General features: G+C 44.6%; 2 protein-coding genes across 2 annotated transcripts in view; one reads left to right on the top strand and one right to left on the bottom strand.

Annotated features, from left to right (window-relative positions):
* Positions 1-25,278, top strand: part of LOC125446586 (IgGFc-binding protein-like) — a 26,232-nt gene extending 954 nt beyond the window's left edge. Inside the window, exons 3-7 of the mRNA XM_048520278.1 lie at positions 6,187-7,416; positions 8,758-8,957; positions 15,780-16,147; positions 19,038-19,303; positions 24,531-25,278. Of these exons, the coding sequence (XP_048376235.1) occupies positions 6,187-7,416; positions 8,758-8,957; positions 15,780-16,147; positions 19,038-19,303; positions 24,531-24,664 (2,198 nt within the window). The 3' untranslated portion in view covers positions 24,665-25,278. The remainder of the gene's footprint in view (positions 1-6,186; positions 7,417-8,757; positions 8,958-15,779; positions 16,148-19,037; positions 19,304-24,530) is intronic.
* A 22,927-nt stretch (positions 25,279-48,205) lies between these two features.
* LOC125467729 (IgGFc-binding protein-like) lies at positions 48,206-109,791 on the bottom strand. The gene is made up of 7 exons (XM_048563889.2): positions 109,458-109,791; positions 103,234-103,401; positions 67,888-69,117; positions 57,978-58,171; positions 56,591-56,958; positions 51,678-51,943; positions 48,206-48,637 (listed from the first exon to the last, which is right to left on the bottom strand). The coding sequence occupies exons 2-7, from the start codon at positions 103,304-103,306 to the stop codon at positions 48,471-48,473; spliced, it is 2,298 nt and encodes a 765-aa protein (XP_048419846.1). The 5' UTR covers positions 103,307-103,401; positions 109,458-109,791; the 3' UTR covers positions 48,206-48,470.
* Between the last annotated feature and the right edge of the window lie 34,388 nt (positions 109,792-144,179).

Below are 144,179 nucleotides of genomic sequence, written 5' to 3'. Positions count from 1 at the left end.
TCCCTTGTGTTCTTCACTTCACTTGATGCAGGAGCAGCGCTCCGAAAGCTTGTGACAGCGAATAAACCTGTTGGACTATAACCTGGTGTGGTGTGATTTCTGACCTTGTCCACCCCCAGTCCAGCACTGGCACCTCCACATCTTGCGCTATTGATAACAAGAGTTAGCCTTTTGAGTCTGCTGTGACTTCTCCAAAGCCCCTCGTGTGCCCCGTGTTGCAGAGTCTGTGGAGTGTTTCGATGCGAGGGGAAATTAGCGAACTGTAAATGTAAGACTTTTAATTCGTTTCTGATGAGTACATTGGGCAACTGTTCTCCCGTTTTGATTGTCGATCTGTGTTTTGGCTGATGGTTGCTCCCTAACGCCTGAGTGCAAAGCTCATTGCACCCAAGACAAAATTGGATTCACCGCCTGCGCTGTATTTGGCTCGGAGTGTGTTTCCAGTCTGTGAATGTTTGATGTAACCTCAAGCATTTAAAGGCCTTGAGTGATAGCTTCGACCAAACATAATGACTGAATCAACACGTCTGTCAGGTCGTGGCAACCTCTGTAATGCTTTCCATTGTGTGCTTCTCATCCCTGAAGAAACAGACTGTGAAACTCCAGTAGACATTAGTGCCACACAATCGACTTTTACAAAAACAGGCACAATTATCTGAAGCAGTTCACTGATGTCCCTGGCTCAGTTGAGGTGGAAGAGTAGGAAGCAGTGTCCCTTTGGACTGGCTACTAAAGTTTTTACGCACCATTACCCCTCTTCACATTACTGGAACCGACCCACTGGCTCACAGCTCCTTCTCAGCGGGTAGGAGACGTTGGAGTGGTGGTAATGCAGTGTAGAGGCCATCCAGTCAGCAGCAGAGAGTGCTGCAGAAGAAGTGTGTAGGTGTGCAACAGAAACAGAAATTGCTGGAGGAACTTGGCAAATCGGGCAGCATGTGTGGAGACAGAAAGCAGTTTCAGGTCCAGTGACCCTTGTTCAGAACTAGGTTGAGATGTGCGATTGCAATGCTAAGCTATGGGCCAAATGCTGAAAATGGGATTAGAATAGTTAGGTGGTTATTTTTGGCTGTGATACAAATTCTTTGCTACAGATCTCTCTGATGCTCTATAAAACTCAGTAGGTAGGCAGCGCCTGAGGAAAGTGAAACAGAGTTAAGCTTTCGAATCCAGTGACCCTTCCTCAGACCTGGCAATAGTTGGAGAAGGGTGGATTTATGCTGATGACTGTTTAGTGGTAGGGAAGGGGGGAATGGAGCACATGGAAATGAAAGCCAAAAACAGAGAGCGCAAAGGGGATTGGCAAACAGAGATAGTTGATGATCAACCAAGAGAGAGAGATGGATACCAGGCATGGAGCTAACAAGAAGCATGAATAGTTGAAAATGAAATTAGCTGTGCAGGAAGTAGTGCTGGGCACTAACTGATATCAGCAGATATGCCACCCTTTTCAGGCAATTGTCAGTACTGAAGAAGGGTCACCAGGCTCAAAAAAACCTTAACTGTTTCTCTCTCCACAAATGCTGCCAGACCTACTGAGTTTCTCCAGCAATTTATTCGTTTCCACTTATTTCAGATCTCCAGTGACCACAGCCCTTCGTCTTATTTTAATATCCTGGTGACCTAGGTTTAATCCCCACCATATTAGTCGGTGCAATTTGAATGCAATTTTTTAAAAACAAAACTTGGAATGAAAATCTTATCATTACCCTGAAACCACTGCTGTAAAACTTCCCCACTCCCACTCCTTTTCAAACAGCCCAGCCACACTGACAGAGAGGGGCTCAGTTTAACACCTCAGCAGAGGAGACAGCATCGTGCTTCCCCAGTACCTCACTACAGCTTTTACTTTTGTACTCAAGCCTTGGGTGGGACTTGAATTCAACACTTTGAATTAGAGACGAGAGCTCTGCCTGTTTTGCCTGAGCCCGCTGGAAGTGGGACAGGCAGTCGTAGACCAGAATTTTAGTTGGAACTAAGGCAGATTTTCAAGGGATGAGCAATGGACTAACCACTGTGAAGAAAGCTATTAATGGGGAAACTGTGGGAAATACTCAAAGACGTAACTGTTACATCTGATGCACAACTCTAAAATGAAACGCTTCCCTTACCCCCAGCCAATTCCAACCATCCCACCTTTGCATAGATAATTAATCATAACCACCAGCAAACAAGGTTGTGGAGAGAGAGAGAGGTTTAAACCAGAAAAAATGCATTACAGAAAAGCAAGGTGCTATGACGGGCAGTAAAAAAAAAATGCAGCAGCAGCATGCTGAGAATGTTAAATGCATAATATGCAAAATAGGATTACAAAACCCACTTCCATGGGCTATTGCAGACACTTTAAGAAAATCTGAATGGAGGCTGATCAAAGATCAGGAACTCCATGATGGACAACAAGGGATGGGCAGAATCATAAAATTTCACACTTTTTACATTTTTCACAAAGGAGGATACTTCAATGGTGCAGTAGAACCTCAAAATTTGTCAAGGTGAGGAACATGAGAATGATAAACAGGAAATTGTGAGGATATAAGTTTGAGAAAAGTTTGGGTAGAAGTATTAAATGGGTAGACATATTTCTCAAGGGAAATGAAGGCTGGGCAACAGATGTTGGCGAGGCCAATGAAGTCCATTTCCCGTGAAGGAATAAATAAACTTCATTGAGATTTTTGGTGTCCTAACATGGACACACAATATTTTTCAAAGCACTCCAAATTTGAAAGTGACGTAACCTGATAGCACAGATGGACAGCATCATTCAGAGCTGAGCTGACTCTTAGACAGAAGGACCCAATTGATCTTATGCTCTCTCCCCGTTGCCTATTATTTTATTTTCCTTTTTGAAGGTTGTTTGTCCAATGTGCCTTCTGAAAGTGGCTGACTAAACTGCTTTGGGGGGGGGGGGGAGTGGGGTGCTGTGGGAAAGTTACTGAGATAGATCATCAGGTTTAGGGTAACTGAACAGCTATGGACTGGTCTAAGTGAGTCAGCAGAGACTCAGAAGCTGCCAGTAGAACTGAACACGTTGAGGTGGTCACTAGAATGGATTGATTAAGGTTCAATGGATCTTCCTATCGAGACTTTCAAAGGCTTTGATAAAGTTCTACCCAATAAGTTGCTAATGAAGATAAAAGTACAGTGATTTGGAGGTAACCTTATTGTCTAACTGGTTGAGAGATAGGGAATGAAACGAAAAGATGAGAGGAACGTAGCAGCATGGAATATAGTATACAATAGGAGCCAATTTAGCCCATTGAACCTACTCTGCCATTCAGATAGATCATTGACGTTCTCTCTCAATGCCATTTTTCCCACAATGCCAATAGGTTTGCTGTAATAACTAGAAATCTATTCATCTCTGTGTGAACATACTCAATGGCAACTTCAACAGCCCTCTATGACAAAGAATCCCAAAGATTCACCACTTACACAAGTGACAAAATTCCTCCTCCTCTCCATGCTGAACAGCCTGCCCTCATCCACAGACTTCATTCTCATTCATGTAGAATGGAGGGCCCATCTGGAGACTGGAGAAGGGGCCTTAGTTCTTCACCCCAGATTAATAAGTTTCAGTGTTGTATTTCAGATAATAAGAGCTCAGAGACACAACAGTTGACTGGTCGGGTGCAGTTAGCTACAGAGGAGCTAAGACCAAGTAGATCGGCAAAACAGTGATGCATTCAACTCCGTATGAACTGTGCGGAATCAAGAAAAGCAAATCAATATATTTTCTCAGTGGAGAAAGCTAGAAACTGTTCAGGATCAAAGGGATGAGTGTCAGGATGCAGGAAGCACCAAAACCTAGAGTGCCAATATCAAAGGTAATCAAGAATGGTAGTGAATGTTATGTTTTATCTTGAGAGGTTGCAAGTGGCAAAAGTGACATCACAAACAGGTGGCACGGTGGCTCAGTGGTTAGCACTGCAGCCTCACAGCGCCAGGGACCCAGGTTCAATTCCAGCCTCGGGATGCTGACTGTGTGGAGTTTGCATGTTCTCCCCGTGTCTGCGTGGGTTTCCTCTGGGTGCTCCGGTTTCCTCCCACAGTCCAAAGGAGATATGCAGGCTAGGTGGATCAGCTATGATAAGTTGCCCATAGTGTTCAAGGGTGTGTGGGTTATAGGGGGATGGGTCTGGGTGGGATGCTTCAAGGGGCAAACATGTTGGGCCAAAGGGCCTAATTCCACACTGTGGGTAATTTTACTATGTATATATATATACACACACACCTTAGGTCAGACCAAATTTCGAATATTGTGTGTCCCTGTTAGGACACCAAAAATCCCAATGGAGTTCTTTTAATTCCTTCATGGGAAATGAGCTTTGTTGGCCTCACCAGTATCTGTTGCCCTTAAGAAAGAACGCTGAGTTTTTTCATGAGCAGAGGTAGGCCATTCAGTCCATTTAATTATCTACCTCATTGCCACTTCCCCAGCCCCCCAACTATCTCTGCATATTATTTATCTCCAAACATCTAGCGGTTTCTGTCTTGAACCTGCTCACTTACTGACCTTCCACAGCTCCCTGGAATAGAGACTCCCAAAGATCCATCCCCTTCTGAGTAAAGAAATTTCTCCTCATCTCAGTATTAGATTGTTTCCATTTTATCTTGAGCATGTAATCCTTGGTTTTAAATTCATCAGCCAAGGGAAACCCCTTATTTATGGCCAACCGAAAAGAGTTTTGTTAATTTTAATGAGATCATTTCTCATTCTTGAAAACACAAGGCAATGCAGGTTCAATTTCTCATTATGAGACAACGATGCCATCCCGGGCATTAACCTGGTGAATCTTCATTGCATCCCTCCAAGGAGACCAATTCACCAAGTGTGGTTGCAGCAAGATAGTTTTACTCCTGTACTCAAATCTCCTTGTGACGAATACCTTGCCTTCCTATTTGCTTCCAGTGATGTTCGGACAAAGGTCCTCAGGTTCCTTTAAATGCCCACACTTCCCAATTTCTCAACATTTAAAAATTATCCTGCCTATTTTTGCAAATTCCTCTATAAGCCACGCACCATCCTGACTTTTGAGCTACATCACTGATCCTTCACTGTTGTTTGACTCTGTGACATAATATTTCTAGGTCAGGATGGGAGTGTGACCTGGAGAGGAATTTTCAGGCGGTGGTGTGTTCCCATGCATCTTGTATCCCCGTCCTCCTCAGAGGAACTTGCATGTTTGGAAGTTGCCAACAAAGAAGATTTTATTAGTTGCTGCAATGCATCTTGTAAATAGGTCAAGCATTTGTCGCCATACATTGCTGAATGAGTCAAGGTCATAGGGAATAGATGTGGTGCCATTTATATGAGTTGCTTTGTCCTGGACAGTGTCAAGCTTCTTGCATGTTGCTGGCAAGCGGACAGCACGCCATCACACTCCTGACTTGTGGCAAGTTTAGGGAGAACTGGAAGAGGGTTACCCGCTACTGAATCCCTAACCTCTGAGCTCCTATCGTAGCCACAGTGTACATATGACTGCTGTAGGATCCCCCAGGACATCGATTGTGCGACTTTCAGCAACAGCAGTGTTTTCTCATCCAACAAGTTACTAAGACAATATAACCCAGATGTCTTTTGCCGTTTTTGTCCATGGAGCACTTTGAGCTGTTCAGAATTGATGGTCAATGCATCTCAATTAGGGTGGCACGGTGGCTCAGCGGTTAGCACCGCTGTCTCACAGCTACCAGGGACCTGGGTTTGATTTCAGACTCGGGTGAGTGTCTGTGTGGAGTTTGCATGTTCTTCCCCCGTCTGTGGGTGTTTCCGCCGGGTGTTTTGGTTTCCCAACACACATGCGCAGGTGTCCAGGCTAGGTGGATAAGGCCATCAGAGGACCATGGGATTGCTCTCTCTCACTCAGAGGGAGGCAGCCAGCAGTGAGGTTAACCTGACAGTTTCTACCACCGCCCCCCCCCCCACCCCGACCACTGCCTCAAATGAGGGGGCGATAGTAACCCCGACTGGGGCGAGAGTCGAATCTGCATCACTCTGCATTGCAAACCAGCCATCCAACTAACCGAACTAGCCAGTACCCGAATCTCCATTTGGAACTCATGCCAGGGATGGGATGGGGGTGGGTGTTACCACGCTAGGGTCGGCCTCTGACTGAATGCCTTGCGCGCGCACGTTCCCCCTGGAGACCGCGCCTGTCGCCTCAGTGACCCGTGGGGCCTCCTTCACAGGTTCCACCGGGTTGGTTATATCCGGGAGGAGATTCGTCACGGTGTTCCTGGAGAACCACTCCAGCTCGGCGGTGCTCACCTTGAATATCATCACCTACGACAAGACGGCCAACGTCAGCGTTTCAGTGCACAGCCCGCCGTTCCACCGCTCGCAGACGGTGCCCGCCGGCAGCAGCGCCATCATTAACCTGGAGCCCTCCTACATGCTGAAGGGCAATGACGTCACGCGGAAGGCCATCGTCATCACCTCTGACGTCGACATCTCCGTGGTGGTGCTCAACACGCGCTACAACACGCAGGATGCCTTCCTGAGCCTTCCCGTCACCAACCTGGGCACCACTTACTACGTTGTCACTTACAACGGCTTCAAGTCGAACCAGCGGCAGTTCGCCGTCGCCAACCCCGGTGTCGAGCGGGTGCCCGTCACCATCACCGTGGTGGGCCTGGTCGAGTACAACGCCACCGAATATGCCAATGACCAGACCTTCTCCTTCGTCCTGGAGCCCGGACAGGCCGTCCAGTTCCAGGGCGAGGTTGACATGACCGGCACCAAGGTGGTCTCCGCCAGGCCGGTGGCCGTGTTCAGCGGCAACCGGTGCATTATGCTCTCCTCGGCCGACTGCGACCACATCGCCGAGCAGCTGCAGCCGGTTACCAAGTGGTCGTACTCATTCGCCGTCTTCCCCCTGCTGGACAAGGACAGCTTGGACATCGTCACCATCGTGGCGGCCGAGAACGACACCACCGTCAACGTCTACAGCATCGAGGGCAACATCAACGTCTTCCTAAGGGAGGGTAACCACATCAACCTGACCGTGACCAGTGGTATGATCATCAACTCGGCCAAGCCGGTCATGGTGGCTTACCTGTCGACCGGGGGCAGCACGTTGCTGGTGCAGAGCTTCGACCCCTTCCTGGTGAACGTCATCCCTCCGGCCTACTTCAGCTCCCACTACGTCTTCATCACCATGGCCAACTTTTACAACTACGTCCTGATCGTCTCGTCGACGCCAACGTCCGACCAGATCGTCCTCGACGGCAAGCCCCTGGCCAGCTTCCAGACAGAGAATGCCACCTTCTGGGACTTCACAGCCATCCGCGTCTACCTGGGCAAAACGGCCAGCCGCTATGTGGTATTTCACGCCGACTCCCTGTTTGGGATCTACGTCTACGGCATCGCACGGGGCGAGTCCTATGCGTATTCCATGGGCGGCAAGAAGAACATCAGCAGTAAGTGGCTTTCCCTTGTCCCCATGGCTTTCCCTTTCCCTTGACTGCACGGTGTTCATGCAGAGCAGCGGAGGTTAATAAATGTCAAAAGGGTGATGCTCTGGGAAAGCAATGGACTCGTGGTTAAGGCATTGGCCGTCTCCCAGCTACTCGGTTCAAATCCCACCGCCAAGGTGATGAAATTTGAATGCTAGTGAAGGGGTGGGAACAGAATCTGGACTTAAAGAGCTAACCTAGTAGTTGACTGGGGTTTTTTTTAACGTCATTAATTTTTTTAAATCATATTTTTAAATCAAAATCACTCAGCATCCTGTAGGGGAAGGGCGGAAATCTGTCATCCTTGCCTAGCCTGGCCTACAGGTGACCCCAGATCTGCTGCAATGTGGGAGTGACTTTTAACTGCTCTCAGGACCCTGAAGAATGGGTGATAAATGACAGGGGTATCAACAGCCCGTGAGTGAATTCAGAAAAGAAAAATGAGTCTCTGGTGAAACTCTCTCCAATGTTCAGTTAGGTAGATTTTCACTACTTTGGAAGTCTACAACTAGTCATAATATTTGACTTTCTGGAAGTAAAATTTAGACCAGGCTTGAGGGGCTGAATGGACTCCTCATGTCCTGAGATTCCAAATAAATTACTTGAAAATGGACTTAAGAATTGGACGATGGGTGCAATGGTTGGCTGACACCATCGTGGTGCTCTGACCAACCACCCATTAGTTTCTACGCTAACAGAGGACAAGTGTTCCTGCAAATATGCCCCACTGTTGATAGTGTCCAGGCCACTAAGTAAATGCAGAGAGGTGGGATTAGACTAAACAGCTCATCATTGAGCAGCTTAGGCCTGTAGAATGCTCGGGTCTAGAAGTATGAGAGATCTAAACGTGTTGAGCAGGACGCTAAAGGGGATTGACAAGGTAGATGCAGAGAGGATGTTTGCCCTTGTGGGGAAAGCTAGAATGAGCGTACATCGCTTTAGGCCAAAGGGCAGTAGATTTAAAACAGAACTGAGGAGAAGCAACTACCCCTCTAGAATCCACTATCCCAGAGTGTGGTGGACGCCAGGACATCCAGTAAATTTAAGGAGGAGATAGATTTTTGAATAATAATGGGTTGTTGGGTTAGAGTGAGCAGCAGGAAAGTGGAGTTGAGACCGAGATGACATCAGCCATGATCATATGAATTGGCGGAGGAGGCGCATGGGGTTGAATGACCTGCTCCTGCTCCTTGTTCTGATGACCTGATGTATCATGCAGTTTCTGAGACATTAGCAGGGAGCCTCTGGTTTTCTTTCAGCCCCCGCGATTGCCTGAAACCATCTCTCTGCTTCTTTCCCAACCAGTCATGGATGTCAAGAAGTCCGCAAACTTTGTTTGCTTGTCCCACGCAGCTGAGTACACCTTCCCATCCAGCGTGCTCACCAGCGCAGGGGTCACCGTGTCCGACGTGCACCTCATTGACCCCACGTGCCGCGCCCGCCAGCAGGACGAGAACTGGATCATCATCACTGCGCCGTTTGACTCCTGTGGCACCACCGTCTCTGTAAGTGCTGCGCTTGCCCGTGCGGCTGGCAGTGAGGTCTAAGGCGACGCCAATCCGATCTCGACTTGCCTCCGCGCAGTGTGTGGACTTGGCCAGACTGGCGCTCAGAAAGGAACAGTTTGAATATAATTAGTCCACAACAGTACTTTGAGATCAAAGGGTTGTGAAACAATGCCAGAGGGGAGATTCACACAGTTGTGAGCACACTCAGACAGACAGGCACCATTCGGTGCGATCACGGCTAATCTGATCATGCTCAAGTTCCCTTTCCTGCATTTTGTCCTGTACGCTTGATTCCTCCACTGATTGAAAATTTCAGCTCTGTCATTAAGAATTCCACAGAACCACTTACCTTTAAGAGAATAAATTCCTCCTCAATGCTATCCTAAGTGGATGGCTGCTTACTTTTGAGATTGTGCGCTCTGCTCCTATGTTTTTCCACAAGAGGAAACAAACTCTCTGTATCTACCCTGTCAAGTCCCTTGAGAATCTTATAAGTTCCAGTAATGTCATCTCTCATTCTTTGAAATGCCAAAGAGTCCAACTTATTCAATATCTTCTTATAAGACAATCGAATTGCAAAGAATTTTCAGCATAGAGTCACATGACTTTTATTCTCCAGACTAGCCTCTCCCATTGTCTTTACTTAAAATAACAAATCCTTTACTCCTTTTCATTCTCACATCTTTAGCTAGTCTTGCTGTAAACATATCCAGTGTATGGTAGCTGTTACAGACATGAGGAGATTGACTGAACTACACAATTCTCTTCATTCTATCAGTGATCAGTTTGGCCTGATCTCTAAAAGCTCGTGTATGTGTATTGTCAGAATCCCTCTTCCTGTGCAGCCAACTGAAAAGTAACAGTCTTTCACAGGAGCCTTCTTGATTCAGGCCAGAAAGTTGTGTCAAAACACATGTTGCACACCCAAGAAAGGTAAAAGATAGTATCACACTTCTACAAGTCTTAACATCAAATAGAGTAGGTTGCAGTTAAATGTCTCTGAGAATGAGTGAAGGAGGGAGTTTTCTTTTTCCACCCTGAAGTTGATTTCAGCTGAGTTGAGCTGACAAATTGCCCTGACAGAATTGGAGTCAAGAGCCTGTGAGCTTGAGGTCCCTTTATTTTTAGAGCAAGCCTCAATGATAGCAGCTGTGAAATCCCCTAAGAATAAGTTATTTACGCAGGCCGAGGGAGATCTCTTCCCATCATCATAGAAATTTCCACAAAGCGTGTTTTTTTAAAAAAATTTGCTTTTTTGTTGTTGGCCCGTAAGAGGCCAATTACAACATTTAAAAGGCGTCTGGATGCGTATATGAATAGAGGATTATGACCAAATGCTGGCAGGTAGAACTGGACTAATTTAGGATGTTTGGTTGGCATGTACAAGTTGAACAGAAGGGTCTGTTTCCATGCAGTACATCTCTATGACTGCCAGTGAACCCAAGAAGTAATGCTAATATTTTCCCCAAATCACGCATGGCTGTGCAGCATGTAGTTTTTTTTTAAGGGTTCAGTGACACAGTAAAAATCCTTTGTTACTCACCTTCTCCATCACCAGGGAGACATCCATATGGCCAGTTGAACATTAACAAGCAAAGCCTGGTAAGGGCAATGCGGTCATTGAAATGTGAAGTCGGGGGGAAGTAGTGGGTAGGGGGGCGTGGGTAGGGAGAGAAGGAAAGGACTAAATCAAAATGGAGTTAGAGGGTGAAATAAATCACTCTGTCCCCTGCGGTGAGCACCTCTCCTTAAAGGTGTCAAGACAGCATTGATAGACACTGTATTCTCCCTCTCCAAGGACACCCTGGCTGGAGCGTAACCGTGGATGGGGGGCAGACAGTTGGCAGAGAAAACCCCTCCATGGCCCACTGCCTTGACCTGTTTATTGCCAGTCTGGCCAGGCCCAGGAGTAGACCCACCAGGGGTTCCTCCCATCTGCCCACACCAGGCACCCAAAGATCAGGAGCGAGGGGCTGTAGTGTGTCCAAAAACCACAACAGACGGTTCTTCAAATGACCGTGGAGTAAAACTTCCCACATCCAATATAAAAATGGTCCACAAACTCTGCAGCATCACAAAATAAGCAGCAGGGCCAGGAGTCTGTGAATCACTGCAAACCACAGTGATATAGGACTGCTGCATGCAACAGCCTCCACCCCAAAGATAAAGAGGAAGGGCTCCCTCCAATAACCAGGCTAAGGAGTGCCCGATAAGAGAGTAGAGGTTCATGGTGTGCAGCAGCAGTCTGGACAGGAGTTGTTGTCTCGCCTTCCTGAGAGATAACAGGAGGTGGCTCAGGCAGTGGGCTGCAGTATCCTGAGGGAGATACGGGATCCTGGGGCCATTGTGAAATTCCGTCCGGGCAGCGGGTACACGCAGATGGGATTTCACCGCATGCCTGAGCATCTTCCAACTGGCTTACAAGGTCTGAAGGTGGAAAGTCACCACCTAGGTGCGAATGCACACCAGTAAGTGACCGCCCTCCTCAATAGGGCGACTCAGAAACTGTGCTGCGACCCTGTGCATTGTTTTGTCCCAGGAGAGGTGAACCAACGTTCTCCGGATGTCAGCGACAAAATCAGGAGGCGTGGTAAAGGGGAACCATATGGTACCACAACATGGGGGCTACCAGCTAGTTTACGAACAGCACTCGGCTCCTGTAAAACAGCACTCTGAGCAGTCCCGTCCAGCGGCCTGGGCGAGGCGAGATTTTGGCCTCCAACTCCTGCCATTTCCCCAGCCGGCACCCCTCAGCCGGGCTAAGATAGAGGAGATGGGTGGTGCTGCAGCTGAAAACCCTGTAGCTTCTCCAGCAGTGAGAACACCATCCGTGGGACAACAGTAAGTCTGAACTATTTCGACCAGTTGATCCTGGCAGAAGGCACTGTCCAGGGCACCGCCTGGCACTTGCACATCCTCCCCAGGTCAGCAGGGTTGGTGCACACGAGGGGCATATCATTGGCATAAGCCCAGAGAACCACGTCCATGCCCGGCCTGTACAGAACCAATGACCTCCTCTGCAAGAGGCATAAGAAAGTCTCCGTGCACAGGACAAAATAGCAGCAGTGAAATCTCAGTTACGTACACATGTTGTGCGGGAATCCATTCCCATCATCATGGATCTTTCTGGAAAGCTTGCCCGGTTGTTGAAATGACAAAAATCAGGTGACCCCCCCCCCTCTTGTAGCTTCAGAAAAGATTCACCAGGATGTTGCCAGGAATGTAGAGTTTAACGGGAGGCTGGATAGGCAGGGATTTTATTCACTGGAGTGTAGGAGTTTGAGGGGTGACCTTATATATTATAATAAGGGGTACAGATAAGGCAAATGAATGTCTTTTCCCTAGGGTGGGAGATTCCAAGACGTGTGTGGGGGTATCTATTTTAAGGTGAGGTGGAAAGAACTAAAAAAGGTATGAGAGGCAATTATTTTACACAGAGAGTGGTTCAAGTGTGGAATGAACTTCCAGAGTAGGTGGTGAATATGGATAGAATTATAACATTTGGATAAGAATGTGAATAAGAAATGTTTGCAGGGATATGGACCAAGTGCAGGCAGGTGGGATGAGTTTAGTTTGGTATTATGTTCAGCAAGGACTGGTTTGGCCAAAGGGTCTGTTTCTGTGCTGTAGGACTCTATAACTATTTTGTCAGATTCCATTTAAAAAGGCAAACCTACTTATCAAAAGGAGAATGTAACAATTTGAATCTAGGATCCACACGGTATTAGGCTTTGCCCACTGATATTACAAACTGAGGGGTGACCTTATATTATAATAAGGGGTACAGATAAGGTGTATGAATGTCTTTTCCCTAGGGTGGGAGATTTCAAGATGGGTGTGGGGGTATATATTTTAAGGTGAGGTGGCAAGTGGTATGTGGCTGCATTTTGAGAGTGACCATCTAGATCCAGACACTGCGTTTCCATAATCTCTTCAAACAGCATGACCTTAGACAATAGACAATAGACAATAGGTGCTGGAGTAGGCCATTCGGCCCTTCGAGCCAGCACCACCATTATTATGATCATGGCTGATCATCCACAATCAGTATCTTGTTCCTGCCTTATCCCCATAACCCTTGATTCTACTGTCTTTAAGAGCTCTGTCTATCTCTTTCTTGAAAGCATCCAGAGAGTTGGCCTCCACTGCCTTCTGGGGCAGAGCATTCCATTCTACCTTCTAGATATTCTTTTAATTAACCTGCTCAGAGATGTTAGTGACATACCTCTGGTGCAGGTGGGACTTGAGCTTTAGCTTCCTGGTCCTGAGGCAGTGTCACTACCACTGCACACGAGCCCTGCCTTCAGTCCTTACTCAATGATTCGACACATCTCATGTTGTCTGTCGGGATTTACTGCACAGCCAGGAGCAGGTTTGCCCCTTGTCTGCAGGTGAACAGTTGGAGCCACCTGGAATGCCCTATTTCCTGGCTCAGTGGAGCTTAATTATTCATTCTAAGGCCTTTTGATGATTGCTGAGGTTTGAAGCCATGTTGGGTGGGCTGTTGTGGTGCAGGTAGTGTTCCTGTGTTACTACCCTTGGCAACAGTTATTGGCCCGGCACAAAGAGGGAAGAGATCCAAATCTGCATCAGCTACAGCATGCTTCCCTTCATTGCTCAGTTCTTTGAGGATAGGAGTTGGGAAGCCAAGTTGAGGTTGTATAGGACATTGGTGAGGCTCATTCTGGAACGCCATTTCCAGTTCTGGTCACCCAGTTATAGGAAGGATGTTAACAAGCTGGAGACGGTTCTGAAGAGATTCACCAAAATGTTGCCAGGTATGGAAAGTTTGAGTCATAAGGAAAAGCTGGATAGCCGGGGACTTTTTCATTGGAGCACAGGAGGTTGAGAAGCAATCTTATAGAGATTCATAAAATAATGAGGGGTATGGATAGAGTCAGTGGTAGTTATATTTTCCCTCATACGGAGGACTCCAAGACTAGGTGGCACATTTTTAAGGTGTGGGAAGAGAGATTTAAAAAATACACAAGAGGCAACTCTTTTACACAGCGGGTGGTTCGTGTGTAGAATGAACTTCCTGAGGAAGTGGTGCATGTGGGTGCAGTTACATTTGAAGGACATGAGTGGGAAAGGTTTGCAGCAATATGGGCCAAGAGAAGGCAGATGGGACCAGTCTAATTTGGGACTGTGTTTGGCACAGACTGATTGGACTAAGGGATCTGTTTCCATGCTGTGTGACTCAAAGACCACTAACTAGTTCACTCAAGAGACACAAAATTCACACCGTTTGGTTCAGAAAGGGTTAAACGGAGGCATGCAATTCATACATGACTAGAATCTCTGCACACACCCGCTAGGTTTCTCTGATGTTGCCTGAACAGTCAAAAAGTTTAAAGGCTCCTACCTGAGAATAGGAGTCCACATTGTCCAGCTGACTCGCACAGGTAATCAATATAATCTCCACACTTCCGAGCATGGACTCCTCCATTTTGGCATAGGTGGATCTTCGGTATTTTTGCAACTGGCACGCCTAAAATCCTTCATTTTTATCCTTTTTTTCCTAATCTTCCCTAACTGCAATGTCTTACTTCTCATCAGTTCCGATTCCTCAGGTGAGCTGGTGTCTTTCCACTATAGTTCATCTCATCACTCCTCGACCAAATAAGGATTTATACCTTACATCCTTCCTCTGAGCTGACCCGGTTTGAACTGGTTTCAGCCAGCAGAAGAGTGTAGCTGGACTTCGGGTAACTTGAGTTTCACAACCTGCTATTTCTATGTGTGAACAGCCCCTGGCCAACAGAAACTCTGAGTCAGGCAGAACCTGGGTTTAAATCCCAGTGCTCCAGAGGCATGCAATGACATCCCTGAGTGAGTTTGTTAGAAAAATGCCAAAGGTCACATTGGGCAAATCTGACTTCAATCAGAAGATGAACCAGGCCCACTTTATACCACGGAATAGCAAGGAATCTGTGTCATTATTTGTTTGGAATTTTTTTCACCCCATGTTGCTGCTAAAACCTATAGCATGTGAACTGTAGTGGTTCAGGAAGGTGACTGTTATGGACCGGACCAAATCCCCTCAAAATATATGAAGAAGATAGCCTAGACCTTAATGTTTTCTTATTTTAAAGGCAGGTGCCGGCATTATGTTCCAGATGCAGTTAGGTTAATTAAACTGCCAGGTTCGAGGCAAAGCACACTTTATTCCTTTGCTATAGTTAAAATGCAACAAAAGAAAAAAAGAAGGAATTGGAAAAACTTAACTCTGTTGGAAAACTTAACAGAATAATAGATTATTTAATGATTAAACAGTAACTATTCCAATATAGTTACGTCCCATAAACACACCCTTGACAAAAGGCAAACTCAGTAAAACAGATTGTCTCACATGCAATTCTAGTAGCAGGAAGGGAACCCCCAGCTTTTACTGTAACTGAGAGAGGGAAAACAGCTTCCACATCCAGCTTCAAGACCCCAGAAGCAACTGCAACTGAAACATTAAAACTAAAAATCCTGGTTTGGTTGGAGCTTGACCACTCCCAGCCAGGCTGCTTCTATTGTTCCTTTTTTTTTAAAAAAAAGAGACCTCACAAGCTGTTTACTTTATTGACTATGGACCAGACTGCTCAATACCTCTGCCTCAACCTTTCTTCACAAGAAAAAGGATAAAATACACACCTTAAAACCATAATATCATCACACAATTCACCACCACCTTCTCAAGGGGTAACTGGGGATGGGCAATAAGTGGCACCCAGCCTAAAGTCCCATGTGATGCTTATATAAAAAGGAAGTCTTGCTTCAATAATGACCTGTCGTTGGAATATTTGAAAACCCCCTCTTTTATTGTTGCAGAATGAAACAGGGAAGATTGTGTACGTGAACACGGTTTACGGAAGTATCCCGCGTACTCCCATCCACCGCCTGGAAATTGAGCTGAAATGTGAGATGTCGCTGAACGAGAGCATCACCATGGGATTCATGCTGCAGACTAATCACCTGGTCCGCTTTGGCCACTATAACGTATCCTTTCGGTTTTTCCGCTCTGTGAATTTCAACGACCCCATCGTGCAGTTCCCATATCAAGCCGAGCTGAACAGCACACTGTTCGTACAGATGGAGGCAGAGACGGCAGACGTGGGTGTGCAGATCTTCACCGACACCTGTATGTCTGCACCGCTGCTCAATTCCAACCATCTGCCGTACATCATTCTCCAGAACGGGTAACCCTCACCATAGTCTCCTTCACCAGTGATATGGCAGCTCTCTGGGGTGGGCGGGACCCAACCGCACCACGATGGCTCAGCTTGCCACGTCCAGTTGGTTGGGACAAAAATCCGGTGCAAAATGTGAGAAAAAAAATCATTACCGATGTTGAAAATCGGGAACAAACACAGAGACTGCCGGAGAAACCCAGCAGGCCTGTGACAGAGAGAGAAAAGCAGTCAATGTTTAGAGTCCGGGAACTGCTGAGATTCTTCAGTGTGCTCCATGTTTGTTTTGCAAAGCTGGCTGTTATGGACCAGACCAGACCCCCTCAAATTTAAAAAGGTAGACTAGGCCCTAACTTTTTTCTTATTTTAAAGGTAAATGTGAGATGTTGTGTTCCAGATGCAATTCGATTGGCCAATCTACTAGACGTTAAGCAGAGCACAATTTATTCAAATACAATAGTTAAAATACAACAAAGGAAAAAAAAATCTTAAAATAATGGAACACTATTGAAAAACTTAACAAAATAATGGGCACAATAACTATTACTAATCAACTGCTCCAATATAGTAACATACCATAAACGCACCTTTAGCAAAAAAGGGAATTCAGAAAACAGATTTTCTCACATGCAACACTCACAGCAGAAGAGAAACCCTGGCCTCTAGCTATAACTGAGACAGGGGGAAAAGAGCTACCACTTCCTCAAGTTTCCAGCAGGTTCTGCTGAATTAAGAAGCTAAAAAAGAACAAGAAACCCTGGTTCTGAGAGAGCTGGCCAGACCCATTCGATTATTCCAACTTTTTTAAAAAAGGCCTCACAAGCTGTTTACATTACCACAGACTGCTTGTCACCTCTCATTCAACCTCTTTCTTAAAATAAACCAGGACAAAACACACGCCTTAAAGTCACAGCATCATCACACTAGCCATGTCCGTTAGTTTATCTAAATCAGTTCTTCCCGAACTGCTCTCTGTCCGGATTCTTCAAAATTAACCGAAGCCCCAAAAGCGAATAAACGTAAAGCACCAATAGAGGAGTAGGGTCATATTCAAATATAGTTACTAACATCTATGTATTACAAAGTGATGTGAAAACAAACTTGACTGTGGGATATTAGATTGGGAAAGTGGGCAATTGAGTTGCGGGGACTCCTGGATGGGAAATGTGGATAATGGAACGAGAGTTATTGGTTTGGGAAGGGTGGTGATATGAGAAAATATTTCCTCTATCAGGGAATAATTAGGATCTGCAATGTACTGCCTGGAGAGATGGAGAAGGTAGATTTTATTGAGGCATTCAAGAGGGTACTGAATGGTCCTTTGTTAAAAATGCTTTGCAGGGATATGGGATAAAAGGCAAAAGGTTATAGAACCAGTGCAGGCATGATGGGCTGAATGGCATCATTCATAACAATTCTGTGAGGAAGCAAATCAGTTGGAAAATCTGTGTCTTTAAATATCTTTGTAAAAAGCTTCTTATTTAACCTAGTCACCACTGTAACTCATGGACCATGGTCAGGAAGTAGTGAAAGGTTGATGACCTTGAGGTGGCCAGTGTTAGTGTCCAACTTGTTCCAGGGCAGGAGAGTGGTGAGGGTGTTTCAGATCTCAGCATTGTCTCTGGGGTAGGGATTCATAAGGGAATCGGAGTGGTGCTAAATAGGGCTGGGATAGCTTGGATGATCTGCTGAGCTTCCAGCCAATTCCTTCACTGCCCGAGCTCCCTGGCACTGCCTGAACAAACAGGGCTCTTCCCCACATGGCAGGTCGCTCAAAGGAGGCTAGTGGGAATTTTGAGAAACAGCCACATTCTGTGACTGAGGAAACGATCGAGGTCACAATACAGGGTGCTATCACCGTGAGAGCGCGGCCTTCTTTCAACCAAGAGGTAGCTCCAGGAAAGAAACCTAAACAAAAATTTGGAGAACTGGCTGTGCCTTGAAGCGATAAAGCACAGAAAACAGGCGCAGGCCCTTTGAGCCTGCTTCACCTATCATTCCAATTCAGTTCCCATTCCTGCTTTCTCCCCCATTCTCTTCAACCCCCTTTAGCCCTAAATATGTAATTCCTTCTTGAAAAAATTCCATGTTTTGATCTCACTTCATTTTCTGTGGCAAACAATTTCACAGGCACGCTAACCTAGCTCTCCATGGGAGGTGTGGCAAAGCCTGTTCACTATCTAATACAAAGAAATGCAGATGCTGGAGATCTGAAATCATGATAGAAATTTCTGGAGAAACTCTGCAGGTCTGGCAGCATCTGTGGGGGAAGAAGCAGAATCAACATTTCAAGTCCATCAGACTTGTTAGCAGCTAGGGAAAGATGATATTTATGCTGAAGACAGAGAGTGGGTGAGAAGGAGTGAGTGTATATGTGGAGACAGCTTAGAGAGTGAGCAATGGAAGAAGACAGATAAAGGGATGGTTGATGGTAAACCATGGAAGAGGAGAAGCTGGTCATGTGGTCTGTGAATGGGTGACAATGGGTTGGCTTTGCCGATAGCAGCCCATGTTATGACAGAGCCTGGGTGTGGGAGTGGGTAAAGGACATCAAAGGAGGTGTTCAAGGGTGGATTGGCCATGGAAAATTGTCCCATAGTGTCCAGGGATGCGCAAGTTAGGTGGATTAGCCATGGGGAATTGTGCCGTAGTGCCCAGAGACATGTAGATTAGGTAGATTGGCCATGGGACAATGTAGGGATGGGGTGAGTCTGGGTGGGATGCAAGATGGGTTGAATGGCCTTCATTCGCACCGTAGGGATTCTGTGTGACCCCTGCTCACCTGCAGGCCTGGTCTGAAATAATTGGCTTGCTTTTCACTGATGACCAACCAGAGTTTAAAGAGTCCTTGGGAGATCAGCCCATGAATGTTAACTCTCTGTTTCTTGTTGTGTTGCAGTTGTGTCAATGATGAGACATTCAGGAGCTACAAGACCAACGATCCCAGGAAGCAGCGTTTCAGTTTCCACGTGTTTAAGTTCGAGGAGTTCCCGCAAGTCTACATATTCTGTGACATCATCCTGTGTCACTCGAACTCCTCCCCCAACCGGTGTGAACAGGGCTGTCTCCCGACCAGGAGGAAGCGTGACCTGCGATCCGTAGAGAGTAAAGTCAAGGCTGCTCATCTCTCCCAGGGACCCATAGTGTTTCCAGCCAGCCCACTGGGTGTGTTGCCTTTCCTGCCTCCGCCCTTTTAGAAATCTCCCGCGGGTCGCGATCCGGTCAAGGTCCGCGGGCGTAGCATCTCCGCCATACTTTTCCCTGACTGTGGGCCTAGAAATTGGGGACCCCCCACGAATGGGTGCGCAGGGGGCGAGTCCTGTCCCGGGGCGCTGCGGGCCTGAGCCGCGGGTTTCCCCTGCATGGAGCAGGCATACTGCGCCGAGCCGTCGGCACGGCCAAATGGAGGACCGGGCCCGTGGCACACTAGGTAAGTGAGCCAGGAGTGCCAGTTAACTTGGGATGAGGGTGAATGGGGAGGGCGGGTGGACGGACGGACGAATCATAGAATCCCGACAGTGTGGGAGAAGTCTATTCGGCCCATCGAGTTCAAACCAGCCCCTCCAAAGAGCATCCCGTCCAGACCCTATCACTGTAGCCCTGCATTTCTCATGGTTAACCCACCCACCCTGCACATCCCTGGACACTGTGGTCAATTTAGCATGGCTAATCCTCCTGACTTGCATGTCTTTGGACTATGGGATGTAAACCCACACAGACACAGGGAGAAGGTGCCACCCCCACACATTCACCCAAGAGTGGAATCAGACCCGGGTCCTGACACTGTGAGGCAGAAGCACGAACCACCGTGTTACTCTAGGGTTCACTAGTGATGGCGTATGGAATATTGGAAAAGAAAGCATGAGTTGTTAGGTTGAGTGGGTGAAAAAGCCAGTATGTTTTTGGAAGAAAAATTACTGGAATTAAAATAAAAAATCACCCATTCACATCGCTGGCTAGACCAGCCTCTATTGCCTGTACCTCATAGCCACCCTCAGGGAAGAGAGTTAACCATATTGCTGTGGGTCTGCGGTCTCATTTAGGCCAGACCAAGTAGGGATGGCACTTTCCTTCCATACAGGATTTCAGTGAGCCAGATGGTTTTTATGACAGTCAGCAATAGATTCATTATCATTATTAGACTCCAGATTTTAATTGAATTCAAACTCAATAATGCTCAATTTAGTGGGATTCAAACCTGAGTCCCCAGAACATTGTCTAAGTCTCTGGATTAGTAGTCCAATGATAATACCACTAGGCTATTCCCTGTACATGGGATTGGCGATGGTGATAAGTAACTTCAGCGCTGCTCAAAGGCCGGGCAATGACTCTATGCAAGAGAGAATTTAACTGCCTCACCTTGGCATTGAATGGAATTATGGCCACTGAATGCTCCACTATCAACGTCCTGGGGATCAGCGTTGATCAGATTCCGAAGGGGCCCAGTCACTTAAATGTTGTTGTGAAACCAAAGGTCAGAGGCTGGGAATTGTGCAGGGAGTAACTCATTCCTTGATTTCACAGAGCCTGTGTTACCATTTGCAAGGCAGGAGCCAGGAGTGTGAAGGAGTACATTGCATTTTCGTTGGTGTGTGCAACTTAGGAGACCCAAGGGCAACTAGCCTAAAGCACTCCATGTGGCTAGACCCCGATCATCACTTATACATTCACTCTGTCTACCGCTGGTGCGTGAGGCAGCAGGCTGTACCATCTTCAGGATGCAGTGCATCAATCTCTACAGGCTTCTTCCACAGCACCTTCCAAACCTGGGACCTCCACCACCCAGAGGACTAGGACGCATATCCATGAGAACAAGGTCTCCAAATTGCACATCATCTTGACCTGAAACTATATCGCTGTTCTTTCATTAAGACTCAGTCAAATATCCCATAGCACCCTCACCAACAGCGTTGCAAGCATCTCTAAACCCAAAACAGGAAAATTAAGACAGGTAGTCTGGCTTCACTAGGGGTGTTCATATACCATGAAATAGTAATTGTTTTTAAAAAAAGATATTGGATTGGGAAGTGCAGTCATTTAGTTTGGGAAGGTGGGATTTTGCACTGCGAACTGTGGTTAATTAGCCTGCGAACAGTTGGTTCTTGGATTGGAAAGAGTAGGAAAATAAATTGGTAAGGGTGGGAGCTTATATTGGCCAGGATGAGAAGTTGTTTTGGGAATGGGTGGAGTATTGGATCAGCAAGGTTCGCATTGTTTCAAAAGTGCCACACTTTTGTGCAAAGTTCTGGACCACAACAGTGGGGTGGGGTAGTTGTGAACGTTTTGCAGTGGATTCAGGAAAGTGTAGACGATTGTTTCAGAAGAATGGATGATTGGCTCAGGAAGAAGAGTGTACTGGCCTGAGATCAATTCAATGGTTTGTTTACAGTCATTGGGTATTCGAGTCAAGTTGGATGGATGATTGGATCTGGAATAAGTGGGATATTGGATTGGGAACAGTGAGTAATTGATGCAGGGATAAGTGGGATACCTGATTAGTAAGGGAGTGTAACAATGGTTTGTTAATGACGAGCATATAAATTGGGAAAGGGCTGGCTATTGGATTAGAATAGGAGGATAATCGGATCCAGAATGGATGAGATATTGGATATGCAAGTGTGATATATTGGATTGGGAAGGATGAACATTATTTTAGGAATGGTTTGGATATTGGATCACATATAGATAAATTATTGAATCAGGAATATGTAGTATTTTGATTCTGAAATGGTGGATGATTGGGTCTGGAAAGGATGGGTGAGGAAGACAAGGTTGGAAGCTGTCATGCCAAGAGGATACCAAGTGGAGTTAATTGTATCCTGTAAAAGGAGGGAAATCTCTTGATATCCACATCTGTGTATTAGGCAACCTCACCTCATAGATTAGATCCATTTGAGGGGTAACCGTTGGACTGTCCTGAGTCCAGCACCCACTTGCTTCAGAAGAATCCCATCTTCCAGTTGCACTCCAAATAGGGACATTATTTATTTAGCATAGATTCCAGAACCTTGTTAAGGGCCCAGGGATCGCAGACCAGAGTTCCAGCCTTCACCAACATGGCAATTGGGATACTTTTAGCTTGTGAGGAGCCTGTGTGCATCCTTTTATCATCCCCTAAGGTGTAAAAGACCAGCCAGTGCAGAAAAATCAGACTGGCGTGGATGAGTTCATCCTCCCTTTCATTTTTAATTTTGACACTTTATCCCCTCTCAAAATAAATAATGGACCAATTTAAGCCAATATTGTTTAAATTCTACAGCTCAACAGGGCTTAAAAACACTAACATCTTTACTTTATGAAATAACACAGCAGCCCTAATATCTCTGGGATTATTTCATAGAATACCTGCAGTGTGGAAACAGGCCATTTAGCCCAACTAGTCCACAATGCCCCTTTGAAGAGCATCATTCCCCTACCTTGCATTTCTCCCTGTCTAACCCAAACATCCCCGGTCAATTTGCCATGGCTAATTCACCCACCTTGTACGTCTTTGGACAGTGGGAGGAAACGCACACAGATGTGAGGATAATGTACAAACTCCACACAGACAGTCACCTGGGGGTAGAACTGAAGCTCGGTCACGTGTGCAGTGAGGCAGTAATGCTAACCACTGTGCCCCCCCCCCCTCCTTGTACTTGCTGAGGTGTTGATCCCCTATTTCTGCGCAATGGACGCAAGCACCTCATTCAGGCAGGGCCAATGACTGCATGTCCCCCTCCGAAACACACACCATCCAGAATCAGAACTGCATAGTCGTTGCTTCCCTGTTACGGGGTCAAAATCCTACAGGGGTATGGTCGTGTCAAATGCTCAACACCATCTTCTCTAAGGCACTTTGGGGATGGATGAAAATTGCTGGGCTGATCATCAACGTCAAATAGTGGTGAAAAGAAAACCTCGTGTCACTGCAGAGCTGGCAGATGGAGTTCAACCCGGATAAATGCGAAGTTGATGCATTTTGGAAGGTCGAGCTTAAATGCTGAATATAAGATTAAAGGCAGGATTCTTGGCAGTGTGGAGCAACAGCGGGATCTTGGTGTTCAAGTGCATAGCTCCCTCATAGTTGCCACCCAAGTGGGTAAGGTTGTTAAGAAAGCAGATGATGCTTTCATTAACAGGGGGATCGAGTTTAAGAGCTGCGAGGTTATGCTGCAGCTCTACAAAACCCTGGTGAGACCACACTTGGAATATTGTGTCCGGTTCTGGTCGCCCTATTATAGGAAAGATGTGGAGGCTTTGGAGAGGGTGCAAAGGAGGTTTACCAGGATGCTGCCTGGACTGGAGGGCTTGTCTTATGAGGGGAGGTTGACTGAGCTTGGACTTTTCTCTCTGGAGAGAAGGAGGAAGAGAGGTGACCTGATTGAGGCGTACAAGGTAACGAGAGGCATGGATAGAGTCGATAGCCTGAGACTTTTCCCCAGGGCAGGACTGACTGCCATGAGGGGTCATAGTTTTAAGGTGTTAGGAGGAAGGTATAGAGGAGACGTCAGAGGGAGGTTCTTCACTCAGAGAGTTGTGAGCGCATGGAATAGTTTACCAGTGGTAGTCATGGAAGCGGAGTCATTAGTGACATTTAAGCAACTGCTGGACATGTACATGGACAGCAGTGAATTGAGGGGAATGTAGGTTAGGTTATTTTAATTTTGGATTAGGATTATTCCATGGCACAACATCGTGGGCCGAAGGGCCTGTACTGTGCTGTACTTTTCTATGTTCTATGAAACACAAAGGTTCAAAGGCTCATCCATTTTATGTCTCACCTAAGACCCTTAGCACATTCCAAACTTATGGCAACTTCCATCTAGAAGGACAAGAGCAGAAGATATATGGGAATACCATCAGTGGCAAATTGCCCTTCCAGCCACATACCATCCTGGTTTGGAAATATATCATCGTTCCCTCAGTGTTACTGAGCCAAAATCCTGAATTCCCTTCTGAACAGTATTATGGGTCATCCTACAGCACTGGGACTGCGGTGTTTTAAGAAGGCAGCTAGCCTCCACCTTCTCAAGGGCAGCTAAGGACGGGCAACAAATGCTGGCCACAGGAGAATAAAAGATACCCAATGCTGATTACCTGGGAGACCAAAATTGAGTTTGCACCTGATCCTCAGTGTCAATACAAGTGGAATGGGCTAGGATTGTACCCTGACCCTTGAAGCTGAGTTGAAATACTGCCCGTGCAATGCCTATTAATATTTATGCCTAGTGGTTATCCTCAGGTTGAACCTGATCTTTACAGATAAGTTTCTAACTTTAGAGCAAAGTTATTGCATGAGGAAGAGTTAGTCTTCCATCCTTTTTAGAACAAGCGAGGATGCACCAATGCAAATGGAAATGAAAGGTTAATTTCCTGTTTTTTTTTTCCTTCTCACCCTCCCATGTTTGCGCAGGAGACCATGGCAATTTCGACAGGAAAGACACCGTCGATTATTACATGTATATGTTTGGCCTGCTTTCGGCTATTTGTCTGAGTTTGATCACCGCTTTGATTCTTCAAAGAAAATACTACTTACGACAAAACTGAATGGTTACTGCATGCAGCAATTGGGTTTTAAAACAAAAAAAAATGAATTGTGTGCGGATGAGAATGAAGCACAAACTGTCCTTTAGAACCATAGAAAATTGGTGCTGCTGTAGGCCATTTGGACCTCCGAGCCTGCACCGCCATTCAGCATGCCTTTTCTCTCTACATCCAGAAGTGCTCTGGCACAAAACTGAATGTATTTTCCTCCCCATCGCAAAGTCACCCGTGACATTTTTTTTCATCTATTGTGCATGCATTCCGTCTCCAATGCTGTCCACTTGAAATTCCCCAAGTTCTGGCTGCAGAGCAAAACCCCTAGATGTAAAAACCTATGAATGGCTGGTCAAGTGAGTGTGAAATCAGTCAGGGCATCAGATTGTAACCTTTTAGTTTTTTGATGAATTGTGATTCTTTTTTCCCCAGTAAAACGAATCTTCTAACAATAAGCACAAGAGCAAAAAAGAACGAACTCAAATCTGTTTATCTTATTTGAAGTGATGCTTTTATATGATGGCAAGGGAATAACAAATAGTGTTTTTTTAAGAGTTAATGATAAAATTTGTTGATTACTACTGTTGTGAAGGTGAACAAAATCACTGATGATTGCTCTGATCTGTAGCTAAATCTCTGTGCACCTTTTGATCTTAATTAAAGTGTTTATTGCACCAAACGCGATCATCTTCCTTCCCTCCTTCCTTCCCTACCCTTTCATTTCTTATCGAGTAAAGCAGGCTTTAGGCAATGTTCCCCAAGGGAAAGTAACAATCACGAACTGAGAACCTTGGACAATAGAAAAATGGATTCATTGTGAGATAGTATCCAACCAAAACATCTTCTGCAGGGATATCTGTATCAATGGTTTGGATGAGCGCATTGAAAGTATGGTCGCTGAGTTTGCTAGTGACACCGCAATAAGTGGGAAAGCAAATTGTCAAAAGAAGGGAGAGTCTACCAAGGGATATAGACATGTTAAGGGAATAGGCAGAGGTTTGTCAGATGCATTATAGACTTAGAAGTTCGGAGCTAGGATTGGGAAATTTGCAGGGGACACTGCAAAAGGAAGGCTGTGGACCGCAGGAAGACATCAGTAATTTTGTTAAGTGGGTAGACAGTTAGTAAATGGAATTCAATCTGGACAAGTGCAAGGTTAAGCATGGGGGAAAGGTGCAGGAATCAGGAGGGGTAAAGAAAGTCACACTTTGATGTGCATGTCTGCACAGGTCTCTGACAATGCACAGACAGGTAGATAATGTGATAATGAAGGCATTTGGGATGCTGTCATGCAAGGTGTTGAATACTACAGTGAATAAAGTTGAATAAATACTGTAAGACACTGGTTAGGTTAAAGCTAGAGTTTTGTATGCAATTCTGGTCAGCATATTACAGGAAAGATATAATTGCTGCAGAAAAAGTACAGGGAGGTTAGCAAGAATGTTGCCAGGATTTGAAAATTGAAACTATAAGGGAAAATTGGATAGGCAAGGACTGTTTTCATTAGCCAAGAGGAGGTTAAGGGGCTTGGAGAGGGAGGCCATATTTCCTCTTGTGGACAGGTCAGTTATCATGAGGCACATTTTTTAAAATGGCAGAAGAACTAGAGGAGACACAAAGAAATGCTCTTTTGCCCAGAGGGGCAATTTGCTACCCAGTTTGGTGGTTGAAGAAGAAACCAAGAAATCATTTGAAAGGATCTGCACCTGCAAGTGCGTGAACCTGCAAAGCTACAGGCAACATTCTGGATGTGAGATTAGAATAGGGGTCAAGTTAATTCGCTAGGCTCAGACACGACAGGACAAATGGCCACTTTTCCATGGCTCTGTAATGAGAGCATTTAACTGGGGAGAGATTACAGAACTCGAAATCTACAGGGGTTATCGGTGTCCTGGTGCATGAATCGCATTAAGTTAGTGCACAGATATGGCAAGAGAGTCGGAAGGGTATGTTATTATTTATTGCAAAGGGAATGGAATGAGGAGCCTGGGATGTTTGTGTTCAGCCATACAGGGTGTTGGCGAGACCACATCTGGAGCACTGCATGCAATTTTGGTCTCCATCTTTGAATGCAGTTACTTGAGAAGCACTTCAAAGGTTCACTTGACACACTTCTGTGAGAAGGGGCTTATGTAATGAAGAAAGGTTGAACAGGTTAAGCCTATATCCATTGGAATTTCAAAGAAGAGGGCGATCTTCTTGAAAAGTAAGGTGGTGATGGCACTGGATAGGTTAGGGAATGTTTCATCTTGAGGGCAGGTTAATCAAGCAGACATAGTTTAAGAATAAGAAAACAGAGTTTCTGCTTGAAGACAGAAAAGAAGAGAAATGTATTCTCTCAGAGGCTGGTCAGAGTGTCCAGACCTCATCACCTGAGATAGTAGAGACTGTGTCTTTCATTCAAGGCTGAGTGAGCTGGAGTTTTGACGGACAAGGGAGTTGCAAGTTAAAGGGTACAAACTGGCAAGTGTAGTCGAGACCACAACCAGATCAATCATGCTCTTGTTAATAATGGAGCTGGCTCAAAGGGACAATAGACCCACCTCCTGCTCTTGGTGCTAAATCCTGTTGAAATGTATTGAGGGTGGCCTGGTGGCTCAGTGGTTAGCACTGCTGCCTTACAGGGCCAGGAACTTGAGCTGGATTCTAGCATCAGGTGACTTCTGTGTGGAGTTTGCACATTCTCCCCATGTTTCCAGGGGTTTTCTCCAGATGCTCTGGTTTATTCCCACAGTCCAATGATGAGCAGTTAACCATGGGGAATGTCGGGCTCCAGGTAGTTGTATGGGGATGGGTGGGATGCTCTTCAGAGAGTTGGTGTGGAGCTGTTGGACCAAATGGCCTGTTTCTACACCATAGGTTCTAAGATTGTTTCTGGTCCATGGTATTTGGTTAGAACTGGACAATTCTAGTTGCATATCGATTGTGACTGGATTGGCGATCAATGGTACTACACTATTTGGGTTTTCATGTTAGACCTTTCCTTGAATGAAGCAGGGCATTCAGTAACTAAGAGTTGGGTGAAAATGCACTCACTTTCATCAGCCTGACCTAAAGCTCCTCATTTCATCTGAGAAAAATATAATTGCCCCATCTTCTGGGAATCAGTTGCAACAGGTTGACTGATAGGTATTGAGATAATTTTAACTTTACGGAGAGAATGTGAAATGGGAGATGCATTGAGTTCAATGGCAAGAAACCCTGGATATTATATGAAATTGTTTTCTAAAAAAGAAAACTCATTTGTAAAACGTGAGCATTACCCATCCCTAAATTCCCTTGAGAAGGTGACGGTGGACTGTCAATTTGAACTCTTTGGCCCATGGAGGTGCTGTGACACAGTGAGAGCTAATGATGGGGCCAAGTTTACCAATTCATGATGTAATGCACACTATGGTTTGTACTAATGGAGATTAAGCTTGGCCAGGCTCTGTATCCATGCCACCTTGCCAGGTTCGCACCAAGTGACTTAGATTGAATCCAGTCCCATCGTTCTGCAGCGAATTGTAACTCTGAACTGTTTACAATCACCTTCCCCTCCGTAAGGCTAATAGCCAAAGGACATGGTTTACCTTTCAAGTGTAAAATGGGCCACAGCTGAAGATCATGATGGAAAATGACCCAGTTTCTTGGTTGACTGAGGGGTGCTGCAGCATGGGACAGCATGGTTGTTTGGTGGTTAGCGCTGCTGCCTCACAGTACCATGAGACCTGGCTCAACCAGACCTTAGGTGACTGTCTGTGTGCAGTTTCTCCCCATGTCTATGTGGGTTTCCTCCAGGTGCCCTGGTTTCCTGCCAAGGTTTAAAGATGTGCAGACTAGGTCGATTAACTATGGAAAATGCAAGCTTACTGGGATTGAGTAGGGTGTGCTTAGGTGTAGGGAGGATGCTCCTTCAGAGGGCCACTTGATGAGCCAAATGTCCTGCTTCCACACTGGAGGGATTCTACAATTCTCTGGTGCCACCCAGGACAAAGCATCCCACTTGTGTGACATCCCATTCACCACCTTCAACAATCAGTCCCTCTTTTGTCCCATATTTCTCAACATTTATCCCTGAGCAAAAATACACTGTCTCCACAATTCTTATAATCTCTACTTGTTCTTGTGCTGAGCATTTCTTCATGTTTGGGAGCTGCATTCTTTGCTATTGCTGTTCTAGCTCTGATTTCTTTGTGGCTTAAACCATTTTCTGACAGTGTATCCACTCAGCTGTACACACTGTGGCAAACGATTTAGCTACTAAGCATTAATCTCAACCTAAAGCATGGAAACAGACCATGTCAACCAAGTTTTCCAAACTGAACTAGTTCCATTCATGTACCTAACCAATTATCTTTTAAATGTTGTAACTGCACTTGCCGGTACTATTTCCTCTGGCAATACATTCCACATTCGAACAACCCTCTGGCTGTAAAAGTTGCCCTTCTGGTCCCTTTTTAAATTTTTCTCCTCTTACCTTAAAAATATGGTACCTAGTTTTGAACTTCACATTGAACTCATCTCTGCTTCCTCTCCTATCATTATTTATTCCAATCTTCATAACTGCCATCTCTTCTTTACATTCACTTCATTTCATAAGCTTTCACTACTTCGTTCATTTTATCCATGATAGTATCTGCAGAATTGTTGAGCTTGACCTACTTTTTTAACAAATCACACAGAAGCATAGAATACTTATTAAAAATTCATTCAGGGATTGTGTGCCTCACTGATTGTATTGGCCATCCCTCAATGATTTTGAGGTGATGATGAGATACCTTCTTGAACCACTGCAGTCCATTTAGTGTAGGTGACCCATAATGAGACAGTGAGTTCCAGAGTTTTGATCCAGTGACACTGAAGGAACAGTGACATAGTTACAAGTGTGCATGGTGAATGGCTTGGAGGGAAACTTGCAGATGGGGATGTTCCCAAATCTTGAATATGGTGGACAAGCATTGGGGAGTCAGGAGATGGGTTACACACCACAGTATTCCTAGTCCCTGAACTGTTCTTGTAGCCATTGTATTTATATGGCTAGTGCAGCTCAGTTCCTGATTAATGCCAGCCCTGAGGTTGTTGCCAGTGGGAGTTTCACTTATGATAATAGCACTGAATTTCAAGGCGTGATTGTTAGATTCTCTCTGGTTGAGGATGATCATTGCCTGGATTTGCGTGGCATGCATCTTACTTACCAGTTATCAGCCCAAACTTGTATATAGTCCAGATCTTGTTGCATTTGGGCATGAACTGCTTTATTATCTGAGGAATCGCAAACGCTACTGAGCATTGTGCAATCATCAGTGAACATCCCTTGTGGTGGAGGGAAAGTCATTGATGGACGATCTGAAGATGATTGGCCCTAGGACACCAGCCTGAGGAACTGAGGGGCACTTGTGGTGCAGTGGTGATGCCCTAATTTTGAAATAGGAAGTTTGGGTTCAAGCCCCACTTGTCGCCGGTTACTTAAAAACATCAACCCTGAGGTACCGTTGCCCTGGAGCTTAGATCGCGGACACTTCATAGCCACAACCATCATCCTTTGTACCTGACATGACTCCAATCAGCAGAATTTTCCCCTCTGGATCCCATCGATTCTTGTGTTACAAGGGCTCCTTGATGACCCATTCGGCCAAGTGCTGTCTTGATTTAAAGGGCTGTCATTTTTCCCTCTCCTCTGGAATTCAGCACTTTTGTCCATGTTTGAGCCAAGGCTATAATGAGGTCAGGAGCTGAGTGGCCCTGGCGGACTCAAACTGGGCATCACTGAGCAGGTTAGTGCTAGGCAGCCCTTTTAGTGACACTTTCCATCACTTTATGAATAGCCGAGAGTAGAACGATAGAACAGTAATCTGTTGCTTTGGATTTACCCTAGTTTTGTGTACAGGCTGCACTTGGATGATTCTCAAGATTGCTAATTAGATGCCCATATTGTCGCTGTACTCGAGCCATTGTCTGGGTTCACCAAGTTCTAAAACACAAGTCTTCAATATTATTAGAGATAATGGGAACTGCAAATGCTGGAGAATTCCAAGATAATAGAATGTGAGGCTGGATGAACACAGCAGGCCAAGCAGCATCTCAGGAGCACAAAAGCTGACGTTTCGGGCCTATTATCTTCAATATTATTGCCAGAATATTGCCAGGATCCATCACCTTTGCAGCACCCAGTACCCTGAGTTGTTCCTTGACGACATGCGTGAAGAAGTAGAATTAATTGAACATCAGCATCTGAGATGCTGGGCCTCTCTGAAAAACACCAGAATGGATCATCCACTTGGCACTTCTGTCAGCAGATTGGTGCATATGCTTCAGCAGGTATGCTGGCCGACCCCATTGACCACCTCCAGCGAGTCGCTGAATTATTCACCACCATCAGAGTCTCGACATGGCAGCACCGTTGAGCGTAGATACAAACTGTTGGTTATGGACTTGTTTAAGGCTGTCCAACACTTGCTACTTCTGCTGTTTGGATCAAGTAGATCCAGTCAGATATCTCATGCCAGGTACACCTATTGCTTGTCCTGCGTGCCCTCCTGCACACTCCATTGAACCAGGGTTGATCCCCCTAACTTGATGGCATAGTGTGGGATATGCCAGACCATGTGGTTACAGATTTTGTTCGAATACAAGTGGGAATATGGCATTGAGATAGAGCATCAGAGATGATTTTATTATATGGTGCAGTAAACTCAAAGGGTGAAATCATTCACTGCTACTCCAAATATCTATGGTTTTGAATTTTTCAGCTTCTAATGGTCCAATGTTCTCATGAGTGCCCAATCTTGAGTTGCTATATCTGTTTGAAATCTATCTCCTCCAGAAAAGTTGTTGTGCCACAAAACACAATGAGCAGTTTCTGACTGTGAATGAACGGCAACATAGTTCCAAGTCAGCACTGCATATGGTTTTGGGGAAAGCCACTTAGAATAATATATATACAGGAACATCACTGTCTACAAATAAATCTTTGGGATTGTCTCTGCCACACAGCTGTGGATGCTCAGTCATTGACACAAGACAGAAATTGATGGAATTCTGGATACTAATGGAATCAACAGATACCGGAATGTCGAAAGCTGAAGCAGGAACAGGCCATTCAGTCTTTAGACCCTACCTTCAATATGATCATGGCTGATCCTCTATCTGAATGCTACACCCCCATTCTTTACCCCTGAGCACTTTAGCATGTGGAAATCTATCCTTCTGAAATATTGTGATAGTGAATTCCTCCGAGTGCAGAAGTTTCTTATCTCTTAAAATGGCTTATTCTGTATCCTGAGACTGTGGCTTCATGTCCTCGAGCCGTCGGAAGGGGGAACATAATCCCTGCCTCCAGTCTGTCCACCCCTGCCAGAATTTTATCATTTCCAGAAGATCCCTTCTCATTCTCCTAAGTTCCAGTGAATACAAGACCAGTTGTCTTTGTGAGGTGATGGCCTTGTGGTATTATCACTGGGCTGTTAACCCTGCATTTGAATCCTGCCACGGCACATGGCGAAATTTGAATTCAATAAAAATCTGGAATTAAGCGTCTAATGATTTTGAGACCATTGTCGATGGTTGGAAAGATACCTGACTCACTAATGCCCTTTAGGGAAGGAAACTGCCATCCCTACCTGATCTGTCCTACATGTGACTCCAAACCCACAGCAATGTGGTTGACTATTAGCTGGCCCCTGTGCAATTAGGGCTGGGCAATAAATGCTGCCTGGGCCAGAGACCTCCACATCCTGCAAATGAATGAAGAAAAGTCCCCCTTGCTGTCCCTGGAATCAGGCTGGATAACCTACACTGCACTAAATAAAAATGGAAAAGAACTGTGGATGCTGTAAATCAGGAACAAAAACAAAGTTGCTGGAAAAGCTCAGCAGGTCTGACAACATCTGTGAAGGAGAAAAGAGTTCATGTTTCGGGTCCAGTGACCCTTCCTCAGAACCTTCACTGTACTCCCCCTTTGGGAAGTGTACCTTTTCTAAGGTAGTGAGACAAAAACTACATGCGAAACCCCAGGTGTGGACATACCCTGTGCAGTGGTAGGAAGATTTCCTTGCTCCTCGCCTCAAACTCATTTGCAATGAAGCCTCATTGTTTTGTAATTACTTGCTTTTCAGTGGCCAGTGTTCAAGGACACCCAGGGATAACATGGTGTGAAGCTGAATGAACACAGCAGGCCAAGCAGCATCAGAGGAGCAGGAAAATTGACATTTCAGGTCGAGAGCCTTCTTCAGAAAAAAAAAGGACACCCAGGTCCCTTTATCCATCAACATTTCCCAATCTATCACCATGTAGATACTACTCGGCCACTTTCCCCTTCCTACCAACAAGGACTCATCTGACACTTGCTCATGTTACATTGCATCTGACATGCCCACTCATTCAACCTATCTAAACAATCCTACGGTCTTTCCGTCTCACCACTCCTAAATCCACTTATGTTGTGTCATCAACAAACTTGGAAATTTTACAGATCATTCTATCCATTTATTCTTAATCTTTGTTTTCTGTTTGTTCGACAATTCTCAATCTATGTCAGCATATTAACTCTAGCCCAATGTACTTTGCTTCTACGCGCTAACCTCTTACATGTGACAATAACAAAAGCCTTTCTGAAATCTCAAATGCACCACATCCATCAGTTGTCCCTTATCTATCCTAGTGACAGAATCAGAAAGGTCCAGTATACTTGACAAACATGGTTTCCCTTTCAAAAATCCAAACTGACTTTGTAAAATCCTGCAATCCTTACTAATTGTCTAGATGTCACATCTTCTATAATGCGTCCAGCATTTTGGTTGCTTCTGATATTGGGCTATTCATCTGTAGTTCCCTGTTTTCTCCCTTTCTCCTTTCATGGATAGTGGGGGTGCTGCATTCACCACCCTCCAAACTGCTGGCACTGTTCCCGAATATTCGTTTTGTGACGACAGCAATGCATCCACAATTTCAATCACCATTTCTTTCAGCGCCCTGAAACGTAGATTAGCAGGCCCTGGGAATGTACCATTTTTCAGGCTCACTAATTTCCAAAATGCTATCCTTACTGGCATTAATCTCTTTCAGTTCCCTCTTCCCAGATTGCTTCCCTACCATTTCTGGAAAGTTATTTGTGCCTTTTTCTGTGGAGACAGAATTGCGTTGCTTTGTCAATTGTTTTGCTTATCTGCCATTTCCTCAATCTCCATTATCAATTCTCCTGATTCAGACTGTCTTCAGTAGAAAGTAGATTTGAGGTGGCAAGTCAGCCGTTATCTTATTGAATGGTTGGAGGGAGTTGGAGGACCCTAGCACAGGGGCACAGTAGATAATAGGAAGGCTAACGGAGCTTTGGCCCTTATTTTGTGATGTGTGGTCATAGATTAAATGAGGATTCTCTACTGTTGTCTGGGACTCTCAGTGTAGAATCTATCATTACTGCTTACTGAGGAGATACTGAGTACAATTCCTGACACTTGCCTTTCATATATGTGCTGGCATTTGTAGCTTGCGTTAAAATGTAAATTTTTCATGACATTGACCTGGAATGAACATTCTCTAATGTCGTATGGGTCTTTCAGTGTAAGCTAGGTGCCCTACGAATGTAGTAATTCATAGAATACCTACACTGTGGAAACAGGCTATTCAGCCCATCGAGTCAAAAACAACTTTCCAAAGGGCATCCCACCCAAATCCCCTCCATCCCACCTCCCCGCCAATTCTATCCCTGTAACCCTGTACTTCTCACGGCCAATCCACCTAACCCACAGATCCTTGGGCTGTAGGAGAAAATCCACACAGACACGAAGGGAATGTGCAAACCCCACGCAGGCAATTGCACCCAAGGCTGGAATTGAACCCGCTTCCCTGGCACTGTGAGGCAGCAGGGAGCTACCGCCGACGAGGCAAACTGCCCCAGCCGCGGACATAACGCTGAGATTTCTGAACTCAACCGGGGTCCCTCACAAATCAGACACCCCTCGCGACCCGCTGGGGAATACGACTGGTCCCTGCGAGAGCCGGACTAACTCATCCTTGTGATCAGTTGCCAACTTGGGGAGCGCATCGAACATCAACACGTGGAACGTTGTGTCTTCGGGTCCCTCGATCGGTGCGACGTGAAGGCAGAATCTTTGGGAGGGACAGGGAGAGGTGCAGTCAGCCCATACCGGAACTCAGAAACAACACCAGGACGTAGCTGACAGCACCTTTGTCACAATTGTGTTGTTGGGCACAAATGTTCGGAACCTGTGATGAATGTAAAAGGTAAATAGTACTACCATGTCAAAAGGGGGCTGTCTTTCTGGAAGAGATGAACAGTAGTGGTTTAGCCCAAGGGTCACTGGGCCTCAGGCGGTTGATAAGGAAAATCTAGCACAGGAATTGAACTCGGGCTGCTGGTGTCTCTTTGCATTGCAGAGCGCACTCTGTGACCAACGCCCTAATAGCATCATGGGGTCTCCTTAATTGGAAAATGAGGGCAAGCTTTCTTCTCATGGTTCAATTTGAAAATCCTGTTTTAAAAAAAGCGAACAAAAGAAAAGCACTGTTCCTTAAGTGGGTAAGGAAGGTTTGCATTATAAAAAGAAAGGCTGAATTAGCTGGAGCATATGAGGGTGAGAGGTGATTTCATAGAGGTTTACAAAATCGTGAGGGGTATACATTAGGTTAATGGTAGGCGTCTTTCCTTTAGGGCAAGGAATTTCAAGACTAAGGGGCGTATTTACACGAAAGAGAGAAGGAAGATTTTAAAAAGACATGAGTGGAACTTTTTTTTTAACACAGAGTGGTTTAACATGGAATAAACTTCCTGAGGAAGTGATGGGTGTTGGTACAAAGACACTTAGATAAGTCCATCGATAGGACAGGTTTGGAGGCATATGGGCCAGGAGCAGGCAGGCGGTTGGCATGGACTGGTTGGACCGAAGGGCTTGATTCCATCCTGTACAACTCCATGACTGTACTTCGACTAGATAGGTCTGTGATAGGCTAATTCACCTCATCAGAAATTGACCTGATCCATGACAAAATACCATTCCCCAAACTGTGCGAAATAGAAAGGACTTGTATTTGGAGAGGTAGGATTTATGTAGGATAGATGTGATATAACTGCATCCTCAGTGTCATGTGATAGGGCTCTGCTGGAAGGTTGGAACTTGTGTAGTTCAGAACGTGCTGCTTTTTAGGCACACCAACACACCGAGATTTTAAGGCATTGATGAGATGTGGCATCACTGACTAGACCAGCATTTATCCCTATTTGCCCAGAGGCAGTTCAGAGTCAACCCCTTTGCTGTGGGTCTGGAGCCGCATGTAGGCCAGACCAGGTAAGAATGGCAGTTTCCTTCCCTATTGACAGATGAGTTTTTCATAACAGATTGACAATAAACATTGTTTAAAATTAATGGAGCACCATCAAGCCCACACTGGCACTCCAAAGAGCTCTCCACCCAATCTCTGTATTTCCCATTGCCAAACCACCTGACCTGCACATCTTTGGACTATGAAACTGGAGAAAGCCCACACAAATGCAGGAAGAATGTGCAAACTCCACACAGACAAGGGTGGAATCAAACCTGGGTCCCTGGTGCCTGGAGGTAGCAGTGCTAACCACTGAAGCACCTTCCTGAATGCACCTATTTAGTCTGTTGAATCTGCTGTTGTAGTGGAGAAACTACCAGGAGACGCGAAGAATTCTTCAAGAAGTTAAACTTTTATTTGCAAACAAAAGCTGTGACAATCAGAAAGTGGTTTCCCGATCTTCCCCCCCCCCCCCCCCCCCCGCCACGATCCTCGGGGCTTGTTAGCCTTTATATATTTTCAGTTATCGTGCTCTTTATCAGGCTGCCAGCATGCCCAATGGGGTCAGTAGGGGTTATCTTTCTACACTTAGGCAGTAAGTCAATGTTGTTAGTTCCTGTTATCTTTCTGTCTCTGCCACTATGGCTGTTTCTTCTTCAAACTAAGATAATGATTATTTATTACTACATCTGCCACAATGGTATCTTCTACTCCAAACTTAGTCTATAAGGTAGTGATTATTTATTACAACATCTGCCACAATGGTCCTTCGCCCCGGATTGACCCCAATACATGATGCTAGTCCTTGCTTCTAAGTTGCATGCTTTAACTAACCTAATTAAGCTGCCGTTATTAGCTAGCCTAGTTATACTACCATTGTTCTACACTCCCTTGATCTGTTCAGGCACCTCATTCTATTAAGGTACAGCATTTCATTGATTATTGCAACATTCCATAGTTCAGTACATCATCCTACTGATCACTGTAAGATTTAACCCTTTGTCTGCCCCTATATTTTACTCTCCATCACTGTGTCATTCAATCAGCTCATGGATGATCTGATTGTTCCTTTAGCTCCACTTTCCTGCCAATCTAACTCCCAACCCTTTGGCTCTTTTGTTAATCTGAAATCTGTTCAATTCAGCCCAGCACATGTTTAATAACCCAGGCTCCCTTGTTGACTGCGCTGCAGGGTTTTAGACTCTCCAACGGGGAGGACACATCGCAGCATCTGCCCCATCAAGCCCCTGAAGAACTTTGCACACTTCCAAAATTCTCATTTTGTTCACTTCTCCAGATCTTGGCGAAGATAAAGAAATGCAAAAGTCAACTGAAATCACTAGAACAAGTGAAGCATTGATGTACAGCTTGGGTGTACTGAGAAGCCACACTCTTTCCTTGCCTGATATCATCCCCTACTCACTCAGGCGCAGAGCAGAATGACGATGATTGCCAAACTAATCCTGCCCCCCAAGGCCTCATCAAATCCATTTCTGCATTGGGCAAGTCAGGTTAAAGTGTCCCCTATTGAGAACAAGCATATTTCCATTGAATGTTTCCATTCCCCCGTGCGTCATCTCCACTTCCAAATGGATGTACAGGGTCTCCTTCAGAACAGTTTGATAAGGAAATTGGGAAAAAGGATTATTGAAAGCTGCCTAGCAATGTGGTGTAAAGGGTACAAAATAGTGACCAACCAAGCCATACGGTCGGACTGGTGTTTGAAACCTGTTGTGACAGTCTTGCTTGTCAATAGGTCATATTTTAACCCAACCTCGTGGTGATTGATCTAAGTTTGTGGGACTGTCTCATAAACCCAGTGTCATTCCGAAACAAAATCTATTTCACGAAACATTTACATTAAACACAAGATGAATCGATTTTCACAAGTCATTGTGTGAGCCCTAAACGAGAAAAATAAAACCAAAAGAACTGCAGATGCTGTAAATCAGAATCAAAAACAGAAATTGCTGGAAAAGCTCGGCAGGTCTGGCAGCATCTATGAAGAGTTAACATTTGAGGTACAGCAGTCTTTCCTAAGAAGTGATGGTAGCTAGGAAAATGACAGTTTATATGCAGCAAATATGGTATGGGGGGGTGGGGGTGAGGTGTAAACAATAGATGGGAATAGAGCTTTCAACATGCTTGCTTTCACCAGTCGGAGCATTAAGTACAGGAGTTGAGACTTCTTACCGCAGCTGTACAAGATGCTGATGAGGCCATATTTGGAATTCTGCATGCAATTCTGGTCACTCTACTATACTAAGCATATTACTAAACTAGAAAGTGCAGATAGTAGGAACTGCCAATGCTGAAGAATCCGAGATAACAAGGTGTAGAGCTGGATGAACACAGCAGGACAAGCAGCATCAGAGGAGCAGGAAAGCTGATGTTTCAGGTCTGGACCCTTCTTCAGAAATGCTTCAACCGTCTTGCTCTTCTGATGCTGCCTGGCCTGCTGTGTTCATCCAGCTCTACACTTGTTATCTCAGAAAGTGCACCTAGACCCCAAGCAGAGATAAAAACAGTCAGATAGACAAAGGAGTGGATAAAAATCTGGTTAGGAGGGTAAATAGCTGTTAATGGGGACTGTTAGTGGCTGACAATGGGTTGTGTGTAATAGCAGACTGTGTGATCATAAGGCCTTGTGTGGGGGCTGGGGGCTAGGACATGGGATAGTTAAAGCTTTAAAGTTATTGAACTTGATATTGAGTCCAGAAGGTTGCAGGGTCCCAAAACGGAAAATGAGACATTGTTCTCCCAGCTTGCATTGAGCTTCGCTGGAAATTTGCAGCAAGCCTGAGACAGAGATGGTGGCCAGGGAACAGGGTGGTATGTTGAAACAATACATTAACAACAGGAGTTTATGAGTGTAGTGTTTATAGAATAAAAACCATATTTCACTGCAGCATTAACTGACTTAAATTAAAATGCCCTTTTGATGACACATACTACTCTTGTATCACCCAGCAATTGTGGAAGGCCTCAAACATGCCAGCATAATGCCAAGCCTCTCCAGGGGTACACAGGCATGGTGTAAAGGTGGACCAGAGGCAGGAGTGGGATCTGACATCTATGATCCACTGCCTGGGCCTTTTAATGACTATCTTGCCTGGGCCTATGTATCCACCCATCGTTTATCTCCTTCTTTTTCCCCCACACCTCTCCAACCAACACAACCCCTGTCCACACTGGTTAGTCAGAGATCAGGAATGTGGGGCTGAAATGCAGACAAAGCCTGAGGCGTGGCCCTCTCAAACATTGGAACAGGGGCTGTCACTTTACCCAGCCTGTGTGCACACGGGGCAGGGTTCATTTATATATATATATAAACAATTTGGATGTGAATTTAGGGAGTATGGTTAATAATTTCATAGATGACATCAAGATTGCTGGTATAGTTGACAGGGAAGAAGGTTATCTGGGAATGCAGTGAGATCTTGATCAACTGGGCCAGTGGGCTGAGGAATGGCAGATGGAGTTTATTTTAGATAAATGCAAACTAAGGCAAACCAGAGCACAGTCAATGGAGGGGCCTTGGGGAGAGTTACAGAACAAAGGGATCTATGGATAAAGGTTCATAGCTCCTTGAAAACAGGAGATGGGACCTCTCACTGTGGCTGCACAAGATGTTGATGAGGCCATATTTGGAGTAATGCATGTAGTTCTGGTCACCTTATTATGCAAAGTATATTAGTAAACTTGAAAGTGCAGAAAAGATTTTTTACGATGCTACCTGGACCGGAAGCTTTGAATTACAGGGAGAGAAAGGATCGGCTGGGACTTTTCTCCCTGGAGCAGAAGAGACTGAGGGGTGACCTTACAGAAGTCTATAAAATCATGAGAGGTACAGATAAGGTAGATGTCCAATGGCTTTTCTCCATGGTAGGGGAGCCTATAATTAGAGGTTTAAGGTGAAAAGGAAGAGATACAAAAGGGTCCAGAATGGTATGTTTTCCGCACAGAGGGTGGTGAGTGTGTGGAATGAACTGCCCAGATGTAGTGGTGGAAGTGATTAGTTTTGTCAGTTAAGAAACATTTAGACAGGAGTGTGGATGGGATTGGTATGAAGGGATACCGACCAAATGTAGACAAATGAGACTAGTTTAATTGTGAAAACAGGGCAGCATGGGCAAGTTGTGCTAAAGGGCCTGTTTCCCATGCCGGTAGAGCCAGAGACCTCTCTGCCTCTATGTGTGTGTATTACATGTAGAAGTGAACAGGCTCCATTTGTGAGCAAGGCCAGCTAATGCTAACTGGGGCAAGATTAGAGCACATTACAGCAATCAACTGGAGCACTGTCTTGTTTCCAAGACAAATCCTTTATTATGGTGCCATTCCCAGAACTACACAGAGTCTTCCACAGTATGATCTAACCAGAGCTTTGGAGAGCTTTACAAAAACAAGTTTCGCCTCGGAAATAGAGCTGCTCTGGGGATAGGGAAAGCAGCCGGGACGTGGGCTGACCCAGGGAGGAAAATGACGTCAAAAGAAAACACACAGTGATGCTTGGGAAATGGATGTAGTTGAAGCTCTGAAATTTGAAGACCATGCATCACTCACAAGTTGTACTGGCTTTCCTTCAAGGGTACTGTGTATAGTTAATAATCTTAAGTGGAAAACAAATGATCTCTTGTCTTGTGCTCCTGAGATGCTGCTTGGCCTGCTGTGTTCATCCAGCCTCACATTTTATTATCTTGGAATCTCCAGCATCTGCAGTTCCCATTATCTCTGATCTCTTGCCACCAGTGGATTTTCACCAAATTAAGAGATAACATGGTGTGGAGCTGGATGAACACAAGAGGCCGAGCAGCATCAGAGGAGCAGGAAAGCTGACATTTCAGGTTGAGACCCTTCTTCAGAAAATCACAGGAAAGCTGACGTTTCGGGTTGAGACCCTTCTTCAGAAAATACCCTTCTCTTTCACCAAATTAACGTCCGTTGCTTCCTTTAGTTACCTACCGCACTTAAGTTTAAGAATGAGCAAACTCACAGATTTTGAACAGAGGCATGCTCCATACCCCACTACTTTATGGATTGGAGCTGCTCGTAAACTCAGCTCCACCCAATCTCTGGTCGACCATTACCCAATGCACCCTGTTTTCCCACCCACGCATGTCCCATTGAGTTGGAAAACCACCTGAACCCCACGTTACCCCAGTGCTCCCTCCCAGCCCCAAACAGGTCAATGTGACACCGATATACAATAGCAGTAGTACCACAAGAACCAAACAGCTACGGTGGCTCAGTGGTTAGCACTGCTGCTTCACAATGCCAGGCTCTCGCGTTCAATACCAGCCTCGGGCTACTGTCCATGTGAAGTTTGCCCAACCTCCTTGTGTCTGGATGCTCTGGTTTCCTCCCACTGTCCAGTGATATGCAGGTTAGTTGGATTGACCATGGGAAATGCAGGGTTACAGGGATAAGGTAGGGGTGTGAGCCTCAGTAGGGTGCTTCCTTGGAGAGTTGGGTTTGGCTGAATGGCCTGTTTCCACACTGTAGGGATGCTATGGGATGGTGACAGTGGCTGAGCTCTCAGCTTTCTGGTGAGTGTGGAAGGTAGGGCCAATGAAGGGAATGTCCACCTACAGAGAACTCCACACTGGCTGGCACCATAGACAGGGAGGTATGCACAACAGCCTGGGGTAGGAAGGTCCATGAGTTTCCTTCCTCTGATTCTAACAATCCAATGTGGCAGGCTCAAGGGGCAGGTATAGGGCAAGGTGACCGGATGAAGTTTGGGTGGAATCAATCTGAGATATGGGAGAAGGCAAAACCTGCTATAGATTGGTAGGATTCATCCCCTGTGGATGGGACAAGCTACGAGGAGAGGCTGTTTGATTCGCCACTGACCTGTTAATACCTCCAGCTAGTTCCATTTCGTCCCATCCGTCAGCCGTGAACTGATGGGCGTGTAGATGAGGAAAAATCAAACAGCAACCTAGATTTATCTAGCACCTTGCAATGCAGTGAAATGCCCCAGAGTGCAGAGCATCACAAGAATTTGGAGCAGGAGTAGGGCATTCAGCCCCTCGAGCCTGCTCCACCATTTAATACGATCATGGCTGATTTAATCTTGTTCTCAACTCCACTCTCCTGCTAGCTCCCCATAATCCTCTACCCGATTACAATGTAAAAATCAGTCTGTCAGAACATAAATGATAGAACAAGATGTCACATCAGAAGGTATTAGCTCAGGCGATCCAAAGCTTTGGGTTGAAGAAATAGATTTCAAGGAAGTGTTTTGAAGAAAAAAAGTGAAACAGGAAGGTTTGGGGAGGTCATTTCAAAACCTGGGACCCAGACAGCTGGGATCCGCAATGATGAAAGAGTCAGGATTTCACAAGAGTCCAAATTAGAGGTGTGTTGAGAAACCTAAGGGTGGAGGGCAGGTGATGGCCTAATGGCTTTATCACTAGCCTAGTAATCCAGAGATCCAGGTACTGATCCTTGGACTCAAGTTCAAATCCCACCATGGCAGATGAATTATTTTAACCATTTTATTGAATTGAATTCGATAAAAAAAACCAGGAAATAAGAACCTAATGATGACCGTGAATCCATTGTCGATTGTTGGAAAAACAGATCTTGTTCACTAACATCCTTTAGGGAAGGAAGTTGCCATCCTTACTTTGTCTGGCCTACATGTGACTCCAGACCCACAGTAATGTGATCGACTCATAACTGCCCTCCGAAATGGCCTAACCAGTGGCATTCTCATCCCAAGAATAAACTAAAAAAAGCTCTGAAACTGAGCCAACTGCAATGAGGCCAGGCTGTCGTTAATCACAGTTGCTGTTTAAGTTCTAGGTTATTTTTAGTGTTGGGAATCTAAATTTTGAACTCCAAATCCCATTTCAGAAGCCTTGCCAAAAGAAGAACCACATGTCTGGTTGAGGCATCCTGATGGGAACGACAGGAATTACAATCCTTTGAATGTGGAGCCTGGTGGGGTGGCGAGTGAAGACTAGGGGGACCCTATTGTTGTATGGGATGGGGAAGGGAAGGGGTGAGGGCAGAAATGCAGGAGATGTATCAAACATGGTGAAGGGGTCTGTCAACTACAGCAGGGGGAAATCTTTGCTTTAAGGAAAAGGTAGGCATTTCTGAATGACCCCTCTCTCCACCATGGAAGTTGACACCATCAGAACAGATGCAGGGGAGGTGGAGAAACTGGGACAATGGGGGGAAGTCCTTACAGGAAGCAGGGTGTCAGGTAACCGTGGGAGTCAGTGGGTTTGTGATGAATATCAATGACCAGCCTATCCCCAAAAATGGAAACAGATGTCAAGGAAGGGATGAGAGAAGTCAGAGATGGACCAGGTGAAGGTTAGAGCAGGTTGGAAATTGGAAGCGAAATTGATACATTTTTCCAGTTGGGAATGAGAGAGGGAAGCGGCGATGTTGTAAATACACTGAAGAAAGTATTGCGGAGGGTGGGTCTGAGTAAGACTGGAACAAGGAATACTCCACATTGTCCACAAGAAGACAGCCATAACTGGGGCCTGGTACTCATGGCCACCCATTTGACTTGAAGGAAGTGAGACAAGTTCAAGGAATGTTATGCAAAGCTTTGGTCTGTTATTAAAGGAATTACATACTTGCCATTGCCAAAGGCTCCCCAGTTTAATCCCTGAGATGCTTTCATGTGGACAGATTGTGGAAATTGGCTCTACGTTCTCTTGGGTTTGAAAGAATGATACTTGACCTCATTGTAACTTGCTAAATTCTTACAGGGTGTGACAGGGTGGATATAGATGGGTTGGGTTCTCTGGCTGGTGATATAGAAAGAGGGGACATAATCCCAGCGTAACGGGTAGGATATTTAAGACTGATATAAGGAGAAATTTATTTCGCTCAAAGAGTGGTGAATCTTTGGAATTCCCAGCCGGCTGAGGAAACTTAATCATTGCACTAAAGTGGTAAACTTCAAGGGTGACATGTGATGAAGAGCAATAGAGATGGTGCAAGAAAGTAGCATTGAGGTAGTACATCCACCCTGACCTAACAGAAGTAGAGTAGGCTTAATGGGATAAATGGCCTAATCCTATGTTGCTATGAAAGGGCAGGGCAGTGGAGCTAGTTCAAACAGCTTGTTCAGAGAACTGATATGGACATAAAAAGATCTGCACCGAAATCAATGGCTCTATGTTTTGAAAAGTTCCCTCTTGTGTAACAGGAAATAAGTGAAGAGCCTTTGACATGTACAGTAGCCTGTCACTAACCCCACATTGGGAATAGTTTCTCTCTATCCATTCTGCCCACTGCCTTTATAATGTTGAACACTTCTGTCCAATCTTTTCATATAATTGTAGAATCCCTACTGTGTGGGAGCAGGCCATTGAGCCAACACAAGCCCTCCAAAGAGCATCCCATCCAGACCCAAGCCCCCTACTGTATCCCTGCATTTCCCATGGCTAATCCACCTAGCCTGCACATCTTTGACTGTGGAAGGAAACTGGACCACCCGGAGGAAACCCACGCAGACATGGGGAGAATGTGCAAACTCCACACAGACAGTCACCTGAGGCTGGAATCGAACCCAAGCCCTTAGCGCTGTGGGGCACCAGTAGAACTACTGTTTTTCTAAAGATAGCAGCCCCAGCCTCTCTAATTGGCCCAGGTAAAGGAAGATCTTCACCTTTGAAACCTTTCCCTCAAAACTACCCAGAATTGAACATGATGTTTTCTCTAAGTGTGGCCCGTCTTGAATTATGTGAAGTTTTGCTCGATCCAGGCGGCAGCTGAGATCGATGCTGTTTCTACTGAGACTCGCCCAGGCATCACTCACCTACTGAAATTACATGTGTAGCAATTCTCACTGTTAGTTACACAGGCTGACATTGACGAGGTCAAAAGTACTGAGTGCATGCAATAGATTGGATTAACTCTCATAGTCTCTGTTTCTACCAGCTGAACTACATTAGGGATGGTATTTCATTTGGAGGCAGTGGGTACATTGCTTTTAGGCTTGCCTGCGCTGTTGCTGGAAACCCAACAAGAGGGGCTGGACCTATTTCTCTATTTCTGTTTCTGCGAGGATGAAAGGTGATTGGAGATACGCAGAAATGTAGAGTTGAGGTTCAAATCAGATCAAGCCATGATCTTATTGAGTGCTAGAACAGGCTCAAAGGGTTGAGTTGCCACCTCCTGTTCTTTGTTGGTATGTTCAGATGTACAGCTACTGAGCATTTCAATAATCTTTGAGAATTAACACACTCTGTGGGATCTTGCTTTGTGAAAATTGGCTGCTGTCCTCCCTATGTCGCCATTTAGTGATTTGGTGATGGTGCAAGTGGCTATATGAATGCAAATCTATTTCGGTTGACATTCTGATGTGTTGACTCTGTTTGCCTCTTGTCCAGATTTTGCCAGATCTATCAAAATATTTCTCAGTTGTTATTCTGGTTTTCTTTTGGCTCCCCAGCCTCCATAATACTTTGTTTACATTCCCACTGAAGGTAAATGTGTGCAGAGAGTTAAACCAGGAGTTGGCCACAAGCTACTTTCATAAAACTGAAATATCTGCGCTGTCAAGACGTTGCAGTGTGAAGTGGGACTTTCCAATGGCCCGACACCATTGAAAGTCTTTACACCATTAATATTGGTAAAATCATGTCAGTTATATAAATTATACGGATGTGAATATAGGAGGAATGGTTATTAAATTTGCAGATGACACCAAAGTTGATGGTATATTAGTTTGTGAAGAAGATTATCTCAGAGTACAATGCGACCTTGATCAGATGGGCCAATGGGGCCCGGAGTGGCAGATGGAGTTTAATTTAGAAAAATGCAAGGTGTTGCATTTTGGTAAGGCAAAGGGCAGGACTTATACACTTAATGGTAAGGCCATGGGGTGTGTTACTTAACAAAGAGACCTTGGGGTGCAGGTTCATAGTTCCTTGAAAGTAGACTTGCAGGTAGACAGGCTCGTGAAAAAGGCATTTGGTACCCCTGCCTTTATTGGTCAGTGCATTGAGTATAGGAGTTGGGAGGTCATGTCATATCTGTACAGGACATTGGTCAGGCCACTTTTGGAATATTGCATTCTATTTTTGTCTCCCTGCTACAGGGTGCAGAAAAGATTTACAAGGATGTTGCTGGGATAGGAGTGTTTGAGCTACAGGGAGAGGCTGAATAGGCTGGGACTATATTCTGTGGAGTATCAGAGGCTGAAGAGTGACCTTATAGGTGTTTATAGAATCATGAGGGGCATGGATAGAGTGAATAACCAAGGTCTTCCCCAGGATAGGTGTGTCCAAAACTAGAGGGGCATAGGCTTAAGGTGAGATGGGAAAGATTTAAAAGGGACCAAAGGAACAATGTTTTCACACAGCAGGTGATGTGTGTATGGAATGAGCTGCCAGAGGAGTTGGTGGAAGCTGGTACAGTTACCAACATTTAAAAGAGATCTGGATGGGTACATGAATAGGAACAGTTTAGTGGATATGGGCCAAATACCAGCAAATCGGACTAGATTAATTTGGGATATCTGGTTTGTATGGATGACTTGGTCCAAAGGGTCTGTTTCTGTGTTTTCCAACTCTATAATTCTATGAATCTATGACTCATTCACCCAACAGCTGGTGATAAGGTATTGCCTTGAGGGAATGTGGCATATCTTGGTTAAAAATGATATCAATGAGGAAGGCAGAGATGCTGGGTTATGTCAATGTTTGGACAGGCCACATCAGACAATAAGGATAAGGAGCAGCAGATTTAAAACAGAAATTACTTCTCTCAAAGAGTAGTGAATCTGTGCAATTCAATGCCCCAGAGTGTGGTGTATTCTGGGGACATTGAGTAAGTTTAAGGAGGACATCATCATATTTTTAATTAATAAGAGGTTGAAGGGTTATAGGGAGCAGGCAGGAGAGTGGAGTTGAAGCTAAGATGGGATCAGCCATGAACTGGAGGAGCAGGCTCAAGGGGCTGAATGGCCTCCTCCTGCTCCGAATTCTTAAGTTCAATAAAATAGAGACATCAAATGCTGGGAGTACCTATAGCTGGCCGTGCCTGTGGAGACAAACACAGAGTTGTCACCTCAGGACCTCATAACACATAGAGGGAGAGGGTATGAGCTTCCACAACTTACTTTTTAGCAAGTCAAGACAACTTTCTATAGGATAACTACCCGGCCACTTATGACGCCAAGTAATTCCACCATGACTGTTTAAAAGTATATATATTCATGCATGGTATTTGACATCATTGACCTGGCCAGCACTTATTGTCCACACCCAGTCAGACAGTAGCTAAAAGTCAATCCACATTGCTGTGGGTTTGGACTCACACATAGACCAGACCAGGTAAAGCTGGCAGATTTCATTTGCTAAAGGCCAGGCCTGAATCAGTTGACTGTTGACAAAAACATATCCAGTGCTTACAACTGGGCTAGCTTCCTATTCAATTCAAATTTCACTGGAGGTGGGGATTTGAACGCATATCTCCAGAAAATCGATCTGAGGTTGTGGATTAGCCAGTATCATGACAGAGGGTCACTGACTGTTGGTTCTTATTTTCTCTCTACAGATGCTGCCATACCCGCTGAGTTTCCCCAGCACGTTCTGTTTTTGTGACATGACCACACTACCTCACCATCAGATTGCAGACCCGAAAGGTCCCCCTTTATCCCCGAGACATCCTGCGATAGCATCTTATTGTTTGCAAAGGTTGGTCAAAATTCATCTGCAAAATTGCCATGTTACTGATGCACACGGTGGGTGGTTAGCTCAGTTGGCTGGACAGCTGGCTGACAACGCAGAATGACACCCACCCCCCAACCCCCAGCAAGTGCCTGGGCGTTAGTGTGAAGGGTTCCCTTTCTCCACAACTCCCATTGCCCAGGGCATAGAATAGAGTGCCATCTCTCTTTTGAGAAAACAGCAACGCCCATTCAGTCTGGTCAGACTGTGACAAGCGAACTCCTTAGGCCAGCTCATTTTGCTTTATACAGATACTGGACTAACTGTCCGTACATAAGCAGTGTTCAACACACCAGTCAATGATTTCTGCATCAACCTGTTCAGTAACATGATTGTGTAGCTCTTGTAGCACGGTGGTATTTTCCCTTCCTCTGAGCCAGGAGGCCAGTGTTCAAAGCCCAGCTGCTCCAGGGGTGTGCATAACACATTTCTCAGAGATGGCTGGTTCACTCTGTGCGTTGCTGGGTCACGCAGATGGCAGTGTAAGGTTGACAGAAGCAGCCATTTACACGAGCCGTTTTGAAGTTACAGAAAGAGACCATGAGCTGGGTTGCCAATGATATCTCAATTTTATTTCAGTTCAGCGGAATGCAGACAGCTGAGACTTTGTAAAATTACAGCCTTACAGTAATCAAGCATTTGCTGATTTTTTTCCACAATTTCGGCAGTTTTGATGATCAGACCTAATTAATGAGGCTTTTGAGTGATTCACAATGTTATATAATCATTCATTCAGTGTTGAGAGGAAGGCCACTGCTATCAAGATTTCAATTGCTCTACTGAACAGTTTAAGCCACAACTAAAAGAGATGAGGGAACAGACACGGAGCTCGCTTTAAGACAAAGCATTCAGCTACTTGGTATCCTCCTGAATCCGCGGAATTGGTGTAAGTAGTATCTTCTCTGGAACATCAAGCCGAAGATGGAAATGAGAAACCCCCCCGAAAGTACCCCAAGAATGGGGGCATAGCTGCTGCTCCCCCTCCTCTCTGAGTTCACCTGCAGGCGGATGAGATCTGGTTCAAAGAAAATAAATGAGGCACTTTTTAAAGGCAGCATAAATTCAACTGACCCCTGAAAACAGCTCGGTAAAAGCTCTGATACTTGATCCAGCCTCCCACACTAAAGTGACTTATTGGGCCAAGAATGGACTGAGCTAATGTTTGGTGTTGTTCCATACTGTTATATCCATATGTAATGAAGAGATTCATCTTTATACCACCACTTAGAATCCCTACAGTGTGCATAAAAACCGAAAGATTCTGTAAATCAGGAACAAAAACAATGTTGCTGGAGAAGCTCAGCAGGTCTGTTGGCATCTGTAAAGGGAAAAACAGAGTTAACGTTTCGGGTCTGGTGACCCTTCCTCAGAACTGTTCTGAGGAAGGGTCACCAGACCCGAAACATTAACTCTGTTTTTACCTTTACAGATGCTGCCAGACCTGCAGAGCTTCTCCAGCAACTTTGTTTTTGTCCCTACAGTGTAGAAGCAGGTCATTTGGCCCATTAAGTCCACACCAACCCTCTGAACAGCGTCCCAACCAGACCCTCCCCTCTGCTTAGCCCTGCAGTTCCCATGGCTAATCCGCCTATTCAGCACAGCACTAGACTCTAAAGGGCATTTTCGCATGGCCAGTCCAACTAACATGCACATTTTTGTGACTGTGGAAGGAAACCGGAGCACCCAGAGGAAACCCATGCAGGCACAGGGAGAATGCTCAAACTCCACACAGACAGTTGCCTGAGGGTGGAACTGAAGCTTGGTCCTTAAAGAGTGATTGAACGAGAGGCCACGTGATGTCTGTAAGAAAGTAAACAGTTTCAGAGGCTGTTTTTCTGTTAAAGCTGGAACAATAGAGGCAACCTGGCTGGGTGTGACCACAAATCATGCCGTCTGTCTTTTTTTTTAAAGTTTTTAGGTTTAGTTTTATGCAGTTGCTTTTTGTGGGCTTGAAAAAGTAGAAGCTATATATTCCCTCTCTCAGTTACAGCTAGAAGCTGGGGTTTCTCTCTGCTGCTGGGTTACCTGTGAGACAAATCTATTCCTTTTGAATTTTCCTTTTTGCCAAGAGGTGCATTTATAGGATGTTAATGTATTGGAACAGTTAATTAGTAATGGTTACTGTATCTATTACTCTGTTAAGTTTTCCAATAGAGTTTCTATTATAAATTCCTCTTTCTTTCATTTGTATTTTGACTAAAGTGCTTAAATAATTTTTTTTTGTAGATGTTGGTGTGTTCGCTGAGCTGGAGGTTTGATAGCTGACATTAAAGATTCACAGGAGGTTGAGTAAGGGGATGAAACGTCAGTTGACAAGCCTCCCAACTCAGTGAACGCACCAACATCTACAATCAGCACCCGAGCTACAAATCTTCACCCAAACCCTGAAATTGTGTTTTGATTATCATTGAGGTGTTCAATCAATTGCATTACATCTGGAACAAGGCACTTCATGTTTTAAAATAAAAAAAATAAAAGTTAGGGCCCAGGTCAGCTTCTTGAAATAATTTGAAGGGGTCTCATCTGATCCATAACACATTAACTGCTAATGCAGGATGTTTGTTGCAATAAATAAAGACAAAACCACACTGGAGTTGTACCCTAAATATCTCAGTCACTAGCCCAGGAAACATTGTCACTGCTTGAAATAAAAAGCTTCTGATGCAAGAAGAAAAACACAGATTTTGGAAGCTGCATGATTCATTTGTCACGCGTATTAAGTTAATCTGGTAGATATATGTGCCAATCCCTATCACCCCACCTTCCCAACCTCTCACTAACCTCTAATTGTCTTGGGCTTTGCAGCCAAATCAATCAACTGGTGATTTAACTGGTGTTGGTTCATAGATGGAAAAAAAATACCATGGTGATGGAGAGAAAAGCATGGTGTGCAAGAAGCTTTCTGGATATGAAGAAACAAATTATCCATGTTGCTGTGCTTTGAAACCAATTATTCATGCTTCAAGACAATACTGAATATCATTAATATGCATCCTATTAATATAATATTTATTATATTAACAAGATTTACCAATGTCCAGAAGTCCAGTTTTATTTCAGATCAGAGCACTGGTGGGGTAGGGCCTTGATATAAGCACAAGTACAAATCATGAGAAGAGACCACTGTCAGCGGACTCTGGGACAGACTGTGTTGGTACAGCCTTCTAACTTTCCATTTTGTGTGACACCAGAAATCTCTTCTGCTCATAGCCTCCTGTTGTCAGTGTGTGCTGGAAGGATCTGCAAGGCAATGCTGGCCGCCTGATATAAACATGCCTGATCTGGCAGTGGGACCCCTGAACCCACAGTCCCTGGCTCCAAGAAACAGTTCCCAACTGAAACAAACATAAAGACAGAAGTAGCAGGGGAAAGCCAGCAGGTCTGGCAGGGTCTGGAGAGAGAAAGCAGGGTTAATGTTTCAGCTCCAAAGAAGCTTCCTCAGCACAGACATCCTCTGAAGTCTGAAAACCTTATTCCTCAACCAACCTCATCCATGCCATCAACCTCATCAATGTAATTACCAGTCCCAGTGTAAATCACTGGAGCTCACTGCGTACAAACGATTGGACATGTTTTGTGCATTGCAACAGGGACTACATTATATTTGCCTTTAGTCTCTGTACAGCAAGTCTTAGAGTGATTTGAGGGAGACATACAGCACAGAAGAAGCTCTTTGGCCCATCGAGTCTGAGACTACCTGTCTACACCAACCTATTGTCTCTGATCCAATCTCTGTAAATAACCTGGAAAACACTGTGGCACAGTGATAGTGTCCGTACCCCCAGACAGGGAGGCCCACCTGCTCCAGAGGGGCATAATTACATCTCAGAATAGGTTGTTTAGGAGATAAATAGGTTAAGTAAGAAAAGATTAAACTGGGGATGCTACCCTTCACTTGCAATTGTAAGTAGCTCTGAGGAAGGGTCACTGGACCCAAAAGCTTTCCATCTGCTTTGTCTCCCCACAGATGCTGCCAGGCCTACTGAGCTTCTCCAGCAATTACCGCTTCTGTTTCCGGCTCAACGTTTGCAACACTGAATCAAGCGATCACCCACCTTCAAAGTCACGGCGAAAGACAATGGGTCCCTGCGACAGCCGAGCTGACTTGACTTTATTGTCCCGTGTACTGAGGTCCCTCTTGTGTTTGGCCGGGAAGCAGCCCTGAGCACAGCGATTGGGAAGCGAGCCCTTGTGGCAGATTATCACCTCACACAGCACGTAGACCTTCGGATAGTCGTGAAACTTAAACACGTGGAAGCTGAAACGCTGCTCCCTCGGATCACTCGACTGGTGTGACCTGAGTGTAGGATCCCTGGCGCAACTGCAAGAGACAGCGCAAAGCAGAACCGAAAACATCGCAGTCAGATCTGGAGTCAAAGCAAGGCACATGGTAAGTCTTCAAGTCACAGCCCGGGCAAGTGCATTGTTACTGCATTATATAGCATTATTCAGCTGCCTCTTTAAGAATCAATGATCTGCTAGTCCCCACTGAAGAACACAGACCGCTCTTGGGAAAACCAGCCTGAGACTACTACTTGAGGAAAAGCAACACGCTTTAGGTGCAGCAGAACCTTGCCTGCATTTTCCACTATCTAGTCCACTGCATTCGCTGCTCACATTGTAGTCTTCTCTACACTGGGGAATTGGAGTGCAGACTGGGTACCACTTTGCAGAGCGTCTGCAAAACTGACCCAGAGCTTCCTGTTGGTGCTAGTAGGAACTGCCCGTGCTGGAGAATCTGAGATAACCAGGTGTGGAGCTGGATGAACACAGCAGGCCAAGCAGCATCAGACAGGCAGGAAGGGTCAGCTTTCCTGCTCCTCCGATGCGGCCTGGTTCGCTGTGTTCATCCATCTCCTGTTATCCAAGCTTCTTGTTACCTGCATTCTGAACATACCACTCTATTCCCTGGCCAACATCTCTGCCTGTAGCTTTCTACAGGGCTCCAGTGAAGCTCAGCACAAGCTGGAAGAACAGCCCTGAATCCTTCTCGATTCAATATCAAGTTTAACAATTGTCAGGCTTGAGCACTGTGACCTTACCCCAACTCCCACACATCAGGCTTTGTTACCATATGCATTGCTACCACACACAACCCTTTGTCACCTATTAGCAGTCCCCATTAGCAGTAATTCATTCTCTTAGGTTGACCTTTACCCATTCCTGCCCAACTGTGTTCATTCTCTCTCTGGGCTCCATCTCCTTCTATCATTCATTCCTTTCCTCTTTCACCTCTCCTTACCTTCTCTAGCATCTACCAAACCTTTCCCGCTGTCATTGCCTCTGAAAAAGAGTCACTGAACCTGAAGGGTTAGATCTGCTTTCTCTCCACAGATGCAGCCAGACCTGTTGAGTTTTTTTTTCCAGGATATTTCTTATTTTGCTTCTAATTTCCAGTTCTTTGCTTTTTAAAAAAATAGCCTTTAGGTGAGGGTGGGGTTAGCAATTTCTCAAGCACACTGGAATCATGTTGGATGAACCAAGCTGTCTTAGAGAGATCTGGACACCAAATTTTGGGAACGATTTATTGACCTTGGATGGAGCACAAGGTAACTCAAGAAGAACTATATGTGGACTTTAGGGGTTAGGTTATGAGGATAGATTATGCAAATTAAAAGCTGATTGCTGGAGAAATGTAGCAGGTCTGGCAGCATTTGTAGAGAGAGAAACTGAGTCAATGTTTCAGGGTCCACCAACACTTCTACAGAACTAAATCCAGCAATTTTGATTTTCATTTTCTCTTGCTTTCATTATACAAATTAGGTCAATTTTCTCTCAAGTTTAGAAAGTTAAGGGGTTGATCTGGTCAAAGTCTTCATGATATTATTCAGGAAAAAATGGGGTGGATGGTCAGGGATTGTACAACTAGGGGACATGGTTGAGAATGGGGGCCAGACTGTTCAGGAGAGATGTTAGAAAGCACTTTTGCACAAAAAGGGTGGGAGGAGTTTGGAAATCTCTTCCACAAGTGGAAGTCGATGCTGAATCAGTGGTTGATTTTAAATCTGAGATGGGTAATTTTTTTGTTAAGCAAAGCTGTTAATAGATATGAGCCAAAGGAAGTTAGGCCACAAACCAGCCATCATTGTGCTGAATTGCTGAACAGGCTCAAGGGCTGATTGGCCTACATTCCTAGGAGAACTGCTCTAGAGGAGAATTAACTAAAGAACCATGACAATCACTGGTTGGACATATTCAGGGAAAAGACTACAATTCCTCAGGTGCAGGACAAATCAGGTCCTGACCTAACTGATGCCTTTCTCATTGGACCGCTACAGTGGGGAAGCAGGCCCTTCATCTCACCAATGATCATCCCACCCAGACCCACCCCATCACTGCAACCATGTGTTTCACATGGCCAATCCATCTAGCCTGCACACTTCAGGCAATTTAGCACAGTTAATCCATCTAGCCTGCACATCTTTGGACTGTGGGGGGACATGAGACATCTGGAGGAAACCCTCATGCACAGAGGGAGAATTAGCAATCTCTACACAGACAGGTGCCCAAGGGTGGAATCAAACATGTGTCCCTAGCACTGTGACGCAGCAGCGCTAAACACTGAGCCACTGTGCCACTCTTAACAAGAGCTGGTGCATCAATAGAGATAGTGGGCTCACTGACTGATTATTTTGATTGCATTGGAAAAGCTTTCATACATATTTTAATTAAAGTTAGTTTTCTCTGCTTGTGCACTGTTTATTCATTATCTCAATCATTGTATTGCTGATATGTAATATCGACTTAAAAATCTATATCGAGATACCTTTGTACCTAAGATGGTGCTGTAGTGGTGACTTATAAATGTTTTACTGCACTCATTTGAGTACAAGTGACAGTGAAGCTAGTTTCAAATTCAAGTTCAAATTCTAATTCCAATTTTAATTCTAACTCAAACGTAGTCATAATGATTTCCCACATGGAACTTGCAATGTAGACAATTAAACGCAAGAGAGTAAACAACGTTGAATATCCCTCTTGGCTTGGGGAGGGGGGTGAGTCGGGGGGATTTCTGATTAAATCACAGAATTGCTGCTGTGGTTGAGTTAGTCAGGTAACGGTAACAGGCCAAAATCTCAAAGTGCCGTTCTGTCAGGGATGCCTTTCATTTTTAGGTCAGACGTTTATGTTTTCTCAGTTAGATATGAAAAATGTTTCTGTTTCAAAAAAACAACAATACTTATTTCCGAACCAACATTGTCACACTGTTAATGTGGGAGTGCAGTACATGCAACTGATTGGCCATGCTTGCTTCATTACAGCGGAAGCTACATTATATTGACATTTAGTCTCTCTGTGCAGCACATCTTAGTATCACAGACAGTCATAGAATGTACAGCACAGAAGAGGCCCTTCGACCTATTGAGTCTTCACCCCACCCACCTGCACCAAATTATTGTCTCTGATGGTATCTCTGTGAACAAGACGGGCTTACACTTTTCTGGCCTTATAATTGATCTGCACTAGTTGTTTGAATGCATTCCTCTGGTGAAGGTGGAGTCACTTTGATGCTTTTGAAAAAAAAAATGCTGATTGTATGCAGGCAGCTTTTGCTGTCCTTCCTGAAGTGACTTTGAGCTGCTGGATAGTTTCAGAGTCAACCAGATCTCGGTGGAAGGTAGAATCAATAGAGTTAGCAGTGCTAACGTCCTGGAATGAACCAAATGGATTTTTTTAGGAAATTGACATTAGAATGATGGAATACCCACCGACTGCAAGCAGACCATTCGGCCCTCCGTGTCTGTGCTAACCCTCCAAAGACTGTCCCGCCCTATTCCTGTCGGCCTGCAATTCCCATGACCAATCTGCCTAAGCTGCACATCTTTGGACGGTGAGACAAAACCAGAGCACCAGGAGGAAACTCATGCAGACAGAGGGGAATGCACAAACTCCACATGAATTGTTGCCTGAGGCTGGAATCACACCCAGGCCTCTGGGTCTGGGAGGAGCAGCGCGAACTACTGAACCAGTGTGTCACCCACTGGCTTCATTGCTAAGACCAGCTTCCCTGCCCTGGAATCTTGTTTTTATTATTTTTTGCAAACACAGTGAAGCTATTGAGGGGTTCACCACCATCTGCCCTCCATCCTAGGGAATTAGCCCAGTGCAATTACCATTACACACTCACTACCTATGACAAAATAATGATAGATGTAAAAACTCCAAGATATAACATATTAGTGTGAACGTGATTTTTTTTTGTCCCGGATTGTTAACAATCTGTGGCGAATTAGGATATGTTCTATTTGGACTTTAAACTTGAAAAGGTTCGGAAAAGAACTACAAGAACGTTACTGGGTTGGAGGGCTTGAACTATAGTGAGAGGCCGAATGGGCTGGGACTATTTCCACAAGAGTGTTGGAGGCTGAGGGGTAAAATCAGGAGGGGCACAGGTAGGCTGAATAATCGCGGTGTTTTTCCCTCTGGGCTGGAGAGTCCAAAATTAGAGGACATAATTTTAAGGCGAGAAGGGAAAGATTTAAAGGGGACATTAGCGGCATTTTTTTCATGAAGAGGGTGGTGCATGTATGGAATGAGCTGCCAGAGGAAGTGGCGGAGGCTGGTACAATTATAATATTTAAAAGGCATCTAGATGGGTAAATGAATAGGAAGAATTTCGAGGGATATGGGCCGAATGCTGGCAAACATGAATAGATTAAATTAGAATCAGAGGTAACAGGAACTGCAGATGCTGGAGAATCCGAGACAACAAAGTGTAGAGCTGGATGAACACGACAGGGTCTAGGCTTGACACGTCAGAGATTAAATTAGGATATCTTGTCAGCATGGGCAAGTTGGACCAAAAGGTCTGTTTCCATGCTGTAAATCTCTATGACTCTATGAGTTATTGTCAGCGCAACTGGTACAAATCTGAGCACAGTGCAACCCAAGAATGAAAGCCCAGAACAAACTCTTAATACAGGGCACAAATATCCAACACTGTGCCAACAAAACCTGCAATGCTTACCCATTTTCAATAATAGTGTAAGCTACGACATTGCCATTCAGTGATGGGACAGACACGCAGCTCTCGGTAAATATCTCCACTCCCTTATCAGTGGTTTCTGCCTTCATCTGAACAAACAGCGTCCTGTTCAGTTCCACTTCATAGGGGAAATCCAGAACTGGGTCGTTGAAGGCTTCTGACTGAAATAGCGTAAATGACATGTTGTAGTGGCCCACGTGGGATGCGTACAGGGTACGGGGCACAAATGCCATAGTGATATTCTCAACCGTCAACATCTCACAATTGAGTTTGATCTGGAGACGATGTATCGAGGTTTGAGGGGCAGTTCCGTATACTATGTTGAAGTAAGCTATCTTCCCAGTCTCATTCTGCCAAGAAAATGACATGTATGAGACATTGAGACATAGACTGAGTGCAAAATTATATCTGAAAGTTTCTTGAGGCTTCATCAAGTGGATTAACATAATGCAGTCTTGCAAGGGATTTAAAAAAAGACTTCAGTACCTCTTGCTACCAAATCCTTCCAGCAACTTTGAACGCCACAATCTGCTAATGGTTACTTTTCGCTCAGAGGATTGTTAGTTTTTGAAATTCCTTCCCTCAAAAGGTAACGGATGCTGAATCTTCCAATGCTTTTAAGGCAGAAGTAAGATAGAGTTTTGCTTGCCAAAGGGGTGAAAGATTATTGGGTGTGTGCAGGAATGCAGATTTGAGGCTAAAATCAGATCTGCCGTGATCTTATAGAACGGGGGAGCAGATTCCAAGAGATGAGTCACCCATTCATATACTTATATTGGTATGGTTCCCATCAAACACAATGCAAACACAGGCCACGTTTGAAAAACTAGTCTAATTACCATATTATGTAGTCTTTGTCATATGTTCAAGGGATATGGATGTTGTTGGCTAGCCCTGGCATTTATTGCCCATCCTTACTCACCCAGAGATTAGTTGAGAGTCACACACATTGTTGTGGGTCTGAAATACCATGTAGACCAAATCAGGTAAGGACAGCAGATTTGCCTTCTCTGAAGGACGTTAGTGAAATTAGCTTCTCACAAACCAGGAAATAACTCTTTGATTGAAACTGTACTATCTCCCATGATGAGATTCAAAGCCATGTCCACAAAATATTAACCTGAAGAGCTGAATTATTAACCCAAAGACTTTGCCACCTTTATCCTCTTTCATGTATTCTCATTAGCAATTAATGAAATCATTACAAAAACACAACACTGCAGATAGAACCCTAATGTTTCCCCTTAATTGGGCATTGCAATTTCAGATCAATCCCACCAATTCAGACCCATTCTACTCTCAGATTTTCCAAATGACTGGAACCTGCAAAGCCTCCACGTGAATCCCAGGAATAGCAATACCCACGTACAACAATTGTGGTGCCACAGGAATTAAATGGAGCTGTAATGATGACCCAGTTCTCATCTCTCTGGTCAGCATGGCACGTCGGATCAATGAGATGCACGTCAGCCGTCGATAACTTGGCACTGACGAGCACACTGGATGGCAGGGTGTACACAGCAGCCTGGGGTAGGCACGTCAATGAGCCCCATTTTTCCTCTTCTAAAAAAAATAGGATTGAATGGTTAGCATTGCATCCAGGAGGGGAAGAAATGGTTTTTCATTCCAATCATATCTATTCAAGGAGGGCAAAGCTTGAATCATAGCATCCCTAACGTGTGGAAGCAGACCACTTAGGGCATTGAGTCCACACTCTGAGCATCAGCCCACCCCTACCCACATTTCCTGTAACTCCACATTTCCTATGGCTAATCCACCTAGACTGCACATGGACAATTCAGCAATCCAACCAACCTGCACATCATTGGGATGTGGGAGGAAACCAGAGCACCCAGAGAAAAAAAAATGCAGACACGAGGAGAACACGCAAATTCCACACAGAAAGTCGCCAAGGATGGAAATCGAACCCAAGTCCCTAATGCTGTGAGGCAACAGTGCTAATCACTGAGCCACCTTGCGACCCAATTGGTTGTGGGAAATTGTCTGAGGAGTCGGAGAGGATCCTCACAGAGCCATTATGGCCAGTCAGCCCATTGACTCTGTGCCAGCTCTCTATAGAGCAATCCGCTCAGTTCCAAGCCTCTGCTCCATCCCCATAGCCCGGCAATTGTATTTCTCTCAATTGCCTGTTCAATTTCCATTGGAAATCACTGATCATCTCTACTTCTACTGCTTTCACAGGCAGCCAGCTCTAGATCTTTATATCTTCCTGTGTTAAAAAAAATGCATTTCCCTACACTCCCCTTAAAATGCTTATCCAAAACGTTAAATCTGTGTCTCCTGGTCCTTGTATTTTTGGTTAACTGAGGCATCATTTCTTTGCTTACCTTATGTAGACTCTATCATGTTCTCACACACCTCTATAAAATATCTACTCAGCTGCATTTGCTTCAAGCAGAGTAGCCCAAACATTTTCAAACTAACCTCATGATTTAAAAAAAAATCCCTGGATCCATTCTGGTGAATCTCATTGCACACTCTCAAAAGCCCTAACACCTTCCTAAAATATGATTATATTAGATTCCCTACTGTGTGGAAACAGGCCCTTTGACCCAACACATCAACACTGCACTTTGAGGTGTCCCACCTAGACCCATTCCCCTATAACCCACACACCCCTGAACACTACGAGCAATTTAGCATGGCCAATCCACCTAGCCTGCACATCTTTGGACTGTGGGAGGAAACCGAAGCACCCGGAGGAAACCCATGCAGACAAGGGGAGAATGTGCACACTCCACACAGACAGTCACCTATGGCTGGAATTGAACCCGGGTCCCTGGTGCTGTGAGGCTGCAGTGCATACCACTGAGCCACCGTGCCGCCCTACAAATAGGTAAATAAGGTTTTGATCAATCATGATCTCCACTCCTTACTGCAGATCCCTCTTGATAATAGACAGTCAAACGATGCAAAGGCAGCAATCTGCTGCTTACATTGTGCGGCAGGTGGGCCTATGTATAAAATGGGTGGCCAAAACACTGCCACTCATTTTGCATGCAGCATGCAAGATGGAATTTGAAACTGACAAGAATAAGTCCTTAAGGTCATAAGAAATAAAAGCAGGAGTCAGTCACTGGGACCTTTGAGCCTGCTTCGGGATTCAATGCGATTATAGAAGTGCGGAGAATGGGAATAGGAGTAGGCCATTTGACACATCGAGTCTGCTCCAACATTCAGCCTGATCCTTCCTCATCCTCTACCTGCATGCCTTATTCCCGCTCTCTCCCCATACATCTTGATGGCTTTAGAGTGTAAAAATCAATTTAGCTTTAAAATACATTGGGTGAATTCACTTCCACAGCTGTTTGTGGTAGAGAGGATCAAAGGTTCACCAGCCTGTGAATGAAGCAATCTCTATTAATCTCAGTCCTAAACAGTCTACTCTGTATCCCATTCTCCTCAATATCCCATACATGGCATCGGCTGTGGCCTTAACTCCATACATCAGCTGGAAAGGTCAGATGAGCAAAGATTGTTTAGGAGTTCATGGAATGTTTCAAGGACAGTTACTTAGGACAGTACATTCTGAAGGTGACCAAAGAGCAGATCAGGTTTTGTGCACTGGAGAAGCATTAATTAATAAATTTGTCATGCACATGGACAATTACAGATTGAATTTTACATTCAGCTTGAGGGAGAAAGGAGTGGATCTAAGACTTCTTTTAAGTAAGGAAAATTATGAGAGCTTAAAGCAGAGGCATCTAATGCACAGTTTAAGGGCAATAGTGGTGCAGCTGTAGCCATTTAAGAGGATACTTCTAAATACGCAGGGTAGATACATGTTGAGGAGAAAGAAAAGTTCCAAGAGCTGTATCTGGCATGTGTGGTTGCCTTGAAATGTTAGAGAAAATTTTAAACTGAAAGGAAACACGCATAATTGTGCTCATACTGGCGGCTAGGCAGAAGATTTGACAGAATATAATAAACAAAAACAAGAAGTTAATAAAGAAGAAAAGCTAGAGTACAAGAGAGAGGTAGCCAGAAATATGAAAAACTGATTGTAAGATTTTCTATGAATATTTAAAGAAAAGAGATAACAAAGTGAACATTAGTCCTATATGAAATGAATCAGTAGAAGTAATAAAAATAAAATAAGGAAATGGCCGATGAATCGAATAGATAATTTGCCCCAAACTTCGCTGTAGAGAATATAAATAATATTGCAGGAGCAATAACAAATTAGGAAGTGGAGTAGGGTCACGTGAATTTCTGGGTGAGTATTCGTAATTAACCTATCTATTTGAGTTTTTTGAAGAGGTAACAAATGCTGTGGATAAAGGAGGACCAGTGACTGTACTCAACCTGGAGTTATCAATTACAAAGCGTCTCATCAAAAGTTCTGAGGAAGCGTCACCGGACCCAAAATATTAACTCTGTTTTCTCCTCCACAGATGCTGCCAGACCTGCTGAGCTTTCCAGCAACTTCATTTTTGTTTCATCAAAAGTTAGCGTGGAAAATAAATAAAAAGCATAGGGTAGGGGATAGCAATCTGGCATGGATAGATGATTAGGTGGCACAAGGAGCAACGTTTGGCAAGATGTAATTATCAATGCCATTGGGAATCGGCTATGGGACCCCAATTATTTACATTTTATAGAAATTATGTCGTTAAAGGAAAAGAGAATTCCCAAATTTGTGGCAAAATATCAGATGGAAAGTAAATCGTGAAGAAGACACAAGGAGGCTACGACAAGATGTAGATCGATTATGCCAGTGGGCAAAGATGACCAAATGGAGTGAACCCAAGTCCCCATAACAGTACCTGAGTCTCTGGGTTAACAGTCCAGTGATAATACCACAAGGCTATCACCGCCCCTAAATAATGTATCTGCTGGAATTAATCCTTGATGATTACATACGGATCCTTAAGCCTGGTCCACCATCTGATATCACAGTGAATTCACTTCAATTTCATTTACCTATCTTATCCCCTACTGATTCCATTCGAGTCCAAAGGTCTATCATCTCAGCCTTGAACAAACTGAACGACTGAGCCTTCACAGTTATTAAAAGCCTTCACAACCCTCTGAAGGCAACAACTTTCTCTAGATGCCAATCCAAAGCGGTGGGCTGCTCTGCCCTGGCATAAGGCTCTCCAGGCAACCTTCCACTGTCAAACACTCCCGGAATTCTGCAGGCCTCAATGACAATTGGGGTTCTTTCTGCTCAGTTCTGCACAGTTTCATGAGATTATCAACTAGAGCCGAAATATAAGATCATAGTTGACAAGACACATCTGCTTCATACATACATGTTGCAGAGAATATTATTTTCTTGGCCAATTTAAGGATTTGGATGTTTTAAATTATTCTTGTCTAAGTAATTTAAGCTATTGGCCTTCAGACAATCCATCCAACACATTCCACCCCGCTCACCCACCCACCCAATTGACTTCCCAAAGCTTTTATGATGAATATTCTCACCTTAAAATGTAAAGAATAAATTTTTTGTTGTTTATTGAAAACTAAGAAATGTATGTAAACCCGAGACTCTACAACTGTAGTGTCTCCCACCCGCCCTCCTCCTCTAACCTAGTTAATAAGGTAAGGTTCATTCTAAACTTTCTCTATTGAACATAAGTTTGTTATTAATTTGTTATTATTACTTGAAGTGAGCTTTCTGCTTTAGTATTGAGTGGGTGTTCAGATTAGTGGGGTATGGATGCTAGGGCAGTTGCTTGCTCCTCCTGCAAAATGTGGCAGTTGGGAGATGTGGCACACGTCTCCGCTGGCTACATCTGCGGGAAGTGCACCCAGCTACAGCTCCTTGAAAACCGTGTTAGGGAAATGGAGCTGGAGCTGGATGAACTACGGATCATTTGGGAGGCAGAGGGGGTAATTGAGAGGAGTTACCGGGACTTGGTCACTCCTAAGGCTCAGTACAAGGATAGATGGGTTACAGTTAGGGGGAGGAAAGGCGACAGACAGACAGTGCAGAGATCCCCTGTGGGCATTCCCCTCAGCAATAAGTATACCGTTTTGGATACTGCTGGGGGGGTTGACCTACCAGAGGAAAGCCATAGTAGTCAGTTCTCTGGCACTGAGCCTGACACTGTGGCAAAGAAGGGAAGGGGGCAGAATAGAAAAGTACTCGTGGTAGGGGACTCGATAGTTAGGGGAATCGACAGGAGATTTTGTGGGCAAGATCGGGATTCCCGGAAGGTATGTTGCCTCCCTGGTGCCAGGGTCCGGGACGTCTCCGATCGGGTGTATAAAATTCTGAAAGGGGAGGGTGAACAGCCAGAAATCGTGTTACATATTGGCACAAATGATATAGCCAGAAATAGGTTTGAGGATATAAAAAGTGATTTCAGGGAGTTAGGATGGAAGCTGCAGAGCAGGACGAACAGAGTAGTGTTCTCTGGTTTACTACCGGTGCCACGAGATAGCGAGGTGAGGAACAGGGAGCGGGCGCAGCTGAACACGTGGCTACGCAGCTGGTGTAGGAGGGAGGGTTTCAGATATGTTGATAATTGGGATGCCTTCTGGGGAAGGTGGGACCTGTACAAGAAGGACGGGTTGCATCTGAACTGGAAGGGGACCAATGTCCTGGGTGGAAGGTTTGCTCGAGTAGTTCGAGAGGGTTTAAACTAGTATGGCAGGGGGGTGGGAACCTGAGCTGTATACCAGAGGTGAGCGTTGATGCAGGTGAGGCAGTAGCAAGAGGTAGACCAGCTAGTGGGAAGGATTTTCCTGGGAAGGAACCAAGGGATCGGTTAAAGTGTGTTTGCTTTAATGCAAGGAGTATCAGGAATAAAAGTGATGAACTTAGAGCATGGATCAGTACCTGGTGCTATGATGTTGTGGCCATAACAGAGACATGGGTTTCTCATGGGCTGGAATGGTTGCTGGATATTCCAGGGTTTAGAACATTTAAAAAGAATAGGGAGGGGGGAAAAAGAGGAGGGGGTGTAGCACTACTAATCAGAGAGGGTATCACAGCGACAGAAGCTTCCATTGTCGAGGAAGATCTGCCTACTGAGTCAGTATGGGTGGAAATTAGGAACAGCAAGGGAGTAGTCACCTCGTTAGGGGTTTACTACAGGCCCCCCAATAGCAGCAGGGAGATTGAAGAAAGCATAGGTCGACAGATTTTGGAAAAGTGTGGACGCAGTAGGGTTGTTGTAATGGGTGACTTTAACTTTCCTAATATTGATTGGAACCTCCTCCGAGCAGAAGATTTGAATGGAGCTGTTTTTGTAAGGTGTGTTCAGGAGGGTTTCCTAACACAGTACGTTGACAGGCCGACGAGGGGAGAGGCCATTCTAGACTTGGTGCTCGGAAACGAGCCGGGGCAGGTATCAGATCTTGTGGTGGGAGAGCATTTTGGTGATAGTGACCATAACACTCTCTCATTCTACATAGCTATGGAGAAGGAGAGGATTAGGCAGAATGGGAGGATATTTAATTGGGGAAGAGGAAACTATGATGCGATTAGACACGAGTTAGGAAGCATGGACTGGGAGCAGTTGTTCCATGCTAAGGGAACTATAGACATGTGGAGACTGTTTAAGGAACAGTTGTTGGGAGTGATGAGTAAATATGTCCCTCTGAGACAGGCAAGACGGGGTAAGATAAAGGAACCTTGGATGACGAGAGCGGTGGAGCTTCTAGTGAAAAGGAAGAAGGTAGCTTACATAAGGTGGAGGAAGCTAGGGTCAAGTTCAGCTAGAGAGGATTACATGCAGGCAAGGAAGGAGCTCAAAAATGGTCTGAGGAGAGCCAGGAGGGGGCACGAGAAAGGCTTGGCAGAAGGAATCCGGGAAAACACAAAGGCATTTTACACTTACGTGAGGAATAAGAGAATGGTCAAAGAAAGAGTAGGGCCGATCAGGGATAGCATAGGGAACTTGTGTGTGGAGCCTGAGGAGGTAGGGGAAGCCCTAAATGAGTTTTTTGCTTCTGTCTTTACGAAAGAAACGACCTGTGTAGTGAATGAAACCTTTGAAGAGCAGGTGTGCATGCTGGAATGGATAGAGATAGAGGAAGCTGATGTACTGAAAATTTTGTCAAACATTAAGATTGACAAGTCGCCAGGCCCGGATCAGATTTGTCCTCGGCTGCTTTGGGAAGCGAGAAATGCAATTGCTTCGCCACTTGCGAAGATCTTTGCATCCTCGCTCTCCACTGGAGTCGTACCTGAGGACTGGAGAGAGGCAAATGTAATTCCTCTCTTCAAGAAAGGAAATAGGGAAATCCCCGGCAATTATAGACCGGTAAGTCTCACGTCTGTCGTCTGCAAGGTGTTAGAAAGGATTCTGAGGGATAAGATTTATGACCATCTGGAAGAGCATGGCTTGATCAAATACAGTCAACACGGCTTTGTGAGGGGTAGGTCATGCCTTACAAACCTTATCGAGTTTTTTGAGGATGTGACTAGTAAGGTTGATGAGGGTCAAGCTGTGGATGTGGTGTATATGGACTTCAGTAAGGCATTTGATAAGGTTCCCCATGGAAGGCTCATTCAGAAGGTCAGGAGGAATGGGATACAGGGGAACTTAGCTGCTTGGATACAGAATTGGCTGGCCAACAGAAGACAGCGAGTGGTAGTAGAAGGAAAATATTCTGCCTGGAAGTCAGTGGTGAGTGGGGTTCCACAGGGCTCTGTCCTTGGGCCTCTACTGTTTGTAATTTTTATTAATGACTTGGATGAGGGAATTGAAGGATGGGTCAGCAAGTTTGCAGACGACACAAAGGTCGGAGGTGTCGTTGACAGTGTAGAGGGCTGTTGTAGGCTGCAGCGGGACATTGACAGGATGCAGAGATGGGCTGAGAGGTGGCAGATGGAGTTCAACCTGGATAAATGCGAGGTGATGCATTTTGGAAGGTCGAATTTGAAAGCTGAGTACAGGATTAAGGATAGGATTCTTGGCAGCGTGGAGGAACAGAGGGATCTTGGTGTGCAGATACATAGATCCCTTAAAATGGCCACCCAAGTGGACAGGGTTGTTAAGAAAGCATATGGTGTTTTGGCTTTCATTAACAGGGGGATTGAGTTTAAGAGTCGTGAGATCTTGTTGCAGCTCTATAAAACTTTGGTTAGACCGCACTTGGAATACTGCGTCCAGTTCTGGGCGCCCTATTATAGGAAAGATGTGGATGCTTTGGAGAGGGTTCAGAGGAGGTTTACCAGGATGCTGCCTGGACTGGAGGGCTTATCTTATGAAGAGAGGTTGACTGAGCTCGGTCTCTTTTCATTGGAGAAAAGGAGGAGGAGAGGGGACCTAATTGAGGTATACAAGATAATGAGAGGCATAGATAGAGTCGATAGCCAGAGACTATTTCCCAGGGCAGAAATGGCTAGCACGAGGGGTCATAGTTTTAAGCTGGTTGGTGGAAAGTATAGAGGGGATGTCAGAGGCAGGTTCTTTACGCAGAGAGTTGTGAGAGCATGGAATGCGTTGCCAGCAGCAGTTGTGGAAGCAAGGTCATTGGGGTCATTTAAGAGACTGCTGGACATGCATATGGTCACAGAAATTTGAGGGTGCATCCATGAGGATCAATGGTCGGCACAACATTGTGGGCTGAAGGGCCTGTTCTGTGCTGTACTGTTCTATGTTCTATGTTCTATGTTCTATGTTGAATGCAATATACTTGAGAAGTGGCAGTATCATAGTAGTGTAACTAGACCCGTGATTGAAAACTCCAATTATTGTTCAATTCAAAATATACTTCAGGTGCTGACAAAGCTTGAATTCCAAATAAACCTGAAATTAAAACAATATGCTAACCTAATGGCAAGCATGACTTGAGGTATTAACTCTGCTCTGCCTGCACAGGTGTCGCCAGCCTTGTTGAGTCTCTCCAGAGATTTCCATTTTTGTTTCTTTCTAGTTATTGGAATTGGTTTGCGGTTATATCTGTCATCTGATATTCAGTTCCAATGGCTTCAATCAGACTAAATAGAGGACGGCTATATCATGGGCGGCCGTGGCACGTTCATCAGACAAGGCCATTTCAACAGCCCTGATCCTTTCTGTGGGGTCCACGATCCACACACAGGTAGGACAGAGAGAAAACCCTGAGCAATAAAAATAATCGCCTTCCTACCTTGATTCCTGAGAACCCAATGGCTCTCAAACATTCTCATCAGTGGGAAAGCTGCCAGCCTCACCCCTCACCACACTCACGCTCCCTTCCACTTGGCTGGGTGAAGACACCCATCAGAATTAATGGAGCGATTGGCCCTGCTGTTGCTCAGATAGTAATGAAGTGGCATTTGGAGCGCATTAGCCTTCAGTTGAGCTGGACAGTCAAATCCAGCTTTGTTTTTAGCCCCCAGTGTTGGAATTTCAATCTTGGGGTTGTCATAGTAATAGAAATCAGGATTGTAAAGTCTATGTTGTTGGTGGTCACACATCTGGTCATGAAACTGTCATTGGGATAAAGATTCTGACATGTTCTATCATACATTGTCCCATGGCTACTTCTTCAAACAAACTGTTCGCCGCCTGCAGGACCATGCTTTGAGAACCATTGACTTAATGCAGCCATTTCTAACCCTACATTACCTATTTGTCACTCCCCTCTACATTTTAATGGAATTTAGGCATTCGTGGCACAGCCTGCACCAATTTCTCACCCCAAATTGCCCTTGTGCCCATTTGAGTTGAGAGGAAATTGTCGGGGCGGTGGGGATTAGTTAACTCCGTTGGCTAACGGGCTGGATTGCAATACAAAGTGATGCCAACAGTGAGGACTTTCAATTCCCACACCAGCTGAAGTCACCATGAAGAACTCTCCTTTTCAAACTCTCCCCTCACCTGGGCGACCCTTAGGGTTAAATCACCAACAGTCACCTATCCCTCATTAGAGACAGTGTCCCTTTAACCTTTAAATGGAAGCTGATGTGCACCAGAACAAGGGGAGTATTGGGCCCAGACAACATGCATGAGGGCATTTGGGGTTCCTGCCAATATCTATGACTGTTTTATAGTCACCATCAGTGAGTTACAGTTCTGGCTGGCTCCCCTGGCACCCCCTAAACAAAACCCTAACCCTTACCCAATACTGCCGCTAAATGTAACACTGACAGAAACCCTATTCCCAACCTTAACCCAAATCCAAACCCTAACCCTAACCCTAATGTTAACCTTAAACTTAAATCTAACACTAACCCTAACCCTGACCCACAGCTGAATGGAAGTTAAACTCCACCAAGGGCTGTGGGCGTGTATTTGAACAAACACTTCCCAGACCCTAGCCCGGGGAGTTCACCCCCAAAGCTACCCCATGTGGAGCGAGGAGACACTTACTGGCGGGCGGCCGTATGTTGCCCATCGGGTAGCCGTAGGACTCGGCACGTCCGATGCCGTAGACGTAGATGGCGAAGTGAGCGGAAGGGTGCGAGATGAGATGTCGCCTCCCGGTTTCGCCCAGGTAGATCCTGACGGCCGTGAAGCCGGCGAAGGTCAAAATTTCGGAGGCGTACGCGCTGAGCAGGGCGCCGTCCAACTCAATGTCGGCGCCGTTGTGCCCCAGTGAAATGACGAGGAGGTAATTGAACAGACTCTGCATGGTCACGAAGGCGTAGGAATTGCTGAAGAAGATGGACGGGATGACCGTCAGCAGGAAGGGGTCAAACGTCGACACTATGGAGTTACTACCCCCGGTGAAGAAATAAATGAGCATGACGGGCTTGTCGGAGCTCAGGGCCATCCCTCCGGTCACGGTCAGGTTGCAGTGAGCTGACTCCTGAAGGAGCAACTGCTGGTCGCCTGCCTCCGTGTGAACGTTCACGGTGGTGTCGTTCTCTGAGGCGACGACGGTGATGATATCCTGCTTCTTCTTCTTCATGAGGGGGAAGATGATGAAGGAATCGGACCACTTGTCCACCGGGTACAGATTCTCCCCGACGTGGTCGCAGTTGCTGGGCGGAACGGTGATGCACTGGTCCCCGCTGAAGACAGCCACCGGCTTTGAAGCCACGATCTTGGTCCCGGTCAGGTCAATCTCGCTCTGAAACTGAACCACCTCGTTGGGCTCCATGAGGAACGAGAACGAGTCTTTGTCGCTGTACTTGGTCCCATTGAAGCTCAGAGAACCACAGACCCTGATGGTGATCAGAGCATTCTCATTGCTGTTAGCGATGGCGAACTGCTTCACGTTATACAGACTGTCTACACTGTAGGTGATAATATAGTATTTGGTACCCAACACGGGGGTTGGCAACGTTAGGAATGTATCATAAGTCTTCGACCTCCCATTTAGCGCGATGACGGTGATGTCTTCGTTCGATATCACGGTAATGGCACTTTTGGACATTTGGTTACCCGACAGCATGTAGGTGGAATTCAGAACTATAGTGCCGGTGCTGTTCTTCGCTATCAGCACTGAGCGGCTATAATACGGCTCCGCAACGGAAATTGTTACTACTGTCGGTCTGTCATAAGTGACAACGTGCATGGTGAGAACAGCAGAACTGTCATAGTTTTGAAGGAAAGCTAAGATGAACCTTTTCCCTGAAGTAAGTGACTGAGTGGAATCTGCCGAATAATTCACAATTCGTTAGAAAGCCAACGGCAACAGTGTTAGGTTGAGAAACGCAGCGAAACATTCGACAATAGGAGGAAGCGCGGAAGCATAGAGTCGCTGATGGGGGAGGGCAGTGAGACCACGCTCTGTGATGGGCGGTTTGGTGAGAGGGAGCAGTGGGCCAGGGGGAGTGCCTGGTATGAAATCCTCGATGGGGTGAGAGGTGGACAATAGTGTGGGATGGGCATCTGTGGAAAATTGCGAGCAGTGAGGACAGGCAGCGGTGTGGGAAGGTCAGTAGTTTTACAATCCCACAGTGTAGGAACAGGCCATTCGGCCCAACAAGTCCACTGCAAGCCACCGAAGAGCATGCCACCCAGTCTCATCCTCAACCCTTCATCCTATCCCTGTAACGCTGCATTTCCTCATGGCTAGCTCACCTAACCTGAACAGTATGGGTAACTTTAGCACGGTCAATCTACCAAACATGCACACCTTTAGGCTATGACAGGAAATCGGAGCACCCGCAGGGAAACCCCACGCAAACACGGGGAGAATGTGCAGGCTTCACTCAGATAGTTGTCCGAGACTGGAATCGAACCTGGATGCCTGGCGCGGTGAGGCAATAGTGCTAACCACTGAGTTCACTGTGCTGCCAACCCGTGGTGGGGGGGTGGGGGGTGCCATGACAGTGGTATGAGATGGCCCATGGTTTGGGATGGTCAGTGATGTGGAAAGGACAATGGTGTGGGACTGACAGTGATGAGTGACAGTGGGCAGTGAGAGATGGACAGAAGCGTGGGATTAACATGAATTTGGGACTGTGAGTTGTATCAGTTGGGCAGTGAAAGAGCTCATCAGCGTTGGGGGATAGTGAAGCATCGGTGTGAGATGGCAAGTGTTGAGTAATGGGCTGTGGTGTGTGATAGCCAGTGGTGAGTGGTGGACAGTGACCTGGTCTGGTGAGTTATGAGTGGCAGATAATGATTTGTGACGGTCAATGGTGTGGGAAGGTTAGCTTTGATGGAAAATCATGGATGTCAGCTGAAAGCAGTGAGTGATGGACTGTGAGTGGTGAGTAATGGTCCATAGAGTGGGAATGCCAGTAGTAAGGGCTGGATAATGGTAATGAGCCTCCAACAACCACAACCATCTTCCTATGTGTCAGGTATGTGTCTGACTAGCAGAAAGTTTTCCACCTGATTCCCATTGATTCCAGTTGTGCAAAGAATTCTCAATGCTACACCCGGTCAAATTCAGTCTTGATGTCAAGGAATCTCACTCTCACCTCACCTTGAAATTCAACTCTTTTTGTCCATGTTTGAACCAAGGCTGGAATGAGGCCAAGAGCTGAGTGTTCCTGGCATCGCTGAGCAGTTTATTGGTGAGCAGGTGCTGCTTGATAGCACTGTTGATGAAAGTTCCCATCATTTTACTGATGATCAAGAGTGGGGCAGTAATTGACCAGATTAAATTTATCATGCTTTTTGTTTCCACATTGTCAGACAGATATCAGTGTTGTAGCATAAGCGCAGAGCTAGTTTGGGAGAACAAATCTTCATAAGTAATGCTGGAATGCTATCAGGGCCATAGCCTTTGCTGTATCAGTGCCTCCAACCATTTCTTGGCATCATGTGGAGTGAATCAAATTGGTTGAAAACAAACATCAGTGAAGAAAATGCCCTCTGGAAAAGGCTGAGATGAATGATCAGCTCTTATCTACTAGTTCTGCAGTCATTAAACCTTATCGATCACTTGTTGCTTATGCTACTTGGCACACAATTAGTTCTTCGTGTAGCAACACCATGTTGATACCTCATTTTTTTGTTTGTCTGGTTCTGTTCCTGACAGGTCCTCTTGAATTCTTCAGTAGTCACCAAGATGAGATGGACGATGATGTGTGATGGTCAGTTGTGGCGAATAAGCAGTGGTGTAGATTGAGAGAGGCATGAATGGGGCATGCCCTGGATATCGATAATGTGGGATGGTCAGTAGACTGGTAATAGATGGTCCATAGAGCAGAATTGTCAGTGGTAAGGGATGGTCAATGATGTAAGTTGGTCAGTGGTATGGGATGGTCAGCAGGGAAGGATAAATGGTGGTGTGGAACAATCAATGGGCTGGGATATTCAGTGATGGTGGCTAGTCAGTGGTATGGCATCGTGAGATATAAGATTGGTGGTAGTTTAGCAAGTTCAGTTGTGAGTGTGATGAAAGGTGCAGACTTTATATATATTTTTTGGATAAAAAAGCTTAACACAATGTGTGTGTTATATAGATATTAGGATCTGACTCTTCAATTAGTGGCATGTCGGTTTTGGACTGTGTGCTTGAAGGGGTTTAATAATTAGTTCATAAGTATTTCTGTACACAGTGAGGCTCTTTAAAAGAAGCAGACTGAGAAAGAGCTCGTGGAGGCTTGTGGAGTTATTTTTTGTTGTAAGAATACACAAAGTAAACAATCAAGCAGTAAGATTTCACTGTAGACAGTTCTGGAAATTTTTTTTTTAGCTTGGAGAAACTCCCATAGGTGGGAAAAAAAAGCTTTTAATTTCCATTTGGCAGTTTTTGCACAAGTCTTGGCTGAAGCTGAATGTTTAAGACAGTTGCTCCTGAAGAAATTAGATAGTCTGGAACTCTTAAGAAATAGGTTACCTGAATTTAAGGATTTTAGTTTTTAAAGTCATGGGACCAGAAGCATTTAGACAAAATTCTCAAAGGGTTAGTTGATGATGAGAAAATCCAAGTTCAGTTAAATGAAGACTCAAAGAGGAGGCTTTGTGATTCTCAAGACATGGAAATTGAAACCACAGTATGTCAAACCCTATAGAAGGAATAGAGAAGGAAATGAAAGAGTACTGTTGAGATTAAAAGGATTGCATGTTACCATGTATTTCTAAATTGTTAAATTTGTGTTACCATAAATAGTTTGGTTTATTTGAAGTTTTCTTCATTTATTTTACTTAATAAACTTTTACTTTAATATTAAAAACTAATCTGCAGCATTTCAGTGAAAGAACACTTTGTTAAACCCAAGAAAAATATCTATCAAGCCAGATTTTGGTCTTCGATCTGACTTATCAGTAAAAAGACCAACTGGGAGCAAAACAATAGAGGTAGAAAGATATTTGCTACTTCTGTAGCACTTCAAGAGAAAAAAAAATCAAGATTAGCGAGTCCTTCCAAAACCAAACTAAATCCAACATTTTTTTGTCAGAAAGCAGACGTCTGCAGACCACTGTGCTTTTAATGAAAAGATGTCTATACGATTGGATTTATGAAAAGTACTATAAACACGTAAGGCCATTAGCTTTGTTTTCAGTTCAAATGAATCTAGGACCTAGCAAATCTTTAAAAGTTTAGTTCAGAGGTGTTGTGTTTAGAAGCTAGCTTTGTGTATCTCCTGTAAGGAGTTTATGGAAATTTGGAGACCAGCTACATGAAGAGTAAGGTTTAATTTGTAAAACTTCCAAACCAGGAGAGATTGGTTAGAAATCTACAAGTTATTAAAACTGAGAAAGTTTAGGCTCTCAAAGATTTTAGAATAAAAATAACATCACCAGTTTTGGAGAGAACTCATTGAATTGTCTCCATAGTTCATAGCAAGGAAAAAAATGTCAGGAGTACTGTTAAGTGGACACATAGAGAGTTTGGATAGAGGTGTAATTTTTCTAGCTTTGAATCTCTGTGCTGAATAGGTGGATTATTTCAAAATCTTTGCAAAGGCTAAACTGAAAGAGTAAGCAGATAAAGTGAAAGTTAGAAATAAATGTGCAATTCCATAAGGGTGAGCTGCTTTAAGTGATTGCAACTATTACAATTAGAAGAACGAAAAGATGAAATTGAACTGTCAAAACTAAAATTAGCTCAGGTACAGTTAGAAATGAAAAATAAAACTTGATTAGAGGTGTGGTGAAACGGAACTGGTCTATGGTGTTGTAAGGTCAATAGTGTGGGAATGTCAATGAGCGATGAATGTGTTGTTGAATGGACAATGATGAGGTATAGAATTTGGTGTGATATGGTCAATGGCATGCACTACTCAGTTAGAAGGACTGTGGTGTTAGATGGACTGTGGCGTCGGGTGGACAGTGTTGTTAGATGGGCAGTGATGTTAGATTGGCAGTGATGTTAGATGGCCAGTGGTGTTAGGTGGACAATGGTGTTAGATGGGCAGTGCTGTTAAATGGGCAACCCATTTTGAATGGTGAAATTCACTGTGAAATGATCAGTGCAGACAATCAGTGGTGTATGGTGTTTAGTGGAGAGAGATTGTCAGTGTGGTGCCTATTCAGTGGTCCGTTTTGGAGAGACAGTAGTGGGAATGGATCATAATGTGGAATGGATGGTGCTTTGGGATGGACAGTGTTGTGTGATGGTCAGTTCTGAAGAATAGTCACCAACATGTGACTGGCTTTCTTTTGGATAGAAGGTTTTGAAGGATGGATAGTGCTTAGGATGGTCAGTGTTATGAGATGGCTTGTGTTGGCAAGTTGTGTGAGCTGGTCGGTGCTAGATGATGGATAGTTATGTGGGATGGCACTGTGTGGGATAGTCAGTGGAAAGGAATGGACAATGCTGTGGGAAATTTAGTTATGTAGGATGATCAAGGGTGTGTGATTGACAGTGATATGATTTGGTCCATGTTGGATGATGGTCAATGGTGAAGGATGGACTGTGGTATGGCATAGTGCAGAAGTGGTAGGGAAATTAAAAGTTGATGATTAATTTAGTTTAGGCATATCTACACTAAACCACTGCCCATCTAACATCACTGCCAATCTAAGACCACTGTCTCAGACTTAGTGACCATAACTCCATAAGATTTCGAGTAGTCAGGAAAAAGCCCTCCAGTGAAGATGCTTAATTGGTAAGAGCTAAACTAGACAGGAACTGGAGAATGTGGATTGGAAGCATATATTTGAGGGCAAATCTACCTCTTGCATTTGAGAGGCTTTTAAAGACAAATTGAATAAAGTGCATGTCCCTGCAAAACTAAAGGATAGGAATGGCAGGATTCAGGAACCATGGATAACAAGGGAAATTGTAAGGTTAGTCAAAGGAAAAAGGGGAGCATATGACAAGCCTAAACAGCTACTGACTGACGAAGCCCTGGAGGAGTACAGAGAAATTAGGAAGGAACTTAAGTGCACAGTTAGAAAGGCAAAAAGGGGCCATGAAATTTCTTTAGCAAATAGGGTCAATGAGAATCCTTACGCTTTTTAAGCTATGTTAGGAGAAAGAGGGTAATAAGGGAAAGAGTAGGCTCATTCAAAGATGAAGGAGAGAAGAGGTACATGAAGTGGGGGAGTACAGTGTATCAGTTTTCACCAAGAAGAAGGACATAACTAATGTTGAGGTCAGGGATGAGTGTGTGAATGCTCTCGGGAATGTCAACATATTGAAAGAGGAAGTTTTGGGAATTCTAAATTACATTAAGATAGATAAACCTCCAGGACCAGATGGGATCTACCCCAGGTTACTCAGAGAGGCAAGAGAGGAAATAGCTGGGCATTGATAGATACCTTCACATCCTCGTTGACTACAGGTGAAGTTCCAGAGGACCGGAGATTAGTGAATGTTGTTCCCTTGCTTAACCAAGGATGCAGGGATAATCCAGGAAACTATAGGCTGGTGAGCTTGACATCTGTGGTGGGGAAGCTCTTGGAGAAGTTACTGAGGGACAAGATATACGTGCATTTAGAAGAAAATTAACTAGTTAATGACAGGCAGCATGGTTTTGTCCAGGCAAGGCCATGTCTCACCGACATGATTGAATTTTTTGAAGAGGTAACTAGGATAATTAATGAAGGAAGGGCTATAGATGTAGTTTATATGGACTTTGGTAAGGCATTTGATAAAGTCCCACAGGACAGGTTGGTACAAAGAACAAAATCACAAGGGATTCAGGGTGGCCTGGCTAGATGGATAGTAAACTGATTTGGTCACAGAAGACAGAGGGTAGTGGTGGAAAGATGCTTTTCAAAATGGAAACTGGTAACTAGTGGTGTTCCACAGAGTTCAGTCATAGGTCCTGTTGTTTGTACTATATGTAAATGATCTGGAGGAAATTGTGGGTGGTCTGATAAGTGGGTTTGCTGATGACATGAAGATTGGTGGAGTTGCTGATAGTGCCAACAATTGTGAAAGTATACAACAGGATGTAGATAGATTGGCAACTTGGGCACAGAAATGGCAGATGGAGTTTAATCCAGACATATGTGAGTTGATGCATTTTGGAGGGTCAAATTTAGGTATGAATTATATTGTTAATGGAAGAACCCTTCGGAAGACTGACATAAAGATGGATCTGGGCGTGCAGACCCACAATTCCCTGCAAGTGGCAACACAGGTAGCCAAGGCAATTAAGAAGGCATAGGCATGCTTGCCTTCATTGCCCAGGGTGTGGAGTACAAGAGTTGGCAAAACATGCTGTAGCTATATGAAATGCTGGTTAGATCGCATTTGGAGTACTATGTGCAGTTTTGGTCACCACACTACCGGAAAGATGTGAAAGCTTTGGACAGAGTGCAGAGAAGGTTCACCAGGGTGTTTCCTGGTTTCCAGGGCATTGACTATGAGGGAAGGCTAAAACGACTGGGATTGTTTTCACTGAAAATATGATGGCTGACAGGAGACCTGACAGAGGTCTACAAAATTATGAGAGGCATAGATAGGCTAGATAGTCGGAGGCTTTTTCCCAGGGTTGAAGTTTCAATTACAAGGAGGCACAGGTTCAAGGTGAGAGGGCAAAGGTTTAAGGGAGATGTGCAAGGGAAGTGTTTCACGCAGAAAGTCGTAGCAGCCTGGAATGCACTACTAGAAGATGTGGTGGAAGCGGGCCCATTAGTGACATTTAAGAGGGACCTAGATTGGTACATGAATAGGGAAGGAATAGAGGGATATGGCTCGAAAAATGGTAGGTTTGTTTCTGGATTAATTAGAGTATGATGGTTGGCACAGGCTTGGAGGGCCAAAGGGTCTATTCCTGTGCAGTATTCTTTCACTTGTTCAAAGTGTATTCAATGCTTAATCTAATAATACACAAAATTGACGATTTTTCGCTACTCCACTCTTTTCACATAAACTGTGTAACTATTTATGTTCTGTGTTCGTTTTATATAGTTATAATGTTATAAGCAACTTTGTACTCTATGTGTATCTTGTTATTTTTTCTAAAATAAAATTAAAAACTCTTTCCAACCATTCAAACCAACCAGAGGGACAACAAAAAAGATATCTCCTATAAGTAGTTTCTAAGAAAGAATGAACGTTAAGAAGTGTACAACTTAATAAAAAGTTTTCCAATTTAACAAAGATTAAGACTATGCGTGTAGTGATTGTAATGAGGTCAGCCAGCTGGATGTAATAGAACATGAGTTCCCTGAAGCTGGGGTTGTTAATCTGGTCCAAGCAGGGAGACCTTGCTGACATAAAAGGATGAACTTCTAGGATATTGAGCCACTGAATTTCAGGCTCAGCGTTAATGTCACAGGCTATACATTTTTGAATAAATGGTGTTTGGTGATGGGGTGCCTGCCTCTGAAGAGCTACTTCAGTTGTGATGACGGCAGCACTCATTTTGAAGTTGGTGGTAAGCATTTTCTTACATCATGGCTTTATCTGGGGAGCTTCACTCATTTGACCCTGCTGTCAAGGTCTGGGCCCAGGAAAGAATGCATTATCTTTTTCAGGGTAAATGCAATTGTGACAGAGGAAAGACAACAAATAATTCTCCTGACAGTCTGTGGAGCTACAGATTTGTATGCCATCAGGAGCCTAATTTTTCCTGAGGCCCCAGGTACTAAAAGCTTTCAAGAATCGACTAACACAATTAAGGAATATTATGACCCCAAACCTCCTTTAATACTAAGATACTATAATTTTTACTCAGCAATTTGAGCACCAGGGAATCTACATCAGGGTTTTTGACTAAGTTATGATACAGATAGAAGCATGTGAAATTGGTTTAACCTTAATGAGATACTTAGAGACCACTTAGTATATGAAATGAATGTTGTGACTATGCAAAATGCCTACTAGCTGAAACGCAAGTAGATTCAAACAGGCACTACAACTGGCAATCGAAAGTGTGGCAAGTGAAGCTTGTGAAGTGCAATCTATTCCAAGGGAAGCTGTCACCGTTGCCTGTTCAGGGAGGTCAGCGAACACCACTTGAGTGCAGACAATTTCATAGCCTCACTCAGGACATGTCCCAACAAGAGTAGATCTAGGTCAGCCCACAGCAAAACCCAAAAATAAGGCATGTCCCGGCAAAGCAATTATAATTTTCTTCAAGACCCTGCCTGGTAAGACATTGTAATTGTTGTCGATATGCGAATTCAGGATGGCAACAGAGCCTTACTGGAATTAAATGGAGCAAAATAACTCTTAGGCGAGTATCCAGGAGAGTTCATACCTTGGAAAACTCCACCGCAGTTAAATTGCTCAGTAACCTCAAAATCAGACCCAATCAAAATAAACCTCTTGTTGACTGCCCATTTAGTTCTAATAGAGTTCAATACCAGCATGGTCATATCAGTGATCGCAGAAACAGTCTTTAATAAAATTCACTCTGGGCTCCAGCCCTTAACTTTTTCAAGACCTTGGCTAGACTGAGAGCCTATACTGTGGTCTCTTTTTACAGATTAAGGGTATGGCTTTGGTTACAGCATCTTATGATAAATAACTGGTTCAGTTACCACTGATTGTAGCAAAAGGCTTGGGCCCAAGCTTCATGGGTTGAAATTGGTTGTGAGAGATTCACCTGGGTTGGCTCAGCATTTTTTAATGAGAAAATGGCTGCCTGGGTGAAGTCCTATTTAAATACCCGGAAGTCTTCCAGGAAGATCCCGGGACTATCGGAGGAGCCAGGGCCACTTTACATGTTGGCCAGGAAGTAATTTTGCAATTCTGCAAGGCTTGCCAATCCCATTTGCCTTATGGGCAAAAAGAGAGGCAGAAATCGGGAGCTGGGAAGTAAAGGGAATCATCAAACCAGGCCAATTTGCGGAATGGGCAGCACTGGTCGTATTGATTTCGAAACCCAATGGGTTTGTTGGCCTCTGTGGGGATTTTAGACAAACAGTATAACAGTTTTTTGCTGTTGAATAAATGCCTAATCCCTCAGATCGAGGATTTATATGCTTAGCTGGCAAGGAAGCTGCCCTTCATGAAGCTGGACATGAGCCACACTTACTTGTAACTGTAGGTAGATGAGGATTCCCTGAAGAATGCTACAATTAATATCCATAATAGCTGGTACCAATGTACAAGATTGCCATTTTGGGCATCGTCAGCTTATTAAATAGTTAAAAGAATAATGGAGAACATTTTGCAAAGTCACCATTTACCCAGATAACATCCTGATAGCAGGGAAAACTAACAAGGAGCACTTAGGAAACAAGACATTTTTCCGAGGCAGGTATATGGCTAAGAAGGGAAAAGTGTGTGTTCCAGGCCCCCCAAGTGACCTACTTGGGCTGCAGAATCAGTAAGTCCAAATTACATCTATTGGAAAATAAAATATGGGCAATGAAAGGTGCCCCACCTTCCGAGTCTGTTGTGGACCTTAAGACATTTCTTCAGCTGGTAAATGATTACAGAACGTTCATACACGACCTGCGTCCATCCTAGCGCCATTGCATCAACTCCTAAGAATGATCTGCAATTGGCAGGAGGTGCCTCCCCATATGACATGAAGGTGGTATTAGCTCATTGGTGGCCCTATGGAGAGGAATGCCCAAAAGCGTAAATATTCGGGTCTTTGGTTAGTGCAGACTATAAATAGGCCCAGATAAAGAAAGAAGGATTGGAAGCCATATTTAGAGACAGACCAGTATCTTTACAGATGAAAATTTTTGACAATCATGGACCACAAGCCCCTACTTGGTCCGCTGAAGGAGAAGGCAGTGCCACTTCAGGCCACATTCAGTGGTGGGCTCTAATACTAAGATCTGATAATAATAGGTTAGAACACTGTCTGGGAGGCCAAGGAGCAAATGTTTGATGCATTGAGCTGTTTTCCATTAGCAGATATACCACCCATGCTACCGCCAATGGAAGAGCTGGTCATGACCCTAAATATTCTGATATGCTGCCCAGTCACAGCTGACAATGTCAGACTTGGAATGCAGAAAGATCTGATCCTTTCCAAATTGTAGCAATTGCATTAATCGAGGTAACTAAAGGGCAGTGGCTGCGAAAATCTTTGGGCCTGGGGAGACCAGCTCTCAGTAGAGGACAATATATTGTTATGGGGAGCAAGAGTGATAGTCTCAAGCAAAGGTCGCCACCTGGCTAAACTTCATCGGGGTCATCCACAGGTCTCTAAAATAAAGATTATGACAAGAAGTAATGCCTGGTGCCCAGAAACATATACAGACATAGCTGCATTATAAGGGAAAGGCCCAGAGTGCCATCAGAGACAAAAGATTACCGCCACCAGCTCCCCCACGTTCATGGGAATGGCAGAGAAAACTTTGGACTTGGCTGTATATCGACTAATCAGGTCCTTTCATGGGCTCAGTGATTTTGTCATTGGAGATGCCCATTCAAACTGGTTGGATGGGCATAGAGTTCATTTGTCAAACACTGGGATGACAATAGAAACATTCCACGTATCTTTAGTGACACATGGAGTACTGGAGGTATTGGTTGCAGATAACGGGCCATCCTTTACCAGCAGGACTTCAGTTGTTTCTTAAAGTTGAAAGGGATTTGACATATTGAGACAGTTCCATGCCACCCATCATTTAATGGCCGAGCAGAATAAAGCAATCCCAACTTTGAAGGCTGAACTGAAGAAACAGCCTACATCCTCACCAGATATCAAGCTGTTTTCTGATTCTAGGATCAACCCCCAAATACAACCACGGAGATAGCACTGGCAGAGTTGCTAATGGGGAGAAGACTCTACACCAGGCTCAGTCATCTGCAGCCATGACCTATAAAACTTGGGTAGGAATGACTGAACTGAATAAGCCTGCGGATCATTTGAAAGCAGCAAATTCATAGACTGGGTCAGAGCAAAACTTGCCCCGCCCTTGGATCCTTCAGGAATAATTTAAGGACTCTCCGTCACTCCCCATCAAATATTGCTCCATCCTCTGAGTCATGTGATTTGGACAGTTGTGTGGATGGATGGTAGCGTGGATTGGGTCAGTGCTGAGGGATACTCAATGGTGAGACCTAGAGAGTGGTGTGGCATGGACACCTGTTTGCAATGGTCAGTGATGTGCTCTAAGTGGTGTGTGTTGTTCAGTGGGGCGGTACAGTCAGTGCTGTGAAATAGTTGGTGTAGGAGGGTCTGTGTCAGGAATGCACTCATCTTTGGGAATGAACAGTGATGTGGTCTGGTCAGTGGTGTAATGCCAAGCTGGTCAGTGGCATGGGCTGGTTGGCATTGATGGATGGGCAGTGAACTGGGATGGGCTGGCATGCATTGAAAAGTTATGGAGCATAGTCAGCGGTGTAGGACAGACAGTGATGTGGGATGGAGAGAGGTGTGTGATGGTTAATGGTGAGGTATGTACAAGGATATTGGATGGATACTGATGTCAGATGGTCCAAAAAGGAAGACAGAGATTAGTATTGGTGCATGCTATCTGATTGCCAACAATCTGCTTTGGACAGTGATTTTGACTAGTATGAGTCAGACAGCAGGGATCTGCTGAAGTGTTAGTTAGAAATTGATTATACTGTGCTGGGTTAAAACAAGTGGAATAAACATTGCAGAAAATTACTCTTTTTTTTCTGTTACGGGGTAACTGATTTTAGCTTTAGGAAGCCAGAGATTGAGTTTTTATATAAATGTTCAGAAGAGTACTCTTCACGGTCAGAAGCAAATATAGACTCTTTCAAGAAAGGAGGCTTCTCAGAGCAGTTAAGGGAGTAAGTTATCTATGTAGTAAAGTTTGGTCTGTGTAACTTCCAGATCAGGAGAGTTTCCTTAGAAACGTATTGGTATTAACAGCTGAGAAAGTATAAGCTCTCAGCTTTGTGAGCATTCATGTAAAAAAACTCCATAGTTCACACGTAAGTAAAAGGAAAAGGTATTGAGGGTGGGAGGGGGAGCTCATCAATACTGTTAAAGTTAAAGATTTGATATCCAGATTTAAAGGAAAACAGGTGACACAGTGGCTCAGAGGTTAGCATTGCTGCCTCACAGCACCAAGGACCCAGTTTTGATCCCGTACTCAGGTGACTGTCTGTGCAGAGTTTGCACATTCTCTCCATGTCCGTAAGAATTTCCTCTCTCAGTCCAAAGGCATGCGGGTTTGGTGGATTGGCCATGGTAAATTGCCCTTAGTACCGAGGGATGTGCAGATTAGGTGGATTAGCCATGGGAAATGCAAGGTTATAAAGAGTGGGTCTGAGTGGATGCCCTTCGGTGGGTTGGTGTGGACTTCATAGGCCAAATATCCTGCTTCCACACTGTTGTGATTATATGTTGTTGGGGAACAGGTGTTTTATTATATTTCCAATGGAGTTCTATGTCTTGAAAATTTGGGTTACATGCATTTTGTGAGATAAATCTCTGCTGTTAAATAAACTCTGCAGCTTCACATGGATATATTCTATTAAATGACCACCGCATGAATAAAAATAACAAAAGCAGGATCACTCAGGCCAGCTTTATCTTGGGATCTGTGCTGCCCAGTAATACAATCAGCTGGGTTATCACAAGTGATAGCTCTCAGCTGGGATTTGAAACTTTTCAATTTAAGGAGACATAAAAGCACTAGATAAATTCAGTAAGCCTGGGCAGTATCTGTGAAGAGAGGAAGAGTTAAAGTTACAAATTCCAAAGAAGGTTGCAAAACTTTAACTCCTTTTCTCTCTGCACAGATGTTGGCAGACCTGATGAGTTTCTCCAGCAATTTCTGCTTTCATTTCAGATTTTTGAGATCAAATGTGTTTTGTTTGAATTTAAATGGGATGTGTTGCTTTTATAGAAATAGAGGCATGGAGAGATATTGTATGAATGAGAGGAGTGTTGTGGGGAAGTTTATTGCATGCATTCGATTTATCCAATATTGTCTTTGAGAGTTGCCAGGAGTTTACTGGGAATAAAAGACACAACAGATAATATCTGAAATCTTTTAATGAGGCTAAACAGAAAGTTAACAACTAATTTGAAGGTAGAACTAGAAGAAGGATCTTTTAAGCAGGAGATGCTGGAAGTGGTTATCCAACATTTAGAAGAAGGAAAATCTGGAATTGAAATTTCAAAGCTACGATTAGCTAAGATACAATTAGAGGTGAAAAAAAAAGCTTGAAGTAGAGAAAAAAAGTGCAGAGGAAAGCTAAAAGACTTCAGTTGACAGAAAAAGAGATGAAAGGAGAAATAAAAAATGAAGAGAGAGGCAACAAAGAGGAATTGGAAAGGTAGGAGAAAGAAAGGAAAGTAGCAATTGAAGGGGAAATTGAATTAAGAAAACTTGAACTCCAAAGAGAGAGAAATCAGACAATATGCCCAGAGAAAAGTTTGGACTGAGGTAAGAAAAAGATTTAGCAGTTTGGAGATGATTCAGATTTAATGAAATAATTGCTTATCTAAAAGTCAACGTTTATAGTCTAAAATTACCGAGCGTGGAGAAAGGAGATATTTCATCTCATTTGCAAAGATAGATTAGCAGAAAGGGGGAAAAAGATGCTTAAATTTGATGTCACAGAATGTTTAGACCTGTGCAGTGATACGCATCCATGCAAGTTGGTCAGAAATGCAGATTATGAAAGTGCTGAAAAAATGGAATATTGAATGCTTATGAGATTATCCATAAAGCTGATCAATTATTATGTAGTATTATGTAGTAATGCAAGAAACAAGCCTAACCAGACATGTGTAGAATTAGCAAGAGAAAAATAGATGTGGTGGGATAAGTGGTTTTGATTAGTGAAGACAGACAAGCATTTGAGAACATAAAGGAAGATGTGACATGGGAATATTCAATACTACCATTCCAACAAGCTTAAAAACTTGCTTTGAGGAATGTCAAGCATCAAAGATCAGAGGAACAGTTCCAGCAGGTGGGGAGATAGTCATATGGAAATTCACAAGAAAATAAGAGCAGTAGAAAATCTGTAGATTGTTTCACATAACAGTTAGTAATAAGAGAGGCTGGAACCAAAAAAAAAATGCTATGAATAAATGAACATATTTCCATTATAACAAGACCAGAAATACCAAAGCCACTTGCTGGATGTTGAATGGGAGACCCATTGCAGTAGCAGAAACTTACAAGCTATCCTTACAAAAGATGGCATCAGGCAAGGAACTAGGTATTAAAACTACAGAAGTACAAAGAGAAGTAGTAGGAACTGCAGATGCTGGAGAATCAACTGCACCTCCCAATCGCAAACCACTTCAACTCCCCCTTCCCATTCCTCAGATGACATGTCCGTCCTGGGCCTCCTGCAGTGCTACAACGATGCTACCTGAAGGTTGCAGGAACAGCAACTCATATTCCGCTTGGGAACCCTGCAGCCCAATGGTATCAATGTGGACTTCACAAGCTTCAAAATCTCCATTCCTCCACCACATCCCAAAACCAGCCCAGCTCATCCCTGCCTTCCTAACCTGTCCTTCCTCCCATCTATACGCTCCTCCCACCTCAAGCCCCACCCCATCTCGTCCTGCCCCCTTGACGTGTTTGTCCTTCCTGGACTGACCTATCTCCTCCCGACCTCCCCATCTACACTCACCTCCACTGGCTCCATCCCCGCCTCTTTGACCTGTCTGTGTCCTCTCCACCTATCTTCTCCTCTATCCATCTTCTATCCACCTCCCCTATCTCCCTATTTATTTCAGAACCCCCTTCCCCTCCCCCATTTCTGAAGAAGGGCCTAGGCCTGAAATGTCAGCCTTCCTGCTCCTCTGATGCTGCTTGGCCTGCTGTGTTCATCCAGCTCTACACCTTGTTATCAAAGAGACATGTTTTCCTCGAATGCAGTATGAGAAGAGCAATGACTCAGGACAGTCATGATATTATTCTTTGAATGTTGATTTTTTTTCCAAAATAATCAGACCATTCTTTATTCTTTGAAGGTTGATTACTCTTAAATTGTTGATTTTTTTAAAAGCAGATTATTAAATATTCTGAATATATAATATCATAGGGACAAATATTTCCAAACGCTTCAAAACAAAGAGTTAAACCAGTAAGGATCTTGAGAGGCACTAGTGCAATTCAGTCACTGATGATGTTTCATGATAATATTATTTGTTAATCAATGAGAAGATATTAACATAGGTGTACACGAAGGTTACAAATCAGTTCCATTATATACAGTCAGATTAAAGAGTGATTTCTTAAATGGAAAGGTTGTTGTTGGAGCAACGAATCAAATTTTTTTATCGCAATTAAATCTTTGGACATCATCAAACTAGTTCAAAACTAATTACTTCACTGGAAGTAATGAAGAACCATGCTGAGATAGAAGAAACTGAAATGGTACAGGAGGAATATTTTGCATTGTTGCCTGACTACTTTCAGACGAGATTACAGGCTCATAAATGTGGAGAGGAAGAGTCTAGGAAAAATGAAAATGGCTTCGAAATTCAGTAATCAGGTACAATTTTTGAAAATTTAAATAAATTTGATGAAGATAAAGGAGAGGAAGCTGACATCTTAAGTCCATTTTCTTTAATAGGAATGCAAAAAAAAACACTGAATAAAGGGTAAGACCAATAAACCCCATGAAAAGTTGAATTAGAATTAGTATTGGCATGTTATTTATTTGTAAGTTAAAATACAATGAAGAAGTGCAAACTACCTCAAATTCCAACTGACTACGCATGGATGGTGTCGCATAAGGTATCATGAGTACTTGCATGATTCATTAAATTCCAATGGTAGGCCACTTAGGTATTGGGAAAGCACAAGCAAAAATATTAATTTCTTTTTGACAGGGCTTCCATAAAGATGTGCTTGCGTTTTGCAAGATATTCCAAACATGCCAAGTAGTGGGGAAATTAAATATCAATATCCTTATCTCACTTTTCAAAGTATCATCTAGAAGGGCCTTAATAAATTGTGTGGTACGTCTACCTAAACACAGGGCTGGGAGAGAGCATATTTTAATGATTCTGGATATTTCAACAGACTATTGCTGATGCGATGTTTTTGGGAGAGAATACTGCAAAGGTTGTAGTTGAAAAGGTAGCTTGTTTTGACCAGCTATTGCTGCCAAAGAAATATGATCTGAGCAAGTGTCAAATTTTATGTCATAAAGATTTAAAGACATAATGGATAGCTTAGGAATTAACAAGTTACATCTATTGCTTGTGAACCATGATCTCAAGGTGAATGGGAAGGGTGACATCAAACTTTAAAGACCATGGTTAGAGTTTATTGTCAGGAATGTTCTACTGATTGAGGTAACCGAATTAGAAAGAAAAAAATTGTTAGTGTTTGCCATAAGGGATGATCCTAATAAGTCCACAGAATTCAGTCTTTTTTAACTGTTGAATGAGAGGATCGCTCAAACTGATTAAAGAAAAAGTAATAAACCAAAACCAAGAGCCTGTGCTTCTAACCTATATTGGAGTTTCAGTAGAAATTAACAAAATCATGTAATTTGGCCAAAAACAGCCATTTAAAGAGAATTCTATAAACAATCAAGTCTAGATTATATATAAAGGTATTCATGTTGTTTCTTATCCCTGGGGAAACATTAAAAGCAAGAATCACTGAAGTTTATGAAATCAAAAGGAAATTCAACTATTACTAGTGGGAACACCAAGCGGGATGACAAATCAGCAAGTGTGCTGTGTTTGTATGTTAAAAATATATTATGACAGGGCAGCAGCTCAGGAGACAGTGTATATAACAGTAGAGAAAGAAAGAGGCAGTGAAATGAAGGCATCAGTAGAATGGAAAAGTGAATCAGAAATTGAAAACTCAAACGTTTATCCTATAGAAATCAGACTGGATAAAATGAAACTGTTTAAAATGTTAGATAGCATGACGTTTTATCCTCCAGAAATGTATCTAAGTGATTTACAACGGCTTTGGAGACTGATATACCAAATTGTGCGAATAGGCAAAGTGAAGCATATTTGGTTAGTCGAGATATTAATGTAGAGCATTTGTTTACTATAAAAAGACTTAGTCCAGACAAATTAGCTCAAGTGAGGAATTAAGTTCATGATAGGACAATAATATTTTTGAACTGAGCTACTGTTTCTAGAGTTTGCCTAGCACGATGGTGTCAAAACTCATTGTAATAACCAACACAGAATCATTATGACCTAAAGTTAATAGAGCAACAAAAATGGATCTGTGCCCTATTCCAGGATTTGGAGGTCGGCACTGAAAAAAAATTGGACATGCATGATTAAACACTAAATGGACTCACTAAAAGGATTTTGTCATACACCTTTCCTTGATAAAGTCAGAAAAGTAGCAGCTTTTTAAACTCCAGATGCACTTTATCATTACAAACCCATGCTTTTAGGAATTAAAAGTGCGCCAACAAAGTTCCAACGATAAACCAATAATGTCACTGAGAGACTATGTGTCTGCATGGTTTACATTGATGACTTGGTGGTGTTTCATCAGGCGGAAGATCATTTACACCAATTGATTTAACTGTATGGTTGGATGCAAAAAGTAATTTGCTTATGAATCCAGCTGAAATTGAAAGTGCCAAACAATTGTGACCTATTTGGGCATATTGTGGAACAAGGCCAAGTAACACCCAAAGCAATGAAAGTAGTTGGATTTCCACATGTCCAAGACAAAATGCAACATTTTGTATGCTGTTGGCATGAGTGTATTTTCTTGCACTTTTGTTCCAATTTTCATTACTGTGGTGGGTCTTATGTTCTATTAGTTAAAGAAAGGCAGAAAATTTGAATGGACATTAAAAAATGCGACTGTACCTTTTACAACTTGAATGCTGCACTAACAATCTCACATGGCTTGTGCAACACTGAATTGTGAAGTACGAAACAAACTGGTTGCTAATGTCAATGGTATTGTTATAAGCGCTATTTTATGACAAGATGATGAAATGGGGGCAGATCGCCTTTGAGTCAATTTTCAAAGAAATGGACTGCATGTCAACAGGGGATGCTTGTTGGTGTGTAAAGGGACATTGAATCTTGTGATGCCACCACATCAGTTTGAAGTCTACATTTCTAACAATACTGAAGAAAATGTTATTATATGGACTCCCCCTCCCACTCCTCAGACAACATGTCCATCCTGGGCCTCCTGCAGTGCCACAATGATGCCACCCAAAGGTTGCAGGAACAGCACCTCATATTTCACTTGGTAACCCTGCAGCCCAATGGTATCAATGTGGACTTCACAAGCTTCAAACTCTCCCCTCCACTGACCGCACTCTGAAACCAGCCCAGCTTGTCCCCGCCTCCTTAAACCGTCCTTCCTCCCAACTATCACCACCTCCCACCTCAAGCCTCTCCCCCATCTCCTTTCTACCAGCCTCATCCCGTTCCCTTGACCTGTCCATCTTCCCTGGACTGACCCATCCCCCGCCAAATCCACATCTACACTCACCTCTACTGGCTCCATCCCCGCCTCTTTGACCTGTCTGTCTCCTCTCCACCTATCTTCTCCTTTATGCCTCTTCTATCTGCCTCCCCATCTCTAACTATTTATTTCAGAACCCCCTTCCCCTCCCCCATTTCTGAAGAAGGGTCCAGGCCCAAAAGCTTTCCTGCTCCTCTGATGCTGCTTGGCCTGCTGTGTTCATCCAGCTCTACACCTTGTTATCTCAGATTCTCCAGCACCTAGAGTTCCTACTATCTCTGAAATGCCTTTATAAGGACCTTTGCTTTTGGAGAAATTTCAGGAAAAGAACTTATGGCTGTTTTGGTGGAGTTACTCCTCACCCAGACAGTCCAATAATAATTCATGAGCCTGAAAAAGTCAATGTTGACATTTTAACAAGAGCATATGCGAAGGAAAATGAACACTACAATTCAATGGACCTGTGTGCAGTAGGTTGCCATTAATTCATTGCAAGTTTGATGCAAATTAACATTCCATAAAAATAGTGTTAAGAAGAAGTTTGGATGGGAAATGGCTAAGGCTACATTTCCATTCTGCTTTGTGAAGAAATGTGATAAAAATGTTATGTATATATATAGATTAGAGAGAGAAGGAGAGTGGAAAGTGGGTTTTAAAAACAGTGACAAGTGGGTGTTGTGTGCTTTCATGAAGTATTATTTGTAAAAACAAAACTAGGTCAGACTGTTCTTTCAGAAGAAATATGTAATCTGGTATGTGTCAGAGATCAAGGACCACTAGAAGCGTTCATGGAAAAATGTTTATACTGGGATGCCTTACGACCAACAGAGTAAACATTGAAGGCCATTGCATTGTTTTGGATTCAAGATAGTCAAATATTGATTTTATCTGAGGAAACCTAGAGACTGTAAGGTTTTTTTGGCAGTTCAGAGGAGAGATGCATGGGATAAGAAGTAAATATGTTCCCTCTCCTCTATAGAAGTTTTCTTAAAGCAGCTAAGGGAATACATTATGTCAGCAGGTTAGATTTACGCAACTTCAAGACCAGTAGTGCTTACCAATAGCTGCACTTATTAAAAGCTGAGAGCATCTAAGCTCTTAGGTTTTTGAGAACTCAAGCAATAAGATTCCACAGCTTTCAGGACAGAAACTAGGGAGAACCAGTTAAGTCAAACTTAAGGATTGAATCTGGAGGCATAATTTCTCTGCATTTCCACCACTTCAATGAGATATTTTTAACAAATAGTTTGAAATATTGTTTTGCTGGATGTTTTGAGATGTTTCTGTGAGGCCTATATTGAGACACCTTATTTTTACACCTTATTTGCGTAATAAATTTCTGTTGCAAAAGAAACTCTGCAGCCATGCATGATTATGACATTGAATGTCAAAGGTGAGGGATGGTCATTAATACGAGATGGTCTGCAGTGTGGGATGGACAGTGTCCAGGATAGACTATGGTGAGCGATGGTCTGTGATGTGAAATTGGCTGTGATGAGGGATGGACAGTGGTGTGAGGTGAATGAGATCAATGAAAATATCTTCAAAAAATCTACCAGGCCACATGTCATTCAGGGATCTCACTGGTCTAATAGTACCATCGGCTGGCATCATAAACAGGTGTGGGATGGTCAGTAGTGTGAAATGGGCAGTGGTTAGGATAGACAATAACTAGGATGGACAGAAATATTGGATGGACATTGATGCAGGATGATCAGTGCTGTGGGATAGCCAGTGGTTAGGATGGACAGAATTGTTCGATGGACAGTGGTTGGGCTGAACAGAATGTTGTAATTAACATAGTGGGGGGATAGTCCATGGTGTATAATTGATAATGGTCTGGGATGGACATTAGTAGGGGATAGACATTGATATGTTGTGGACTGGTAGTGGATGTTCAGTGATGAGGGGTGGACAGTGGCATGGGATGGATGGTAGTTTGGCTGTTCAGATGTGGGGTATGGTCTGTGGTGTGGAATGGATAATGGTGTGGGGTGGTTATCAGTGTGCGATGGACAGTGACTGGGAAGATCAGTGGTGGGGGGGTAACAGTGGTAGGCGATTGTAAATGGTGAGGGATAGTCAGTGGTGTTGGCTGGACAGTAATGGGGATGGGCACTGGTGGAGAATGGTCATTGATGCTGGATGGTCAGTAGTGTTGGATGGTCAGTGGTTTGAAATGGAGCTGAGTGTGGAATGAACAGTTGTACGGGATGAATAGTAGTAGGGATTGGTCAATGATGAGAAATGGTCAGTGGTGCAAGATGGACAGTAGTTTGGGATGGAAAATCATTGAGGATGGTTAGTACTGTGGGATGGACAGTGGTAACGGATGGACAATGGTTTGGGATACAGAGGTCTAGGGGATAGTCAGACCAGTGGAGTGGACAATGGTGTAAGATGGGTCACTACCCCAAGATAGACAGTGGTGAGGGATGGACAGTGGTGTGAAGTGAATGAGGTGTGAGATGGACTTTGGTGTGAGATTGACAGTGGTCAGGTTAGGCCAGTGGGGTGGGATGATCAGTGGTGATGGATGAACAGTGCAAGGGGATGGACGGTGGTGAGAGATGGATGGTAGTTTTGAAAGAACAGTCACAGGGGATGACCACTAATGTCTAATGGACAATGGTGAGGGATGGTCTGTGATAGGGGAAGGCCTGTGATGTGGGATGGGCAGTGACCAGGAGAGACTATGGTGAGGGATAGTTTGTGATGTAGAATTGGCTGTGATGAGAGATGGGCAGTGGTGTGTGATGGACAATAGTAAGGGAGGGCAGTAGTGTGGGATGGTCCGTGGTGAGGGATGTAGAGTGGTAGGAATGATCAGTGACGAGCAAAGAACATTGACCTGGAATGGTCAGTATTGGGAGATGCTCTGTTGAGGGGAATGGTCTGTTGTAGGCAGCTACAGTAGTGAGGGATGGACAGTGGTGAGGGATGGACAGTGGTGAGGGATTTTCAGTGGTGACAGACGCCCATTGGTGTGGAATGGAGAGTGGTATAGGGTGGACAGTGTTGTGTGATGGACATGGTGTGAGATGGCCATTAGTGTTGGATGGACGGTGGTGAGAGATGGTTCATGTAGAGATGTGGACAGTGGTATGGGATGGAAAGAGGTGAGATTTTGACAGTGGGATGGAAATTGATGTGGAATGGTCAATGGTGTGAATGGACTGTGATTTGGGATAGATAGTGGTGTAGGATAGTCAGTGATGGGGATGGCTAGTGTTGTGGAATAGACAGTTGTTTGGGGATGATCAGTTTTGTGGGTTGGTCAGAAGTATGAGATGGACAGTGGCCAGGAAAGACAGCCGTGGAGATTGGCAGCGGTATGTTATAGGCAGTGGTGTTGGATGAAGAGCAATGGAGGATAGTCATTGGTCGGGGTTGGTGATTCATGTGGAACCATTGGCAGTGTTAGATGGATAGGGAGGAGAATGATCAGTGATGGGCAATGGATAGTGCGGGATGGACATTGGTATGGGTTGGGGAGTGGTAGGGGATAGTCAGTCGTGAAGGATGAACAATCATTTGTATTGGAAAATAATTGGGATGGAGAGTCATAGCAGATGGTCAATGGTATGGGACAGTCAGTGATGGGGCCTGGATAGTGGTAGTGGATGGTTGGTGGTGGAGGATGAACATAATGGTGTTGAATTGTTTAGTGATGCAGGGTGGACAGTGCTGTTAGATGGTTAGATGTGGGAGCTGCTCAGTGATAGGAATTGGTCAGTGGTTTGGGATGAATATTAGTGTGGTGTGGACATTGGTGTGAAATTGACATTGGCGTTGGATGGTCTGAGGTGTGGAATGGACAGTGGCAGGGATTGTTCAGTAACAAGGAAAGGACATTGGTGTGGGATGGGCAGTATTGAGTGATGGACAGTGGTTTAGGATGGATAGTCCTTGGGGTTGGTCAGTGGTGACAGGTGGACAGGGATCGGAGATGGATGGTATTTCGTGATGGAAAGTCATAGGGAAAGGTCAGTGATGTGTAATGGTCTGTGATGTAGGATGGACAGTGGCTTCCAATAGATGGCATTTGGGAATGGAGAGTGGGGTGGAGTAGTTAGTGATGAGGAATGAACTGAGATGAGAGATGGACACTGGTGTATGGAATGATCCAGATGTGAGATGGACATTGGTGTGGCATAAACAATTGTTTGGGATGAATATGAGAAGGGGATGGTCCATGGTGAGGGGTTGACCCTGAGGAGGGATTGACAGTGGTGAGTTATGGACAATAGTTTGAGATAGACTTTGGTCGGGAATGGTCAGTTGTATGGAGTGGTCAGTGTTGTGAGGTAGACAATGGTCAGGTTGGGCAGTGGTGTGGGTTGGTTAATGTTGAGGGATGGACAGTGATGTGGAATGGTCAGTGATGTGGATGGTCAGTGGTGTGGGATGGCTAGTAGTGGGGATTGACAGTGGTATGGGATGCACAATGGAGAAAGATGGACAGTGGTATAGGTAAATATGTAGTATGGGAAGGTCAGTGGTGAGGAATGATCAGTTGTGAGGATGGGACGTAGTAGGAATGGTCAGTGATGAGGAATTGATATCGACCAATAAGAAATGTTTGTTGGGTGTGGAGCAAGCGCGGGCAGGTGGGCACAGTTTAATTTGGGTTATTGTCAACATGGATTGGCTGGAGCAAAGAGTCTGTTTCCATGCTGTATGACTCCATGACCTGAAATGGACAGTGGCAGGGTGTAGTCAGTTGTGCAAGCTGGTCAGTTATGTGGGAAGGACAGTGGTGTGGTGTGGACAGTGGTGTGGGATGGTCAGTGGTGTGGGATGGTCAGTGGTGTGGGATGGTCAGTGGTGTAGGATGGATGGTAGTGTGTGATGGACATGGTATTTGATGGAAATTGGAGTGAGATGGATAATGGTGGAGAATGGTCAGTGAAGAGTATTGGGCATTGTTTGGATGGATGGTAGTGAAGGATGGACGCTGGTGTGTGACGGACAATGTATAAATGTTCTGTAGTGTGGGATGGTGACTATTGTTGGATGTGTGTTGATGTGGAATGGTCTGTGATGTGGGATGAACTTTGTTGTGGGTTGGAGAGTGGCTTGGATGGGCAATGGTGGGGAATGGTCATTTGTGGAGTTGGACAGTGGTGTGGGGTAGTCAGTAGTGTGAGAGGGACTTTGGTGTGAGGTGGACATTAGTATGGGATGAGCAGTGATATGGTATGGTTGGTGGTATGGGTCAGTGTGTGAGATAGTCAGTGGTGTTGGAGAACAGTGATAGGTCATGGTCAGTGATAAGGTATGGACAGTGATGGATAATATCTAGTAGTGTCAGATTGACAATGATGGTGGATAAACACTGGTGAGTGTGGAATTTGGTGGGGTTGGAGAAAGTGTGCGATTGGCATTGGTGTGGGATAGACAGCACTTGGGAATGTTCAGTGGAGAGGGATGGACTTTTATGAAATGGATATTTGTCAAGGATGGGCAGTGGTAGGGAATAGTCAGTAGTGTGGGGTGCACAGTAGTGTGAGATGTACCTTAGAGTTGGATAGACACTGGTAGGGCTAGGTCAGTCATGAGGGAAGATCATTGGTGAGGATGGACATTCATCTGGACTGGTGTCATAAGGAATGGTCACTTATGCAAAATGGTCAGTTCTGTGCTGGGGGATGAACAGTGGGGATTCTATCTGCCATTTTGCTGCTCAAGTCTCCAGCCTATGGAACACTACTGTTCACAGATTTCTAGTAAGAAAAGCATCAGATGTTCTCTGATGAAGGGTCTAGGCCCGAAACGTCAGCTTTTATGCTCCTGAGATGCTGCTTGGCCTGCTGTGTTCATCCAGCACCACACTTTGTTATCTGGGAAGAAATGGTCTTGGGTTGGGTTACTGCATCTCCACATGAATGTACTGAAGAAATAAGAAGATAAAGACATTGGTACGAGTAGTCTGTGGATCCCCTAACAGTAGTTACGCTGTGGGATGAAGAATACACAATGGGATACTTTGAGAATGTAAATACAAAAATACAAAATACAAAAACCATGGGTGACTTTAATTTCCATGTAGACTGGGATAATCAGACTGACCAATCAAGTGACTAAAGAAGGAGAGGAAATAAATAACGATTACTAGTGGAAAAATACCAGGGTAATAATGGAGTTAAAGGTAGATGAGCTTCCTGAATGGATGCATTCTTGGATAAAAAAGAAAGTAGCTATAGAGATAATGGATGCATTGGTAGTAATCTTCCAGGAAACCTTAGATTCTGGAAAAGCTCCAGGGGTTTGGATAACTGCTAATCTAGCATCTTTATTTGAACAGGGAAATCGGCAAAAGAGAACAATTAACTGTAGGCTAGTTAATGAAACCATTGAGGCAAAATCATGCCTCACTAAATTACTCAAGTTCTAGGAGGAGGTAACAAGCAGGATGGATAAAGGGGAGACAGTGAATGTAATATATTTGGATTTTCAGAAAGTGTTTGTTAAGGTGCCACATGTTAGGCTTTTTAATAAGGTAAGAACCCATGGTTTTGGAGGAAGCGTATTTAGGATGGAGAGAGGACTGGTTAGCTAATAGAAGACAGAAAGTTGGAATAAGGGGGACATTTTCAGTTTGGCAACCTGTAACTTGTAGAATGCCACAGGGATTAGTACTGGGCCACAATTATTTACAACATACATCAATGACTTGGATGAGGGGATGAGAAAAGTGAATAAACTAAAGTCAAGTTTTTAGACTTGGCATATTGAACATAATGTAGGGAAATAAGATAAGACCACAGGATACAGGAGCAGAGTTAGGTCATTCGCCTCCCCCAATAAATCTGCCCTGCCATTCAATCATGGCTGATAATGTGACATAATGCATTTGGCCAGGAAGAACAGAGAAGATGAAAATTATGTAAACAGAGAACAAAATCTTTACAACAGAGGGAGTTTGGAGCCCTAGCATATGGATTGGGGTGATATGGAGGTATTAAGTCTTAGTGTGTAAATGACAAAAAAACACCAAGCTCAGTGGATATTAGGAAAAGCAAATAGAATGTTGGTCCTTCTTCTGAATAAAATGGAGTATAAGAGAAGGGAGGCTTATTAAATGATGCAATGCACTCATCAGACCAGAGCTGAAATATTTTGACAATTTTGGACCCCTTTTGTAACGCAAGATAAATTGGCATTAGAGGTTCTGTATGCTGATGTCAGCGATGGAGAGACTGCTTTATGAGCAAAGGTTGAGTGGGTTGGATTGTACTTATTGGAATCTCTAAGTTTCTCCTGTGGGAGAGTATAGCGCCAGAGGGCATAACAGAATAAGAGGTTGCACATTTTAAAAAGTTGAGGAGGAATTTCTTCTCTCAGAGTGTACTGAATCTGTGACATTTTTTACCATAGAGGGCTGTTGAGGCTGGGTCATTAAGTATATTCAAGGCCAACATAGATTTTTAATCAGTAACGGAATAAAAGTTTGTAGGAAAAGGCAAGAACATGGAGTTGAGTGTGATTGGATTAGCCATAAGCTTATTGAATGGCAGATCAGGGTTGATGGGCTGAATTGTCTATTCTGCTCTGATGCCTTATGTTCTATGACCCATAACTAGCTATGGTCAACAGTGTTGGGCGACAGTATGATATGGTTAGCACTGGGTCAAGAACAGTGGTATGGCAGAGTGAGAATTAATCAGCAGAAAGACATAGTCAGTAGAGAGACAATGGTCAACAATGAACAGTGGTTGGCAGTGTGTAATTGCAAGGAGATATTAATGGTTGATAGTGAGTTCACAGAATCATAGAATCATACAGTACAAAAGGAGCCCTTTCGAGTCTTTACTGCTAAACACAGATGAATGTTTACACTAGTCCTATTTTCCCACGCCTGGCCCATAGCCTTGAATATTCTGACACTCAGCTGTTCATCGGAGTATCTTTGAATGACTGTGAGGTTTCATACCTCAACTATTGTCCTACACAGTGCCCTTTCTCTCTGGGTGAAAAGGTCTTTTATCAAACATCCTCTAATCCCTTCACTTTAAAATCATGTCCCCTTGTTACTGACATTCAACTGAGGGGAACAGCTGCTGTCTATTCACCCTATCCAAGCCCTTCATAATCTTGTACACTTCTGTCAAGTTCTCCCTGGATCTTGCTGCTTTAAAGAAAACAACCCAAGCTTATTCAGTCTCCCTTTGCAGCTAAGCTACTCCATTCCAGCTAACATCCTGCTGAATCTCCTCTGCACCTCCTCCAATGTATTCACATCCTTCCTATAGTGTGGTACTCCAGCTATGGCCTAACCAAAGTTCTGTACAGCTCCAACATGACCTCCCTGCTGATATAATCTATGCCGATCTATGATTGATAAAGCCAAGCATCCCTATGCTTTCTTGACTATGTTATTAATCTGCTACCTTTCTTGATCGGTGGAACAGCGTCCCAAGATCCTTCTGCTTCTCTAAGCTTCCTAGTGTAATGCTATTCATTAAGTGCTCCCTTGTCTTGTTCCCTCTTCCAAATTTTACATTTACCAGGGTTCATTATTATCTGCCACTGATCTGGCCAATCCTTTTATGTCCTCCTGTAACCTAACATCTTCCTCCTCACTGTCAAAAACCCAGTCAATGTTTGTGTCATCCTCAAACATAATTATCATTCCCCCACATTCTCATTTACATCATTGATGAGTATCACAAAAAATAAGGGACCCAACACCAATCCCTGTGGTAAGCTACTGCACACCAGGCACTAGCCACACAAACATTCTTCTACCACTAACACCTGTCTCCTGTCACTAAACCAATTTGGATCCAATTTGCTAAGTTATCCTGGATCCCATGATTTTTTACCTTCTTTATAACTTTCCCATGTGGGGCCTTGCTAAAAACCTTGCTGCAATCTATATAAGCTATATCAACTGCACTATCTTCATCCATACACTTGATCACTTCCTCAAAAAAGTAAACCAGATTTGTTAGGTATGACTTCCCTCTAACAAAGCAATGCTGATAATCCCATCAAATCTTACCATCCTAAATGGAGATTAATTTTCTTCTACACTATTTTCTTCAATAATTTCATTACCACTAATATTAGACTCACTGGTCTGTAGTTCCCTGTTCTATTCCTTCTTGTAACATGGAACAACATTTTCTATCCTCTAGATTTCTAGCACCTATCCTGTGGCCAGAAACCATATGGACATTTAGATAAGGGGTTCTGTAATGTCTTCCATTGTCTCGAACAACAGCCTGGGATACAATTCATCTGGATATCGGGGGGGTTGCCCACTTTTAAATCTTTCACAACTTCCAATACCTTCTCACTTCCTATATCAATCTGCTCAAGAACTTTACAGCCCATCTTCTCGAAATCTGAACTTACAACTTCCTTTTCCAGAATAAAAACAGTTGTGAAATATTCATTTAATACTCTACCACTGTCCTCTGACTTTGCACTTTGAAGAAGGATTGCTCCTTTGGTCAATACAACTTTGGTCCATAGGCCATACACTTCCCCAGGTTATTCTCTTTCTGATGATATGCTTGTAAAGCATCTTTGCAATCTGCCTGATGTTGCTTGCCAGCATTTTCTCCTGGTCACTCTTTGCTTTTTTGATTGCTTTCTTGAGATCCATCCTGCACTTTCTATACTCCTATTCTATCAGCAGTACTGTAATACAATAAACAATGATGTATGGTCAGCAGTAAGGAATGGCCAGCAGTGAGGGATGGCCAGTCATGAGGGATGGCCAGCAGTGAGGGATGGCCAGCAGTGAGGGATGGCCAGTAGTGAGGGATGGCCAGTAGTGAGGGATGGCCGGTAGTGAGAGATGGCCAGCAGTGAGAGATGGCCAGCAGTGAAGGATGGCCAGCAGTGAAGGATGGCCAGCAGTGAGATGGCCAGCAGTGAAAGATGGCCAGCAGTGAGGGATGGCCAGCGTTCGTGATGTGGAGATATTGAGTATGATCAGCAGTGTTGTTTGGGGTGATATGGAGGTAATGAGTATGATCAGCACTGTGGATTGGAGTGATATGATGGTATTGAATATGATCAGTAGGGTGGAAATGTCAGCAGTGAGGCACAGTCAGCTGTATGGGATGGTTAGCATATGAACATACAACTCAGCACTGATGCAGTCTACTCAGACCCTCTAACCCTGCTTATCCATTCGATAAACAGCATGGCTGATTTGTTTGTAGCCTTAAGTCCATCGCTCTCCATGATAATATTTCACCTCCTTGATTAACATGAATCTTAAAAAGATTCAAGGACTCTGCTTCCCCCACCTTTTTAGGGAGTGAGTTCCAAACACCCATGGCCCACTTTGAGGAAATTTCATCTAATCTCTATTTTGGATACATATCCCTGATTTTTAATCAATGGCCCCTAGTCCTTGATTTTACGAAAAGAGGTCACATCATTTCTACATCCATCCTGGCAAGATCCTTCAGGATTTTATACTTTTCACACAAGTTGATTTTTAACTCTCCTAAATTCCATCAGATACAAGGTGTGCCTGTCCCATATTTCCTCCTAGGAAAACCCCCACATTCCAGATATGTGTCAACTAAACCTTCTCTGAACCACCTCCAATGCATTTACATTCTTCCTTTAGGAAGGTGACCAATACGGTACACAATACTTCCAGATGCCATTATACCCATGAGCTTAAGCATAATCTCCTGACTTTGTTGTGTTCTATCACCTTGTGGTTAAATATAACACTCTTTCAGCTTTCAGAACAGGAGAATATGGCCAACAGATGGGATGGTCAGCTCTGTAGGATAGCTGACAGTAAGAGTAAGGCAGCAGCGAGATATGCTCAGTAGTCTGGTATAGTCAGCATTGACTTGGGGTGGTACAGTGGCCCAGTGGCTAGCACTGCTGCTTCACAGTGCCAGGGTCCTGTGTTCAATCCCAGCCTCGGGTGATTCTCTACGTGGAGTTTGTACATTCTCCCCGATTCTGCATGAGTTTTGTCCCTCTGTCCAAAGATGTGCAGGCTAGGTGGAATGGCCATGCGAAATTGCCTATAGTATCCAGAGATGTATAGGCTAGGTGGATTAGCCATAGGAAATGTAGGATGACAAGGATGTGGTGGGCCTGGGTATGGACTGTATGTGGTGAATGGCTTGCTTTCATGAGTAGGGATTGTATGATTGATACTAGGGCAGTGGTATTTTGTCAATGATATGATATTGTGAGCAGTGTGGAATGGTCAACAGCGAGATACATTCACCAGTAAAACACATCCAACATTGAGGAATGATCAATGATGTGATATAGACAGCAGTGAGAACTAGTGTGTATTATGAAGTGAGAAAGAATCTCATGGCATGTGTGATAATGGTCAGCAGTGAGGAAAAGGACTGTACAATAGCCACTTGTGTGGTACATTCAGTAGTGTTTTTTAATTCACTGGTGAGATATGGCAATTGCTGGCCTGACCAGCATTATTGTCCATCCCTAGTTGCCCTTTGAGAAGATGCTAGTGAGCTGCATACTTGAACAGCTGCAGTCCATGTGCTGTGGGTTGACCCACAATGCCTTCGGGTGGAAATCCCAGGATTTTGACCCAGCGACAGTGAAGGAATGGCAATATATTTCCAATTCGGATGGTGAATGGCTTAGAGTGGGATTTATACATGCTCGTGTTCCCATGTATTTGCTGCCCTTGTCCTTCAGATGGTGGAGGCCATGGGGCTGAAAGGTGCTGACTGAGGATCTTTGGTGAATTTCTGCAGTGCATCTTATAAATAATATACATTGCTGCTACTGAGTGTCATTGGTGGCGCGAGTGGGTGTTTGTGGGATGAGGTGCCAATCAACAGGCTGCCTTGTCTTGAAAAGTATCAAGCTTCTTGAGTGTTGTTGGAGCTGCCACCATTGAGGCCAATGGAGAGTATTCCATCACACTCCTTACTTGTGCCTTGTACATAGTGGACAGATTTCAGGGAGCCAAGAGGTGTGTTACTCACCGCAGTGTCCTAGCCTCTAACCTGGTCTCATAGCCAATCAATTAATATTGCAAGGCCAGTTGTGTTTCTAGTTAATGATAACCCTGAGGTTGTTGAGAGTGAAGGATTCAGTGATGATAACACCATTGAATGTGGATTGGATTGTGGCTGGGGAATGTGGTTGGATTGTCTCTTATTGCACATGGTTATTGCCTGGTATTTGTGTAGCACAAATATTATTTGCCACTTTTCAGCCCGATCCTGGATATTGTCCAGATCTAGTTACACTTGAACATGGGCTAGTCAGTATCTGAGAAGCTGCAAATGATGCCAAACATTGTGCAATCATTCTGACCACTGGTTAGGCCTAGGATACTACCGTGAGGACCTTCTGTAGAGATGTCCTTGAGCTGAGATGGCTGACTTCCAAAACACAACCATCTTCTTATGCACCAGTTATGATCCAATCAGTGGAAAGTTTGGCCCTGTTAACCATTGATTCCTTAATGCTCCTTAATGCAACATGGGGTCAAACGCAGCCTTGATGTTAAGAGCTGTCACTCCCACCTTACCTCTTGAATTCACTTCTTTTGTCCGTGCTTGAACCAAGGCTGGAATGAGGTCAGGAGGTAAGTAGTCCTGGCAGAGCCCAAACTGGGTGTCCCTGAGCAGGCTATTGCTGAGCAGATGCTGCTTGATAGCCCTGTCAATGATACGTCCCATCACTTTCCTGATGGTCAAGGGTGGACTGATGGGGCAGTAATTAGTCGTATAGGATTTGTTCTGTTCTTTGTGTACTGGACATACTTGAGCAATTTTCCATACTGTCAGGTAGATGCCAGTGTTGAAACAGTACTGGAACAGTTTGACTAGGGGAGCAGCGCCTTCTGGTGTATAATACTATTGCCAGAATACTTTTAAGACTCACAACCTTTGCACTATCCAGTGATTCCAACTGTTTCTTGATAGCGTGTAGAGTGAACTGAATTGGCTGGAGAATGGTATCTGTGATGTTGAGGACGACTGAAGGAGGGTGAGATGGATTATCTATTCGGTGCTTCCGGCTGTGAAAGTTTCAGCCCTTATCTTTTGCACTGATGTTCTGGGTTCTTCCATCATTGAGGATGGGAATATTTATGGAGCATCCTCCTCCAGGGAGTTGTTTAATTATGCACCACCATTCACAACTGGATGTGGCAGGACTGCAGAGCTTAGATCTAATCCATTGGTTGCAGAATCACTTGGCTCTGTCCGTCACTTGCTGCTTATGCTGTTTGGCATGCAAGTAGTCCTGTTCGGTAGCTTCACACCTCATTTTTAGGTACCCCTGCTGCTGCTCCTGTCTTGCCCTCCTGCACTCTCTATTGAACCAGAGTTTGTGGGGGCTATGCTGGGCCATGAGGATACAAAATGTAATGGAGTATCATTCAGCTGCAGTTGATTGCCCGCAGTTCCCCAGGGAAGCCCAGTCCTGAGTTGCAACAGCAGTTCTAAGTCTGTTCAATTTAGCACAGTGATAGTGCCACACAACATGAGGGGTGTTATTCTCAGTGTAAGCACGGGACTTCATCTCCATAACTACTACCAAAGCATGCATGGACAGATGCATCTGCACCTGGTAGCTTGATAAGGATGAGGTCAAGTATGTTTTTGCTTCCCGTTGGTCCCTTCACCACCTGCCACAGACCCAGTCTAGCAGTTACATCCCTTCAGATCCGACGAGCTTGATCAGTCATGCTGTTGCTAAGCCCCGCTCGGTGGTGGACATTGAAATCCACCACCCAGAGTACATTTTGTGCCCTAGCCACGCTCAGAGCTTCCTCCAAGTGTTATTCAACATGGAGGAGTACCGATTCATCAGCTGAGCGAGGATGGTACATGGTAATCAGCAGGAGGTTTCTTTGCCCATGTTTAACCTGAAGCCACGAGACCTCAGGATGTCCATTGTCAATGTTGAAGAATCCCAAAGCAACTCTTGATTGTATACCACTGCTCTGCCATCTCAGCTAGGCTCATCCTGCTGATGAGACAGGACATATCTAGGGATGGTGATGGTAGTGAGGGGGACATTGTCCATAAAGTATGATTCCTTGAGTATGACTGTATCAGGTTGTTGCTTGACTAAGTCTGTAAGACAGCTCTCCACAGTTTTGGCACTAGCTCCCAGACATTAATGAGGAGGACTTGCAGGATTGACAGGGCTGTTTCTGCCTTGTGGTTTTCCAGTGCCCAGGTCGATGTCATGTGGTCAGCCCAGTTTCATTTCTTTGTTGAGACCTTGTAGTAATTGATACAACTATTTGGCTATTTCTGAGTCATCCAAATTGCTGTGGGCCTGGAGTCACATGTCTGGACAGGATGGAAGATTTCCTTCCCTGCATGACATTAGTGAACCAAATAGGTTCTCCCCAAAATTGACAATGATTCTTAATTCCACATATTCTTACTCAATTCAGATCTGCAGTGGCGGGATTTGAACCAAGGCCCCCAGAACATTAGGTTGGTTACTGGACCAAAGCCTGCCAATAATACCACTAGGCCATTGCCTATGGGATAGTCTGTAAGAGAGATGGATCGTGGTGGGATGGGTAGTGGAGGGGAGATAGATCATGGAATGAATGGTGACTGGTGAGAGATATAGGCAGCAGTGTGGGATTAACAGAGGCGTGTAAAGGAAAGTGATGCAGATGGGCAGTTGTGAGGAATGATCACCAGTTTGAGATGCTCAGTGGTGGTGGACAATCAGTGATGATTGACAGTTATTGATGAGTGTTAGTCAGTAGATTGCAGCAGACAGTTATATGGGTTGGATAATGATATGGGATGAATAGTGATGCAGTTTAGATGGTCACAGGCATAGGGTTGTGGCATGGGATGTCGTGGAAGATAGCGCCAGATGAACAGTAGAGTCAGGTGTCCAGCATGTGAGATGGACAGTTGACATGTGGTTACTCCTGAGGAATGGTCAATGAAGGTTTGCACGGTGTCTTGTGCAAGAATAGTGGTAGGACCTTCATCAGTGCTGTGAGATAGAAAGATGTATCAGGTGGTCAGTGGAGAGGAAGGCAAGTGTTTGAGATGGAAGTTTGAGTGGCGTGGTCAGTGGTGTGGGACAGTCAGAAGTGCAGGTGCATAGTTCTGTGGGACAGTGAGGAAAGTGTAATGACCTGTGTCATGGGTTGGGCAATGGTGTGGGTTTGATGGTGGAGACATGGTCAACAATGATGGATTTTCCATGGTGTGGGATGGTCATAGATGAGAGATGGTCATTGGCGAGTGACAGTCAGTGACAAGGGATGGTGAGTCATGATGGATGGAGTGGTAAGAGATGGATAATGGTGTGGGATTGTCAGTTGTTTGGCTTGTCATTTAGTTTGTCAGTAGTATGGCATTGGCAGTGGTGTGGGATGGCCAGTGGTCTGAGATGGGCAGTGATGGGGATGGTGGGAATGGACAATGGTATGGAATGGTCCACATTAGCTACATAATCAGAAAAGGCTAACAGAATGATTCAGTCAATGCATCTTTGACCACAATATGAAACTGAGTTCGACTTGAACAAAAAGTTGCATTTCTGATCATTTTGAGAGGGCAGGGACAGAAGCAGACAGAATTGAAAGAGTACAATCGATCTTGTACATCACACAGAACAATACTTAATGTAAATTACTTTGAGATCTGTTCTCACCATTGCAGTCTATCAACAAATAAAACAGCATGATGTACAAACGCTTCACTGGCCCAGCAAACATCATTTCCATCAGTGCCTCCAATCCACTTTAGAATCCAATGGAACCTTGACTTAGACTTATTTGTGTCAATTTTGTTGGCGATTGATTGTAAAGAACGCACAATTCTGACAGGTTTGAAGAAAAGAACAACGTTATTACTTTTCATCTATCTGTCTGCATTGAATGGTGGTAAACTTAGACAGGGATACTGTGAGAGAGAGAGTTATATCCACAAAATGGTTACCACACATTCCTTATTCAGTTCCTTGATGTAAATGACACAGAATTTTGGACAATGCATACAACAGGCAGCTGACAATACACAACTAGTTTAGTGCCTCTCGCAAACTTACCCCAAAGTTCCCGCAAATGAAATCCACGTCAGTGAGTTAAAATGCTCAGGTGTCTCTTTATGGATTGCAAAGGATTTTGGAATTGGAAAGAGAGTGTAAAATGTATGGGACTATGTGGGCTGTGACAGGGTCGGTGCTGAGGGAGTGCTGCTCTGTCAAGAAGCAGGTACTAAGAGAGTGTTGCACTGTCAGAGGGTCAGTACTGAGGGAGTTCTGCAGTGTCAGAGGGTCAGTACTGAGGGAGTGCCGCACTGTCAGAGAGTCAGTACTGAGGGAGTTCTGCAGTGTCAGAGGGTCAGTACTGAGGGAGTGCCGCACTGTCAGAGGGTCAGTACTGAGGGGGTTCTGCAATGTCAGAGGGTCAGTACTGAGGGAGTGCTGAGAGAGTGGGTCAGGACTGGTGCTCAGAATTGAGTGAGTGCCGGCCTGTCAGAGGGTCAGTGCTAATGGAGCAGTGCATACTCAGGGTTCTGCACTGAGGGCATGCTGCCCTGCCAGAGGATCAGACTGGATGGAGTCATGCAGGGAGTACTGTCAGAGGCTTGGTACTGAGGAGTGCTTATCTGCCAGATGGTCAACGCTGAGGAAATGCTGCTCTGTAACAGAGTAAGTCAGGGAGTGTTGCTATTATCAGTCCATAAATGTGCAGGTTAGGTGGATTGGCCATGCTAATTTTCCATGGTGTTTAGGGATATGTAGATTAGGTGTGTTAGCTATGAGAAATACATGAATAGGGTTAGGGGATAGGTCTGAATGGGATGGTCTGCAGAAGGTCTGTGTGGATGTGCTGGGCCAAATGGCCTGTTTCCACACTGTGGAGACATTATGAAATACTGAACTGTCAGTGCGTCAGCACTGAGGGAGTTCTGCACTGTGAGAGGGTCAGTACGGAGGGAGTGCCGCACTCTCAGGGGGTCTGTACTGAGGGAGTGCCGCGCTGTCAGAGGGTCTGTACTGTGGGAGTGCCGCACTGTCAGAGTGTCAGTACTGAGGGAGTGCCACACTGTCAGGGGGTCTGTACTGAGGGAGTGCCTCACTGTCAGAGGGTCAGTACTGTGGGAGTGCCGCACTGTCAGACGGTCAGCACTGAGGGAGTGCCGTATGTCAGAGGGTCAGTACAGAGAGAGTGCTGAACTGTCAGACGGTCAGTACTGAGGGAGTGCAGCACTCTCTGAGGGTTAGTACTGAGGGAGGTGTGCACTGTCAGAGGGTCAGTACTGAGGGAGTGCCTCACTGTCAGAGGGTCAGTACTGTGGGAGTGCCGCACTGTGAGACGGTCAGTACTGAGGGAGTGCCGTATGTCAGAGGGTCAGTACAGAGAGAGTGCTGCACTGTCAGAGGGTCAGTACTGAGGGGGTGGCTCACTGTCAGACGGTCCGTACTGAGGGGGTGGCTGACTGTCAAAAGGTCAGTACTGAGGGAGTTCTGCAGTGTCAGAGGGTCAGTACTGAGGGAGTGCCGCACTGTCAGAGGGTCAGTACTGAGGGGGTTCTGCAATGTCAGAGGGTCAGTACTGAGGGAGTGCTGAGAGAGTGGGTCAGGACTGGTGCTCAGAATTGAGCGAGTGCCGGCCTGTCAGAGGGTCAGTGCTAATGGAGCAGTGTATACTCAGGGTTCTGCACTGAGGGCATGCTGCCTTGCCAGAGGATCAGACTGGATGGAGTCATGCAGGGAGTACTGTCAGAGGCTTGGTACTGAGGAGTGCTTATCTGCCAGATGGTCAACGCTGAGGAAATGCTGCTCTGTAACAGAGTAAGTCAGGGAGTGTTGCTATTATCAGTCCATAAATGTGCAGGTTAGGTGGATTGGCCATGCTAATTTTCCATGGTGTTTAGGGATATGTAGATTAGGTGTGTTAGCTATGAGAAATACATGAATAGGGTTAGGGGATAGGTCTGAATGGGATGGTCTGCGGAAGGTCTGTGTGGATGTGCTGGACCAAATGGCCTGTTTCCACACTGTGGAGACATTATGAAATACTGAACTGTCAGCGCGTCAGCACTGAGGGAGTTCTGCACTGTGAGAGGGTCAGTATGGAGGGAGTGCCGCACTCTCAGGGGGTCTGTACTGAGGGAGTGCCGCACTGTCAGAGGGTCTTTACTGTGGGAGTGCCGCACTGTCAGAGTGTCAGTACTGAGGGAGTGCCGTATGTCAGAGGGTCAGTACAGAGAGAGTGCTGCACTGTCAGACGGTCAGTACTGAGGGAGTGCAGCACTCTCTGAGGGTTAGTACTGAGGGAGGTGTGCACTGTCAGAGGGTCAGTACTGAGGGAGTGCCTCACTGTCAGAGGGTCAGTACTGTGGGAGTGCCGCACTGTCAGACGGTCAGTACTGAGGAAGTGCCGTATGTCAGAGGGTCAGTACTGAGGGAGTGCTGCACTGTCAGAGGGTCAGTACTGAGGGGGTGGCTCACTGTCAGACGGTCCGTACTGAGGGGGTGGCTGACTGTCAAAAGGTCAGTACTGAGGGGGTTCTGCACTGTTGGAAGTCAGTACTGAGGGAGGTGTGCACTGTCAGAGGGTCAGTACTGAGGGAGTGCTGCACTGTCAGAGTGTCAGTACTGAGGGAGTGCTGCACTGTCAGAGGGTCAGTACTGAGGGAGTGCCGCACTGTCAGAGGGTCAGCACTGAGGTAGTGCCGCACTGTCAGAGGGTCAGTACTGAAGGAGTGCTGCACTGTCAGAGGGTCAGTACTGAAGGAGTGCCGCACTGTCAGATGGTCAGTACTCTGGGTGTGCCGCACTGTCAGAGGGTCAGCACTGAGGGAGTGCCACACTGTCAGAGGGTCAGTACTGAGGGAGTGCCGCACTGTCAGATGGTCAGTACTCTGGGTGTGCCGCACTGTCAGAGGGTCAGTACTGAGGGAGTGCAGCACTGTCAGAGGGTCAGTACTGAAGGAGTGCTGCACTGTCAGAGGGTCAGTACTGAGGGAGTGCCGCACTGTCAGAGGGTCAGTACTGAAGGAGTGCTGCACTGTCAGATGGTCAGTACTCTGGGTGTGCCGCACTGTCAGAGGGTCAGCACTGAGGGAGTGCCACACTGTCAGAGGGTCAGTACTGAGGGAGTGCTGCACTGTCATAGGGTCAGTACTGAGGGAGTGCTGCACTGTCAGAGGGTCAGTACTGTGGGAGTGCTGCACTGTCAGAGGGTCAGTACTGAGGGAGTGCCGCACTGTCAGGGGATCAGTACTGAGGGAGTGCTGCACTGTCAGAGGGTCCGTACTGAAGGAGTGCCGCACTGTCAGAGGGTCAGTACTGAGGGAGTGCAGCACTGTCAGAGGGTCAGTACTGAGGGAGTGCCGCACTGTCAGAGGGTCAGTACTGAGGGAGTGCCGCACTGTCAGAGGGTCAGTACTGAGGGAGTGCAGCACTGTCAGAGGGTCAGTACTGAGGGAGTGCAGCACTGTCAGAGGGTCAGTACTGAGGTAGTGCCGCACTGTCAGAGGGTCAGTACTGAGTGAGTGCTGCACTGTCATAGGGTCAGTACTGAGGGAGTGCCGCACTGTCAGAGGGTCAGTACTGAGGGAGTGCTGCACTGTCAGAGGGTCCGTACTGAAGGAGTGCCGCACTGTCAGAGGGTCAGTACTGAGGGAGTGCAGCACTGTCAGAGGGTCAGTACTGAGGGAGTGCAGCACTGTCAGAGGGTCAGTACTGAAGGAGTGCCGCACTGTCAGAGGGTCAGTACTGAGGGAGTGCTGCACTGTCAGAGGGTCAGTACTGAAGGAGTGCCGCACTGTCAGAGGGTCAGTACTGAGGGAGTGCAGCACTGTCAGAGGGTCAGTACTGAGGGAGTGCAGCACTGTCAGAGGGTCAGTACTGAAGGAGTGCCGCACTGTCAGAGGGTCAGTACTGAGGGAGTGCCGCACTGTCAGAGGGTCAGTACTGAGGGAGTGCAGCACTGTCAGAGGGTCAGTACTGAGGGAGTGCTGCACTGTCAGAGGGTCAGTACTGAGGGAGTGCCGCACTGTCAGAGGGTCAGTACTGAGGGAGTGCCGCACTGTCAGAGGTTGAATACTGAGGGAGTGCCACACTGTCAGAGGGTCAGTACTGAGGGAGTGTCACACTGTCAGAGGGTCAGTATTGAGGGAGTGCCACACTGTCAGAGGGTCAGTACTGAGGGAGTGCCGCACTGTCAGAGGGTCAGTATTGAGGGAGTGCCGCACTGTCAGAGTGTCAGTACTGAGGGAGTGCCGCACTGTCAGAGGGTCAGTGCTGAGGGAGTGCCACACTGTCAGAGGGTCAGTACTGAGGGAGTGCCGCACTGTCAGAGGGTCAGTACTGAGGGAGTGTCACACTGTCAGAGGGTCAGTACTGAGGGAGTGCTGCACTGTCAGAGGGTCAGTGCTGAGGGAGTGCCACACTGTTAGAAGGTCAGTACTGAGGGAGTGCTGCACTGTCAGAGATGTTACCTTTCAGATGAGAACTTAAACTTGTACCTCTGTTGAATTCAAGAAAGAAAGATTCCCAAGACAGCATTTTAATATACTCTATTTAGGTTTCTCCCTGGCATCCGAGCCAATGTGCAAAATAAAATAATCAGGGGCACTTTGATTAACATCACAAAGCAAGGCAGTTTCTGGTTATGGTTACATTGCTGCTTGTGGGATATTGCTGTGCAGGCATTGGCTGCTGTGTTTTCTATGTTTAAACAGTGTGTGTGCTTCACAAGTCCTTACTTGGCTGCAAAGTGCTTTGTGTTGTCTGGTGGTTGTGAAAGGCATTGCATAAATGCAAGCCTTTGTCTCTTCCCTTTATTGGGTGCTTCAAGCTGATTTTGGACTATCTCATATCAAAGTTTCCTGTGAAGATCAAAGATGTTGGAACCCTTCAGAGCAGGCAGGATTGCTGCAGGTTGCAGGATTGCAAACAGCTGGTAACACTTTTGTCAATTTCTTGAAACCAGGCAGGCAAACAAAATAAAATAATCAGTGGTACCTACACAAGTGGGCTGGAGCCAGAATTTGTGAAAACACCTTTTTTTAAACCACCGGTCACATATTTTCTACTCAAGTATAAACTCATCACAAATAATAACTTGTTAATCACAACACAGAACAGAGCATTTGTCTGTAACAGGGTCTTCTGGTCTGCACAGATCTCTTCCCCGCTGCTCCCCACCAATCCTCCACTTTTTCATCTCACCCCAGTAACACACACATTCTTTATTTTACCTTCCTACCTCATGCTTTGACCAGCTTCCCCTTTAAAGCAATTACTCATAGCAGTAATTTCCATTTTCTCACCAACCTCTAAATAGATATGTTTCGTCATAAATCTCTCCTGGGTTTAGTTGTGATGTTCTGATATTTATTGCCCCTAATTTTAGACTCTAACATGACTGGGGATATCTCTGTAGACTCTCCCTCCAAACCATCTAATAATCTTAAAGCCCTCTGCCAGGTAACCCATCCTCTTCAGATTTTTCCTGCTAATTATTGCTTTGATCCCATTTGTATGGCCTTGAAAACCTGTGTGGCTCCTTTTCACGATTTCGGTAACTGTACCTCCAGATTACTTATTTGTCTGACCCACTTTGGAGTTATTGTGTGTCCCCTTTGTTTTATTGCAATCTTATGTGCTCCTTTAGTCTTCGAATTGGAATATATCTATCATACCAACTCTCAGATACCCATACTGCAGAACCACTGCCCTCGCATACCCATTCAGAAAGTTTTTTTTTAACGTGTGTACACCTACAAATGTATGCGCATATAAACATTACAATTAAATTGCAGATCAACTTTCCTGGGTTCACATACACTGTCACTTTTGACAAACTGAAGCAAGCATCCAAAAATAAGATAGTTCTACATGACTAGCTGCGAACTCACAAATGTCTGCTGCATTCTGCTCCTCCAACAGTGAACGTTACATGATCTCTTTGAGTCAGAAATTCTGTCTGTCACTCCAACACAAACCTCAGTGCAGCTTGCAGAGATAGGATATCCTCCTTCTTTATAGTCTCTCACTCTCCCGCAGACTCTCTGCTTTATATATCATGCTTTGCCTTTGATCTGCCTGGAGGTTACCAACGTGGTCATGTGGAATCTCAAACACTTGCTTTTCGACAGTCTCTCATTCGCTCATCCGTGTTCCCGTTAATGTCTGTCCAAAGTTAATGGAGTGCGTCTCACAGAGAGTGTTCTTCACACCCACTGAACGTGACCCTTGGTTCTGCAAGTACATCGCAGCAGTTTGAGGATCGAGAGCTGGTGTACAGCAGTCATGGGTCGCTGGTGTTGACTCGCCTCCTGTCTCCAAATTGTCTGCAGTTTGCCTCTATTTTTAATTAATGAAGTATCTTGTGTCACAGATCTCTGCTACCAGGTTATTCAAGAAATTGTGTTCCCATGCGGGAAGCGGGATTGCGATTTGGTTGCATTGAATCCCTGGGAAATACAATGTAACAGAACCTAATGCCATTCACCCAGGGTTGCTGTGAATCTCCTACTACCTTCTGCTGCGTCGGAAGTGAACCTTCAACCCCATCAGATACCACCCAATTTGCCTGCTGCTGTACAGTTAGCATCAGCTGATGCTGAGAGCCAAATACCAATAATGTACATTTATATGGCACCTTTTAAAATACAAGTCACAATCATCTTCAGCCAGAAGGGCCCAAATGGTTGATCCATCTTGGCCTCCTCCTAAGGTCACCAACATCGCAGCCAAATTGATTTACTCCACATGATATCAAGAAGTGGCTGAAGACACAAGATATTTCAGTAGCTATGGGGCTTGACCATATTCTGCTAGTTGTACTGATAATTTGTGATCCAAAACTAGCTGCATCCTCTCGTCAAGATGTTCCAGTGTAGCAAAAGTACCATCATCTGTCCAACAATGTGGAAAATTTTCCAGGTATAACCTGTATAGAAAATGTCAGCAAAATCAAATTCAGTAATTACCATCCCATCAGCCTACACTCAATCATCAGTAAAGTGATGCAAGGTGTCAGAAACAGTGCTACCAAGCAGCACTTGCTCAGCAATAACTGCTCGGTGACACCGAGTTTGGGGTCTGCCAGGGCCACTCAGCTCCTGACCTTGGTTCAAACATGGATGGAAGAGCTGAGTTCCAGAGGTGAGGTGACAGTGACAGCCCTTCACATCAAGGCTACATTTGATTGAGTGTGGCATTTGGAAGCCCTGGCAAAATTGGAGTCAGTGGAAATCGGCAAGAAAGCTCTTTCACTAGTCGACATCATACCTGACATATTGGAACATGATTGTGGTTGTTGGAGGCCAATCATCTCAGCCCCAGGACATCACTGCAGAAGTTTCACAAGATAGTGTCCTCGGCCCAACCATCTCCAGCAGCTTCATCAATTATCTTCCTTCTTAAGATCAGAAGTGGGGATGTTTGCTGATGATTGTAAGAATGTTGAGAACTATTCATGACTCCTCAGATACTGAAGCAGTCCATGTCCAAATGTAGCAAGTCTAGAACACTATCCAGTCTTTGGCTGTAAGCGATTAGATTAGATTAGATTAAACTAGATTAGATTAGATTCCCTACATTCAGGCCACATGAGTTCAGGCAATGACAGTCTCCAACAAAAGAGTATCTAACCATTCCCCATTGATATTCAGTTGTTACCAATGCCCTAACACTGACGGTCTGGAGTCACATGTAGACCAGACCTGGAAATGTTGGCAGGTTTGTTTTCCTAAAAGACATCAGTGAATTAGATGGACTTTTGAAACAACAAATAATATTTAATGGTCATGATTTATAAATTTACTTTAAATTCGACATGCTGATTTTGGGAGATTTGAACCCATGTCATGAGTATAATCAATTGAATTCCAAGCCAATCATGTTATGACAATACCACCATCGCGCCACACTCCCTTTCATCCATCAGCTCTCCACTTCCTTAACCCTCCCTGTCTGCGTTCTCTTCTAAATCCCCCAATTCTCCAAGAAATAATTTCCCCTAATTTTGGCCCCTTGAGTATCCCCAATTATAATCATCCCACCATTGGTAGGTATGATTGAAAGGCAAGGTGGACTCAATGGGTCGAATGGCCTAACTCTGCTTCAATATCTTAGTATATGTTTTCACCTGTCTGGTCTCTGTACTCTGGAATTCCCTTCAGAGATGTCTTTACCTCTTTATACTTCTTTCCTCCTTTAAGAACTCTAACCCTAACCCTAACCCTAACCCTAACCCTAACTTCTTTCCTCCTTTAAGAACCCTAACCCTAACCCTAACCCTAACCCTAACTTCTTTCCTCCTTTAAGAACTGCCTTAAAAACCCACTTATGTTCAAGATCGTGGCCCTCTGCCCAGTGTGGCCCAGTGTCAAACTTTGCTTTGGATAGTTATCAAAGCACCTCTTGGGACATTTTATTCAGACAAGGACTTTGAACTCGTAAATGGGGTTGCGGAGGGGCTTGGGATATATGATGATTGCTCAGGTAAAATCTGTAATATGGATTATAGTTTGAAAACAAACAGAGGGGAATTGAATGGACTACCAGTCAGAAATGGTGCTTCCTGTGCCACAGGTAAGAAATAAGAGATGGAAAAAAGCGAAACCAGGAAGAAGTATGATGAACCATGCGAGCATAACATGAGAGCCTAGAAGGATGGTTTAGGGCATACAAAGGCACAGAGAAAACCCATCACATAGAGATTTGTGAAATTTGCAGTCCCAAATTCAATTATTGAATTTGCCAAACCAAAAAGAGACAGCCAAGGACAATCAGAGAGAGAGAAAAAGTAAAATAATAATAAAATAAACCATTTTCTCCCCTGCTCCTCACCACATGGGGCATCAGACCTGCAGACTGTACTCTGTATTTTCTATTTCCACTCCCCTCTCTTTCAACATCAGTGCAGTGACTGGTCACATTCTCGATTTCACCTCTCTCTCTCAGTTCTGTCCTGTTTTTGATCAATACAGGCCCCCGGTCTCTTCTCCCCTCCACCTCCTATTCCCACCTCCACTGGATCCCATTCTCTCCGCAGTAGCAGCACTGGCCTCCAGGCACGTGCGAAGCGAAGGTGGTGCAAAGCCCTTTGTTTAAGATAGATAACCTTTCCTGGCGCAATGACTTGTGGGTTACTTCGCCTCCATTGAGCCTGTGTTCCCAAGGCGTTCCTTTTAAAGGATCAACACACTGGCAATTGTTTTCAGATATCGTTGTAAAATAATGATCACAGTGAACTTAGAACGACTCTTTTTTTTTGCCTTTTCCACTGCTTTGGCTGAAATTTAGCAGAGGGGGAAAATAACTAGCAAACTTGTCTTGACTTTCATCGGAAAGTTAATTATTAAGTTAATTGTTGTAATATTTCAACACAGTGCAGGAAGTGTACGGATGAGGGACGAACTGAAACGACGGCTGCGGTCCAGAAAAGGGCGTTTTGTGGGCTTTATTCTCTTCATGACAAATCTTCCAGAGAACCTGTCTGACCAAAGACTTTCCAAGGATACTCGGCAGTTGAAAAAAAAAACTGCCTTTAACGTTGCCTTTGGGGCCCCAGACCAGCTGGGGCAAAAAGATGTGCGGTCCGAATGGCTTTTGAGGTATAGTCACTGTTGTTTGGTGATGCAGTTACTGGTTGTTGCAACGTTGTAAATAGTCAACAAAGATTGCCTTTGCTCTGTGTTTCCAGTGTAACTGTCAGTGTCTTCTGCTTGATAAGTTAACGATTTTACTAGCAGTAACAGGGAGCAGAAATGCAATGGTTACAGTTGCTGATGGTTTAAAACACTGGACTAGTGACTGGCAAATATTATAAGCCACCATGACAAACTGTGACTTCGAGTTTCTATGAAACCAGTCATTTGTAACAATCGGGGTAAGGAGATGAACACGAAAGCTGCCATGTGTTGAGTCGTTGGATCTATCTCACTTTGGCCAATGAATATGTTACATTTATTTAAAATATATCTCAGCTTGTTGTCATGCATATAACTGGCAGAAAAAACAGGACTGATTTTCTTTTAAAAAATGATTTCATGACATGTATGCATCACCGGCAAGGCCAGCATTCATTGCCCCTGAAGTGAATGGCTTTACTCAATCATTTCAAAGAGCTTTGAAGAGTTAAGGGGTGGGCCTGGGTCACGAGAAGGGCAGACCAAGTAGGAACAACAGATTTATTTTGCTAAAGGGCATTAGTGAACCAGACTGTAACATTTCACTGTTACTGACACCGGCTTTCAATTTTGGATAGCTTAATTAATTAATTAATTAATTTTAGATGTCTGCAAGGCAGCTCAGTCAGCTTGACGGCTGATGAGTGATGCCAACAGTGTGGGTTCGATACATGCAGTGTCTGAATTAGCATGAAGGTCCTACCTTCTCAATTTCTTCCCTCACCTGATCCTTACATTGAACCACTGCCAGTCATCTATCTCCAATGAGAAAGTGTTTACGATGACTACTCCATAATCCTTTCCTGTTTTTAAATATGTAATTACATATCATCAGTCGGTCACAGCCTACAGTTCAGCACTGGGAACAACCCAATTTCAGAGGATATGGTCAGTGGTTAGCACTGCTGCCTCACAACACGAGTGACCTGGGTTCGATTCCAACGTCAGGCGACTGTCCATATGAATTATGCAATTCTTCCCACGTCTGCTTGGGTTTCCTCAGGGTGCTCCAGTTTCCTCCCACAGTCCAAAGATGTGCAGGTTCGGTGAATTGGCCATGCTAAATTGCCCATAGTGTTCAGGGATGTTTAGGTTAGGTGGGTTAGACATGGGAAATGTAAAGGTAGGGGAATGGGTCTAGATGGGATACTCTTTGGAGGGGCAATGTGGACTTGTTGGATTCTATGATTTTCCACTTCCTACCCCAGCTATTCCTTGTGGTGTCTGTGAGACAACTGGTTAGGTCAGTTTCCCCCATGAAGCCTTATCCACTGGGCATTCAACTGCTTGACAATTCCCCTATTTATTTTACTCAAGTTGATGCAAATTGTTATTGTTCACAGTCTGAGCTGGCCTTATCCAACCATAACACACTTAATCAGCATCCATGTGCGCATCTCCATCATCTCTGCCCCCCACCATCACCCACCAGTCCCCACCCCACCCCACACACAGCTCTGTAATTTTCTCCAGTCCTACATCACCTTCTGGGTTTTAATGCTCCTCCAATTCTAGCCACGTTGTCAGATACAGTGTGTTCAACTGCCTGGGTTCTTAGCTCTGCTGCTGCCAACAGTGCAATAAAACTATGCAGTCGGATCATGCATAGTATCATTTCTGCCTTGAGGGATGTACCTTTGCCCTTCCCATGCAGAAAAATATAGTTTAACTAATCATTAGTTCTGAAGAAGAGTCATACCAGATTTGAAACATTAGCTGTTTCTCTTGCCACAAATGCTGAGTTTCTCAAGTATTCTCCGTGGTTGTTTCAGATTTCCAGAATCTGCAATATTTTGCTTTTATAAACTGGTCATCACCTACGATGCTGTTCTCCTTGGATTTTCCACTCACTCATTCAGGCTAGAAATTTGAGCATCGTTTACTTTAGGCACCTCATGATAATATCAGGATGTCATCTTTTAAAGAAAGGATCAATAAAATTCAATACAATTCCCTCTGTTTCATCCCAACTCCAAACTAAGAAAAACAAAATCTTAGCCTTACTGTCTATTCCACTGACTGTTTTTTCCAATTCACAGGCCAACTGATTGACCTCGCTGAATAGAAAACTAGGAACGGTTTCTTCCTTAGGCAAATCATTATACTAACTGGGCATTAGAGCAATACAAATTGAAGAGAAATATAATCCATCCAGGTAAGTGATTCCGTGATGACTCAAGTACAGGAACAAGGATGACTTGCTGTAATTATATAGGACATTGGAGAGGGCAAATGAAGTATTGTGTGCAGTTTTGGTCTCCTTTTCCGAAGAAGGACGTTTTTGCTACAGAAGGAGTGCATTGAAGGTTTGTCAATTTGATTACTGTATGGCATGTGAGGAGAGATTGAGTCAGTTATGATTGTATTCACTGGGATTTGGAAAAAGGGATATGGAAAAATGAAGGGAGATCTCATAGAAACCCATAATGTTTGAACAGGACTGGATGGTTAAATGCAGGAAGGATATCATTGAAGATGGGCAGGTCCAGAGCCTGCGGTCATTATTTAAAAATAAAGCTGTTAGGACTGAGATGAGGAGAAATTTCTTCACCAAGACAGCCTGTGGAATTCATTTCCACAGAAAGAGATTGAGGTCAAAACATTGTGTGCTTTCAAGAAGGAAGTAGATTCATCTCTTATAGCCAAGAGAATCAAGGGATGTGGAGAGAGAGTCACATTTGAGGATTGAACTGATCAGCCATGATCATATTGCATGGTAGAACAGGCTCAAGAGGCCAAATGACCTAATCCTGCTCCTATTCTCTATGTATTTTCTGAGTGGAGCTGATACGTGTATAACCACCATTGCTTAGTTGGTAGCCTTCTCAGCCCAAGGAAGAAAACTGTGGGTTTCCATCTTACTTAAGAATTTCAATACGACAATAGAGGCTGACAGTCTGGGACAGAGGAAGTGCTGCACTGTTTGGTGGTGCCATCTTTGAGACAAGGCCAAAGTTCTCTGAGGTAGATGTAAATGGCTCTTGTGTAAAAGTGCTGTGGATGAGCACAGGGGTTTATCCTTCCTGTACTGGTTACTTTTTAATCCCTCAAATGATATGAAATAGCCAATTATCTGTCATCATCACATTTCAGCGTATGGTAGTAAGCTATGTGAAATTTGGCTGCATTACAACAGTAACTACACTGCACCGGGTACTTCAAGTACTTTGAGGCTGTCCAAGACACTATACGAATGTAAATCTTTCTAGTCAACAGCATGTCCCTCCAATTTCTTTGTCATGAGATATGCTTTTAAAATGAATAATCAATTATTCACAATAACTAACCATCCAGAGGCCAAAGCTAATGTTCTGAGGAAATGAGTTCATGCCAGGGCTACCAGTGAAATTTAAATTCATTTAATAAGTCTGCGAATGAAATCTCATCTCAGAAATGCTGACCACGACAATGATTATTGATCATTGTTAGAAATCCTTCTGTTCTGAGCAAAGGTCACTCAGGCAAAAAATGTTAACTTTAATTTCTCTCCAATGATGCTTCCAGACCTGATAAACTTTTCCAGCAATTTCTGTTTTGGTTCACTATAATCCCTTAGGGAATAAAAGCTTTCATCTTTACCTAGCGTGGGTCTATGTGCATTACTTCTTGCCTGCTCCTGCAATGGCTGAGAGAGTCACTCAGTTCAGTTAAAATTAAGGTAAAGTCACCATAACCCTAGATGACCATAGGGCTGCTCTCTCTTCAGAGTAGACTACTAGCAGTGAGCTTAACCTGAGGGTCACCAAGGACAATTGGAGATGATAACAGATGTTGGCTTTGTGGTTATCCACAAACCATGGAAGAATGATTTAACCAGACCATGTAATATTTGACTATCTAGTGAACTCCTACCAGCATTATGAGGGTTAATGATGTAAAACATTCAAAAACAACATTTCAAACTGATAATGTTAAGTGTCAAAAAATTATCTAAGTGATGAGTGGGTTGTATACAAATGAAAAGAAACTTATTTGATGGATGATCAGTTGTATCCAATGTCGTTCCTGGCAGTGAAGGCCAAATGTTGAAATTGTGCAATCAGTCTGCCAGTGGGAACTGGACTGAGGCAATGAGTAAATTCATTGATTTTTCACTTCTAAGGCATGAGATGAGATCTGCTCAGCACAATCAGCTGAAGCTATTTTTTTATCTGCTGGCTGTAAGTGAACAATATCCAATTAATACAACGAGGTCCAAAAGGTCTCAACACACATCACAAAGGTAACCTTAACTTGATAACAGTTGCAAGTCACAGACAGGGAGGCCGGGGAGTGTTCAGTGAGGTCTGTGATCACTTCTGAAGTTCAGGCTTTTTTATATATATTCAATTTGATGAATGCAGGTGTCACTGACAAGGCCATCATTCATTGCCCTCAGGATGACAGGGGTGAGCTGCCCTCTTCAAATGTTACATTCCTCTCAGCAGCGTTGGAGAAGGAAATCCAGGATTTTAACTCAGTGAAAGTGAAGGAATGGCAATGTACTTCCAAGTCGGGATAATGTGAGGCTTTGAAGGAATCTTGCAGACTGTCGTTCTCATGCATTTGCTGCCCCTGACCATGTCAGCGGTAGATGCCCGATGTTTGGAAAGTGCTGTTTGAGAAGCCTTGGGGAGTTGCTGTAGGTCAAGCAGGTTAGAAAAGATACAGAAAATATTTACTATGTTGCCACCTGGACTGGAATGTTTTGACTAGGCTGGGATTTTTTTTGCACTGGAGCATAGTAGACTGAGGATGACCTACAAAATCATGAGAGGCATAAATCAAGTAGATAGACAACAGGTTTTCCCCATGGTAGGGGAGTTTAAAACTAGACAGTATAGGTTTAAGGTTAGAGGAGACTCATACAAGAAAGGTCCACAGGATCAGCGTTTTCACTCAGGGTGATGAGTGCCTGGAATGGGCTGTCAGAGGTAGTCATGAACCTAGTACATTGTTGTCATTTAAGAAACATTAAGTCAGGTACATGAATGGATTAGGCTTGGGGTTAGGGACCAAGCGCAAGCAACTGGGACTAGTTTAATTGTGAAAACTTCAGGTTAGGCTGAAGGCCCTGTTTCCATTCTGTCGACCTCTATGGCTCGATCTTATCAACAACACACACTGATGCCACAGTGCCTCTATGGTGAAAGGAGTGAATGTTGAAAGTACTGGATGGGGTGTCAACCAAGCATCTACATTTTGATCTGCATGGACTCCACATCTAATGACTTCACATTGTTGCTAGGAATGACGGAATAGCAAGTGAGCACACCATTCAATAAATAAGTGCTCTTTCATTGATGACAATGTTGGCTTTATTTACAACTGCGTAAAATGGAAGCTCATTTGAAAGGGAAAGGAGTTGAATATCAGCAGAATTTCATTTTTCACATGTTTAGTAGATGAACACTGTGACTCATTGCACTAAGTATATAATAGATGTTCCACGACAGGTTTCTTGCCAGCACGGCATTTGTATTTCTGGTGTTTAATGATCTGACCCCTCAAATACAAACACAAAGTTACTGCCACTTTGTTTAGCAGCAGATCTGATCGATCGTCATTGCTTTCTTTTACCTGAGTGTTTTGCTGACCACTCCTTATCAATCTCTACCCTGCACCATACAATGGAGAAGGCACAGATGGAATGCAATCCCTGCAGATGGAGCAGGAGTGGGCCACTTGGCCTGCTTCACCATTCGATAAAATCATGGCTGAACTGATTCTGGTCTTGACTCCATTTCCTGACCATCTCCGATGCCCTTTGACTCCCCCTTAGGCCAAGAATCAATCTGTCTCTGCCTTAAAAATATTCCACCATTTTCTGGGGAAGCATCACACAGTCGTACATACAAACACACAAATTAGGAGCAGTGGTAGATTGATTGATAGCTAATCTGATTGCTAAACATTTCCACCAGCACCAGATAATCTTTCACCTGCTTGTGTTATCAAGACTCTGTCTTGAAACTGTCCAAAGACTCTGCTTCCAATTCCTTTTGAGGAAGAGAGAGTGCAAAACTCACAACCCTTGTGAGCAATAATTTTGTCTCATCTGTTTCCTAAAGAGGTGACTCCTCATTTTAAAACAGTGGACCCTTGTTTTAGATTCAACCACAAGAGGAAACATCCCCTCCCTATCCATGTTGGCACTAGGGTCAAGAAGCACAACAACGCCTCTAGTTCCTCAGAAGTCTGCCCATAAAGTTTTTTTACCAGTTTTTATAGATGCACCATAGAAAGCATCTTATCTGGATGCATCAGAGCTTGGTACAGCAACTGCTCTGCTCAGGATTGTACAAAAATGACAAAGAGTGTTGAACACAGCCCAGTCTATCACGCAAACCAACCTTCCATCTATTGACTCCATCTACACTTCTCGCTGCCTCAGGAAGGCAGCCAACATCATCAGAGAGCCCTCCCACCCCAGTTATAACCTCTTCCAACCTCTTCTATCAGGTAGAAGATACAAAAGCTTGTACGCAACAGACTCAAGAACAGGAACAAAAACAAAGTTGCTGGAAAAACACAGCAGGTCTGGCAGCATCTGTGAAGAAAAAACAGAGTTAACATTTTGGGTTCGGTGACCATTCCTCAGAACTTTAGGGGTCACCAGACTCAAAACGTTAATTCTGTTTTCTCCTTCACAGATGCTGCCAGACCTGCTGAGCTTTGCCAGTGGCTTTGTTTTTGTTCCTGATTTACAGCATCCGCAGTTCTTTCAGTTTTTAGATTTAAAGAGTTTCCATCCCATTATCATTAGACTTCTGAATAGAATACGTTTTAAACTTAATGTTGATCTCATTCAAAGCGCACCTTCTCTGCAGCTGTGGAATTGTACTCCTTGCTCTGTTCTATTCCCTAACGCACTTTGTACAGTATGGCCTGCCTGTATTGCGCACAAAACAAAACTTTTCACTGTAGCTAGGTACATGTGACAATAACAAGCCAACTCAAATCAATTTAAATCAAACCAGTCAAGACTACTCAGGATTTTATATGTTTTTCATCAGGCCACCTCCTACACTTCACCAGCCTTGGAGAGAATAAAAACTTTCATCCTAAATGGGAGACCCCTTGTATTAACCACTAAAACCTCACTTGAGTCTCACCCACAATAGAAAACATCCTCTCAGTCTCGGAGAATTTTACCACAATGAGAAGTAGCTGCATCAGTTGCTTCTCCCACGAGACCAGAATGGAAGTCAGACCCTTAATCTGTAAAGGTTCCCTTGTAAAGGTTGTCAGTCTAGCCAAGGTCTTATGCCAACTTAAGGGGTGATGTTCAGAGAGAATCATGTTAAGGACTGGTTCTGCAAATACTGATACAGTCGCTCTAGTATCAACCTCCATTAGACCTGGGTGACCATTAAACCAGATGTTTATTTTGGCTGGCTCTGATTTGGATGTTATCTGTTCCAAGCCAGATGTAGGTGGGCTTTCCAGGGCTTGCACTCTCCTGGATACCGGCCTACGGCTCTCTTACTCAATTCAGGCCTAGTGGGGCTCCTTTGTTGCCTCAAGCCTGCATACTGGCAGCAACTACAACAGCCTGCCAGCACAGATCCTCAACAAAATGTTAACCATTTGGCTGAGGCTTGGCTTTACTTTGAGCTGACCTAGAGTTCCACTGTTCAGGATATGTCTTGAGTGAGGCTATATAATGGCCTTCACTCAAATGGTGTTTCCCAAGCTCATTTGGCCTGGCAAGGTGGTCCACTTCCATTGACATGTCCTGTATTCATTTGTTCCACTTCCTGCATTTTCTAATGACAAAGCAAATTGTCATGCCTGTTTGAAGTTCAGTTGGCCTTCAGCTAGTAGATCTTTTGTATTGTTATATCATTAATCCCACTGTCATCATGAACAAAATAACTCCACAAAGGCCGGTATCCCATTACCAAGACACCCTATACTTACAGGTGCACAGTACTTGACACTGATCCAACTCCCTCAGAGCTAGCTCTCAGAGTGAACAAAACCGCTAACATTCCTGTTTATTTTTGTCAGCCAGGGCTCCCTGATTGGGCCAGATTAACAGCCCCAGCTCATATTCCATGAGATCCACCTGGCTGACCTTGTTTCAATCGCTGCAGTGAGTTTGCCTCAACCACTTAAAATCTTAAGAAAGGGCTTAAAAGGGTCTCAGTAGTATCACCCTCTGTGCTAACTGGATTTAATGATGGTGATTTGGATATTTCAATTGTCTGGTTGTGCCTCTAAGTACAGTTCGCTTCCTCACAACACCTGATAACCGTGATTGTAGAAAGCAGGCTTCGCTGACAGCAAGGACTCAAAATCTGTGACGACAATACCCAACACTTTTCACTGTATTTGTCGTAAACGCACGTGATAGTAAATCAAATCAAATCAAGCAGGAACAGTATAAAACGCATCGTGTTTTGTAGCAGCTGGAATCCTATACAAGCCAGGGATAACAAAAAGGCAGAAAAAAAAGCACAAAGCAGTCCCTGCCTCCAGGTCTGTCTGCAAGAAAAAGAACACTGAAGCAAGGAACTGGAAAATAAAAACAAAGGCACATTGTTCAGATTCTTTTGGAAACAGAAAACGAAAGATTCTGAGATGAAACAATGTTACCACGGGCAAGAGATGGCTATTGGACAGGCTGCCTTTGAAAGCAATTGGCTGGGATTGGCAGAGGCTTGGGCAATCTTTAACAGACAGCTACCTCTGATGGAGTGCTGCACTCAGAGTAAGGGCTGCACTTAGGATCTATTCCCCCTCCCTCTCCCTCTGTCGTCCCTCAGCCAGTCACTCCCTCCAGACGGCTGGAAGAGGCGTTGGTGAACAGAGGCAGGCAGAGGGAGAGGCTGAGCCAGCGGTGAAGGAAACCGGGTGAGATGGCTTGTGAAGAGGAGGTAAACAAGCTGAAGGAGCAGGTCACCTGTGCCCTGTGTGGCCTCCTCTTCAAGGACCCAGTGACCATGGGCTGCGGCCACACATCCTGCAAGGAGTGTGTGGCCAAGCTGGTCATCAGCCAGGATGGCAAGGTGACCTGCCCAACCTGCTCGAATGACTGCTCCCCTGTCGACATTGTGGACAATGAGCTGGCTGCCAAGTTGGTCGAGACCCTCAAGAAGATCCTGGAGCTGAGCCCGTCCGAAAGCAACTACTGCGACAAGCACAACCTGCCCTACACTGTCTTCTGCCTGGATGACATGCAGCTGATGTGTGACAAGATGGCCAAAGAGCACCCAAACTGCCGCACTGTCCCCATCAAGGAGGCCGCCGAGCGCTTTAAGGTAAGACCATGGACTGTTCCCTGCAGGGGGGCGTAGTTTGCCCATCATTGCCGAGGGGAGCTTGGTGAGGCTGCTCCCAGAGAATCGTCTACTTTTTCAGTTCCCACTTTTAAGAAAGGATTCATTGACATTGGAAGCTGTTCAAAAGCGACTCACTAAGCCAGCTCCTGGTGTGAAGGCGTTGACTGACAGATTAGGCATTTATTCATTAGGGTTTGCTTGAATGAGGGGGAGAGGGCTCTGGTAGTGTCCCAGCCTCTAATGCTGAAGGCCTGGGTTCAAGAACCACCTGCTCTGGAGCTGCGTTATTGGATCTCTGAAGAGGTAGGTGAGAAGAATGAAGGTGACCTTATTGAAATATTCAAGATTCTGAGGGGACCCATGGCAGGATAGAAGCTGGGAAGGTGTTTCCACTACTGAGAACAGTCTTGTACAAGGGAACATAGCATTCGAATAAGGGAACAATCATTTGAAACCAAGATGTGAAAGAGTTTCTTCTCCCTGAGAACAGCGAAGGTTTTTGAATTGTATGCCCAAGAGAGTTGTGGAGGCCAGATCACATCAAAGAGGAAGTGGGTAGGTTTTGCAATATTGAGGTTGATGACTGTGGCAGGAGAGATGACCTAGCCATGATCTTGTGGAAGGGCAGCACAGCCTTGAGGGGCCAAATGGCCTAATCCTGCACCTATCTCTTACACTTCTTCCTTCGTTTCTCGCCTCCCATACTGAGAGGCACATAAGGCTTTTGAAGCGCTCACTTCTGCCTGTATCCGTGGCTGGTTCTTCGTGGAACAGCCCAGAAAAATCTACAAAATATCCCATGTCAGTGTAATCCCAGCAAATAACAACCAAACCAAAAGAAAGCACAGAAATCATCTTTCTATCCTTTTATTGGCTGCATGGTATTGCAAACCCATCAGATCACTAATTCATTCTCAAAGGACAAGAAAGATCCCAACAACACTTGCAAGTCTCCAGGAAATGCTGATTTCTGGACTTCTTGCATCATTGTGCGCTGACAATTAGAAATGGGAGCCACTGAAATGAAATTTCATGTGCAATCCTGAGGAAAAATCACTGCAAAGTTGAGTTGGGGGGTGGGGGTGGGGGGGAAGTGTCTGAAAAGTGCCAGTACCAAAGAACAATGCAGCACATGAGCAAGCCCTTTGGCTCTCCATGCCTGCACCACCCCATTTTGCCCTTCCATACTAAAACTATCTTCACTTACAAGATCCATAGCCCTCTATTCCCATCTATAATAGATCAGGAACTGGGATTTTCCACCGTATTTCAGATGGGCCTCATCAGTATTCCCAGTGTTGTGAGTCACGTTTAATACTGCAGCTCACACCAGGTAAATTTTGGGCTGATTCCTTTCCTTCTGTGCCAGAGATTAATCTTTGAAGGGGCACAACTCCACCTCGAACTGACTATGAGTCTCCCTGGCTCTGACTCAGCAGCAAAAGCCCATCAGAAGGAACATACAGCAGTACAGCACAGGAACAGGCCCTTTGATGATATACTGAACATGATACCAAGTTAAACCAATCCTTCCCACCTGCCTTTGTTCCATATCCTCCATTCCTTGCTATTCATGTCCTTATCCACAAGCTCCATAAACACCTCTATTATATCTGCCTCCACCACCACCCTGTCAGCACATTCTAGACATCTACCAATCACTGTGTAAAAACTTTTTCCCTCCCACCTTAAATGTATACCCTCTCGTATTACTCATTTGAGCTCTGGGAAAAGGATTCTGATCGTCTAACCTATCTATATCTCTCACAATTTTATATACTTCCGTCAGGTCTCCCCTCAGCCTCTGCTGCTCCAGAGAAAACAACCTTAGTCTGTCCAGCGTCCCTTTATAGCTCACCCGAGGAATTACTTTCCCCGAATTATGTCTTGGTGTGGGACTCAAATGTGGAACTTCTTGTCCAGAGAGGCCACAATTTCTGCTCTTTGTTTTGGGGGATCTTTGGATTGCAGGAAGCGAAAATCAGGTAACTTGCAGAACAGACGCCAATCTTCTCTGACCCATTTTATGCACTTCCCACAAAATTAAAAGTGTAGAAACTTGAAATAAAAACAGAAAGTGTTTTGTTTTTGTTTGGACTGGCTGCAGAGTGTGGGTGATACTGGTTCAAGGCAATGCTCAGCAGGTCTTACAGAGGGGTAGAGTTAAGGTTCTGAGTGGTATATGATGGGTTTGATAACGTTGAGAAGGGGATGGTGTCTAGAGCACGAGATGTTTTCTCTATAGGCTGATGGGGGGGGGGTGTGACCTGATAGAAGTATATATAGTGTATGAGAAGCATGGATAAGGTGAATAGTCAGAATAATTTTCCCAGGGTTGAAATACCAAATACTCGGGATGGCAGGTTTAAGCTGAGATGGGGGGAAGTTTAAAGGAGATGTACAAGGCATGTACAAGGCAAGGTGCCTGGAACACCCTGATGGGGAGGTGGTAGAAGAAGATACAGTTACGATGTTATTTGTGCTGATGCATGAACAGGCAAGGAATAGAAAGACATGGACCATGCGTAGGCAGATGGGATTTGTGTAGAATAGCATCATGGTCAGCACCGTCAGGGTGGGCCAAAGGGCCTGTTCCTATCCTGCAGTGTTCTACATAAGTACGAGCAGAAGCAAAGCTTTTTCACACAGTTTGCAGTTGGATTCGGGAATCTTGCTCCCTTGAGAGTGTGGTGGAAGCAGGGTCAATCAAGGCATCCAAAGGGGATTTAGACCACAGCCCAAAAAGAAAGGAAGAATGTGCAGTTTGGTAGTGAGGAGGGGGAATGGCGTTCGATGAATTTCTCATTCCGCAGGCAGGATCAGGTCTAATTGTACGTTTCCACTCCAGATTCCTGTCTGCTCCCTTTGTCCATTGCTTCACCAGTGACCAAAGCTGTGTCTGTCCCAGTCTTATACCTATTGAATGATGGAGAATCCATCACACCTCCAACTTGGTAGATATTTCCAAAGAAAACCCAAAACTGCAAAGTGATAATGACCACCTGATCGGTGTTCTTCTGATGTTAATTGAAGGGTAAGTACAGTCCCAGCCATCGGGAATACCTCCTCTTCTCTTTTACCAGAATGGTATTATTGACTTTCTATTCCCACCACCAATGCCCCCTCCCAGTTTGTAGGAGGCAAACGTGTGCCTTGTAGACAGTAGACAGGCTTTAGGCAGACGAGAGGTGATTTACACGCTGCAGGACTCTTAGCGTCCGACCTGCTCTTGAAGCTAGCATATTTATATGGCGAATCCAGTTCAGTTTCTGGACAACATCAGCCACCCGTAATATAAATCACAAAAGTGTTCAAAACATTGTCTGCAGTAGCCAGATCTGTTTGCATTTTTCAATTGTTGCTCCCAATGGATACAGTAATGAAGCTTTTCACATTTATAGAAATAGCCCGGAAGTTACTCAGCAAGATTACAGACAGACATTTAACATTTGTATCATTCTGGTGACATTTTCAGCAGCAGTATTAACTCCACATTGATTTGAAAGAGACAGGCTTTGTGACGCTAACATTGCTGAGTTATTCCTTCAGCTTGGTGTGAAACAGTGTAATTCTGCAGTCACAACGGACATGAGGCCAACCTGTTTTTGCCTTTTATGCTTGTTATGAAATATTGCATTAGCAAAATAATCTGCAATGCACTGCCTGGAAGAGTTGTCGAGGGCAGAAAACGTTAAAAATGTGGAAGAGAACTTGTGGGGTCATCCCATTCAAGGCCATGGGCCATGTACTGGAAAGTGAAGTTGGTGTTTGACGGGTTGGCGCAGGCTCAATGGGCTGACGGGCCAGTGCTTCAGTGCTTCCTGAAAGCAAAGCTTCCAGATATCCTGTGCTCAGGGGCTCACAGAGTCATGGAGACATAGAAAGAAGCCAATCGGCCCATCAGATCCCTGCTGGTGAACAGAGGAAATGTGTCAGCTTTTGGGAAGGGGGGAGGATTCCAGAGCCAGATGGGTAGGTTTGAAAGCCATTGTTATAAGGTGGCCACCAACTAATCCAACAGGAAACACAGGAGAGTCTGCCTTATCCAGGGAATGGAACCGACTACTGCAAGGAGTGGGGTTGAGGGAAGAGGCACATGGTTAGTAGGTCTCTCACATGAGGGTGTTAATGAATGAAGGAATTAAGACAGAAGGGATGAGATGTAGGGGGATAGGAGTGTCGAAAACTCTGATGCAGACCTGTTGTGAGAACAGGGTTTGTTTTTTTTCCTACAGCTTTTCCACTTCGCACAGTCCCACTTTCCCACTGCTCATTCAGTTAGCTCCTTTGTGATGTAAGACAGTGCCAGTGGTATGGGTTCAATCCCCACGTCAGCTGAAATCACCACAAAGGTCCCACCTTCTTGACCTCAAGACATCTCAAACAAGGGGTGACCCTTAGGTTGAACTGATTACCATTTGTCACCTTCTAATGAAGACAGCAGCTCCTATTGTTGGCTGAGACTATAATGACTGCGACTGGCAAAGCATTTGCTCATCTACATCTGGTTCAGGATGTAGACTACTCACTATTTCCATTTGAATCAATTACAAAGCAGCTGCTAAAACTGAATGAAACAGATTCTACTCCAAGCAACTGTTCTCTCCACACACATTCTCTCTTTTAACTACACCCCATTCCTGACAAATATAGCAAACTTTTGACTCATATCCATGCTCTCCACCTCTCCCTGAGATTGGGACACTCCAGAAATTCCAATAATTCTCAAACTCTGATCTCTCCCTCTTCAGACTGGGAGACTGTTGATTGGAGGTGGCTGTTTGAGGGTAAATCTACATTGGACATGGGGGAGTATTTCAAACGGCAGCTTGATAAGAGTTCAGGAGAGGCACATTCCTGTGAGAATGAAGGATCGGTATGGCAAGTTTAACCTTGGATGACCAGGGATGTTATGACCTTGGTCAAAAAGAGAAAGGAAACATAGATAAAGTCTAGGAGGATTGGAATTGACAAAGCCCTTGAAATATATACAGAAAGTAGAAAAGAACTTACCAAGAAATTAGAAGAGCTAAAAGGGGTCATGAAAAGTTGTGAGCAAACGGGATCAAGTAGAATCCCCGAGGCTTTTTATGATTATATAAAATAAAAACAAGAGGGTAAACAGGGAAAGAATTGGCCCCCTCAAGGACAAAGGAAGCAAACTATATGTGAAGTCAGAAGAGGTAGGTGAGGTGCTAAACGAATACTTTGCGTCAATATGGATGAAGGAATTGGTGGAGGATGATCTCAGGGAAGAAACTGTCGGGTTTCTAAGCGAGGTTACTGTCAAAAGGAAGACGTGTTGTGCATCTTAAAAAGTATTGATGTAGACAAGTCCCCAGGTCCTAATGGCATCCATTCTAGGATATTGAGGGACGCAAGAGAACAAATTGTTGGAGCATTGACAGAAATTTTTGTATTCTCTTTGGTCACAGGTGAAGTCCCAGTGGACTGGGGAATAGCTGATGTATTACTTAAGAAGGGTAGCAGGGATAATCCTGGAAATTACAGCCTGTGAGGCTCACACCACTGGTAGGGAAATGAGTGGAAACATTTTTCAGGGATGCATTTAGAAGCAAATAGATTGAACATAGAACATAGAACAGTACAGCACAGGAAAGGCCCTTCAGCCCACGATGTTGTGCCAACCATTGATCCTCATGTATGCACCCTCAAATTTCTGTGACCATATACATGTCCAGCAGTTTCTTAAATGACCCCAATGACCTTGCTTCCACAACTGCTGCTGGCAACGCATTCCATGCTCTCACAACTCTCTGTGTAAAGAACCCGCCTCTGACATCCCCTCTATACTTTCCACCAACCAGCTTAAAACTATGACCCCTCGTGTTAGCCATTTCTGCCCTGGGAAATAGTCTCTGGCTATCAACTCTCTCTATGCCTTTCATTATCTTGTATACCTCAATTAGGTCCCCTCTCCTCCTCGTTTTCTCCAATGAAAAGAGACTGAGCTCAGTCAACCTCTCTTCATAAGATAAGCCCTCCAGTCCAGGCAGCATCCTGGTAAACCTCCTCTGAACCCTCTCCAAAGCATCCACATCTTTCCTATAATAGGGTGACCAGAACTGGACGCAGTATTCCAAGTGCGGTCTAACCAAAGTTTGATTAGTGATAAACGGCGTGGTTTTGTGCAGGGGAGGTCATGCTTCACTAAGTTGATCGAGTTTTTAGAGGCGGTGACAAAGATGATTGATGAGGGTAAAGTGGTTGGTGTTTTATACACTGGCTTCAAAAAAGCCTTTGACAAGGTCCCCCATGGCAGACTGGTACAAAAGGTAAAGTCACATGGTGCCAGGAATAGCGGGCAGCATAGACACAGAACTGTCTTAGTCATAGGAGACAGACGGTAGTGGTGGAAGGATGTCTCTTGGAATGGAGGTCTGTAACTAGATCAGTGCTGGGACCTCTACTGTTTGTGGTCGACTTAAATGATTTGGAGGAAAATGTAATGGTCTAATTAGTAAGTTTTCAGACAACACAAAGACTGGAGGAATTGAGAAGAGTGAGGAGGATTGTCAGACACAGCAGGAGATAGACGAGTTGGAGAAATGGGCAGAAAAATGGCAGATGGAGTTTAATCCAGATAAATGTGAGGTGATGCATTTTGGAAGGTCAGGTATGGGCGGAAATTGTACAGTGAATGGCAGAACCCTTAGAAGTATTGATATGCAGAGGGATCTGAGTCTGCATGTCCACAGATCACTGAAAATGGCAGCACAGGTAGATTAGGTAGGAAAAAAAGCCTATGGCATGCTTTTCCCCATTGGAAGGAGCATTGAGTATAGATAAGTCACGCTGCACCTTTATAAAACTTTAGTTAGGCCACACTTGAAATATTGTGTCCAATTCTAGTCACCATACTACCAGCAGGATGTGGATGCTTTGGAGAGGGTACAGAAAACAGTTGTCAGGAAGTTACCTGGTGTGGGGGACACAGGTTCAAGGTGCAAGGGGGCAAGTTTAAAAGAGATGCGTGAGGCACATTTTTCACACTTAGGATGGCGAGTGCCTGGAACACGTAGCCAGGGGAAGGGGTAGAAGAAGGCGCAATAGCAGCACTCAAGAAGCACCTGGATGAATACATAAATAGGAAGGGAATAGGGGGATAGGGATCCTGTAAGTGAGGACCGTTTTAGTGTGGAGAGGCAACATGTGTCAGTACAGGCTTGGGGGGTGCGGGTTGCTGAAGGGCCTGTTCCTGCGCTGTGTTGTTCTTTGTTCTTTGAGACTCTTGTGTGTAACTCAGTCCCTAATTGTCCACGTATTCATCAGTACATCATCAACATTGTGTTGACATCAGCGCAGCAATGGGTCTGTAGCCAGAAAGGCAGGAATTTTTCATGGCAGTACGTGGGAGGTCCAAGGCTCAGAGGCAGGCCATTTGCTCCATGCTGTCCCAAACTCCTAAGTCTACCAGCCCTACCTATTGCTTCTTGTTCCGTTTTACTTGCTTGTTTCCGGTTAAATACATTTCAATAGTTCACTTTACTCATTTGTCGTGGTAGTGAGGTTCACAACCTCCCCACTCTTTGGGAGTAAAGTGGTTTCTCTGAATTCCAGGCAGTAAGCCCTCACTTAAGTACACCATATAGTTCCTGAAGAGTGGGATTTGAAGTGAAATGACTTCGAGTGAAACAAATTTAAGAGAATCACATTCCCCAATTAGAACCACTATAAAAGCGACACAGTGGCTCAGTGGTTAGCACTGCTGCCTCACAGCGCCAGGGACCCAGGTTTAATTCCACCCTCGATCTGCGTGGAGTTTGCACAGTCTCCCACAGTCTAAAAATGTGCAGGTTGGCAGGATTGGCCATGTGAATTGCAGGGTTAAAGATATAATTGAGATGGGGCTGGGTGGGATGCACCTCCGAGGGTTGGTGTGGACCCAATGGGCCAAATGGCCTGCTTCCACACTGTAGAGATTCTGTAAAAAGCTGCTAATATGTTACGTAGAGTCCTTTCTCACTGGGAAAAGATCCACTGGAGCACGATTGCGAGTCCATTGAATTATATTACATTGCTAAATTCCCACACTGACAATGACATAGCTGATAGAATAAAATACCTTTTGATATATATTCCATAACTGTTATGGTGCTGAAGGAGGCCATTCAGCCCATTGTGGTCGGTGTTAGATTTCCAATGAGCACTGTGGCTTAGTGCGATTATCCTGCTGCATCTCCAATAATTCTACTGAAGTGACCATTCAATTCCACTTCAATGTCCCAATGGAAGCTGTCTCCTTCCAGGCCCGAAACACTGACAATGTGAAGCAGGTTTTATCACACATTGCACATTTACTTCTGCAAATCACTTTAAATCTGTGCCCTCCCACTCTTGATCCCTTTCACAAGCAGAAACACCTGCTCTATTCAGACCGTCCAGGATTTTGAAACTTCCATCAGATCTCCTCTTCAAAGAGAACATTCCATCCCTTTCCAATCTATCCCCGCAACTATAGGTTCTCATCCCTGGAATCATTTTTGTCAATCATTTTGGTGCTGTCTCCAGTGTGTCAGCATCCTTCCAATAGTGTGGGACCTAGAAAAGTGTACAATACTTCAGCTGAGGTCTAACAAGGATCTTATTGGAGTTCAATATCAACCCCTTGTTCTTGTACTCTTATCATCTTATTGTTACAGGCCAGGATGCTGCATGCTTTATTAACTCCTCATGCCTGACCACCTTCACTGACCTGTCATCTACATACCCAGGTCCCTCTATTTCTCCATTCCCTTAGCCAGTGTAACCATTATTTTGTAAAGTCTGTTGGTGACTATTCTATATTTAAAGCCTCTGGTTGTGCAGGAATATTGTCTTTGCATACATTCTATTGAAATATTTTATAATTTTAATTATCTCAGTCTCTCTTACCCTCCTTTTCTTCTTTTAATTCACATGTGAGTGCTGGGTATCACTGGCTGGCCAGCATTTATTGCCTATCTCCATCTGCCATTGAACTAGCTTCCCATTTGGCATGCTTGGCCATTTCAGAGGGCAGTTGAGTGTCAACTGCATTGGTAGAGTCACATGTAGGCCAAAGCAAGCGAGAATGGCGGATATCCTTCCCTGAAGGACATGAATGAGTCAGATGGGCTTCTCCCCAACAATTGACAATGGTTTTATGGTTATCAGTAGACGCTTAAAGGATTCAAACCCAGATCCCGAGAATATATGCTGTGTTTCTGGATTAATAGATACCAATAATACTTTAGACCATCACCTCCCCAAGACAGAAAAGACTCAGTCTAACAATCCCCTCCTGCATGTGTACCTACCATTTCTGACATGCATACATTGTGTGGAGACCCAATGCAGTAATTCCTCCCTTACCTCCAAGCCTGTGACCTCCAGATGTACAAGGGCAACAGATGCATGGGGACTGTACCATCAACAAGCTCCTCTCCAAACTACTCACCACCTAGAATTGGAAATACATTGCAGTTCCTTCAGGGTCATGAGTTCAAAATCCAGGTCAATTTCTGATCAATTGCAAGTCCCCTTGGATGTGGATAGTGGAAGGTTCAGGGATAGTGATGCGATTGGATGAAAAGGCTGACTTTGTGAAGATTGTCACCATGTGGCACAAATGTTATTTCCATGGAACATGACTAGCTATAAGCATATTGGGAAATCCAAGAAATGTGAATGTTTCTTTATGAATGCAAGCCCTTGTTCCCTAACGTATCAGAGAATGGCTAGAACAACAAGTTCCTCTTCCTGCATTGGATTTCCAAGATTCCACCTTTCACTTGGCTTGAAACAGTTGTGGGAGCCCACTGTGTCCAGTTCTGGTCACCAGGTTACGGGAAGGATATTATCAAACTGGGAAGCGTTCAGAAGAGATTTACCAGGATGTTGCCGGGTATGGAAGGTTTGAGGTATGAAGAAAGACTGGATAGGCTGGGACTTTTTCCACTGGAGCTTTGTAGGTTGTTAGGGGGTCTTATATAAGTTTATAAAATAGTGAGGGTATAGATGGGGCTAATTGTAGGTGTCTTTTCCGTAAAATGTAGGATTTCAAGACTCAGGGGCATTTTTTAAGGTGTGGGCAAGAGATTTAGAAAAGACAAGGACAATTTTTTTACACAGAGGGCAGTTCGTGTTTGGAATGAACTTCCTGAGGAAGTGGTAGATGTGGGTACAGTTGCAATATTCAAAAGACATTTGGATGAGTACATGAATAGGAAAGGTTTGGAGGGATATGGGCCAGGAGTAGGCAGGTAGGACTAGTTTAGTTTGGAATAATGTTCAGCATGGACTGGTTGGATCAAAGGGTCTGTTTCTCTGCTGTATGACTCCATGACTGACTTTATGATTCTATCACTGCACATTGTCAAGTAACACTCCTCCCCTTTTCAATCTTATTGGCTTTGTGTGTTTCAGGAAAAGCTCCAGCAAGCCTTGGAATTCCTGGAAAAACAAGCAAAAGAAAATGCAGGGCGTGATGAACAAATGAACCTCATAGACCTGAAGGTGAGGTGTGCGGGCTGGGGGTTTTTGGGGCTGACCTTGTCAGCCAAGGTAATATGGATTTAGTTACTGAGCGAGAACTGTATAAATACAACATAACTCTTCTCCTTATTCATTAATGGACAGAGGACATTGCGGGCTGGAAGTATTTATTGCCCATCCCTAATTGCCTAGAGGGCGGTTAAGAGTCAACCACATTGTTGTGGGTCTGGAGTCACATGTACGCCAGACCAGGTAAGGATGGCAGTTTCCTTCCCTAAAGGACACTCATGAACCTGCCTCTTGCCATACCTGGGTTCAACATATGATTACTCTGGACACTGTCCAGTTCTACTCAAAGCCCTTTCCAGAAGGCAATCTGCCATCCTTACCTGGTCTAGCCTACATGTGACTCCAGGCCCACAGCAATTAAATCCCCCCTAAAATCACCCAGCAAGACATTCAATTCCAAGGCGACTAGAGATGGGAAACAAATGCTGGCCCCAGTCAGTGATGTTCATATCCTCTGTAAAAGAATGTGTGAAAGAACAAGTTACACTAATATCAAAGGGTCACTCATACACTGACCAAGAGACTCTAATGGAACCAAGGTGATGAATGGCAACATGGGCAACCAAACAGAGAGCAGAAAGTTGGGTTTGGGAGCAAAGGTCTTCTACAAATGAATGTTAGGTTGGGTAAAAGATGTAAGAGCTGAAGTAGGCCATTTGGCCTGGCAACCCTGCTCTCCATTTCAATAAGACCATGGCTGGTGTGACAATCCTCAACTCTACTTGGCTGCCTTTCCCTGAATTCCCTCACTGGCTAAGAATCTGTCTATCTCAACCTTGAACATACTTACAGGCTCAACTTCTACAAATCTCTGCTGTAAATATTCACTTCCCACTGAGAGAAGGAATTCCTCCTCAACCCTGTCTTAAACAGGTGACCCCTTACTCTGAGATTGTACCTTCTGGTCCTAGATGCTCCTGCAAGAGGAAGGTATCTCTCCAAATCTACCCTGCCAAAATTCCAACTGATCATAATTGTTTGAAGGTCTTTTGCTGCAGTTTTACGGGGCCTTGTTCCTTGAGGATTGTATACAGGTTTGGTCGCCTAGTCTGAGGAAGGTCATTCTTACTATTGAGGGAGTCCAACAAAGGTTCGCCATATTGATTCCCAGGATGGCAGGACTTACATATGAAAGGCTGGATTGACTCGACTTGAACTCACTGAAATTTAGGAAAATGAAGTTGGGGGGGGATCCCACAGAAACATGTAAATTCATGATGGGACTGGACAGGCTAGCTACAGGAAGAATGTTTCCAGTGTTGGGAACGTCCAGAACTAGGGGTCACAATCTAAGAATGTAAGCCAGGGCAAGCCATTCAGGACTGAGACGAGAAAGAATGTCTTCAGTCAGAGGGTTGTGAACCTGTGGAATTCTCTCCCACAGAAAGCTGCTGGGGCCACCCTGTTACATATATCCAAGAGGTAGTGGGACATGGCCCTTGCAGCTAAAGAGATCAAGGGGTATGGAGAGAAAGCAGGAATGTGACACTCGGATTGCATGATCAGCCCTGATCATATTGAATGGTGGTCTGAACTCGAAGGGCCGAATGGCCTATTCATGCACCTATTTTCTATATTTCAATATTTTCAACGTCTTGTGCTACAGTGGCAATTGTCCCTCTCCCAGGCCAGAATCTCTGCGGTCGAGTCCTTTTCCAGGACACATTGGTCAAGGAAAGTGTTTGTAGCACAGTGAGATGGGGTGTAAATCATAGCAACACGTACCAATGGCAGACACTGAAGTGTGGGAGTTGTTCCTGATCAGCTGCAATGGTGGAAAGAGCATTGAGGATCTGTTACCATCAATCTCCCTAATTCTGGGCTACAACCTGCAGGTAACAAGGGGCTATTTGCCACAGCAACTTGGCTAAAGGGCCCCGCTGTGTGTCAACAAAACAGGGGCTCCATCCCCATTCCAACAGGGCTGCATTCAGGAGCTGGCTCCTTGGTCAACCCTGTACTGATTGTGATGAAGTAAGCCAGTTGACCCTCATAGAATATGAGTTCCCTGATTGGGGCTGTTAATCTGGCCCAAACAGGGTTTCCTGGCTGCCAGAGGTTCTGTTCCCTCAGACAGCTGGCTCAGCGGAAGCTGGATTAGTGTCAAGGACGCTCCACGTGTAAATGAAGGGTGGACTCGGTGACTCCACAGACGCTTCTGTGGAGTTATTTCAGTGGCGACGCAAGTGGGATTAGTGATGTGACCACGCAAAAGCGCGTACTAACCGAAGCCCAACTGGGCAACAAACAGTCACTACAACTGACCTCGTCATTGGAAAACATGGCAAATGGAGCTGATGGGTTGTAGGGTTTGCCAATGGAATTGGACACCCTCTCCAGGCTGAATGAACTTGGGAAACACCATTTGAGTAAAGGCAATTGCATAGCCTCCCTCAGACATACCCTGAACAGAGGGACTTGAGGTCAGCCCACAGCAAAACCCCAAAGCAAAGCCAAGCCTCGGCCAAATGGTAAACATTTCCTTCAGGATCCCAGCAGGCCATTGTAGTTGCTGCTGGTATGAGGGCTCGAGACAGGAGCCCCACTAGATCTAAATGGATTAGGAACCTGATGTGCTGGTATCCAGGAGAGTGCCCGCCCTGGAAAGTCCACCTACAGATGGCTAGAAACAGTTAAATTGCTTAGCAACATCCCAGTCAGAACCAACCAAAATAAACATCAGGTTTAATGGTCAACTGGTTCAAAAGGAGGTCAATATCAGCATGACTCTATCAGTGACTGTAGAACCTGTCTTTATCAACGTTCACACTGGACTCCAATCCTTGAGTTTGTGCAAGACCTCAGCCGACTGAGAACCTTACCAGGGAGCCCCAACAGATTAAGGGGGCAGTTTCAGTTCTGATCTCTTATGAGAAGGACCTGGTTAGTTACCACTAATTGTAATAAAGGCTTGGACCCAAGGTTGATGGGAGGATACTAGTTGAGAAAGACTTACAGCGATTAGAAAATGACTGCCTCATGAAGTCCTAATTAAATATCCGGGTGTTTTTCAGGATGATCTAGGGGCTATCACAGGGGCAAAGTTTAACTTACATGTTGACCAAGAAGCAATCCCATGATTCTGCAGGGCCTGCCCAGTGCCATTTGCCAGACGGGCAGAAGTAGAGGCAGAAATCAGGGAGCTGGAAAGCAATGGAATCATCAAACCAGTGCAGCTTGCAGAATGGGCAGCATCAATCATTCCGATTATGAAGCCTGAAGGGTTGGCTCCCTTTTATGGAGATTTTAAACAAATGGTAAACTGTTTTTCACAACTGGATAAATACCCAATCCCTCATATAGAGGAAATGCGTGCAAAGTTGCCGGGTGTTGGGGGGTTTTCCTTACGAAGCTGAACATGAACCAGTAGGAAGATAAAGTAAAGGCGATCAGAAGTGGCCCAGCTCCCACAATTGTCCTGGAGCCCAGGTCTTCCCTTGCGCTGGTGAACTAATACTGAAAATTCATAGGTAACCTGGCCTCCGTGCTGGCACCTTCAACTCTTAAAAAGTGTCATCCTTGGACATGGTCATGTAGCAAACCATAGTCTTCAGGGAAATGCAGAAACAGCTCCCATCCTCACACTATGAGCCCAAATAAGATCTGATATTGACATGCAATGCTTCCATGTACGGCATCAGGGTAGTATTAGCTCATAAGTGGCCCAATGGAGTATGTATCCAGGAACTTTGGCTAATGCAGAGCGTGAATATGCCCAGATAGAGAAAGATGGCATCGTGGTCATAATTGGAGTCAAAACATTCTGATAACACATTTACAGACATAAATTTGTAATAATAAAAGACCACAAATCCCTGCTAGTTCTGCTTAAAGAGGACAAGGCAGTGCCTCCCATAGCTTCAGGCTGAATTTAGCAATGGGCTCTAATAATAAGTGCACATAAACACAAGTTGGAGCACCAGCCAGGAGGCTGAGTAGCAAATACACATTCAGTTGTACCATCACTGGAAGAGTCCGTAAGGGCTTTAAATTTTCTGGATGCACTACAAATCTAAGAAAGTCACTAATAAATCCAAATGGGGCTTTCAGGAGAAATACCTTCACCCAGAGGGTGGTGGGAATGTGGAACTAGCTACCACAGGGAGTGGTTAAAACAAATGACATTGGTCAATATGAGCGAGGGAAACTAGTCTAGTGCATGAGGCATTACATGGGAACATAGGGCTAAGGTACATGAGTATTCACCAAGGCTCCTCAGAGAGCACCTTCCAAACCCACAACCTCTTCCATCTAGAAGGACAAAGGCAGCAGACATGTAGGAACATCACCCCCCTGCAAGTTCTTCTCCAAGCCACTCACCATCCTGACTTGGAAATATATCCTTCAGAGTCTCTGGGTCAAAATCCCTGAACTTCCTCCCTAACGTCCCCAACTTCCCGCGAGTGAATGTTAAAAAAAATTACATCATTGCAAACTGTTCCACTATTCACTAAGATTGATGCTGATCTGGTTATGATCTCCAGTCTACTTACATGTCTGCATTTCCCTCAGCCCCCTCCTCCCCATGCCCCAGACCATTAAACAACAGCATCGACCAACTGGGTTGAATGGCCCCTCGATTATAATATCAGTGAGCCTGTGGCATTCCTGAGTGATCTGCTATGGCTTTATATCAACACAAACCCATTTCTCTTTGTCCCCTGCTAGGCAGAGATGGACGGTAGACTTGAAAAATGAGCCAGAGTGTCTTTTCAAACGGAAGTTGACTGCTGTGTTTCCCTGTTTGTTTTTCACTTCTTGCGTCCTAAGTAATTTAAAAAGTTGCAATTGCTGGCCTCACATCATGCTCAGGAAGAGATACCGGATGAAGATAGTGAAACTTTGCTCTCTTTTTTAAAACCCTGCTGAAATCTGATGGGAAGCAGCAAAGGGAGAATTGAGACTTTCTGCCTGAAATGGTCAGCGTTTGGTGTCACTGGGACCTTGGACTTTGAAAGTGGCTGAAATGATCGCCAGCCCTTTGAGAGGGCTCTCCATATGAGCACAGGATTCACAGAGAAGTTCTGGAACATACGAGCACATGAAACAGGAGCAGGGGAAGACCCTGCTGATCACCTAGTCTGCTTGACCACACAGTGTGTTCACGTTGGCTCTCAGGTTTCCCTGCCCACTCTTTATAATCCCTTGATTCTCTGAGAGACCAAAGTGATCTCTAGCTCAGCCTTAAATAGCTTTATTAATGGGACTATCCACAACCGTCTAGGGTAAAGAATCCCAAAGATACTCCATCTTCAGGGATCATCGTTCTTATCCTGGGACTGTGCTCCCCCTCCTCTCTCTGGGGAGATAATCTTAGCTTACCCATCTGGTCAAGTCCTTTTCAGGATTGTACATTGTATAATGAGAAAGGAAGAATGGGTCCTGGAAATTCATACAGGTTGTCTTTTTCTCAGAGATTATAACTGCATTGGTTCACTCCAGCACCATCCCCCAGCCTCCCACCCTTTCAGCCCCGGATATAATGGGGGTAGTAGGAAGATTTGCTGTCTCCCTGCAATACAAGCTTCAATTACTGCTGCCCCCTTCCGTAAGAGGACAAGAGGCATAGAGATACACAACATGGAAACAGGCCCTTCAGTCCAATCAGTCCATGCTGACCATAATCACAAACTAAGCTAGTCCCACCTGCCTGCACTGGATCCATACCCCTTCAAACCTTTAGTATGCATGAATTTACCCAAATGTCTTTTAAAAGTTGTAACTGTACCCACATCCACCACTTCCTCAGGAAGTTCATTTCATGCTTGAAACGTTTCATTACACCCCAATGCCTGTTTGATCCCCTTTCCACCACAGCCCCCACCACGCACACCCACACACACACACACACACACACACACACACACACACACACACACAGACGTACACATACAGTCACACACACACAGACAGACACACACACACTGACAGATACGCACAGACACACACACACACACACACACACACACACACACGTACAAAGTGACACAGAATCGCACAGACATCCCTGTTTCCCAGCTTGCTGATTTCCTCCTCTTGTCCTTTTCCAACAAGCTGCCTACTTTATCTGACAGACTGCCATCAAAAGCTTCAAAAATGTCCCTTGCCCGTTCTTCTTCTCTCTGTTTTTCATTGTGTGCTCTCTCCTTGTTTATTTCCCTTCTCTCAATCCCCACGTTGCAGCCTCTTACGCTCTCGCCATTGCATCACAGAACTGGGCCTAGAATCACCTGGCTGTTACAGCACACAAGAAGGCCATTCAACCCATCCAATAAGGATTTTGTCTCTCCTTCTCCCTGTTACCCTGCACTTCCTTCTGTTTCAGATACTGACCTCCAATTCTCTCTTAAATGCCTCAAATGAACCTCTCACTGCGTGAAAATGTGTCTCTTCACATCTCCAGCCCTTCTCTTCCTGATTGCCTCCCTCACGCAATCTTTCCACCAGTGGCTACAATGTTTTCCCTGAACATCTCTGACTAGGCCCCTCACAACCTTGATACCCCTATAGAATTTGCTCTTTACACTGCGACCTTTCTTAACAACTTTTCCACACCTTCCTCCAACATGCAACTGGGGACCATGCTAGTGTTTTATACATGGTTGTAATATTGTCCTTCCTGCGCTCCTGTTTGTAGACCATTACTTCACTCTATCCTGCGCATACATACTCGGTTCCCTTCGCTCCTATACTCTCTGTTTTATGTTAACTCTTGAGCTCTTCTCTGTTAAACTTCTTTGGCCATTTGTCTTCATATTCCTACAGCCAGTCCATTACCAGTTCAGTGCCACTACCCTCCTCGCAGTTCACAATAGCTCTGGATCATAGAATCCTGACAGTGTGGAAGCAGGTCATTTGCCCCACCGAGTTCACACCCGGGCTGCCCCAATAATCCTAGCCTCCACAACCCTCGACACTATGGGTAATTTAGCATGGCTAATCCAACCCAACCTGCACATTCTTGGCTGTGGGAGGAAACCAGAGCATCTGAAGGAAACTGAAGCAGACATGGGGAGAGAGTGCAAACTCCACACAGACAGTCGCCCGAGGGTAGGATTGAACCTGGATCCCTGATGCTGTGAGGCTGCAGTGCTAACCACTGGGGGCCTGGGTTTTGTGTTTTGCCAGTTGCGTTTCTAGGTTGTTGCTGTCCCTTTAGTTCCATACACTTCTAGTTTGCTGGCAATCCTCCTGCGTGGGTCTTTCATTTTAGCCTTTAACAGGCCAAGTCCCAGAGCAATGGGAGTGCTGAGAGAGCTCTTGAGCAGCCTATGGGTCCCGGAGCGGCGTCAGAATTTTCGGAGACATTGGCTCAGTCGGTCAGTCGGCCTGAAGCTGGGCTCTCGTCTTCCAAATGGAGTAGCCACCTGCTCCCCCCCTCCGCCCCCACCAGCAGTGGCATGGCGTGGACTGTTGTGGCCCAGAGAAAGACAGACTCAGCAGCATAGCGTGGGCCGGAAAGGCTGGCGCTGGACTCTGGCAGTGGTATAGCAGTGAAGAAAGAAAGTTGGACTCTCTTTAAGTTATCTTTCTTTAGTTTATTCTGTGATGGGGCTTATGTACGAGCGATGGCACACCCTTTTCACTGCGTTTTATTTCGAATGTATGTGACAATACAGGATATTCAATTACTATCACCATCAGCCTTCCCTCACCTCAGAAAAAAAATTCAATCAAATTAGTTTGATATGATTTGCCTTGACAAAATCCAGGCTGGGTTTCCTCACTTCTGAGCAAAACCAGGAGGGACACTTGGCTCCAAGAACTCACTTTGACTTTGAGTCAAACACAAAGAGTCCGAACGAAATTGAAGCCAGTGGGAACCAGGGACTGGCTCTCTGCTTTGTGAAGATGTATCCAGTACTAAGGAAGGTCATTGGTTATATGGGATGTTCAGCATCGCATTCCCAGGACATCTCGGCAGATGCACCTCTGAGGCCCAACCATCTTCATCGGCGAAAATTAAAGCAAGAACAAGCTACGGATGCTGGAAGTCCAAAAAACAAAAAAGTGCGGGTGAAGCTCGGCAAGCCTGGTAGCATCTGTGAAAATCACAGGCACTGTCAGACCTGCTGAGTCTCTCCAGCTTTATTTTTATTTTTTGCTTCATGTGACCTTCCCTCCATCATCGGCTCAGAAGTGGGGATGTTCGCTGATGATTGCATAATATTCAGCACCATTCACCAAATCCTCAGATACAGAAGTAGTTGACATCCATTTGCAGCAAGACTTAGACAATATTCTTGTTGTTGAAGTGTCAGGCAGCAATCATATCCAACAATGGTGAATCTAAGCATCTCCCTGAATGCTCAACAGCATTACTATCACTGAATCTTCCACTATTAACTCCCCAAAGGGGCTACCACTTACCTGGACTGGACTGGATTAGCCATATAAATACAGTGGCTTCACAAACAGGTCAAAGGCCAGGCATTCTGTGGTGAGTTACTCACCTCCTGACTCCCCAAAGGCACAAAAGAATACCCCCTACTTGCTTGGATGGTTGCAGCTCCAGCCACACTCAAGAAGCTCCATGCCATCCAGGACAAAGCAGCCCACTTGACTGCCACCCAATTTTCCGCCTTCACCATCAAAGCACAGTGGCATCAGTTTGTGCCATGTCCAAATTGCATGGGAGTAACTCATCAAGCCTCCCTTAACAGCACCATCCAAGATTCATGGTTTCTAACAGTTAACAAGACAAGGGCAGTAGATACATGGAAATGGAACCACCCACATGTTCCTCTCCAAGTTCTGTTCTCTATTGACTTGTATCTATATCAATGTTCCTTTATTCACCCTGGGTCAAAATCAGAGAGTCACAGAGCTGTACAGCATGGAAACAGACCCTTCAGTCCAACTAGACCATACTGACCAAATATCCTAAATTAATCTCTTCCCATTTATCAGAATTTGGCCTATATCCCGCTAAACTGTTCCTATTCATGCCCTCATCCAGATGCCTTTTAAATGTTGTAATTGTACCAGTCTCCACCACTTCCTCTGAGAGCTCATTCCATACACGCACCACCTTCTGCGTGCAAAAGTTGCGCCTTAGTTCCCTCTTAAATCTTTCCCCTCTCACCTTAAACCTATGGCATCTTGCTTTGGACTCATCTATGCTGGAAAAAAAGACCTTGGTCATTCACCTTATCCATGCCCTTCATGGTTTAGCCCTGAAAGTGTACCTATCTCCCTGTCCTGGCCATCATTGACTGCAGTAGTACAAGAAGGTAACTCCCAACATTTAGTGATTGGCAATAAATACTGGACTTATCTAAGATGATGAAATGCCCTGAACAAACATCATAAAGTAAATTAATTTATTTTTGTCAAGCGACTGCTAATCTCACCCACACCATTCCTTTCCCCTGTATCCTATTTGGTCCTTTTGAATTAATCATGCCAGCCCTTCCAATACCTCCTCTTATTCAATCCCTAGCCCTTCCATTAGCTCAATTAATTGATTTGTGCGTGGGATGTGGGTTTAACTGGCAAGACCAGGTCTAATTAGCCATGATAACAATGGCTTATTATACCACTCAGAGGACAATTAAGAACCAACCCCTCTGCTGTGGGTCTGGAGTCACATGTGGGCCAGACATGCATGGCAGATTCCCTGAACAAAAGGCTGTTAATGAAATAGATGGATGCTTTTTCATACCAACCAATGGTTTTCTCCTTATAATATTAAGACTTTTTTTCAATTCCAGGTTTTAATTGGTTGGATTTCTAACCAATTGTGATATTGTGGTTTTGGGAGTTGGACCTATGTTCCCAGGGCATTAACCTGGGAATCTAGTCCAATGAAATTAACCACAACACCACCTTCCTCTTTGACTGTGACTTTCGTCCTGACACAAAGTATTCATTTAGCACCATAGCCATGCCCTTTGAATCTCTCTCCAAACTGGCCCCACGACTTTTTCAATTTTTTACAATTTGCTACCAAGGAGGTGTTTAGATTCCCATTTTCATTAACTGCCACTGTTTTCTCATGCTCTGTCTTTGCCACTCAAATTTTATCACTAACCCTCTGCGCTTTGCATATTTGACTTTGTTGTCAGTTCTGCTGTGACCAACTTAGCGCCAGTATTAGGCTTCCCTTTCCAGTTTCATCTTCCTCATTGTACGTCTAGCTTTGTTTATCCAAATGCTCCCCCTAGTGGAAACATACACTGACTGTAACTGTTAATCCCGATTTTATCTGAGACAGATGTATCCCCAGTCCCGTGAAATCAACCCTCTTATGATTAAGTATGTGTAATCTAGTTTACTGCACCATCTTTTCCATGGCTAACCTGAACTTTTAAATACAAAGTTCATAGTTTCCTGAAGGTTTCCCACTGACATTTAATCCACTTGATTCATCCCTCAGGACCAGATCAAACTATGTCTCTTTCCTGGTTGAGCAGAAGAATGATTAAGAAAGTTTTTGCTGGAAATTTATCCCCTCCTTGCCCTGGACCACATTATTCCCATTCGAACTTTCCCCATACCACTACTCAAAAGTTCTTGCGCGCCGCTCAGTAAATTGTCTTTCTCTCTCTCTTTTTTTTTACTTTTTCTCCCTTTCTTTTTAACTGTCCTGTTCTCACTTCCTGGCATTGCTCTTTCTTGCTCTTATTCTGTCAATTACTCTAGCCTAATCTCCCACTCTAGCCCATCTTCATTCCGTCTCTCAATCTATCATTTTCTCTTTCTATCGCCTGCTCTGCCTTCCACTCTCATTCTCTCTTGTCATCTCTCTCTCTCACTTCCTCTCCCTCAAATATTTCCATCCTCTTCCTCTCTCTTTCTGTTCCTCCTTTGCCCCCTCTCTGCTCCCTTGCAAAGTCAGCTCAATAATTGTTAATATAGGGCTAGGGTTAGGGTTAGAGATAGGGATAGGGTTACAGTTAGGGTTAGGGTTAGGGATAGGGTTAGGGATAGGGTTAGGGATAGGTTAGGGTTAGGGTTAGGGATAAGGATAGGGTTAGGGTTAGGGATAAGGATAGGGTTAGGGATAGGATTAGGGATAGGGTTAGGGATAGGTTAGGGTTAGGGTTAGGGTTAGGGATAGGGTTAGGAATAGGGTTGGGATTAGGGATATGGTTAAGGTTAGAGTTAGGGTTGGGCTTATGGATAG

Source organism: Stegostoma tigrinum, chromosome 34 (assembly GCF_030684315.1).
Source record: "Stegostoma tigrinum isolate sSteTig4 chromosome 34, sSteTig4.hap1, whole genome shotgun sequence".
Taxonomy (NCBI): Eukaryota; Metazoa; Chordata; class Chondrichthyes; order Orectolobiformes; family Stegostomatidae; genus Stegostoma; species Stegostoma tigrinum.
This window is presented reverse-complemented; position numbering and strand designations above follow the sequence as displayed.

Bases quoted from the DNA above. Each gene is read 5' to 3' on its own strand.
- LOC125467729 (XM_048563889.2), bottom strand. From the start codon at position 103,306: ATGGAAATGATGTTTGCTGGGCCAGTGAAGCGTTTGTACATCATGCTG. The intron at 69,118-103,233 runs GTGAGAACAGAT...ATTATTCGGCAG, and splicing joins TTTGTTGATAGACTGCAATG to ATTCCACTCAGTCACTTACT. The intron at 51,944-56,590 runs GTAAGCATTGCA...TGTCTCTTGCAG, and splicing joins TACACTATTATTGAAAATGG to TTGCGCCAGGGATCCTACAC.